Source organism: Leptosomus discolor, chromosome 21 (assembly GCF_034619465.1).
Source record: "Leptosomus discolor isolate bLepDis1 chromosome 21, bLepDis1.hap2, whole genome shotgun sequence".
NCBI lineage: Eukaryota > Metazoa > Chordata > Aves > Leptosomiformes > Leptosomidae > Leptosomus > Leptosomus discolor.
Genome location: NC_141411.1, coordinates 5418679 through 5558761, shown reverse-complemented (window position 1 = coordinate 5558761; position 140083 = coordinate 5418679). Strand labels below are relative to the sequence as shown.

Genomic DNA, 140083 nt, shown 5'->3' with positions numbered 1-140083 from the left:
ATATACATATTTATTTTCTCTTAATTAGTGCCGATATTTACAAAAATTGTGATACTCTGTGAAGAATAAATTATATACACTCATGATAAACCAGACAGCAAATGCTCATTTGGAATATGTATGTACACAGATCTGTATACCTATATACAACTGTCAGCCTTATTGACTCGGGTGCCGCTCAGCCCATAGATCCATCCGACCCCCAGGACACCCCCGCCTCGTCAATAAGAGCAGTAACGTCTATACACACTGTGCAATTCGGATACAGCTGGTGTCTAAATTTTTGTCTAGCAAACGCATGGTTAAATGACTTGAAATTCCCACGAGTCCTCCTTTAACAGTTTATAGGCCTCTCTCCATTCCTGGTCCCATTTCTCCCGTAACCATGGAAACAAAAGGTTCAGCTCCAGCATCCTTAGGATGAGTCCTTCTTGGATTTCCTCTTCCTATTGATTCGCTCAAATTAGGCACCGCACACAGGGTTGATCCAATACCCTATTTTTCCCCCTCGCGCTTCGGCGTATGACATTGGAGGACAAGAGCACAGTCTCAAGCAATGAGAGAGGGAGTGCAAATGGATAAGTACAGTCTTATAGGCAGCAGAAAAACTAAAAAAAAAAAAAAATTAAAAAATCAAAAAATAAAAAAAAAATCAACCCCCAAAACACCAACCCCAAGCTCAGGACAGCCAGGCAGGGCTGGGGAGGGGACGTGGTCCCCATGAGGGTCCACGTGTGTGGACCTTGCATGGTTACATGATGACCAGCAGCTCCTACAAGCCAAATTGTGCCCCCATGGAGGAAAAACACGGATAAGGAATTTATCTCTTATCACCTATAACTGGGCTGGGGATCTCATCCCTGGGTGTAAACCAGTGCTGTGCTCTCAGGGAGGATTTACACCACTGGAGGCTGGTCCTTCTCCCCCGCGATGGGTTGCGGCAGGATCAGAGCACCCGTTTCTGAGAAGGTGGGGGGTGGGGGGTGTGAAATTTGGGCAACCAAATGCAGTAACATCATGGGAAGACAGAGGCCTTGGGGTGCCGTTCACACCAGGACTGGGGACAGGCAGTGCTTTGGCCAGAGGCAGGACAGTGGCTGGTGAATGGAGGGGGACCCCTGTCCCCACTTGGGGCTCCTGGTGAGGGGCAGCAGCCAGTCCCTGACAGGAGAGACCGAGAGATGCGCTAGATGTGGAGGAGGTCGAATGCCGCCAGGGGTGCGAGGAGGAAGCCACAGCCTTTTTTTGGGTACAAAACCAAATGGTTTGGGGCTGACTCTTTCTTTCCTCATCCCTCATCCCTTCACCCTAGCAGCACACTTACCAGCTCCCACTGACAGGAGAAACCCCTGGGACCTGCCACCCCCATGGATGTAGCTTGAGATAAACCCACCCTGGCTCCAAAACAGGGAGATGCTTCTTGCCACCACCCAGCACGGTTCATGGGACTTAAAACCTGGGCATTACAAAAAAAAGGCCAAAAAACCACCACACAAAAACCCCCACCCGATGCGGCACAGCACTTGCATCGCAAACAAATTCCTTCGACTTCTGCCTGGCTTTCCCTACGCAGTCACAGGAACGGTTGCGATGGGCCCAAGCCGAGGATTTGGGAGCGAGAGCAGAGATGCTGCAAAGCTGCTGGTTTGCAGAGGGATGCGTGGAGCTGAACGTCACCAGCCCCTCGGGATGCTCCCACTTCCAAGGCCAGAGCTGGATCTCCTCCTTCGCTTGGGCCCAGCCCTAAGTGTATTGCAAGCTCTGGAAAAGCTACAAGACTTTGGCAGCAATTTCAAGGGCTGACCCAGGAATTATCTGATAACAAAGCAAGGCCCTTCCCAAAATACCTCCTCCTCCTCTGTCTTTTTCTCTCCTTCTGTGTATTTATGCACAAATATGCCCATATTTATACACCCACATTGCTACACTCTCATAACGCCAATCTAGCGATCCTCTTCTTCGTATAGCTCAGTATTCAGATCTGTAGGACTTCAACACCAAACATCGCTGCAGAGATTAGTGTTCCCAATAAAACACATTGCCCCACACAGATAATTTTTTCCTAGCAGCCCTAATCACTTGATGGTGTCCAGCCAGTATATGAGCCTCATCCCATTGCCCTTAGCAGAGATTTTGGAAGTTATTAAAGGGCTGATGGGTTGCTTACAGGCTTGGGCATGTGGTTGGGTGTTAGAAGACAATCTGCACTATAATCACCAATTTCCATCTCTCCAAAACTGTGGCACAAAGGATAAAACTGAAATACAGGTGCTGTCTCCTCTAGGTGTCAGCCCAGGAGAACCTCTGCAGGCCAGAGAGCTTCAGTCCTCCACCCCACCCCTGGAGAGAGGAAAACATCTCCACAGGAGGAGGAAAGGCAACCACACCACCTATGTTAGGTGGCCAAATGCAATCTAACGTAGATGGTGGGACTCTCCCCTTTCCCGGCCCCTAATTTAGCACCCTCAGTCTGAGCCACTTTGCAGCTCATTTTTGCATGCTTTCAGAGTCAAGGGGTGTTTTGGATGCTCAGCATCTCTGCAGAAACATGCCCGGAGTCTCTTAAACCAAATTCCTCAAGAAGAAAAAATTAAAAAAGAAAAAAAAGTCACAGTCTCCTCCTGAAAAACTGGTTCAAGATCACATCAGTGAGTCAGAAGCAAAGCTAGAAATAGCACTAGAGCTCCGACCTGCAGGCACAAATCCCATTAAAAGCTATAGGGGAACCATTTCTCTGTGCAGGGGAGAAACCTGGACACTTCTGCTTCATGCAGCCTGACAGATCGCTTCCAGCCATGGCCCCCACAGGCTTTTTTTGCCTTGAACCAAACACCCAAGTGCTTATGTGGGTGTTTTCCCTGTTTCCCAGACATGGTGCCAAGGGCAGCCCAGAGACGCTCTCCCACCAGGGCTCATTTTCCCCAGGAACATCTGCCTGGGTCAATGCAAGAGGTGCAGGATCCATCCTAAGGAAGGGACTGGCCGTGCTAGCCCCTGTCACGGGGATGGGTGCCAGCTCACATTGGTGACGACAGGAGGAACGTGGCCTCTTGCTCTTTGGCCCCATTCATCCCTGCGACGCAGCTCTGGAGCTTCCCAAGGCAGCCCGTCCCCCCCAGCTTGGTGAGTGGACCTGCCTGATCCTGCTCACAGACCCGCTCTCACCTCCTGCCTGGCCTCGGGAAGCCTGCAGGGACACGGTGCCCAAAACAACACCTCTCCCAAAAACCATGATCTTCCTCCTTACTGAACCACAACGGCATCCTCACTCCCAAGATCCACCCTTCAGGACTTCAGCAAGTGGTCCCCCCAAATCATCTGAAGCCCACGGGCATTAAACAATGGGGCTCTTTGCAAAATCTCATCGAGTGCCAGCATCCTCCCAAAAATCCTTGCAGCAACCTGCCCTCGGCCTCCGTGCTTTCCCACACACCAGGGATGGGATCGCCTGGTGCTAGGGGCACCCATGGGTGGGTGGACAGAATCCCAGCGCGTCAGGCAGCTTCCCCATGCAAGCTGACATCCCCACGGACCCACCACGAGCCGGATCGATGGAAGCTGGCCGACCGCCCTGGGAATCGCACCTGAGCCAGCGACTCACGCCAGCCCCATCCCATTCAACAGGATGAGCTTCAGAAGCAAAGATTTATTGCTTTCGGTTGCGTTGCTTCTTTTTGGGTGTGTTTAAGATGTTAACGGGCTTCAGGGGCTCCCATTTCAGAGCTGCAGCAGCAGAGAGGGAGGAGAGGACTCCTAATATTAAAGAGATGTAATTAAAGACAGGCTGGGGTCTCGTGCTGCGTGGTGCTGAGCACCTTTGAGACCCAACACATGGATGCTGCTGGTCCTCTGCTCCAAGGAGAAGCCAGGACTCTCATGCACTAACCATGGACACGCGGTATTAATTATAGCCAGGCCTGAATCAATCAGTCAATCAAAGAAAAATGAGGAGTGATTCCTCCTGGCCGAGCGGAGCCACCTCAGCACGAGACATGGATCCGGCCCCAAAGCAGCATTTTGAACCATTGCTGTAGAATACGCTAGCACCGTTTATTTTATTGTTATTAGTGTGGTTTTCCTCTCTGAGCCCAGGAAGGGTCTGACTGAGCGCCCTCGCATGCTCTGCAATGGGGTTCTCTCCTTGTGCCCACACTTCACCGCAGCGGTAAAACACTGACCGTGCCCCAACTCAGCCCAAATTCACTCCAGCTCAACAGGCTGCTAAACCCCATCCCGCACCCCAGGGAGGCTTTGCTCAACCACGACCTTGGAAGAGGTTTGCATCCCTCTTTCCTGGTGCGGCAGAGGAACGGGGTGCCCATCCCCAGGGATTGTCGGCAAGGCGGGGGGGAAACACAAGGAAGTCCAGATGGGGATGGGGAAAGCAGATGAGATCCCCCTGGACCGACAGCTCCCACCTATCCCCAAATAATACAGGGGATGAAGAAGCAGCAGAGACAACCTCAGGGTCTCTGCACCCCGACTCATCCCCTCCTAAAAACCCAGGAAGAAGGCAAAGCAAAGGCTCAGAGGCGCCAGCTCAGATCCAGCCCACCCTCAGCACCTGCCCTTTCCACCGTAAAGGAATAAACCCCCAGCCCTGAGGCTCTGCATGGTTGAAAAGGAGTTTTCCAGCCCAAAACACACCCTGCCCTGGTGATCCCATGGGAGCAGTGGGACAGGTCATCCTGCTTCGGCCCATGTCCCACCATCCCGGCACCCCCAAGCCGGGAAGCCCCTGATGTCTCAAGCGCTCATGTTTGCTGAGGATTTGGCCCTATAGTCGCTCTCTAAATATCTATATACACACACACAATAATTATATGGGAAACGGCTGAAAATTGCTGAACAAACAAGTCAGGAGAGCTGGTACCTGCTATTCCACCTGCTCCTCATGCCCTCTCTAGTCCACCGTGGTTTCTACTCATGACACCAAGATTAATGACTAATTACTCGCCCCATAATGAGTGCAGGTATTTAACTTTCAGCTCACCTTCCCTCGCTTGCATTAGTCGGCTCTCGTGTCTGGATGCTCGGACACTCAGGCTTTGCCTTGTTATCTATCAGACTGTTGTCAGCACATGCCTTCCCCATCCAGTTTCTAAACATAATGGAGATTTTTTAACTCCCATGAATCTCCTTCGAGCCACCAGAGAATCTATAAACACTATAATCATGAATACTGTATAGTCTACTAAGAAAATATATATTTGTGTGTGTATTAAATATTCAGATTCATGCAACAAATATCCATGCAGCTGTACTGTATTACTGGTTAAATTTCACTGCAGTATAAATATATTATAGGCCACAGCATAGTTGCTCCAGTTTTATATATAGATATTAAAAAAGATGCTTTTCCCAACTCATTTTCAATGTGTCAGTGGAGGTGTCTTTGGTGATTCTGGAAATAGTGGTGATGGAAGCGCCATCTAAATAAATAAATAAAATCCAAGCGCTTGATTTATTTACTCGTCTCTCCCGATGCCTAGCATAGAAAATTTAAGACTTAATAAATAATGTGCCGTCATACTAATTATCCCTCCCCTGGGCCTCACACTGGCATACTGCAGTGGCTGAAACTATTGCAGCATGCAGCATTTTCAGTTATGAAACATGAGCCTGGGCGATGCGTTCGCACTTGGCACTCCCGGGGTGGAAACCCGAGCCTTCAAGCGATTTGGACACACGACTGCATCTTCCCTTCATTAAGCTCTGCCTGACCTTTCCCAGCCGTTCCCCGTGCCTGGAAGCTGGCTGGCACCCAGCTCCGCAGGACAGGGACCGGCGTTCGTGGTACCCCAGGATGGCCTGGAGCTGCCCCCCACGTCCCCGTCCCATTGCTCGAAATGCCCAACTGTATCTTTGGAAACCCACAAGCCTGGGATGGGAGAAGGGAAACAAAATGGTTTGGGTTTTGTTGTTGGTTGTTTTTTTTTTTTTTTCACGAACGCTTATTCGGTGTGGAAATCAAAGGTTAAAAGTCACTTACACAGCTATTGCTTCCCATGCAGAACCAAATATACACCGTAGAAAATGCTGTATTAACTACAATGCAGAGCAGCACTCAATATCTGCAAATGTTCCACTTCAGCTTTAAATACGTTACTAGATTTTAGCGACTAGACATCGGTTAGCATTTTGGTGATATTCACATAGTTTGTGTTAGCTAGGGTGCAGTTGGCTGTCTTCAAGTTTTCCTCCCTAAAATCCTCATTGCTATTGTTTACGCCTTCCTGAATCTCCATATAATCAGACTTACTAATAGTAGAGGCACTTCTGCTTTTCTTTAGGTCAGGGGAAGAGGGGATCTTTGGGCAGCTGGTTACTTGCAAATATTGAGCCTGCTCCTCTCCCTCCGTCTCCCGGTGGTAGAAGTAATTGAAGTTAGACACTATGACGGGCACTGGTAAGGCAATCGTTAATACGCCAGCGATGGCACACAAGGAACCCACTATTTTCCCCCCGATGGTCGTGGGGACCATGTCTCCGTAGCCAACAGTCGTCATGGAAACCACGGCCCACCAGAAGGCATCGGGGATGCTCGGGAACTGGGACTCGCTCTCGTCAGCCTCAGCAAAGTAGACGGCGCTGGAGAAGAGGATGACGCCGATGAAGAGGAAAAATATCAAGAGGCCCAGCTCCCGCATGCTGGCCTTGAGAGTCTGCCCCAGGATCTGCAGCCCCTTGGAGTGTCGGGAGAGTTTGAAGATCCTGAAGACCCGCACCAAGCGGATGACTCGAAGGATGGCCAAGGACATGGCTTGCTGCCCTTGCTGACCATCCTCTGGCTTCTCGGCCAGCTCCGTCCCTAAGGTGATGAAATAGGGAATGATGGCTACGATGTCTATAATGTTCATGATGTTGGTAAAAAACCCAGCCTTGCTGGGGCAGGCAAAAAACCTCACCAAGAACTCAAAGGAGAACCAGATGATGCAAAGTGTCTCCACGATGAAGAAGGGGTCTGTGAAAGAGGTGGACTGCTGGTACCCCATGCTGCTGTTGGAGTAGGGGGGATGGCTCAGCCCGCTGCCGTGCATGTCTTCGTTCTCATCCCGAAAAATGGGCAACGTTTCCAGGCAAAAGCTGACGATGGAGATCAAAATCACCATGACGGAGACAATAGCTATAATCCTGGCAGGGCCTGAGCTCTCGGGGTACTCAAAGAGCAACCACACTTGTCTCTGAAACTCGTTCTCAGGCAACGGTCTTTCCTCTTCTTTGATGTAGCCTTCATCCTCCCGAAACATCTCCATCGCTTCTTCCCCCAGTTCATAGAAACGAATCTCTTCCGAGAAGATATCTAAGGGCACATTAACCGGCCTCCGCAACCTCCCACCGGACTGGTAATAGTACAAAATCGCGTCGAAGCTGGGTCTGTTCCGGTCAAAGAAATACTCATTCCGGAGCGGGTCGAAATATCTCATTCTCTTTTTAGGATCCCCTAGTAAGGTCTCTGGAAACTGGGCTAGTGTCTTGAGCTGTGTCTCAAAGCGCAGACCCGAAATATTAATGACCACCCTCTCACAGCATTCATGGTCGGTCTCAGGGTTATACGTGTCCTGCGGGTGACCGGGAAGAGCTGCAGCTTCGTCTGCAGGATCTCCAGTAGCAACTGTCATATTGGGGTTTAAAAGAAATCCTTATGCTAAACTCTTCCCAGTGCCCAGTGGTGGGATCGGATTCAGGGCAGGGCTACTATCCTGCAGAAGGACAGGTACGTAGGTTTGGAAGTGTCTCATGAAAAGGCGAAAGGATGATAAAAAAAAAAAGAGAAAATAAAAAAGAAAAAAAAAAAAAAAAGGAAAGGAAATCGCCCCTGCTGAGAAAGAGAGAGATGAAATAAAGTTGGGGGGAGGAGAGCAGCTCTCTTCACTAGCATGTCTATCCCCTTCCTCAGAGGGGTTAATTTGCCTTCTTTGGGACAGACTTTAAAAACTCCCGTCTAAACCCATTAGGTGGAAGAGAGAAAACACCTGAGGAACCGTCACCTATTCAAAACCAGCGGGGAAAAAACTGGCACTGGCAAACCGGAACTTTTTTGTGAAAAGTAAAAATTCCAATTAAAAAAAAAGAAAACAAAGAAGGGAGGGGGGAAGGGAAGCGAAAAGAAGGAAGAAAAATAACCCCATCCAGCTTTAAAGTGGCGAGGGGACCCCGAGGGGTGCCGGGGAGAGGCAGACCAGGCTCAGCTCATTTCCAGGCATGCAGCTAAGGGTTAACATTTAACCGTGCAATCTACCCTCCTAAGGGGCTCCGGCTTTTTAAGTCCGACACCTTCCCAGTCCTCTTGCCCTGGCCATAAAGCGGCGAGGCGACATGCTGCCCTCCCTGCCTGCAGCCAACCGGGCAAGCTTTGCGGCTGCCTGAATTTGGAGCCGCCGATGCGAGCTGCCCCGCCGACCACTGCAGTCCCCCTCCTCGACCGCTGGTGTCCCGGCTCCTGTCATTCTCTGCAAACCACCATGGCACACAGAAAACAAATCACATTACCTGGAGAAGCCAAATCTTAGTGTCTCTTAGTAACACCGATTATCTGACCCTGGGGAAATCCTAGAGAGAAATACAGGCTTCCAAGATCCCCATAATTTCCTCTCTCTTCAAAGTTAAAAATAATGGTGAGTCATCGTAGAAAAAGGAGAAGGGACATAAAAGGGGTTAGATTCCCAGATGGTGGAAGTCAGGTCTTGTAATGGTTTGGACTGGAGAGAGAGAGAAAGAGAGACAGAGAGACAGAGAGACAGAGTCTTCTCAGTAGCTGTTGCAGCTCTGCACTTCAGGGCAGATGAGCGTCTGTCTGATGCCTTCGGTACGACGGTGCAAAGATGCTAAGCTCAGCAAAACCCGATGTCCCCAGTGTCCTCGGGAGGTGTGGCATCGCCTGGAAAAAACACCGAGAAGGTAACAAGCTGCTGGGGGCTCGAAAGAAGCATCTGCAAAGCCCCGGTTCCCCCAGGCACCCCCTTTTTCCTCCCCGCGAGCCGCTTGCCCGCTGCCTGGCCAACCTGCACTGCAACACGAGAGGAGGGCGAGAGCGCGCTAGCGGCAAGGCGGAAAAAACCAGAGCCCCATCTCCCTCCGCTCTCGCTCAACGCCACGGCGTGCAGCGGGGACGGGCTGCCCGTGGGAGCCGGTGCCAGGCAAAGGGAGGGGGAACGACGCAGCACACACACACACACACACACACACGCACCCCCCCACCGCCGCCGCCCGCCACCTCGGCCGCTGAGGCTCTGCAAAGCCGCGGTGGGTTCCCACCACCACCACCAAACCCCTGGGAGTCGGTGGTACCCACTGGGTGCAGCGCCCACGCCATCGCGTCGCGTTCCTGAGTGATTCAGGAGGCTCCGGCTTCATCCGCGAGGCTGAACTCCCCCCCCTCCAGGTCCCTGTCTGCACCCCCCAAAGGCCACCTGCTCCCCCCCCCAGATGGCTCCGAGCAGCCCCAAGCATCATGGGCCCGACCGTGGGACCCACGGGACCTGCATCCGCCCTCCCCATCCTCCGAAAAGCCAACCCCTACCCCAGCCGACCCACCCCCATGGGAATTTGACTCCGGTGGGCGAAATTTCTCATGGGGATGTTGAGGTTCTGGTCCCCAGTCGGTGCCTGGTCGTCAGCATCCCTGCTCCAAACGAGCGCTCATTTAGATCATCCCGCACTGCCTCGCACCGTGGGGATGCTCAACCCAGAGAGGTCCAACCAACCTCTCATTTTTTCATTTTTTTTTTTTTCCCTCCCAAAGGAAAAAAATAAAAACCCTCTAACCTCCCTTCTTCAGGTCCAACTCGACTTGTCTACTTTGAGCCAGGATTACAGAACCGGGTAGGGGAGGCAGGTGGAAAATAACCCCGCGGTCCCAGTCTCCTCAGCAAAGATTTCAGCCGTCTCCAGGCCATTTATGCCTGTTGGTTCCTCTCTTCATCACCCGAGGTGCAGATACTGCCGCAGATCCCTCTTTTCTTGGAAATTTCCCCCTTCCGTGCAACCCTCCTCTCCCTTCTCCTTATGCACTAGAAAAAATAGTACAACCCTGACAAGGCTTGCAGCATTCAACCGCTTTGCTTAACCCTTTTCTGCCAGGCCCAGAGGAGAGGAGGTTGCATATGTCCCAGTTTTTCTCCTTTTCCTGCATTTTCTCCCCACTGCTCGCTCCCCAGTGACTTGCTCAGGAGTTCGGCTGGCTTTGACCTTCCCTGGCTGCTCCGAGCATCGTGCTAAAACACCACCAACACCATCTTTCTGCTGCTGCAAAAAATATCCGGCAGCCACAAACCCCCATTTCACCCAAAATCAACTGATCTTGAATATTTTTTTCTAAATACACAGATTTTCTCCTGCCTGTAAACTCTCTCCTTCCCTTTCTCCCTTCCAAAGGCATCCCAGGTTTGTTTAACAGCACAGATATTTACTTTTTTTATTGTTTTAACATGTTGATTTTTATTCGGCATGAGGTCTAGGCTTCTTCCTTCAAGTCCACATCGAAGCGGTGATGCTTGGTGCTGATCAGGGATGGTTACGGCATCATCTCAGTTGACTTCATACATCCCAACACTCAGTTTCTCCTACTTTCTCCCCATTGCATGCTTTCCTGGCAAACACCCCCACCCCTCCCCCCAAGCATCTTTGGGGTTAATTCATGCAAATCTGAGGGTTGAGGAGGGGAGCAGGAAGGAGGTGAAAAAGAAGATTTGCCCAGAGACCCTCAGTTGTCTCCCTGCCTGCACAGAGCACTGCAGGCAGGAGCCATGCCCGTACTTCGGAGGGGTGAGATTTCGGGGACAAGGTCGTGTTTGCGGCTCAGACACGAATCCCTCCATTTGCAGAGTTTCTGGCCAGGCTGTATTTAAGCAGGGCAGCTGGCGGGGGCGGGGGAGGATGCAAGGGGAGAGGGGTTGGGGGGGGGGGGAAGAGAAAAAGGCACCAACTTACAATTGGCTCTGCAGTCGGGCATGCGGCGAATGCACAAGCAGCCGCTCTGCTCTGCGCCGCTGCCAGCACCTCTCACCTACGGCCCCCCAAACTCATACCCTGGGAGTCAACCTCCGACGGCAGCAAAGCTTCTCCATGAATATTCATAAGATTAATATGAGCGTCTTCCCCCCACCGCTCCCCCCGCCCCCCCGGCCCCCGCCTCCCTCCTCCCAAGCAAGAGACCTAGATTTCAACCACTGGGAAATAATCATATCCCTGGATACATGATGCTGCTTTACCATGCGGCTCTGATCCATACCATATTCTTGGTAACAGCCTGGATCTGCTCGGGGAGATCTGCGGGGGGTGGAGAACCACCAGCTCCGAGCAGCTTTGGGGAAGGAGGTGGGGCAGGATCGGAGTCGCAGGGACCACACCGCTCCGCTCTTGGCTGGGGTGAGGATGTAAAAAGCAATAATTTTATATCGCTTTGCATTTACAGACCTCCCTTCACACGGAGGTATCTCCCACTCCCAAAGGAGGGACATAACCAAACTTGGCATATAAGACCGACGGATCAACCCCTGCCTTAAGGCACGAGGGAGATGCATCCACTTGGACTCCTCTGCCGTTATCCCAGGGCCCCAAGGGGAGCGTCGGGGCAGCAACAAGTCCCGCAAGGTGCCTGGCACCCAGCAAACATGAGAGCTGGAGGAGGGGATGGAAATATTTCTGTTCCCACAGGCAGCCATCAAATTTGCGAGGGGCTGCCAGTGCCAACAGCGATCGCCCCAGGGACAACAGCCTGAGGTGGGATGGGAGGGCACGGACCACCCTGAATACCCAAGAAAATCAGTGCTAAGTGCAACACCCAGCCAGTCAGGGGATGTGGGGACATGGTGGGGCTAAACTATATTATTTTAGCTCCCTGAGGTGCCAGGAGCAGCGGGTGGCACAGAGCCAGAGACCTGGTGCAGCACTGGGGAGTGCGAGGGGGATGCTATCGCCCGCTGCTCCCCCCAACACCCCTCTTGACCTTGAAACAAAACTGTATTTCCAGGAGCCCCAGCCAGATCCCAATACTGAAAATGAATTTCTAACCCTACGGCAAAATTGGGAATCGTTCGCTCCCTGCCGTGAACAGCCCTTGCACGTACGGGTTTTCTTACTGCCTGCATCCAACTGGACAGGAGGCTACTCTGGATGAGGGTTTTTTAATGTCATCTGCATCATTTTAGCCTTTTCTGAAGGCAGATCTGCCATAGCAGGGTAGGCTGAATCCAGAAAATGATTTGCCTGAGGCTAATCCTTATGCAATATGCAGAAACTGAGGCCGGGCAGAGAATAATTCAAGTGAAGCTGAATTTCTAACTTGTTATTCCTGCTGCCGCCTTGCGAAGGTTTTGCACAACCAGGGGGATTTTTCATATAAACAGCACCAGCTCCTTACAAAGAGCCAAAATCCCGTCTCTAGCAAATCGGGGGAATTTCTCTGAATTGAGCGACGCTCTCCTGATTTACTATCCTAATTGTGGAGCTATTATTATAGTCTGTGTGTCTGCACTCACCTCCCTCAGCCACGCTGACAACTCCAGACGTAACCCAGCCTTTCAGAGAACTAGACGAGCTGATGCACTGCACCCACTTGTCTGTTCTACATGGATTTAACCAGCCGACGTCTTTGCATCAATATTATAATTAAATAATAAGCCTCTTCTGGATCAGTTCTCTTATTCAAACGGACTTTATAGTCAGCCAAACTGGAAAACTTACCCCATCTGTCTGTGTGTCGCTGGGAAAGCCACTTGGCATGAGGATGTCCCAGGGACCAGGTGATCCAGCGTCCAGCTCCCACCAGGAAGCAGATGAGCTCCCCTTGCTTTGCTGCCCTTATTCCCCGGGAAGCCCCCCAAAAGCTGTTCAGACCCTCTGTTTGCGGGCTTGCAGCCAGCCATACAAACAAAAAATGTGCTTTTTTTCCCCCCCTTCTTTTCCCCCTTGTATCCTGCTGGTGGTGGGTGTGGGAGATGCTCCATGATGTGGTGCTGTGGGGACATGGATGAAACCCACAGGGCAGGGTCATCTGGCCTCCTCCAGAACAGCAAAACTCAAGCCCTAGAGTCACATTGCAAAGCATGACCCACGCCTGGCCCCACGCCACATCACCTGGGGCAGGCACCACTGTTTCCCCACGCTGCCATAAGCCAAGCTGCTCCCTCCAGAGAGGACAGACCCCGTCCCACCACCTTCACACTTCCTACAATGCCTCAGATGATGGCATCTCCCCGCGGTGTCCCTCCTGGAGACCCCATGTCACCTCCTGCGAAGCCAGAGGGACTTTGAGGGTTGGAATGGATACCAGTAGCCATGCCAGGAGGAAGAGTCGAGCTGGACCAAGGCTTGACCATGGCGCTGAGCAGAGCGGGCTTGGACAGGGCAGGGCGCTGAGCCCCCATCTCCATCCAAGCCATGGCTTTCCAGTCGAAGGGGTTGACATAACTGGGCCCTGTGTCACTTTAGGAGCTGTGAAAGCCGTAAGCGAGTTCCTGGGGCTGTGAGTCACCCTGCGGGGAAAGCATCCGACCTCCCACCCGCTGTCTACGTCAGAGGACCGAGCTCCTGGCACCCAGCACCTGCGCCTCTGCGCGTAGTGGCAAGAGGAGGGGACACCAAGAGATGTCGGTGACCCCGATGTGGTGGCACCTAAAAATGAAGGCAGTCAGGGAACAAAATGACACGGACCTGCAGAGCAGGCTTCGCTCTTCCACAGCAGATGCTGCTGGTGAATCCCAAAATACCATGGTGAGGTAGGTCAGAGCGGCTCCTCCTGTCTGGGGAGACGGCGGGAGGTTCAGGGGTTTGCCCAAGGTTACGCGGGAAAGGAGGAGCAGAGCAAAAAGCGATGCTGGGTTCTGCAGGGGCTGGGCAGGGCTCCGGGTCCCTGGGAGGATCTCCTGGTCCCTGGGAAGGCGCATCACGGCCAAACGGCCAACAGCAAATACCGCCTGCCTGCAAAGTTAGCATTAAACACATTCTCCCTCTGTATTTCTCTAAGGTGGCTTTCATAATAAAATAGCTGATTATTTTAAAAATAACTCCTGTACCAGCCTGAAATCTTGTTCGGTCGAGATCGCCGAGTTGCAACATCTTTGCCTCCAAAGATGCTCCACCAGCCTGAGCAGCCAGTCCGGAGAGGAGCCGGGCACCGTTCATTGAAAACAGGAGTCATTTAGCTCGGCTGAAACACAGTAAAGAACTTTAGTTCTTGAAGGCTTTGGAGCTCGTGGAGGTGGTTGTGAATATTTCATGCCAGGCCGCCGCTCGCTCCAGGAGAGCTAATGGACCTGCTGCCGGGCTGGCGCAGGGTGAGCATCGGTCCTGGGCAGGTGCCTCCCGCTTGGGCTGCTCCAGCCACTCCGGTTAAAAGGCTCTCAAAGCCGCTTTATTTCACTTGCACAAACAAAAAGCACAGGACAAGCCAAATTAGAGAACGGAAAGGAAATCAATAGCCTCCTTCCAGCCAGGCGTGAGTGCTTTCAGCTCTGGAAAGAAAGCTCGCCCGCTCACAAGCCTGTGCATCATCTGTGGATAAAGTCCCCCCGTCCCTCCCCGGGGCCGGGGCTTTATTTAAGGTGTCAGCTGAGCCCCTGCGTCCCCGCAGGCTGCCTGTGGGCCACTGATTCCACGCTGAGTGGACCCAGCCACATCACTCCGTCCTTCCAGTCCTCCTGCTCCAAAGGGACCAAGAAAGCAGAGTCTCTTCAGGGCTCCAGAAGTGCTTTTATCCAAGATGCCAACTTGAACGTCTGCTTTGCCCGAGCCAGGGCTGCTCGTGTGACCCCAAGACAGAGGAAAGAAGATGAACATCTCATTTTCTCTCTGATGATTCATTTTCCCCAGGTCTGGGCCAGGCCGTGCCCATCTGCCCGATGGAGCACCCCTCCTCCTCCAGCTTCAGCGCGGTGATGCTCACCAAGAAGCAGGGAAATAGGGCCAGAAGCCAAAACCTGCTGTTTGTCGAGCTTAGGGAGGAACAGACTAAGGGGAGATGGGAGAAACCTCCAGTGGAGACAGACAGCATCTGTAGGCAGATTGCCTTTGCCTTGGGGGAGCAGTTAGGTGACCTCAGGGTCCCCTCTGCCCTGCCATGATGGGGCACAACTCCTTTTAACCATCAGTCCTGAGGCTGGTTCCCCATGCAGGTGACGACCAGGGTGACACCATCTTCCATCACAGCGCAAATGGGACAAGCAGCCCCACAGAGGCTACGTTTAGACCCCATGGGTCTCAGCCCAAGTCTCTGCTGGTGCTGGGGGAAGGGGGGAAGAGCTGCTGAAGGTCAGATCTGAGCCATGGAGCAGGGTGAGATGTTCCCGCCACGCCAGACATTCATCCCTCCCCGGCGAGCAGCAGGACTGCAAACAAGCCAGCAGGAAAAGTGGTTTGAGAGGATGATTTGCCTCTTCTCTTCCTCCCACGCAGAGCTGCTGCAGGGAGGAGACGCAGACAGTGGGGATGCTCGGGCTGGGGAGCGCCTTCCCCACGGCTTGTTGGCGTGGGCAGCCCGGGCACGGTGGCAGCTTGGGCACAGCGGCATCGTGGCAGCTTTAGCCACGAGATGGCACTGCGTGGCACGGCACAAAGCACCCAGCCCCGCTGGGCCAAATCCCGGGCTGGGCCAAGTTATGGGGCGTGCCAGCCCCCTGGCCGTGCCAGATTGTGAGCCGTGCCAAGTCAGGGGTCACGCCAAACCATGGGCTGTGCCAGACCGCGAGCTGTGCCAAAGCATGAGCAGTGCCAAATCATGAGCAGTGCCAAACTACGGGCCACAGCGGGTCATAAGCTGTGCCAAATCGTGGATCGTGCCAGACTGGGAGCTGTGCCGAGTCGCACGCCATGCCAGCCCGCCACGTCTTGGCCCCAACCTTGCTCTAAGCCCCCAGCTGCCCTCACCCTCCAGCCAAAACCCCCGTGTCTCTGCTGCCCAGCACAGATCCCTTCCCTGCAGCGTTTCTCCTGGTGACGGCCATGCCATGGTGGAAAATTCCTAGGAGAAAAAAAAAAACAAACAAATTTTTGTGTACTTTCCCAAAAGGTTTGGAGGAAATTCATTATTTTATCGCCACCGCCCAGCTGCCGGGAGCGGCTGGAGATGCCCCATCGCAGTGACCTGGCCCCACAAGCAAGTCCCCAGCAGCTCGGGGCTCGCTGTTCTCACCGGTGACTCAGGCAGGTGACAGTCGCAGGGTGGCAGGTGACACGGGGACGACACGAGGTGACATGCCCAAGGCTATGAGGGCAGGCAGTGTCAGAGCCCCATCTGCTCCCCCCAGGATCCGGGCGTGCTTGGACCCCACCGCCCCCTCCCCTCGATCCACGGGGAACACCACCGACTCACAGCATCCTCTTCCCCGTCATTTCTCTGCCTTATTTACTATTTCTTCATCTCCCACCCCCTCTTTTGGGAAGAGACCGACTTCCCCGTTCCCATGGAAACCCTCCCCTTCTCCCCTCACTTCTTCAAAGACGTTTTCATCCGTTTCTTTCAAAAATAGCTATTTTTAGCCCCGGCTTCCCCTTCTCCCCCTCCCCACTCTTCGCTCCCAGCTCATGCTTTCCCAGACAAGCAGCACCCGCCAGGGCTGCCGCCACTGCCGAGCACCCGTGGGAGCCACGCCACCACCTGCGTGGCTGGTGTCTCGGCCGGGGCAAAAGCCACATTGGTCCCTGCTCAGGTCTGTGGTCCAGATCCTGTTGGTTCTCTTAATTTGTGTTTCATTCCCCTGGGGGTGTGGAAATGCTGGGGTATAAAGGAAATGTTTCTGTTCTGCAGGAAGGTCCTGGGACCATCCAAAATCCCCACTGCTCTGCGGGCTGGATCCTCAGGACTGTCCTTCCACCATCCTCTGAGATTCCGCGACCCCGTGAAGTCGGGGAATATTTCCTTTCCTACAATCGCAGACGGGACAGAGCCCAGGGTAGACCCAGGTAGTCCTGACCTGAAGCTCAGGAGCTCTGTGCTCATCTGCTCCTCTTCAGCCTGTGCTGGGATGAACACAGGTTGCCCAAATGGAGCCGAGGAAGTCACACGTGGTGGCGGTCACCACCTGGGACAGACAAGGAAGGCCCGGTCCCCTCTGTCATTCCCCACTTTGCAAAGCCAAGCATCTGCCATCCCCCAAACGATGTTTCTGTGTTGCTATCTTCATCCTACCTATGCTCAGTGGTGCACGGCTCATTCATGACGATGGATAAATCAAGAGACAACTCACACGGTAATGTCTACGTGGAAGAGCAGAAGACAAAGTCTGCTTCCACCCTTCAGATGCAGACAGGGCAGAAACTCTGCCTAAATCCTTGGTAATGGTGCTGCCTGCAGATAAGCACAGTGAGGTCCTAAAACTGAAGCCTTGATAGAAGAAATTCAAGGGTATTTCAATAAAATGAGTAGTAGCAAATGGCCAGGACCAGGTGGTGTTAAATAAAGGAGATTTCCATGGGGTAAACGATCACCTTAGCTGTCCCATGGGTAAATACGATGGCAGAGTGACGGCCAAGGACCCCTGCAGAAGGGTGTTGTGCCTCACTGGTTGGAACAGAAAGGAAGATCCTTACATCTGTTTGAAAGATAGGACGTGAAGTGTCTAATGCGAGGCCTCCTTAGCAAGGCATGGCTTGGGGAGAGAGAAAATACCCAGCAGGAGCCTGACGCTGAGCTGGAAGAGTCCCTCTGCAGCATCGTGGAAAAGTCACAGTTGGAAGAGCTGGACGCTCTGGCTTGGAAAGAGGGATACGACACAGGTCATTAAAATCCTGCATGGTGGCGAGATGGTGAGTAGGGAGTGATTAATCAATATTTCTTCATAATGCAAGAAGGGAACGGCACCCAGGGAAATTTCCAAGCAGCAAATTTCAAGGCAGGGAGCAAAGGATTTATTGCACACGTCGCATCGGTGTGCAGAGCTGCGCTGCCGGAGGCTGCCGCAGCCACGCCGTCCTCATGTGGGGATGCCCACGCTCGGGTAGGGAGGTGAGCCAAACATCAGGCAGAAGGAGAGCAGAAACCAGCCCTTTGGCAGCCAGGCTCCTCCAGATCCTTATTTTAAGATGGATTTCTACCTCACAAACCCAGGCAGCTCCAGCGCTTGCTCCACGTGCGGCTCCAAACACCCAACACTGTGTTAGAGCCATGGTGGCATTTACCCACTGCCGTTTATAACCTCCGGAGATGAAGCATGAGACATCCATCCTGCTGTCACACCGTGCCACCCCCGGGCTGACCTACATCCCGCAGCCTCTGCGCTTCCTCTCAGCTCCTCCCGCCAAAAGCCAACAAGTTGGCAAAGAAAATCCGACTTGGGAGAGATGAACTGGCCGCATCCCATCCCTCTGCAGCTCTCGGTGCAATGGCTTCTCCATGCACTTATCACCCCAAGTATGGGCTGGCAACCCTGCAGAACCCGTGGGCGCTGGGTGTGCGCCTCAAATCGAGGTTCACCCCTGGGTCGCAGGGCTGGTTTGTGTATGGGGTGTATACCTATACTGCCCTCCACTCATCAGTGGGGCTGTGGAAGGTGTCTCCTGCTGCTCTTCAAGCAAACCCAGGCGACATGTGCCAGACACAGCCCCTGCACCCATCCTTCCTCCAGGGCTGGTTTTGGCTGGTGTTATTCATGCCACTATCTGCATCTCAAACTTTGCAACATCCTGTTTTTCACGGATGCTTAAGCACCTCCAAAGTTAACCACACTTCAACCGAAACCTGCAGCTGGAGGCTCCACAACCCTGAGGGGAGCTGATGAAGAAATTAAGGTCACAGCAGAGAGAGAATCACCAAGAGCCACTAAAACCCACTGCTCCGGCTCTGAGCACCCCTGAACCAGAGAGGCTCCCTCCTCCCAGCCTTAAATCTGCCCCTGCCACCAACACTGGCTGGAATCTAGTTTGGGACCATCCAGTACAGCCACTCTGAGATAATTTGGAAATAATCATGCTGAAGCTGGTTTTGCTCATCATGGGTCGTCCACCACCCAGCTCATCCTCGCCAGCAGACCTCATGCTCCCCAGCAAACCTAGAGAGCAAAGACAGATGAAACCACACAAACCAGTCCCAGCGCTCAATGCTGCTTTTCTAGGAACTTGTTTAACCCTATCAGACTTCTTGAGGCCAACAGGGTCAAACAAGGTGTTTTGTAAAAGTCAAGAATTGGAGGTTCTCCATCACTGCTGAATCCCCCCGGTTTGATCCTGCCTGGGGTGGCCGCAGGCACACTTGGCTGCTGCTCTGCTCCCAGTCCTTAGCTGCTCCGCTCAGCACCCGGAGCCTCTTACAAGATTTCTGCTTGGATTTCAGTCCTAGGAACGGGATTTTCAAAAATATCCAAGTGACCAGGGGCAATGGTCTGTGCTCCTGGCTCAGTGACCGCTAAAATAAAACCCCCCTTGCAGGAACCTGGGCCCACCGGCCATGGGACGCAGCACAGGAGCACTTACATTTGCAGTTTTAAAGCCATTTTAGCACCACCTCCAGTAATTTATCACTTAGGGGGTCCCCTTCAAGCGATTCAGTTCCTGAACCAGACCCAGCCTTCCCTGAGCTTCCCTGCGCTCGGGTGGCTCATCCCAAATCTCAGCTGGGGTTTGGGCTGAGCCACGGCCCCGCTTGCTTCGCCATCGCCAGCTGTCTTCCCCAAACCAGGAGCGTGCATCTATCTTGCTTTTTAAATTAAATCTGCAAATACCAGAAAGAGGTGATTTAAAAGCAAAAGGAACCAGAAAAGTCTCCAGTTTTCAGCTGTTCTTGGAAATCCTCTCCTCGAAGGCTGTGGGAGTGCAGGAGTGAGACCAGCCACGGCTGCTGCCGATTAAACGTGGCTTGTAAAATCCAAACTTCTTTTTCCATTCTCGCTCTTCAACATTTTTAAGACAACCGGTAACCTAAAAAAAGCTCTGACATTATTTGGCCACATATTTTGCTTTTGGGTGAAGCTCAAAGACGTGGTAGGAAGCCAAGGGCAAGGTTTTCAAATGAGCTTCAAACCTCGTTTCGCAAGATCCCCCCCTGCGATCGGTCGAGTGGGTCAGCGCCGCAGCGGGCACCTCTGTTTTGCCAAAGCATCGCCAGTGACATCCCTTCTTGTGACACATCATCAAAATTTCAAGGGTTTGCCTGGAGCTTCTTCAGCCCATAAAGAGAGCGCAGCTCTCCAGGCGTCTGGTAGGGATGCTGGAAATGTGCAGATTTTACCCCAAGATTTTCTTTCTCTAATGGAGTAAATTTTACTCCTGAGAATGGCATTGAATTTCAGAGTATTCCATCCTGAAAAATTAGTTAATCCAGGGGATGCATCTCAGACCTCATCCTTGCACCATCCTTTGCATCCCCAACAACCCCCCTCTGCCCCATTTCAGTTGCAAACACCACATGCTGCGTGTTTCAGCCATTTTATTGAACTTTGCGTATGAAATAACAGTTTCAAGTTCCAATGAAAAAAAAACATTAAAAAAATAAATTCAACATCAGGTAAAAAAAAAAAAAAAACAAACCAGAATTTTTTTTACCAGTAACTGAACACAAGGCCCACACCACGGTGGAGGTCACCAGGACGACGGGATGCAGCAGCTTGTTTTAGCATCAGACTGGTATCAAAAGAACAAGTTTAAACAATTGCAACACAGCTCACTGGCAAAACCAGAGTTTAAAACGAACTCGGAGTAACAAGACTGCGCTTTACATCTCCAGTCCAAAACTGCATCGTTTCTGTGGCACCTAATTAGTCAGGATTAAGCCTCCTGGCAGAGAAGGCTTTAGCTTTTCAGTCTGATACGCTGAATTTCACAAGGCAATATTTCACTCTTCAAACATACCCAACGTGTGTTCCAGTTGAGGCAGTCACGGAAACGTTTCAGCATTACTCAGCTGCGCACGTGAACGAGGGAAAGCAACGTCAAAATTATATCCAGCCGCCTCAGTCCCAGGAAGATGCCATGAAAATAAGTTGCATAGTAAAGGATGGGAAATTAAGAAACACGAGCTGCTCCTGTGTTGGAGGTCGATGGTCGATGGAACGTTCCCCGCTTGCAATGTTCTGGGACCTCAGGTGATGAATTAAGAGCCTGTTCTCCTTTGAAAGATGCTAAATTCATCCGTGGGAATATCTGACCTTCAGCAGCGAAGGTGGTGTTCCTGCAAGACCTGAGCAATTTGAATAACCAAGTCCTGTTTCCAATATCCTAACGGCAGCACAAGGGACATGGCAGCAAACACATCGTTTTGCGTTAGAACTGCCCTATTTCAGGCACTGGTTTACAATTTCCTGGCTATGTTTCCTCTTAATGCCATTTGACTCTCAAGTCCAGCTCTATCAATGACTTGTGTATTGCCAGATAAATTGTCCTGCTCCGGAACCACCCTGAGGGACAGGAGTGATGCATTTAAAACACAGCATCAGCCTGGCCTTGCAATGGTCAGAGAGACTGCGTGCTATGGAAAACACCAGTCAGTGACAGCAGCGTCCCAGACCATTCATTTCAAAGATGCAATGATGATGTCGTCTTGGAGAAGGCAGAGAAAACGTGAAAAAGAAAGATAATTCACCTGTACCAGAGGCTGCTGGATGAAAACACGGGGATTACAGAGCTGGGTAATTTAATTTACCCAAGGCTGCTACTTGGCTTTAGTCCCGGCTCGAGGGACGACTTTCTAGCTGACACTGTGCCACAGAAAGAAAAGCAAGACAGTGGGGAGCATGCCGATTCCCAGTGCTTTTTAGGGAAAAAAATGCTATCCCATGAACTCCTTAATTTTAAAAGGATTCAGCAGCAATAACAACATTTGAACATCTGTCTCAGAAAATAAAAAAATCTCAGTAATTAACGCCTCCTGCACCCCCTGGGGTGCTCCAAGGCTGGTTTCTGAGACATTAATATTGCAGGATTTTTCACCAGCACCTGTGGAAAGAGGCTGGAGGCCAGGATGGGACCGCGGGAATCCTGACCTTCCCCTCGAACATAGGGGGGGGAAGCAAAGCAGCTTGTTGTACGTTGTCTCTGAAAGCCTTCTCCAGCCACACTGCTAAGCCCCATCCCATCTGCTGAGCCCACTGAGCCTTCGTTAGCGCCCTTAAACACTTCATGAGATATTCTGCTTTCTAATTTTTCTGCCTTCTTCAAACATCTTAAAACTTCTTAAAACAAGTGGGTTTATGTGGTTCTATACCAGCCCTGCTCCCTCCATCTGATTTTCCTGCCTATCCACCAGGATGACCCGGCGGCAGAACTCTCATCGCTTTAATTGCACCCTAAAATTAAAAGGGGGAAGGGAGGGTGTACAGCATTCGCCGGAGACAGCAGCTGTGCTGGGCAGAGGAGAAACCTCTACGTGTTCAGCGTCTAAAGAGCACGTCTAACGCACGGCATCGCAGCGATGCTCTCAGCATCTCAGAGCGTGGCTTTGAAGGGCTATGAATAAAGATGAGCAGCCTGCGTTGGGGTGATTATGAGAATCAATGCACGCTGGTTTTTTGGATCTCCTCTTGATGTCAGCCATCATTAAATCGCTCCCTTTTTTGTTTTGTTTTTCCTTCTAATTGACTGGATACATTTTTAATTTGTCTTCCCTTGCCAAACCCAGCCCTCCGCTCCAAATGACATTTCGACACGGCTGTCCCGATACGATGGTTATCTTTAAAACGCACAAGGCTAGAGTCAGAGACGTGGCAACACAGATTAATATACCGGACTGACAGTTAAAGACTACCAATCTCTCAATTATTTTGAAAAAGCACATTAACAATTAGTTGGCCCAGCGACCAAGTAAAAGAAATCCAACAGCACGGAGCAACATCTTCAACGCCAGTATGTACAATATCGAGAAGAGGTTGAAATTTGGCAAGATTGTCACCAGTGTGAGATGTCCGTGGGGCGGGTTCGGTGCTGGCCGGGAGGAGCGGAGCCGCCGGCGGCCACGGGCTGAGCTCTGCTCCGGGCACGGGGCGTTTCTGCTGCTGGGAGCGGGACCGCTGGGATACATCGACCCGAATGGGTGAAGGGATCTGGTTTTTCCCATCGCTTTGCTCGTCAAAATACGCATTTTGAACTGTAACAGAGAGACGCTTTAACAAAGTGGCTATTGAAAACAGACGAGGTATAATTATGTTACAGACACACCATAAAAAAGCTCTCCGTAACACCGGTCAAAAATAAAAATAACTTTAGTACTGATACATTCTATCCCCCATTTTAAGGGCTACTAGATCATGTTCCAAAAGAAACTAAATTTAACACCTTTGGGAGCAGGGCTTCCCAAGATCCAGGTCTGTGTGGCAATCCAGAAAATCCATTTTCCTTCTGTTAATGGGCCGTTACCCCTGCGGGCAGCCTGGGGCTGTCTGCAGGGCTGCGGGGGGACGCTGGATCAGACCTTCAGTGGGTGCTTTGGCTGTTTGCAGCCCAAAACCATCAGCATGGTAGAAAAGTGCTTTCTGGGTCAGTCCCTCGAGATTTCAGAGTTGCTAAAGCTTTTGCTCAACGTCCTTTGCAGCCTCAAGAGGATGCTACGAATGATGGAAAACAGGCTCAGCCCTCGCTCCCCAAACACTGGGGACTTTTTATGGTCTTTTTTAGGGGGTCTTTTTAAGGTCTTAGATTTTTTATGGTCTGAGCATTAATTAATGTTGGTGCTGGGGAGCTGCAGGATGAGACAGCCTCAGGACAGGCACAGCTCCTCGCTGCAGGAGACAAGGGATAGATGCCGGGGAGGTGGGTTTTGGCTGTGCCACGTTAAGACACAGTCAGCCATGAGGCAAAAAGCTCTGCAAGCCCATCCTCAGGCTGCTCCGGCTCCGGCAGCACCACAGTTACTGCCAGATCCCCCGGGATTTGCTGGCAGAGCAATTTGCTGGAGGTTCCCATGGAGAAGCTCTGTCTCTACTCCCCCGTGGGCTGGCCTCCAGGCCGGGTATGGGCAAACATGAAGTTAATGAGAGCCACCACTCTAATTAGCTTTAATTTGTGCAGACGGCTTTCATACTGGATTGATTTCACACCACGGGGTGCTTCACCTCCATGGTTCCCCAGCATCCCTCTGTCGAGCCTTGGCATCCCCAGCTCATCTCCATGGGCTCAGGGACCTGCTCCTTGGCCTTTCCCAGCAGTCCTGGTCCCCAACCCACCTCCCTCTGCACCTCGTGCTGCAAAAGCCACGATAAAACCAGGAGCCAGCAGCACCATCCCTTTCTAATTAGTTCATTTATCCACAGCTCCAGTGGCCGCAGGGTCTCTCCCATGCTGGGAATAAATGCAAACAAGCCCAAGGAGCAATGCCCCACTAAGGGCCAGATCCATATTTGCTCTTGGTTCCCAAGGCAAGCAACACAGCTCTGACTAAAACTGCTGGTTTTTTCACTTTTGTTTCTTTTCTCGCCACCTCAGCCCTTTCCCCCCAGCCTGTGCCTCTGCAGAGCCCCAGAGACTTCTGTCTTTGGGACCCCCCAAGCCCTGCTCCCATGAACAAGGTCTCCATCACCAACAACAGATATGCCATGACAGGAGGAAGAGTTCAAGCCAAGAAATAACCCGTGCTTAAAGACCAAACAAAATAAACGTGACCTCACCAGCTGACGCATTCCTTCAAGAACCACGTCATTTCCTCACTGTTAAGGGAATGTCTCAATCCTGACCTCGGCTGAAGTTTGCATGTGGGGTTCAGACAGCCAGAAAGGAAGATGACTTCTGCTGCTGAACTACAAGACAAGTCCAGAGCAATCCCAGCCCCGAACAACAGCTCAGGAACCTTCTTGGATCTTGTTCATCTTCAAAGCTCTTCTGCAAGGAGAGATGCGTGGTGCAGACAGCTGGTTGCTCCGCCACAAATATCCCCCCGAGTTTCCCCATTTCAGAACCTTTCTTCTGGGTAGAGTGTTTCAGTCCATCCTCACTTGGGCTGTGCCTTGAAGCATCCCACATATGTCTCCTGTGGATATTCCCCATCTCCTGTCCGGGATCTGGTTTGAAATGCAGGTGAATAGTTCAGCTTGGTGAAGGATCCAGGTTTTGGTGCCGCCCTGCAGGCAGAGTGGTCCTTGCTCCACTTCCCAGGTACCCAGTGGGGACCTCAAGGCTTGTCCTTGGACACGGACCTAAAGCAATCAGCAGCATGAATTCAAGCGTTTGCTTCACATGCTTAACGATTTTGTCTCCCGTGACCTCCCCTGGAGCATCCTCTGCTTCAGAGCAAGCTCCAGCTCTCTTCGCTCGGTCCAGTCCAAATCAACATTCCCCGAACCATCCACGGCGAATTACTGCAATGCAGACGCAGAGGCTCCTGCGCTCGCCTGAGTCCCACTGACATTATTTTATCCCAGAAATCCAATGCTGTTGTGAGTGTCACCTCGCTCCTCCGATGGAGCACGCGCCAGGCGGGTTTTACTCTCAAAGCTGGGATGGAGGCAGCGAGCAGAGCTGGATGAGGCTGGGGCGAGAGGGGGAAACCAGAAGTAGGAGAGACCATCAACCCCTTTGCCATTTGCATTTATGCCTTTGCAAACCATTTATCCCTCTGCAAACCATTTATCCCGTTGCACTGGGATAACATTTACCCATTCAGTCCTAGGAAGCGCAGCGAGGTTATAGAAACCCCGGTTCCAACGGCTTCACAGCCCAACACGGGCAACCCAGAGGTCTTAACCTGCCACAAAAAAAACCACCTCAGCGTGCAAACTGAAGCAGCAAGGGGCCAAGGAGTGATGGACTCCCCGTTTATCATAGTATTAGCAAGACAAAACTATAATGTGCCTCGGGACTGAAGTACTGTGGAACAGCAGAGAAGGTCGCACGGGCTTTCGTGAAATCAAGCAGGGGCACGACCCTGGAGCCAGGATTGGGGTTTTATAGTTTTTCACCCCTGAAAATTTGATTTTTTTCTTAGTTTTTTGTGGAGTGATCCTGAAAGCAAGGCACAACTTTTCGACTGTTTGACACTGTCTTCCTCAGCATCAGCGGAGATGTTACTTTCTTAATAAGGACTTAAAATAAATCCCAGCCTTTGGTACAGCACATACATACTTATAAAGAGCATTTACATGAAAGTCAGAAAAATGGAACTGAAATTATTCACGTTCCAGCACTGAAAACAGCCCCTGGCCTTCGGCAGGGAACAGTGAGAGCAAGCAAATTTCCCCCATCTCCCTCCCACCCCAAGCAAAACACTTGGACTGCTTATTAGCAGCTCTGGTTAACGTTTCCTTCCTGGTTGCTTAATCTTTCAAGAGATATTTTTTTAAACTAAAAAAAAAAACAAACTGAAATAATGTCCAAACGATTTCCACCTCCCCTCCTCCTTTTTCCTGGCCTTGTTCAGTCTCATTATATTGCACATGATTTGAAGATAATCTTCCGGCTGCAAAGATGCTCCCTTCTACATAATGCACTTGTTACAAAACACAGATAACGTGGCAAATATTTCAAATAAATATACGAAATATGAAATGGGTTGAACTGGGGAGGACAGACCCTCTGTCGGTCAGGTCCACAGCAGCATCAGCCATTGTGTCCGTGATGTTCGCCATTTCCTTGGAGACATTTCATTTCTCAACACAGTCCCGAAGGTCTTAGTTTTGAAACTTCTGTTATCTGTTGGGTAGAGCAAAGCACCACTTTTATGCACAGCCTAGTTTGGAAAACAAGCAACAGGTTATTATTTTTTTTTCAAGGCAAAACAGAAGAAATGTTGTACTTTAGTCCCCTCTGACAACTTCACATCCCTATTCCCCACAAAGAAAAAAGGGAAAATATGTTAATTAAAATTGTTTAACAGACTAAATGCAGCACAGTCTAAAGCGAGCTCAAGATAGAAAAAAGATTCATTAAATATATTCTGGTTATCAACTATTATCTCGCATTAATGGCAAGTTCCAAATCCAGAATAATTAGCGCAAAGCGGGGTTTCCTCATTATGTTTTTATCTTAATCGAGCTGGGTTTGTTCTGACCCGATATGACTCACACGATACTAAGCAATTACTTGATCTTATAATCTGATACAGGGGACGGCAGGAGCCAGGACTGATCCCACGCCCAGCGCTGGGACCGTGGAGTCGCTCCCGCAGACCTCAAACCTGAGACCCCGTTTTGATGCGGGGATGGAGGTTTCTGGCAAAGGGCAGAAAAAAATCCCCCCAACCGCTGTGGAGCCAGAGCTGCCGAGCCCCTGGAGCGCACGAACCCAGCCGGTATTGCAACAGGTCGGCTTTGAAGCCTGGTAACGCTGCAGCACGAGGGGACTCAGCCCGACTTCTATTTTAATACAGCGAGATGCTCTGCTCTGGCTTTAAGAGACCAAAATTCTTAAAAGCATCATGCAACTGCTCATATCCTCCTCGTTTTCAGAAATCATGAGCTTTGCCTTCAGCAATCGGAGCATCCCACCTCCTGCCGCGCCGTGTCCCGGGCTCTGCGCCCGCCCGCGGATGGGGCACGGCCAAATTTACCGAGGGTTTAAGCCCTGTGTCAGTCAGCGGGAGTCACACACCCAAATCCCGGCCCTTTCACCATGATTTTTCAAGTGGGAATTAGTAAAGCATCCTATAGTGAAGTTCATTAGCTATATTAAAACCAGTGTGTGGTGCACACTAATAAGATGAGCGCTACCACCAAATCAGATTATGTGAGCCGGATGCTTCATTAGCAGCCGGTGATGAGACAAGGGTAGGAAGGATCTGTATTCATGGTTCAGAGCCCAGTCGAACGCACCGGGACCTGCCTGGTCCCAGCTCACCCTCCAAAATGAGCCTATTTTCCCCAAAGGGAGAGTCAGGATGGAGATCTGCAAGAAGGGATAGGATCCACGCACCCAGGAGGGTAAGACCCGCTCTCTGGATGCTGCAGGGATGATGTGGCAGGGATGGTGTGGCAGGGATGATGCTGCAGGGTTGCTAAAAGCAGGCAGAGAAAGGAGGGAGGTGGGATTTCCGACAAGAAGCAAAAATCCCCTTGCAAGGCAGTGTGGCACTCGGGGGAAAATAAGCTACCAGAGGGACTTAGTGCTCCTTGCAAGGGTCTCAGACCAGCTGGTTATTCAAGCACCAGCTTATCCTGAAGTGCCAGAAGGACTATTCATGGGCTTAAAGCTAACTGGGGTTTATGCTTTATTGGACTGGCCTTGCTGGGGGGGGGGGGGGGATTACACCCCTCTCCCACCTGCCAGCAGGGAAGGACTCCTGGTTTTTTGCAAAGCAATGGTCAAACTGCCGGGATCCTCAAGCATCACTGGAGTATTCCACAAATAAAACCCAAAGAGCACCTTCAGCCTGGGAAATACCATTGGTTTGGCCAAGAAGGGGATGGCAGAGTTGGGGCTCTGCAGAGTAAGCGGTAAATAACAATTTTCTCAAACCGGGCAAAAAATCCAGTGCTTTGGGGCACCCTGGTGCCTTGTCAGGCTGTATCTTTGCCCCTGTGGAATGAGACCCCAAATCCTGAGCCTAACAATGACGTTATTGCACCGAATCCAGCAAGAACAGCAGTGGGAGTGAGAAGCCAGGAGCATTGAGGAGATATTGCTGCTCCAGCTCCTGAAGGGATCCAGATGCCTTCCCGTCATACAGGGGTGATGAAACCCTCTCCATTCCAAGAGAAACAGAGGATATTAAACAGCAGTCACAAAAATCAGATGTTTTTAAACCGGCTGAGGCAAATAACTTGTATCCAAGCACTCGTAGCTGGCGAAGCAGCTCATGAGACTGCAAGTATTGAGTATCTCTGGAGCCCTGGGCCTGGTAAAAATCCAGAGGACTGGAAAATAGCTCCTGTTGGGCCAGTTTTTAAGGGATAAACAAAGCGACCTGCAAAATGATGGGTCTGGCCATCTGTCGCTGATCCCAAACAATATGCTAGAAAGGCTGAGAGTCTTAATACAGAATTAAAGAGGAAGATATAATTGATGCCAATCAACACAGGGTTAGGGAAACCAGATCTTATCATATTAACTTGATATCTCTTCTCACCGAGTTCCACATTCGGCTGATATAGGTAAATGCTTGTGTAATGCTCTCCTCTAAGGGAGCTGCACGACAACTTGGTGAAGAAAAAGGAGCAATAAAGCCAAATTCCCAGGAGATATCACAGCCAGAAAACCAGCTGAACCCAGGGCTTGTTCGCTGGTTCACATCTCCTTGCACATGCTTTGCTTTCTCGGAGCATTTTGCAACCAGGATGGGAGAGATCTTGCTGAAAGGTTTCCAGCTCCAGGAGAGAACAGCCCAGGCTTGTTTCAGACACTGCAGAAAGATTTCCTCCATTAACTCGGAGGTTTCTGAAGTGCAAAATATCATTCAGGCATCTGAAGGGTAAAGCAGAAGCGCTGGGTGCCAGCATCCACCGATGCACGTGCAGAGGTAGAAAACCCCTTCAGCCTGCAATGCTGCACTCAGCACACAGCAAACTCCTGTCACGTCCCTCCTGCAGGCTCCAATTTGCAGCAGGCAGGTTCATTTTAAGCCCAAACTTCTCACGTCTCATTTTTGACCTGCTGCAACAGCTTGAGGTTCGAATCATTACGGAGCCGCAGCGGCAGCTCCAAGCAGCCACCAGCGAAGAGGAAGAAGAGGGACTTTGGCTATAAATGCACAGAGATTTCAGGATAAATGGGCCACAAGGATGGAAAAGCAAGTGCAAAGATGCAGAGTGAAGAAATCACAGGAGAGGAGGATGGTTTGGGAAGGGGAGATGTAGGGCAGAGCCGGTGTCCCCGGGAAGTGGGGTGAAATTCCAGGTTTCCCTCCAGCCGGGGGAAATAACTGGAGCTAACGTGGTATCAGGGGGCGAGTCTCCAGGCTCTGCAAGCTTCAAGAAAGATGAACTCCATGAAGCCTTCGGAGGGTTCTTCGCTGCTTGCTCTGTGTCTCACAACTACCTCTTCCTTCCACAGCGTGTTTCATTGCAAACACTTCATGAAGCCGCTCAGTGTCATTTACAGATGGGGAAACTGAGGCCCAGAGAAGCTGGCCTGCCCCAAAGCCACCGGGCAAGCTGACAGCAAACACCCAGTAAATACCACAGTGCTCCCACCCTCCAGGTCTGGGGTGCAGGGACTACCAACCAAAATCCCCCCGAGCCGCACAGCATCACCCACCACCCTGCATTGCACTCAGCACCTTTATCGCCGCCAAACTGAACGGCAAACCCAGCGCCCTGTAAATGCAAAACCCACTTTGCAAAGCGTGGGTTCATCCTGTCCCTGCCCCGTGGCAATCTTTAGCCTCCCGTGAGAGCAAGACCCCGAGCACGGACCCTGCTGCCAGCAGCCCCGCTGCCCCCGCAGGGGCTGAGCCTTCGGTGCTTCCGCTGCTGATTGAACCGTGACACAACCCCAAAGGATTTTCTGTATCTATCCGTGAGGAAGCAAAGCAAAGCGGCTGGTGCTGGTCAGCATCAAAATAAAACCGATTGACTGCACTCTGCACCCTCGCTAGCGAGAGCAGAGATGGGCGCTCGCTAATCTAGGCGCGCGAGCCACGCATCCCAACCAAGTCTTCCCACCCAGTATGTGTTAAAGATGCTAAAAATGAAGTGCAACAACTGTAGAAAAGCAACAGACATGACAGAGCTTAAACATGCTCAGAAAAGCATCTGAATTACAAGTCTTAAGGAAATGAATCATTCTTCAGCGAACCCAGCAGCGTGTGCTGCCGCCTGCATCGCTGAGCCAGGGATCTTAATATTACTGTGCAGCGTGGTTGGGTAAAGACTATTCCCCTTATGAATAGGGGCAGACCAGCAATCGGGAAGTATTTTAGCCACTCTTAACTCGAGCGGCAAGCTGAATGAGATAAGAGTCAGGTTTTAATTTACTTGAGCATGTCCTGGTTCATAAGAAGGAGAAAACTGACGGTGCCCTGCGGGGAGGTTCATGCGTGAAGGTTTCCCTGCCCTGCTGCAAAGCATCCTCAGTGCTGAAAATTCAGGCTCTGAGTAGTGATGAGACACAGATGGACCCTGAAACTTGGGGATTTCACAAAGCAGCACCTTACTCACGGAAGGAAAAGCACAGGGGGGTCACAGGGGATTTTCTCTGAGCATGTCTAACTGAGTTTTGCCAGCAGTGGGGATAAAAAGGCTCCAGCTACGAGGGCAGTGTGGGCTGCACACATCCCTCTCCCACCCAGAGGATGGTTCTTGTAAGCAAAAAATGGGATTCGGTTTTGCTGGTGACAAAAAGCAGGAGCCCTGACGCCTTCCCAGCACAGAGCAGCAAACACGCGTCCCGTCAGGTGGGTTGAATATCGCTTTGACGAAGGCACCATTACTCATTTTCCGGTTCAGGGAGCCAAGTTCAGGAGTAAAAGGTCTCAGTTGTGTCCCAGACTCAATCCCAGTGGAGCTGGGAGAGCTTCGGCTGGGGCAAGAGCCAGATGCTGCGGAGATGGGGCTGGGGCTGCTCTGCAGGGCTCGCCCCAGCAGCAAACATGGGCAGGCTCTGCCCTACAGCACGTCTGAACCCCCCTCCTCACACCAGTCCTGGCTCTGCCCTAAGGAAACCCGCTACCACCACCCCCCAAAATGAAGCCAAAACCCTCCCACTGCCGGAGGAGCAATTCCCTGAGGGGATGAGGCACGCAGGGGCACACACCCCAAAACAGCCCCAAAATGTCCCTGTCAGAGCAGTGATGGCCCCAGGCCCATGGCTGTTTCCAAGGAAACTCTCCTGCCAGAGAAGCTCATCGCTCCAGCTCTCCGTGCTCAACCTCCAACTCCCACCGCTGGCACTGGGAGAGGGCTCAGGCTGCCCAGCACCCGCAGCACAGCACCCATGGGTGCTGCACCAGTGCAGGCTCTGCCGTGTCAACAGCACTCAGGGAAACGGGGAAAGGCAGCAGCATCCTGACCTTAACACATCCTCCAGCCACACAACACCCCCCAAAGTTGAGCCAAGTCCCCCACTCAGACTATGGGCGCGGAGCCATAGCAGGGAAGGGTGCAGAAGAGCAGTACCAGCTCCGTAGCAGGGAAGCAGACAATCTATAGCATATTGCCCTGCTCACAGCATCCTATAATGTCCAGAAAGCCCCTGTTTCCCTGCACCCATCGTCCATACGACTGCCTTTGCACGAGGATGCCACTGCTCTGAGCTCTTCTTCCCGGTACATGCAGTAGTTGAGACTGAAGGGCAAAATGAGTCACATTTAAATCCTATTTGTCTGTTTGCACTCACAGGTTTGCAGCCGACCCAGAGATCACTTGTTAAAGCATTTAAAAGCGGGAAAAGGCCCTGCCTTCCATCAGGCTGCGATGGGAGCCTCCACGTGCTCTCACCAAGATATGCATATTTTAAAAGCTTGGCAGGAAGAGGGCTCCAAACTACACAATTAAACAGATCTCACGCAGAAGGCTCTCCGTACACACCAACCGCTGCAAGAGACCCTCTCTCTGCTCTACAGCTCTGCCAGGAGAGAGCCCATCGCAGCCGATGAGCTCCGGATGGCTCCTTCCCTTCTGCTGGGGAAGCCACTTGCCTGCCCTTTGCCTCTGCTTAACTGTCCGTAAACTGAGGATTAAAAACAAAACCCGACTTCTTTTGTCAAGTGATGGAGCAGGAACAATTGCCTGGGAAGAAATTTAACCCTCCTGGAGGAAAGAGATATCCCCAGCCCTTGTTTGTGTCCACACGTGGGGTGGGATGGATACTGCCCTGCTCCTCTGGCCACCCCAAGCACCTGAAGGGCATCTATTGTGCTGGAGAACAACAGAACCTTTTCAGAAGAGTTCAGGCCTGAAAACACACAGGGAAAATAAGCAGGAGGAAAAGGTGACGGTGTCAGAGTACCAGGCGGAGGGACCAGGGTTAAGGTTCCTGAGTGTCCCCTGTATCCCCCTGAACCAAGGATGTGTTTTAGGCGGCATCCAGGGCTGAAACAGGGGAACAGGTCCTGAAATCCCAGCAGAGGGAAGGTGAAAGCAGCCTGGGGAAGGAGGTAGGAGGCTGCACAAGTCTTTATACCACCTAATGGCTCTCTATAAACTGAATACATAAAGCAGTCGGGGAGGCAGCTATGGCCTCCCAGGGCTGGGTCCCCGGGGCAGAAGCTGCCTGCTCCCATCCTTGCTCCCATCCTTCAGTGCCAGCAGTGTCACTTTGTCTCTCAGATGACAGGTACGAAGGACAGGGAAGGAGGAGGACATTTCGGAGCGCATCCCTGCCACGCCACACACACAGACGACAAGCTGGGGGGTCCACGCCCGGGACTCCCAGGAGCTTCAGAGACTCTGCCTTTCCCCTGCTCGCTTTCTGTGCCATCTTAACTGTCAGCCAGCAGCTTTTGGCAATGCACTTTCCTCCATTTAATGTAATAAGCTGAGTCTAGGCAAGCCCTTCGCCCTGCCTTGGGAAGGCTCTGCAGCAAGCTGCCAGACAGCAGGCAGGCAGCTCCGCTAATGCTAATCTCCTAATGCTGCCTCCTCTAAGCACATTAGAAACAGTCGAGTGCAACACGCTGCAAAGGCTGAGGCTCATCTTTAACTCCCCAGTGACTGTTAAAACAGCTCTAAGTCCTAACAGGAGGCACATTGCAAGGGAGCAAAGTAAGTTAAATACGCAGCCGGCTGCAAAGAGAACAATCTTCCAGGGATCTCTTCAATTCCTGGCACGACGCGCGCGGCAGCCAGTTTAAGAGAAGCTGTCAGACCGTGCGATAACAGAAAGTATTTATCTCGCTGAATGGTACCTAACGAGACAGCACAGAGGGAAGAGGCAGACAGAAATGGGGCAGAGCATTGAAAGGATATCCCCATTTTTCTGCTTCTAATAATCTGGGTGTATCTTACAGACAGAGCAGCAGTGCTTTTGTGTTTTTCAGCGGTACCATTTGGTACTGGAGCAAAACTGCCTTTTACTCCAGTGGATGAAGGGGGTTCCTTGCCTCCCATACAGCATCTTTTCTTGTCAATAAAATCCATTCGAAATTATTCTGCCCCTACGAAATAAGGCAGGGAGTAGTCAGGAAGGCAAATGAACAGCCTGTGAGGTTTCTGCTTATTTTAGATGACAGAGAAACCGAAAATTGTACCGTGCCATTTCCAGGAGAACATGTGGTTTCCGTACCCCGTGCAGCTGCCACGGGGAAAACGCAGACACAAAACTCCTCTGCAAACTCTCCCGAGTGGGACTGTTTCTACTGCTTTTAAACTCAAATCTTCCTTTCAGGAATAGGCGTGCGGGAAAGCTTTAATAACAATAAAAAGTGAGAGCTCGTCGGCAGAAATGACATTTCAGCCCGCTGGCAGCCTGGGGAAAAGGCATGCTGGGGTGTTCCCAGTCATCCCGGGCAAGGGATCCCAGTTATCCCAGGTCTGTTACCTCCCGTGATGCTCCAGAGCATCTCCCTAACAAAGATCGTTCGTTAGATCCTGAACTGGTGAACAGTAGCTCCAATAAAGCCGTCACAAACCATCAGCCAAGAAGCTGCTCTGATGTTTTTCTTGGTTCTAAGGGTTTTATTAACTGGGGCTGAGGGAGAGTGTTACAAACTGTCCTGATACTTTTAAGTCTGGGTGGAACCCTAGCTAAACTCCAATTTCGGCACGGCTGGCATCTCTCAGGACAAATCCCCTTTTCCACACACTTGGGAAAGGTGCGACTCGCACGGGTTGGGGTCAAATCTCTCTTTGTCATAGGAGGTATTTAACAGCATCCCTGTGCAGTAGCTACCTAGAAGGAATCTGGTTTTATTTAACCCCAAACCCAGGAAAAGAGAGCAGAGCTGGAGCCAAGGCGCTCGAGGCCGAGCAGCCAGGCCCTGCCTTCAGCCTGCTGCGATGGCAGGGGTCGGACCAAAGTACTAAACGGCTGCAAATAACCTTTTTAGCACAGAATTGAAGAAATCCAGCTGCCAAAAAAAACACAGCAGGGCTTTCCTCCTATGCAAAAAGTGCAGTGAAAAGCAAATACGATCAGAGGAGCTATAGGACGTTACCCCACTTTACCTGAAGTGCACAAAAATGCCCAAGAGCAGCAGGGTAAGCTGAAAAATAAAACTAAGCAGTGGAAAACACAAGGTTTGTCCCAAAAAAGCAACGTTACTTTACGATGCTATTAAACTCTACCCCGTGCAAAGCTCACCTGATCCCATCAGATGTCCTGAGGCCCCTGGTGCACACATAAAGACGAAGCCGGTGTCTTTTCCCCGGCGGGGTTTTGGTTACTTTTCAATCCTGCTCTTTATAGATCTGTCCCCCTTGTTTCAAAAAGCTGCCAAGGTTTCTCAGCCGAGCTTTCCCGACGGCTGCTCAGTGCCCTTTCGCGCTGGGTTTGGGGAACCGGCCGGGTTTCGTGGGGCGCAGGGGGGAGCGCGGGGTCGTTCTCGGCGCTCGTGTTTGCAGGATGAGACTCCATCCCCTGATTTCACCGCCAAGGTGTGAGCTCCTCTGCGAGGGAGAGGGGGCTTTGTGGGGTGCTTATTGCCTACGGGCGCTTTGTTCGGCACAGGGGGAGCGGCGGCGGTGGCGGGGACGTGGCCCGGGAAGGGGGTGCCAGGCCGGGGTCACATAGCGGGGCAGAGCCGCGGTGTCCTGCAGGATGGCAGGGCTGGAACCATCTGGAAAGGTTTTTTTTGCGGGAAGAGCGAGGACCAAAGGGGATGGGAGAAGGGATGCCATGACAACCTTTGGGGGTTTCCCAGGAAACCAGGGTCGCTATGGCAACTGCATCACTCGGTCCGAATTAGTGACTTCCGCTGGAAGGCGTGTTCGCCACTTTAATCTTCTGGCGATAAGCGGCTGCGTCTCTCCAAAGGCATTGCAAAAAAAAAAAAAAAAAAAAAAAAAAAAGGAAGAAATATCCCTTTGTCTCCAGCTGGGTGGGTTTGAGGCTGCACAGCCACGGCGAGGAGCCCGGCACGGATCCTGCATCCCCCCGTCCACGCCGGCATCGCTCCCCGTGCACCGTCGGCTCCTGAAACTGTTCCATTTTGCCTTTCGCCTCCCTCCTCCCCGCACACAGACCCACTGCACGGCCACAAATTTGACGTTGGATGAAATAATGCCGTAGGGTTACAGGGGAAGGGAATTAAGAACAGAAAACGAGGGCTTCTTTTTTTTTTTTTTTCTATTCAAATCAGCATTGATTGCACTCAGTCTCTGACCAGATTAGAATTTCACAAATGATCTTAACGGGGGAGAAAAGGGAATCTGTGATGTGCCCGTAATGGCACACCACATTTCAATATTAAGCGTCATTTAACAGTGTGGTAACAGAGACTCTCTGCAAAATTAAATGCCTGTTTCCTCCCAACCCCCTTCCAGTACGCTCTGCAACATGTTTTCCTCGTCTCCCCACCCAATCCAGGGTTGTTAATCCAACAAGTGAGCTTATGTGATGGAAGGGAAATCAGCGACACGCTGCCTTTAGGGAAGGGGGGAGGGAAATTCAGGAGCAAAGCGAGAGGTCCCCCAAAACAAGAAAACAAAAGCAGCCCTGCAACACGTTGCAGAACAAACACCTGTTTCGGCGGTGAGTGTGTTTTGTCTTCATCTTCCTCCTCTTTACCCTTTAGCCGTAGTCTTCTTAGCAGAATTTTAAATCCTTTTTTTTTTTTTTGATCTTTAGAAAGGAAGGATCTAAAAAAATAAACGTATAAAAACGAGGGCACACACAGACCGACGATGGTGCATGTTCCACACAACACCGAGTACACAGTCACTTTGCATTATTATTGTTATTATTATGTTTTTACCGCATCCTCAGATTTTGTTGCTGTTTGTTTGGTTTTGTTGTTGGTTTTTTTTTTTAAACATCCGTAAAGATCTTTTTGATGTTCACACAGTTGGGATTGTTTGTGGTTGTGCAGTTGCCCGTCTTAAAGGCAGCCTGTTTGAATGCACTGTGGTTGATCCCCCCTTCCTCGATCACCATGTACTCAGACTTGCTGAGGGTAGAATTGCTGCGAGCCTTCCTCATCTCCTCGCTGGACGAGAGGTGCTGGCAGCTCCCGACGTGCATGTACTGGGCTTGCTCCTCACCTTCTGTCTCCCGGTGGTAGAAATAGTTGAAATTGGAGACTATCACAGGCACGGGGAGAGCGATGGTTAGCACCCCTGCGATGGCACAGAGAGACCCCACAATCTTGCCCCCAATGGTGATGGGGTGCATGTCCCCGTAGCCCACTGTGGTCATGGTCACCACCGCCCACCAGAAGGCATCAGGGATGCTACTGAAACCTGAACTAGGGTCATCGGCTTCTGCGAAGTACACGGCGCTGGAGAAGAGGATGACGCCGATGAAGAGGAAGAAGATGAGCAAGCCCAGCTCCCGCATGCTGGCCTTGAGGGTCTGCCCCAGGATCTGCAGCCCCTTGGAGTGCCGGGAGAGCTTGAAGATACGGAAGACCCTGACCAGCCGGATGACTCTGAGGATGGCTAAGGACATGGCTTGCTGGCCGTTGCCTTGCCTCTCAGCCAGCTCGGTGCCCAGTGTGATGAAGTAGGGGATGATGGCCACAATGTCAATGATGTTCATGATGTTCTTGGAGAAGGTGGCCTTGCTGGGGCAGGCAAAGAAGCGGACCAGCAGCTCAAAGGAGAACCAAATGATGCACAAAGTCTCCACCACAAAGAAAGGGTCGGTGAAGGACGACACCATGGAAGCAGCCGAGGATGAGGAGTTGGTGAAGACATCAGGTGGGAGAGGGCCACCGCCCGTCCCAAAGGTCCCCCCAGTTCCCTCATAGTCGTGGTCATCCCTGAATTCAGGCAGGGTCTCCAGGCAGAAGATGACGATAGAGATAAGGATGACCAGGACAGAGACGATGGCAATGCCTCGGGCCGGCCCAGAGCTCTCAGGGTACTCAAAGAGGAGCCACACTTGGCGCTGAAACTCCTTGTCGGGAAGCGGCCGCTGCTCCTCCCGAATGAAACCCTCATCCTCCCGAAACTTCTCCATGGCCTCCTCCCCTAGCTGGTAGAAGCGGATCTCCTCGGAGAAGATATCGATGGGGACGTTGACGGGTCGCCGGATGCGCCCACCCGACTGGTAGTAGTAGAGGATGGCGTCGAAGCTGGGCCGGTTACGGTCGAAGAAATACTCGTTGCGGAGGGGGTCGAAGTAGCGCATCCTCTTCCGTGGGTCCCCCAGCAGCGTCTCGGGGAACTGTGCCAGCGTCTTCAGCTGGGTCTCAAACCGCAACCCCGAGATGTTGATCACCACCCGCTCGCAGCACTCGTGCTCCCCACCGCCCGCGGGCTGGCCGGCGGGGACGGCGGCCGGAGTCGGGGGGTGATCGTAGCGGTCCCCCCCGAGCGAAGGATGAGGATGCTGCGGTTCTTCCAGCAAAGGGTCTCCGCCGCCGCCCCCCACCACGGTCATGCTGCCTTCCTCCCCTTCTTCACCCTCTTCCTCCTCTTGCTCGGGGACCGGCTGGGGGGTGGCGGGGGGCAGCTGCTCGGTGTAGCCCAGGTTGTGGTGGCTGCTGGTCGAGCCACCCCGCGGATGCCGGCTGGCAGAGGAGGCAGCCGGAGAGTAGAGCAAGCTCCGGCGCTCGTCCATAAAGGTGTGGGACGGAAGGGGAAGGGGGTGGGGAGGGGGGGGGGACGGGGAGGATCGGAGGGGCGGCAGCCGAAGGCTCTTCTTCCTCCTCCTCCTCCTCCGGGCGGAGAGGGAGAAACAGCCGCCCAACTCCTCCAGCGGCTGCCGCTGCTCTGAAGAGCTGAGGCTCTTCTCAAAAAATCCGCCCCCAGCCCTGGCACCGCCTCGCTCAGTCACCGCTCCCGGAGACACCCACCAGCACCCCCGGCCCTGCCCCGCAGCCCCCAGCAAGCTGCGGACATCCTCTCCCCTGCCCCTGCCCAGGGAGGGGGGCCCGATCCGTACCCCCCACCCAGCACCACGCCGAGGGGCTTCAGTCCCCTCCCGGGGAGCATCCTTTGATGCTCAGTGGGTTGCAAAAAGGGAGAGTTTTTTTTTCCGTGGCAAGAACCGCTGCTTAGAAAGAGTTTTGCTGCCCTTCCCCCAGGAAGGTGAAATGTAATTTTTATTACTAATTTTGGGGGGGTTGCCCGTTTGTTTCAAGCCACCGTTTCAAGCCGCGGCGGGGCTGTGGGGAATGGAAAGCAGACAGCGGCGGCCGGAGCCGCCAACAGTTGTTTTGAATCAGCGTTTCGGCGAGTGCTGGGGATTTTTTTTTTTATTATTCTGTATAAGAGAGAGAGCGCGCGCGCCTGTGTGTGTGTGTTTGCACACGCATGTGTGTGTGCGCGTGCAGCCCCCCCAGCACAATGAACAGCGAAGTGAAGCTGAGCCAGCCCTCGACCAAAGCAGCTTCAGTCTGAACCCACATTTGCATTTCAGACTTTCCTGCAAGAAAGCCAAAAGGCTTCGAACCTTTTTTCTTTCTGCCTTCAAGTGATCGTCTTCTGCGAAGAGTTCAATTTTGGTCAAATGATTATTTTTTTTTTTAAGGCAAAAGCCTCCTCTGCAGGAGCCCAGCACTGGAAAATGCTCCGTCCCCAGGAGATGTGCACCAGGGACAACCTCTGATCCCTGCACCCAGCTGTGCCCCTGCAACGGGTCCCCATTTTCCCACCCCCCCACCCCTGACAGCAGAAGCGCTTTACTCCCCAGCCACGTGCCAAGTGGGGTTTAGGCAATTCAGGGAGTTCCCAGCTTGGGAAAGTGCCCGACCACGAGGGTCGGGGAGAGGCGAGAAGGGCGACCACGTTGCCGTTCCCACGCCGGCCGGGTGGTCCTGCCATGATGGAGTTTGAAACCTCTCCACCAGCCCCGCTTCAGCTCATCACCATGGTTATTTTTAACCAGCACAGCCTCCAGAAGGTAGGGAGAAAAACAGACGAAAAGATCAAACTTATTTATACTTTAAATTAGAAACAAGCTGTACAAAATACACAAACCTAGGCGGGGAAAACAACAACAAATCCTGGTGTAAGAGCTGACTCCGGGCTGCAAATGGCAGATTAACTGCACAGACAAGGTCTGAGTGAGCCGAGCCCACCTTCCTCTTTGCTGACAGAGGGGAAAAAACCCTCTGCCGCTAGAAATCAGGGGGGTTTCCTGGGGGAATGAGCTTCAGCGAGGTCCTGTGGATGAAAAGGAGGACCTGGCTGTGGGATCTAACTCAACACAGCCTTTAGGTGAGCTGCCCACTCTGCCTCCATCTCCACCAACCGCCCGGTGCTGGCATGGCCAACGCTGGGTTTTTCACATCAGCTATAAGGCAGCAGCTTGGTGTGGCCATCGGAAGACATGGGATCACACGCAAGGACACTTGTCTCCAGGCCACGTCACCTTGCCCCAGACTTGGACACGTGCCCCTTGTTGCCACCTCCATCCTTGGCTTTAAGCCCCACTTTTGCGTCCCATTTTGCATGAGGCTGGGATGATCCCTCCTGGGATGAGGGAGTTGGGGCAAGGGGTCCCCAGTCTTGCTCCCCCGTCATTCCTCCAGTAATTAACAGTGCTAATCAGCAACACACTCCCAGCAAGATCATCCACTCCTCCTTTCCAACACACAGCACCTCCCAGCCACCCCAAAGCCCTGATAAAGCAGAAAGGAAAGCCCTGGAGCATCGTTAACCCTTGAGCTGCCCAAGTTGCTTGTAGGTTGAGAAAAATTCCTGGGAACAACAGTTCACATCCAAGTTTGAGGTCTCATGATCATGAAACAACCATCACCTCCTCACTACATACGTGTGTGCAGCAGTTAAAAACTTGTCTGGCTCATCTCTTTCCTCTGCTAGGATTTCTGCCCATAAATCCCTGTCATCTGGTCTAAGGCAAACAAGCAAGGCTGCTTTAAACCATAAACACTTATTGACGACAAAAGGCTTGAGGCAACAAGGCGTAACTTCCATAATTCCAACAGTTTACTCTGGATCTCAGTCAGAGGCAAACTCTTTGGAAATTATTGAGAGAGCCACAGACCTTTGGGATGCTCCTAGGAAAAACCCTTCCCTTAAAACCAGGAGGAGGATTAAGCCGTCACCCCACATGAGCAGCAACACAGCAGCAGACATTAACCCTTGAGCTCTGGGCAGCTTTGGTCCAGCACCGCACTGGCTCAAAGGATTTCTCCGGGGGCTACAGCCCAGCAGCCAGAGGCACCATGTGGCCTCCTGGCCCTGTTTACTCCTCCACTGCTTCCCCGTAATCCTATCAAAACCAATTAAGCTGTGCCAGGCGAGCAGCATCGCTGCAGGCAGAGAGCAGCCGGAGGGGCAAATCACCTCCTCCCTGGCTAAGTCTCCTCAGCTCCTTCCTTCTCAGCAGGTCCCCAGCCAAGGTTTGGTTCAGCATCAGGGATACAGCAACAGTATCACCTCCTGCTTGGCATCAGCCACCACCAGCCCCACACGTGCTCCCCAGAGGGGTTTGCACACAGGCACTGCACCAAGCCCAAAATTTGTCAAGCAGCAACAGAGGTGGCCTAGGCCACGTCCCAATACCAGGAGGTTTGAGCACAAGGGCAGAGGCAGGGGAATAAAAGCCCGGGGGAAGGGACATCTCTGCCATGTCCAACCCAGACAGCACTTTCCTGCAAGCTGGAAACTTGCTGTGCGAGGTGCAGCATCAAACCTGCTCCTCAAGGCTGTGGCTTTTCCGTCTAATGCAAGATGTCCCAGTCCTCCCTCTGCAAGATTCTCTCTGCTTTTTCATTCTGTTCTTCTGCTGCGTCTGGTCTCAAGAAATTTAATTTTATTCCTAATGGCCATTTAAGAAATCCCCCTGATCTACAGGCTGCCCTATAACTTCAGATGCAGTTTCTACAAAGAAGCAGAGCAAGCATCACTCTTTCCCCCCTTCAATGCCCTTCTCAGGGGGGATTTCCAAGCAGAGGGGACACACAGCTTCCCTCTTCCTGCAGCCAGACCCAGGCCACAAGGGGAACATCCCCAGCACCCCTCCTCAGGGGGACACGGGCTGCACAAAACACCTCAGGACCTTCACCCTGACCCTCGGCTCTTCCCAGGCATGGGGCTGCCTCAGCACCCTGCTTCCACCTTGAAATCTTTCCTCGTTCTTGCTGAGCCCCATCACCTCTCAAGCAGCCTTTTGGGGTTGTCCCCCGTTACCAGCAGGCAGCTGGGCAGAGTGGTACGGCATCCAGCCGGGCTGCTGCAGCGAGGGGGATCTCACCCGCTCTCCCCTCCCTTGTGTTTGAATGGGAACCCTGCCTCCATTGATAAATCTGGGACAAATCTGCTACTCTTTATTTTGGAGGATCAGAAACCTTTCAGCGCAAACGCTGTTACAATAATACCTTAATGCACTGGAAATGTATTGTCTCCCCTCCCACAGCGGGGAACGTGCAAAGCCCCAACTGCTACATCGAGGCAGCGCAGCGCTAACTCACTGGCGAGGTTCCTCATGTCATCTGGGAAACGTGAGCTCTACCTCTGCTGCTCACAACGGGGACAAACATTACAGATAAAGCCTCGAGGTTGTCGCTCAGGTCACACGAATCACTGCCTGAAACCTTTGCAGACAGGACTGCAGAGGACCGTTGGCATCAGACAGGTAGTTCAGCGTCAACCCAACTTTTCAAGATTAGTTTGGAGCAACCCATACATCATACAGCTAAAGCATATATTATACAGCTAAAACACACATTATACAGCTAAAACATACATTATACAGCTAAAACACACATTATACAGCTAAAACACACATTATACAGCTAAAACATACATTATACAGCTAAAACATACATTATACAGCTAAAACACACATTATACAGCTAAAACAGATGAAAGGGTGCTCTAACCCTGCTCTGCTTAGCTTGTTTCAGCCAGGTTCAGCTGCTTGCCCTCCCTGTAACCTTCAACTGGTTCTTCCCCACCAGATTATCCCTGATTTAATTATGATTCTTTGCTTGGCAATTGGGGGATAAGTTGAACTACGAGTCCTCCAGCTCCAGACTGACCAGTCCTGCCATCCAAACCTTCTCCCTTGTGGAGACAGGAGGTGGGAGCATCCCCGCAGTCCCGGAGGCTCACCCCCTTCCCGGAGAGCCGTGACCGAGATGGGGTCACTGACCCTATTCCCAGAAATCAAGCATCGCATCTCATCTCTTCATCAAGCCACAACAGCATCCGATGAGGGCTACCCCTCTGGGGTCACAGCTGGGGTAAGACGAATTCTCCGCCGATGCCACCGAGGGAGGCAGCAGGAGGGGTTGGAACTGAATCTTGATTTCCCGGGACGAATTTAGCGCTCTAACTCTGGAGCACACAGTTCCTATTCCTGTCCCCATCTTAGTCAGACTTCGGGTATAACTCAGTCGTGGAGTGAATCCTTCAATCTCTCCGTGCCTCAGTTTCTCATCTGTACATTAAGAGAATATTTCTCGCCTCCCACCTAGAGTCTATTTAAATCCTACACCAGAAGCTTTTCGCTGCGCTCATGGTTGCAGAAAATGAGAAAGATGCTGAAATCTGGAAGAGGGAGAAAAATTCAATGCTGTCTGAATACCGTGGTTTGCTTAGCCCTCAGCACAGGTGAAGAGCATCGCTGCGAGCTCCGTAGGGATAACCGATGCCTCTCTTTAACAGGGCATTTAGCACCAGGCACAACAGGACCCCAAACACCCTGGGATCCTCTCCGACTGCTGCAGTCCAGCTACCGAAGGCAGCACTTCATTAGAGAACAGTCATTACTGTTAATAGATGGGGGGAAGTGAAAATTGAACCGCTAACCCAAAATAACTGAGTGTGGACAGGAAGCATTTTTCATATTTTTTTCCACAATGCTGTGGATTTAGCCAGAGTATTACTTGGTCAGCAAAGAACAAGATTTGGTGGCTAGAAAAGATCAGCCAAGTTACTCTGCATCACTCCGTTATTTTACTCGGTGACTCCGTTGGCTTTCACAGAGCTGCCGGAGCCACATCCCATCCAACCTTTGGGGATCTAAAAGTTACAACTCAGGATATAGTTAAAGCTATTTTAATATTCTAAAAATGTGATTAACTGGGTGGGAATCATGGTGGCCAAACAATGTTAATGCAAATTCCACCATAGTGGGGATCATGTTCCAAGGCCTTCGCAATGACAGCGAAACGATACCCAGCGACTCCTTACGCAGCTCCTGTTGCACGCCTTTATTTGCTCGTGACGATCTAAGATTACACTGACAAAGCAATTTAACCACAAATCCAGGGAGACAACAGGGCAACGTTACCCTGTTTTCATTACGAAGGTAAAAATGTCCGCAGGAGTGGAAGACGACCCGTGTTTCAGTGACAGGGAGGAGGAAAGCCAGGGGACTCCTCGGGGCCTGGAGGCGATGCCAGCAGAGCATCAGCACCGAGTCAGACGCAGCCTTGGCGTAAAGACGTGAAAGCCCCGATTTCTGGCAGCAAAAAGCATCGTGTGGGCGAGGGGTGACTGTTCGTCCCCTGAATAATTAATTCCACGGATGTCACTTCTGGCTGGGGTTGGTGACAGTCACCCAGCGAGGCGGCACGAGGCGAGGCGCGGCCTTCGCAGCCTCCTTAAGCCGAGCGAACGGCAATGCCATCCCACGGCAGCGGAAACTCTTGATGTCAGCCCCTCCAACCAAACCCAGCAACCGCTCTCCCTCTAAATGAATGCGGTCGAAGCAGTTTGCCCTAAAATACGGGATCGGCCTCTTCACGATAGTATTTGAAGTTGAATTTTCAGAGGATGCTCAAGATACTCCAGGTGAATCGGTGCCTAACCCCCTTTGGCTGCACAAACAACTCTGGTTTTAAGTAGCATGATTTTCCTTGAAAATCTGACAAATCTCTAAGTCATCGCTGTGCCACAAAGCATCCCTTGTACAGGCTCAACTGTTTATTTTTAAAGCATGTAGTCTTCACCTTTTTCCCACTCTTTAGCCAGTTATATTCAGAAAAATAAATTGCATCACAGAAATGAAGTGATTTTTCCTGTGTTGGGTAGCTGGGATGGAGCCTGACTCAACCCTCCTCTGCCCTGGCACCGGGCGCTGTGGCCTCCCAGCAATTAGATCAGTGGGAGCTGGGCACGGAGGAGATTTATCAAGGGCACTGAGCTGTCTCACCCAAGCGCAGGATCCCCGTGACAGCCGCTGTGCTGCCTGGAAAGCAGGCAAGGACTTTCAAACTGTGTTTTGTCTCTTGGATTTCTCCGCCTTTCCCCAATCCTCCCAATTTTTCTGCGACTTTTCATTTGCTAGTTCAGTGAACATCATGTTAGAGAGGAGAGAGATGAAATCTGAGCTTAGAGGAGCTTGATCGACACCGCCCTGGAGCAAATAAGAAGGGATGAGGCACTGCCAACACGTTATATTCAAGTGGGACACGACTTCCATCAACTACACGTCTTTGGCATCGTTGGGGAAGAGCCATCATTTAGCAAATCTGGTGTCAGTAAGGAGCTAGCATGAGGAACGCAGCTTAATGAAAGCATCAGCCCATTCAGCTTGGTGACAAGGCAGCTCTTGGAGAACCAGGCTTGTCCCCCAGAGCATCTCAGGCCCCAAAGGGACAGTGGGACTCGGGGAGCCTGACCCAGCTCTGGGTACCCACAGCCCCCGTGCGACTATGCAAACCCAAAACAACCAAAGTGAAGAAGCTCTCTGGTTTCCACCGAAATCACACAAGATTTTGACGGAGACGAAACTGCTGGTGGTTAAAATGGGGAACACGACAGGTAGGGGAGAGCCGAGAGAGGACAGAAAAACCCTTTCGTAGCTCATTGCGTTTCACTTTCTAACAAACACAGGAGCAAACTCGCCATCGTATAATCATTCCGAAGACATCAAAATTCCATTAGAGTTTAATAAAGTCATGGAAAGAAACGAGGTGACTGCCCAGCTGCAATTAGAGAGCCATGTTACAAAGACAAGGATGCTCCAGCCAGCTGGATCCCCAGGAACACGGTCCTCAGGCTTTCGGTCTCAAAGGAAATGGCTAAATAGAAAATTAAAACTTGCACAGGTCACCAGGTAAAACACATTACTGCAGCCCTGGCTTCCTGGCTTAAGTGAATTAGTTAATGTTTGTACAGTGCTTTGAAACAAAAAAACCCACCAACCCTGCATTAAGTGCTAATATTGCCATCATTCACTTTCTAGCCGGCAATCCAGGGGAAAACCTCTTCTGCCTGAGGGCCCTTCTGTCTGTCCTCCCTGTCTTCACGCTGATTTAACCCTCCATCACCAGCACTGGGATCTGGTTTGTTATAAAAAGCCCTCCCTCAGCTCTAACGTTATTACATGGGGGTTATTTTCTGCAGGGAAGATGCATTTGCACAGGGCTCACGGTTTTCAAACACAGGCAATGAGTTTGTTTGCATTTGGCTGTAACATCTGGATGCTGGTAGATCTGCAAAGCCTCCAGGTAAAGCTGGAGCTCCTTAACGCTTCCCAGTCATTAGGCAAAGGCTTCATTTATAGCTGGGAAACCCAAATCAGCAAAAATTTGGAGCAAAGGAATTTGTGCGGCATCACGGGGAGTCTGCAGGAGAGCTCAAAGACCTGAGCTCTGCGGCTCAACCCTGTCATTAATTTTTAAGCAGATTTCCTGCTTTTTAGCTACAGCACTTCTTCTCCGGGATCCCCCTTCTCGCACAGCCTGTTTCTGAGAAACCCTAAAACCCGCTCAGAAATCCCCTCGTATTGCAAGGAGGAATGCACCGAAAATGGGGTGAGGGGTAGCAGATGAGTCACTTTTTTGTCTTCTTAAGCCCCCTCATTGGGACCAAGGGAGGCTGGGCGATGGGTGCCACAGTCCTGCCAGGAGATCACCCATGGGTGCCACAGGACCCAGGCTCCTTTTTGCTGACCAGCGTCCTTTTTGGCAAGAGCTAGTCATAACAAATGAGAGCTGCTAACAATTAACGCAGGATAATACCCTCCCGAGACTTTTCTTACGCAACCTCCAAAGCAAAAGTAAAAGCCTCGTTCCTCTTTTCCATGTCCCTAAGCCCAAACTGACAATATAACAAATTTCGTTGGAGGATGGGGGCTTCCTGAAGCCTGGCTTTTTTTTGGCTTTTTTTTTTTTTTTTTTTCTTTGATATATTAGGAAAAACAGGTCCTTGCTCAGCCTGGGGACACCAGGAAGGCAGATCCACTCCGTCACCTGTGACAGTAACCCCAGCAACAGCTCGGCTGGCGGCAGAGACAGGAGAGGATGCTGACTCACTGCCTGCTTCGCTTTCACAGCTCACCCTTCACAAAAAGCATTGCTGGAAGAGTCTCGCTATTCCTTTCCTCTAACCCTCCCCTTAAAAAAAGGATTAAGAAACCTCAATTATAAAGGAGCACATGAAAAAAAGTATCAGTGAATATCAAGGAAAAGTCTAATTCCACATAGGAATTCATTTCGGTTCAAAAGGTAGTGCCCACCATTAATTCACTGATACCATTACAAACAGAAATGACTCCTGAGATGGGAGGTTTAGCTGCAAATATAAATCACTGAATTATTAACAGCAAGAAAGGGGAGGAAACTTGAGAAGACCTTCTTAAAAGAAGAATTGTCCCCAAAATGACTGAAAGTCTCTTCTTTCCTTTGACCTTATTTCTTTGCCTGCTGCTTGCTTTCTTTTTAATGCAAATCTTGCGCTTTCTCCGCTGCTTTGTTCCCCTTCTTCTCTTGGGGAAGCACAAAATGAGATCCAGAACAGCCAAGAGAGAGGAAATCAGTTGACTTCGCCTTTTCTCACAGCCTTTCCTCCTGGTAAAGTCATTTTGACCGGAGAGTGATGGGAACACAGTGCAGGCAGAGTGTGGAGATGCTGGTGGGAGTGGGACCCAAGGGCGGCTTCCAGCATCCTGGGGAGGGAGGGAGTGGGGAAGGAGCTGAGGGGTGCCCACCAGGACACAGTTCTGCAGCTGCCCCCTTGGGAGCAAAGCTATGTGACACCCCTCCTAATAAATAGTGACTTTGGTAATGCTTTTTTAATTGCTTTTGATTCATCCGCTTGGTCCCTCACTAGGAGTATGTCTAGGTACCCCTGACACACTGTAAAGCTGCTCAGATGGTCTTGCCAGACGTGGTCATGTCTGGGCTGGGTTCCCTCTCCCCCTGACCCCATCTCCTGCCACCCAGCAGCGATGGAAGACTCCCACCTTTCGCTCAAAGGGTGAGTTTCCAGCTCTCCCACAGAGCAGAGCCAGCAAAACCCCAGCATGAGATATTACCATTGTTATCCTCCAAAAACCTCAGGAGGTGTCTGATGATTTTGGGGAGGGGGAAGAGCAGAGGATGTGATGTGACTCACGGCTGGGAAATGCATGAGGGTGGCAGAGCCTGTTAGAGAAAAATCAACCCAAAAGACCCCTCCTTGCTCAACAGTTATCATAAGCCAGAATTCAACAGGGAAATCCTGTTAAATCCTCTGGTTTCTGCAACACATACAACCATGTTCAGCACTGCAGGAACCCAACAATGCCAGAGCCCAGGGCATGTGGATAATGTGGGTCTGGGGATATGGTGGGATATTGAAGAAACTCTGCTGGCCATGTAGAGCCTACACACACCTTTCTTCCCAATTCACCCACGACAACTATCACCTTATAGATAATCCTCCCTAGGAGCCCCTATGCCATAAATCCCTCCATCCCCAGCAAACATGGAGATGCTACTGGCAGGTCCAGCCTCCTCCTCCTGCTCCTGGCATGGGAAATGGATGAGAAAACACGTTTTTCACCCCATGCCCTCTGCGACAGGGTTTCAGGCTGTACCTGCCTGTGTCTATTGTCTGCTGCCTGCCTTACATGGGAGCTTTTAATAGCTCCATTATGGCAGCAAAGACGGCGCGAGGAATCTCTGCAAAGCCGAATTGGAAATGCTTTTTAATGAGGATGATTCATGGCAGCTCCGAGCCCCGGTGTCAGCCGTGGCACTGTGGATGGGGCACTGCCTTGCACTGACATTTCATCACGAGGGAGCCTGGAAGAAAAGCTTACGGCTACCAGAATCTCCTGGCGTTTTGCAGCGTGGAGGAAAGATTGAGGTTTGGACCCGAGGCTGGTCTCTGCTCATCTGAATCTCCAAAGCAAAGAGGTAAAAGGGGTTTTTGAGCTCCAAAGTTTGCAGGAAAGCCTCAAAATGTGATGTGAGCAATACCGCAACCACCTCCTCCACCAGCCTGACTCGAGGAGAGCGATAAAGTCACAGAGCAGGGACAGGAGGAGGTCCTGGATCTGTATTTTGGAGGCTGCTTCACCATTTAAAGATACCTCAACTGCAAGTCAGGGTCAGGGCAAAGCCAGGAGGCTCAACCCAGGGCCCACATCTGGGTCTGGTTTAGCCCATCACGCATTAGTCCATTAAACAGACGACTTTGGGGCTATTTCCCAATGCAAAACATTTTGGGGAAAAAGGACTAAACCCCACATTCCCTCATCCCTATCACTGAGGCTCTGCAATGCCCTCGGAGAATGGTGCCTCAGTCTTCCTACCTGTAAAATGGGCGGCAGATATCGACCTTCTTTTGTGGAGTGCCCTGAAATCTAGGGAAGACATGATTAGAGCGGTGATTATAATTATTTACACCACTCTAATGACATTTTAGAGCCCATCATAGTTGTGGCTGGATTTCTAACATTTATTAGAAAGACAAAAGCTTTTTTCGCTGGTCGGTCTGAAGGCTTTCAGGCTCTCTTTGATGTGCTGTGGCTAACAGCCCCTTCATTTGATTAATTTTCATTTCTGCCGTCGGTCTTTAAGAGCTGCCACACAGACTTTGTGAATGGATTGGAAGAGACAGAGCAGTGATCCCCCCCGAAAGCTGCTCCAATTCTCATTAATACAAATCCCCGCAGGGCGAACTCCCAGCCCCGCGCTCGTGTGTGAGGAAGCCGAAAATAGCAACTTTTATAATAATAATAAATAACGGGGCGGGTGCTAGAAACCATGAAGTGCCTCTGATGGATCTTTGTGTGTGTGTGTGTGTGTGTGTGTGTGTGTGTGCGGGAAGGTCCCAAAACGCAAGTGACAGCAATAATCGAGGCTTTTGTCAAAGCGTGAGTGTTAGGAATAATTGAATCGCTGCCTTGTTGCATACGGACCGATTTAGACCCTCATTATGCATTTGGCAAGTACTTAGCATAACGAATCAATTTAAAACGGCACATGAGACTCAAGTAATTCATAATGAAACTCCAAATCAAGATTACAAGGCAAGACTAAGCCTCCCCAGCTCAAATTAACGGGATGGAGAGGCAGCCCGTGATGAAGATGAGCTAATGGTGGGGAACAGGCTGGATGAAGCCATGAAGTCTCTGCCACCACCTCCCACATGACCTTGGGTCAGGCATTTAAGTCTCCTGGGGCTCCGGATCCTCGTACCAAAATTGCACGTGTGGTATTTCTATTTCAGAGAGTATTTCATGTCTGGCTCCTTTCACAAATGAGAGAGACAAGTCTGGTCTGTGATGGCTGTTGGGTGTCCCTGGCTGTATCATGTCTTTGTCCCTCCTGCTACTCAAGAAACAGCCCCAAATCTAACTAGTTTCTCCTCCTGAACCTACCCCCATAAAAGCCCCTTTGCCACCACGGTATCTGAGCTTACTGCGGGTCTGTCATCCATCTCTGCTGAGCCACAGCACTTCCCTGCATCCCAAATCACGCAATTTAACAGGCTTAAAACAGCGAGATGGGGGAAGAGACATCAGATGAGTCGCGTGGGCGAGACGGGGTACCCACGACAGGATTGAGGTGGAAATGAAGCACGTAAATCCAGAAAGGCGTCACCAACATCCCTACACAGGAGTACGCAACAAATCCTGCGCACGACGGCAAAACTCAGCAGAGAGGACCCGGCTGCCGTCCCAGAGGCACGGAGCAAGGCAGAGCCTGGCCTAAGCTGTGCTAAAGTCCAGCTTTACACACCCAAGGCAGCAGAGGAACGTAACAGCACGTTCTCACAGAAGCTGTCTGCTAAGGCTTTACCTCTGTGCATTTTAGGAATTATCCAGCTGGGATTAAAAATGCCTCCCGCCCCTTCATATTTAAATATAGGTTTTCAGGCTAACAAAAAAAAAAAACAAAAAAAAAAAGACAGAGACAAGGCTTTGCTCAACTAGAGCTGAATAATTAGGGATGACTAATACGATGTACTGTGGGAAAGCGCAGAAGAGATTCTTGCCAGGATGCAGACCCTGGCTGATAAAGCCTACTACATCCACAGGACAGGTCATCTGGGGTTTCTGGGATACTGCTGTTTCAAGTTTACAGCCTCTCTCTCTTCTTAGTCTCCGAACAGGCTGCTTTGCTCTAACACCATGGGTAAAAGATGAGTCTATGGGGAGTTTGCTGGGCTGGGACCACCCGTTTCCTCCTGTTCCTTTGAAGAGGTCCCAAATACACACCAGAGCCAAGCGGGTGCCCTGTGGGATACAGCTGGGAGGGCTGGAAACTCTTCACTTAGCTGGAGTGCTTGGGTTACTTGAAGGAAAGGAAAAAAAGCCCATCTGAGTAGATTTACAGCCAGTGAAAAGCACCCAAGCACCCCAAGTCTGCGGCGCAGGGGCTGATGCTGGGCAGGGGAAGGAAGATGCTCCTGCAGAATCCTTTTGCTCCAAGTGGTCCCCAGTTAACCCCGATTCTCACCCCAGAAAGATCAGGAGGGGAATTTTTCATAGGTAATCCCAACTCTCTGCTCCTTGTGCCCAGCCCAACATCTCATCTCGGCTTCTGGCTTAAGAGCAAAGGTCAGCTAAAAGGTATTTTCTTGCTGCCCCATGCAGTAATTCCTGGCTATATAGGGCTGCTGCTGTAGGGTGACAAAACAAAGTTATGAGGCTCCTGAAAGGTGGATGCAATCCTTAATCTCCGTATTAGAACGTAAATATTGCTATGAAAAGTATCTGGGATCCTCTGATATTCCCAGTGCCGCTGAAGGTGCTACCCAGTGCTACACATACACGTTAGGTACGTGCAGCAGCAGCTCTAATGCTTTTTTTGAAGGTCTCAGGAAAAAAATGGAGATCTGTGTGTGCATGCACATTTAACGAAAGAGATTTAAAAGAACAGTATCATATCCAGCATCACGGTGGGCTAATTTTGGCTGAAAGGCATCTCTGGAGGGATGCCGTGCAGGTGCACAGGAACCCTTAAAGCAGTCAAGCATCGTACAAAAAATACTCATGGAGACTTGTAAGTTGTGACAAATCAAGCTGCTACTTGTTGCATTAGGTTTCCCTAGACTTATTTTTTTTAAATGAATGCTTAAGTTCTTAGAGGTTCAGGATTTATCCTACAAAGCCCAGGGATGAAGTTACAAGATTTTTTACACGGCTGTTTTCTTTTTTTCAACATATAGCACCTAAACATTCCCTTCCTAGTATGGCATCAACAATGCAATAGCCTTTACTGGTCATGTTTTGTACAATATTCTGCTCAAACCTCCGCTGCCCTGTACTGCCGCTGCATGTTGCAGTTAAGGCAGAACAACAAATGTTTTCCGAGGAATATAAAGTTTTGGTGGGATGGGCCCCATCATCTCCAAAGAGCTGGCCCTAAAGTCACAGCAAATTTGCAAAATTTCAGCAAAATTAAGGTTCCTGCTGCCCAGGTGCTTGCCCATATCTCCCATTAGGGTGACTGGATCCATAAGGATCTTCAATGCCCAGAAGTAAGTCTTTCCCAACTTGTGATTTTTCCCCAAATGATTCTTTTTTGCTGCAAATTCTTAGGTGCTAAAAGCAAGTTTTTTCTGCTTCTTCTAAAATCTGCTACAACTCAACAGAAGATGCAAGAAGTTCATTCCCCAAAATGTGTTCATAATAATGCTACCTAAAATACTTTATAGGAGTCAGAACCAGGATGAAATATTCCGATTTCATCCAAGTTTGTCCATCCTTATAAATTTATTTAGAAAACCACAATTCCTAGGAAATCCCCAGAAAAGGTGGGGAGGAAAAAAATCAAAGGGGAAAATCATGAGAAATGGAAAACTTAGTTTGCCTCCAGCTCTAAGGGATGTGCAGCAGCAGAGCCTGTCTCCAGTGAAAACATGGGACTTAGAGCACCTCCAGCAAGATTAGAGCTTGGATAGCAAACGTGGTTCCCTAAGCCAGCCAGGGACCGTGTGAGTGCACGCACACACATGTTCACAGAGGATAAACTGGGACACGGGGAGGTGTGGACGGTGCATTTTCTCAGATATTAATGCGCCTCAGTGACGGTTCCTCATTAATATTTTGCAAGGAGCATCCAGCGGGATCCTGCTTTCCCCAGGCCCCAAGGCGCCGGCTCCTCCGCAGATGTGCGCAGCTGCTTTCGGGGTCACGATGTCGACGCTTGTTGAAAACCAAGCCCGGCCAGCGCAGCACGGGAGCATCTTCTGCGGTTCCAGCGAGTCGCCATGTGTCGCTCAGAATGAGGGCAGGTTTATAGGTTGCCACATCACCTCCCCCTGCCATTTCGAGGCTATGTAGGACACACAGCCTCCAGGGAGGCTCCAGCGCTGATGTAGCAGTCTTGATTTACTGAGGTTTGGGCTGCAACATGTTTGTTGGCAGATGGATTATCTGGGCCAAATCCTGCACTCGGGGATACCCAACACGTCTCTCAATGACTTCACTAAGCTTCCCGATTTTGCTGAGTGACACAGGCAGCGTGACCCTGGGGTCTGTTTGCAGCCACTGAAACAGCCTCCCGTGTGTCCCCGGCAAGCTGTCCCGGCACACAGCCACAGGGCACGGCACGGGGATGGCAGGGCAGGGGGGGACGCCGCCACCCACAGTGGGGACGTCCCTCTCAGTGTGACAAGGAGCGTGTGCCCACCCCAGGCACTCGGGAAGGCAGAAGGATGGATGGGGGGGTGAGGGTGGGTTCATCAGCTCCTCAGCATGTGGGTTTGGGGTTATTTTAAGTTGAAGGGTGGGCTGGTCAAGACAGATTTCAGCTCCCGCTTGTTGTACTGAGCATTTACCCTGAATCCTCCCCAAATCCCAAATCTTGAGAGAAGCCAAGTCCCAGCTGCCTGTAAGTGCAAATGATTATAAACCCTTTTCTGAGGGCGAACCTACCCTTCCATCCCCCACCACCTACACAAATCGATGTCCTCTCTCTTGCTGGGGAAAGGAGTTGACCTTATTTCCAGCTGTCCCTCCTCCAGAGCAACGAGGGAAGGTGACACAGCTTGGAGATCCAGCTGTGGCATGCAGCGTACAAGCCAATGCCTTGGGCTTCGTTACAGCATCCTGCAAGATCCTCTAAACTAGGAAGAGTGAAATTTTTGGCACCCACTGTCCTCTGCAATGAACTCTTCTAAAAAGCTGACTCGCTATTAAAGCACCCAAAAAGAGCTTCATGCTACTGGAAATTCTTGCCCGTGGTAAAAGACTGCTCTGAAATACCAAGAGCCTAAGCTTAGCCATTTCTTAGGAAATGGCCCCCAAACTGTGTCCCCAAAGCACAGACTAAATCCATTCTTGTTCGACAAAGAGTCAAAAAGGATCTGGGCTTCCCCACATCTGGTTCGATGTCAGTACAAAACACAGATTTAAAGGCGAGCAGGAAGGCTTTCCAGTGTGTTTAATATAAAACAACTTCTTGCCCTGTAATTCCCACATCGAGCCCGGTTTGCAGGAGAGCTGGAGGAGATCTTTAACGTTACACCTCATCTCAGTGCAAAATTTCCACTACTTTTTCCATTCCCTCTTTATTCCATGGCTGAGTTTATTTAGCTACATCCTACAGACACTCCCATAAAGAGCCCCTTCACTGCTGCGGGAAATAGTCTTTGAACTGCAAATCTTTGGGCCTCAGCTCAAAACATGATGGAAATGGAGCCACCACTTAGAAGAAGGAGAGAAGAGGAGGAGCATCTCCCTGCCAAGTATTTTAGCACTTGAGCCTACTGGATACAGACACAGGGCTTAGCCCAGCTTCATATTAATTCTTTTTGAGATGCAGAGTTTGAATGAAAAATGCAGTGTTGCTTAGGAAGAAAACTTTATCTCCACGAGCCAGCCGAGGGAAAGACTGTGCCACAGCCCTTGGCACCATCCTGGAACAAACACAGCCATAGATCTCAGCCAGCTGAGGTCGAGGAGTTTGTTTCTTATCCTATTTTAACACCAGCTGGGTCCAGGTGGCAGAAAGACAGAACAAATGCAGTTGGTCAAAGCTGTTAATTTAATTTCTATTTGTCTCCTTTCATTTTCTTCGATGCTGAACCTATTACTTTTGATACATCCCATGAAGATGCTGCACCGCTCTTCTCGGGAGGTGTTTCTGTGCATTATCCACGCAGAGCAAGCTCAGCAGTGACCAAATCCTTTCTGGTTCTTGCACTAATCCCCACTCTCTCCATTTTACCTAATAATCTCTGTGTTGCTCTATTTATACTGCTCTGCTGACCTCCAGCTATACAGGCTCTCCTGCACTCCCTGTCTAGGAAAGCCAGGGATTAGGTTTATGAATTTTTCAGTCATGCAGGCATATACCCAGGTGATGTGTTAAAAATCCTGGCCTCAGATTCACAATCTCATATGTTCCTTCTTTTTCTTTTTCTTTTTCTTTTTTTTTCCCTGTTTTTGGAGACTGACAAGTGTGTGAGCTGTGGGGTTTGGGGGACAAAACTGCCACAGCAGCTCCCAGCCCTGTCTGCAAAGGTGGGCACCCAGGAGCGATGCTAGGGACAAAGAGCTGAGGATTCTCTGATCCTCCTCATCTCAGACTGACCTGACCATAAATATATGCAATAAGAGGGAAAAAAGGCTATTTTTAGCCATCGTTGGGTGGATGGGAAGGTTCATTTCTGAGGCTCGAAGACTGACCTTTGTGGGTCCAGGGACTGGAGCTCAGCTGGAGCGTAAGAAGTTCATCCAGAAAACCTGCTGCCCTTGGTTATTAGCTCTGCTTTAATACAGATGCAACAGGGCTCAGGTCTCCGCCTCGCTAGTGGGGAAGTCTGTCCTCGGGGAGGCTGTGAAGACACACAGACACCCAGCCTGGTCCCTTCGCCTGCACATTTAGACACCTCCCTACACACAGGCACGAACCCTGTCTCCTTCTCCGAGGCAACACGCAGAGCCCCAACGCCTCCCAACTTCTGCTCGTGTGCCTGGTGAGGGGGGTGGGGGGTGGGGGGGGGTGTGACAAGCATGGAGATGTTTTCCAGAAAGCAGAAAACCTCACAGATTTCCCTGAGTCTTCCCCCAGATGCTTTCAGCTCCCAACCAGACTCTTACAGAGCCGCGTGGAAGAAAATCAGATGCAAATCTCCCCGCTGCAGAAATATCCGACTGATACAAGCTTTTGTTCCTTCCCAGGCATAATTGCAATTTGAGGAATGCTCTCCTCTAAGAGAAATGTCTATTTAACCTCCACGTTATCTAGAGGTGGTTAAACTCCATATGTCCATCTGCAGCAGCTGATAGGGAAACACTGAAGGAAGCTGATACCATCTTTCATTTCTCATCAGTAACCCCACGGCTAGCCTGCTGCCAGCCAGCTTATTTGCCATTGTACAAGGCACCAGCTGCATCCTTCCGGGTCCTAACAGCCCACTTTTATATCTATTCAAAGCCTGTCATTTCTACCAACATCATTAACGAGAAGATTTGGGACAAAATGTTTTGCACCTTCGTTTTTTGTTCGTTTTACAGTCACAGCTGGGAGAAGGAGGTTTGTTTTTCGCTTTGCAAAGGAAGCTGCTAGGAGAATGACAGGCCTTTGTTCTTCCCAGGGTGCTCAGAGAATTGGCACTTCCAGAATTCAAGTCCTCAGGAGGCCATTCAGACCCAAGGCTGTTAAGAAAATTGATTATAAATTCCATTAAGCAAGTTGAGAAGAACCGAAGCTGGCACCGTTGATTGCCAGCCCTGCTTGTCTCAAACCGACACTCCCCAAAGCCTGAGAGATCCAGGCACCGGCTTTGAGAAAAACCCTTTCTGCAAAGTTCAGCAACACAGCTGAATAGCCCCGACTCAGAAACCCAGGGCCAAGCTTTACATTTGTCCCCTGCATCTATGATATGTCTGTGAGAGTCACGCAGTATCAGGCAGCCTGGCTGTGGCAGAGCCTCCACCCAAACCCATTCATCCCTTTACAGATTCGCAAAACACCTTGCAAACTCTCTTGCAAGAGCTGGAAAATGAAGGGCAACAAACAAGCAAACCCACCACCCATGTCCTCAGCAGTGAGTCTGGCACTGGGATGAAAATGGGGCACTGAACGGCACAAACTGATGCCCCAAGCTCCTGCCATGGATCACACACCAAGGAGATGTCGTCCCCCCTTGTCATGGGTCCTGGCTGACCATGAGATGTGCCCACAACTGCTGGAGTGCTTTCCTGGAGAGCTTGGAAAGCACTGCATCACCCTCAGCATCCGACATGCATCCCTAGCACGGTAAGGAGACACCTCTGGGCCTTTTATCAGTCCTGCATACAACAGGGCAATCTCTTCTCTGGGCTGATGCTGGTAACCCCCACCACAGTAACAGCAGAGTGTACCCATCCTTACTCAATACCCAAAAGCCCTCCACCAGGCTCTGCCGCTCGCTGCGTGAGGTCTTGCCTACACACAACTGAAAGACCACTTTTGTTCCAAAAAGCTATGGTTGAAAGTGCTAACCTTGCTTCAGAGATAGGAAACTGAGGCACAAGGTTTCCTCCAGCACCTTCATCTCAGGAACTACCAGCAGGTCTCTCACATCTGACCTCAGCGTCCCTGACACTAAACCACAGGCACCTCTCAGCCCAGCAAGGCACACACTTACAGCTGCTGGGGGAGCTGAACAGCCGCTCATTTCGGTTGCCTTTGCACAAGGATGGCCGAGTTCTCCCCGTTCCCATCACCCGTGCTGTAGCAGGATCTACTCCCCACCTCAGCACCTGGCCAACGTCATTTCACGAGGTGAGATGTGATGGGGGATGTGTGACGCACCAGCACGCCTCTATTTTAAGGTGCTGCTGTGCGACTGCTGGAGAGGTGTTTGTCTTTTTCCAAATCTTCAGCAGTGTGAACACAGCGGCAGGGAGAAGGTGGCGACGGCCACCCCATCAGAGGGCAGTCACGCGTTTAGCCGTGCAATGGGAACAATGCTCACATTTTTAACCTGAGGCATCACAGACACACGGAGAAAGCACCCTTCCCTTCCCTTCCCTTCCCTTCCCTTCCCTTCCCTTCCCTTCCCTTCCCTTCCCTTCCCTTCCCTTCCCTTCCCTTCCCTTCCCTTCCCTTCCCTTCCCTTCCCTTCCCTTCCCTTCCCTTCCCTTCCCTTCCCTTCCCTTCCCTTCCCTTCCCTTCCCTTCCCTTCCCTTCCCTTCCCTTCCCTTCCCTTCCCTTCCCTTCCCTTCCCTTCCCTTCCCTTCCCTTCCCTTCCCTTCCCTTCCCTTCCCTTCCCTTCCCTTCCCTTCCCTTCCCTTCCCTTCCCTTCCCTTCCCTTCCCTTCCCTTCCCTTCCCTTCCCTTCCCTTCCCTTCCCTTCCCTTCCCTTCCCTTCCCTTCCCTTCCCTTCCCTTCCCTTCCCTTCCCTTCCCTTCCCTTCCCTTCCCTTCCCTTCCCTTCCCTTCCCTTCCCTTCCCTTCCCTTCCCTTCCCTTCCCTTCCCTTCCCTTCCCTTCCCTTCCCTTCCCTTCCCTTCCCTTCCCTTCCCTTCCCTTCCCTTCCCTCCCCTCCCCTCCCCTCTTGGGGCATGGAGGAGAGCTTGAGATGGGAGAGCTGATTGTTTCTCAGCGGTGAGAGAACTGAGCGCCCAGTAACGTGCAAACCTCCATCACCAGTGTCACCAGTGCCTGATGACAGCATCGTCAACCACTTCTATCTGGTCACCACCCACAACCGCTTGCGAGGCCAGCGCGGATCTCGGTGCCCAGCTCAGAGGCGACAGCTCCCGTCCCCGTTCCAGCGGCTCCATTTGCCCTCCCGCCCACCCCGCCAACTCACACACCCCGGGCACGCAGCGGAACTCACGGAGGGGAAAGGTATGTGCCCCACCAGCCCTGCCATGAGAAGTCACATTGTGCTGAGCTCCCTCCTGGCCGGGAGTTATTTGTCTTCTGACATTTGGGAGGGTTATTAATACAGAAGGAAAACGAAGCAGACAACAAACCCACAGTGTTAGGGCAGCAGCACATGTTGTTGCAGGAAACTTAAAAATCCTGTCAACAGGGACTTCAGCCCAGTGGTGGCTAACCCCGTCCCGTTAAGCGGGGTTATATTTATTTTTAATAATAATTCTTCCATTAAATCTGCAGTGATTGGAGGTTATGGAGACAGGAAAGTTTAAAAAAGGGGGTATTGAATCTGGAAGCCCAGGCAGGGACCTCCACTGTTTTCCTTATCCTCATCAAAATAAACCTAAAAACAAGAAAATCTTGTCTCCCCAGAACCATCCTTTCATTTGCGAAGGGAATCCACAAACACTTTGGCAGACCCAGTACAGCAAAGGAGAAAGCCCTATACACTGACCTGCCTCTGATAACTGAGTAAAACCACATTTATGGGATTACCTCAGCTAATCCCTGGTAAATGCAGTTTTGTTGCACCGTGTTTGGATTCAGAAAACAACCGAGCATAAAAAGCAGAGATGTGGATATTCGGATCCCAACAGGGAAAGGCTGGGAGGGCAGGTGATGGTAAACACTAAAATGCAGCAATCAAGTAAAAATTGAGCCTAGGGGAGAACTTAGGCTAGATGAAGGTAGTTGAGGGAAGGTTTCAGGGCTGCTGCCTTTACACTTGGCTGTGCATTTAATGCTCAACTCTGTGACACCCTCATAAAGCAAAAGAAACGGGTCTGAGGGCGTCATTTTAGCTTGGATTAGACCCAAAGCCAGCCAGAAATACGTTCAGATAGGGCTGCTGCACACAATGAGATGCTTCCCCACCCCTTCGTGGCACACTTCAATGGGGAAACCCAGCAACGCCCAGTACTTCCAGTGCAGCACTGCTGCTCCTGAGAATGACGTTAACAACTTGGCTGATGGACCAGACACCCTGGGGATACCTCCAGTCCCCCTCTACGTGCTCCAACACCTCCCGCTCTCTGCCGCACCCCAACCTGCGCTTCCCGTAAGGAAACCCGCAGCAAGGGATGCTCCTTCCCCACCTCAACACCGAGGATCTCAAAATGGAAAGAGCGTGACGCCATCCAGCGCGGCCGCGGCCGCATGAAGAATGCAAATCCCTTCTGCAGGCAGGGCTGGAAGTGTTTCAAACCCCAGGAGACCTCATCCCAGACAGTGCTTTCCTTTCAGGCCTGCAGCAACTGATTCTCTTGCTTTAACGCGACTTGACATGATTCTTTTTTTTTTTTACCAGGTACACTGTCTGTCTTTTCCTCTCTCTTTCTGTTTTTTGATCGCTGCAAAGCTGTCAGCCTCATCCCGCTCCGCAGCAGGGGCTGGCCCAGCTGTTTGGACAGGAAAGAGCTCTGAAATACCAGGGCATACGGGGGGGGTTTGATAGGAGGGAGAGCTATGAGATGCTGGTTTCTTCCCTTTAACTGCAAGAAGGGGGTCAGGCCCTGCTCCCATCTTTCCCATGGGGCCAGCTCTTCATGGGGACTATGTACTTCCACAGCACCTTGCACAGGGACACCACGAATCACAGCTAGGTCCCAAAAAAAGTCCAGACCCTACAGATTTTAATGCAAAAGAAGGTGCTAAATAGCTGGAGATACCCTGTGATAGTCGACTGTTGCAACTGCAGCGATGCAGGGTTACACACAACAACCCAAGACTCACGACCTGAATGGCTCGAGATATACTTTGAAGACAAACACCTCTCCCAGCTCCCATCCCCTTTGCTACGTTTCAGCAGCAACAGCCTGGCAAGCTCAGAGCTGGTGTGCCAGATGGAGGGCCTTCAGGCGAGCAAGCCCGGTTGGATTTAATGTGCTGAACAATCCTGTAGAAATCCTGGGCCCAGATCCTACATCTGCTCTGGTAGCCCGACGGCGCCTGCAGCCAGCCTCCGCGGGGTTCCCTGCGTGTAGGGAATCCCGGCACGACACCGATACCCAGGGTGGCGAGAGAAAACAAGGCTCAGGCGGGGAAATGAAGCTATTCCTGTAAAAGCACCTTGGGGACATACTATGGTAGTCCTGGATCTGATTTAAGTGACATATGGGGCCACCAGCCAACATCAAGGCCATAAAACGGGGCTGGGTTGCTGCTGTCCTCTGGCAGAGGCTGCATATCAGTGCTGTGACGCAGGTGACACAGCCAGGCTCGGATAAGGCTGCAATACAGAAAGAGCCCGTGCTCTTTACAGCAGCGTGCCGCAGACCCCCCAAACCACACCCGCAGTGCCGGCAGCCAGCGAGCACCCGAGCCATCGCCAACGCCCGTGTTTTCGTGCTCTATGTATACGTTTTCTAGTCCACTGCAGCAGGGCAGAAAAGTCCCAGGAACTCCAGGTCTGGCGTCCTTCCAGCGTGCCAGGAGACCCGTCATGAAGGGAGGGCGATGGACTTGTGGATGCCGAGTGTGGCGAGATCCTTGATGCAAGCTACAGCGTGCTATCTTTAGAAGGAACACATGCTATGCTCAATTCCTTCTGCTCTATTTCCTACATGAAACCCTTCACGGTGCATGCTCGCAGGGGCGCGGAGGGAGGAGGGGGTTCTCCGTGTCCCACAGCTAGTGCTCACAAAAGCAGTCAATGAGCACCAAGGAGGTTGGTGTTTAAGCTACGACACCGTAATGCATCTCCTCGTGCTGAGGACTTTGTTGTCACTTTACCACGAGCCACAGGAACACGTCACTCCAGTGGGGCATGGAACAGAACCGCCTTCTGCACAGCCAACCTCACCAACAGCACCCTCACCCTCAACACATGGCCAGCTCCAGGGACAGGAAGGCTAGTGTAAGCCCTGGTGCAAAGAGTATATAGGATCCATCCTCAAACTCATAGTCCAGCATTCAGACTCATTCAAGTCTAGGAGCTGGTGACTTCCATCCTCTTATACACTCACAAATGCCAGCCTTTCAGTCACAGCTACACAAGTGTGCCTACAGAAATCTACAGGGCCAGTAGGTCTCTGCATCAAAGAACTACCCAGGGAATCATACCATCTGCTTGGGGTGGGTACTGTTAAGTGAGGTCCTTCCAGCAAGTTTCTCCATCCTTGGTAGAGATGAATTTCAACACCCTGGGGCTGGGGTCCAACCTCTGCTTCCTGGCAGAGTGTTTTTGCCGTTAGACTCTGCTAGAAATGGGACAAAAGGGTATTGCCTGCCTTGCAGAGTCTGCAGGAAAAGTGCTGACCATCTTTGTGGGATTTGTGTATGATCTCAGTCTTCTACCTCATGGTCTTCCTGTGACTTAGTCATACAGTGCCCCGGTTCGCAAACCCCAGTGAGGTCAATGCAACAGAGAAGCTCTGAGCTCAGACCAGCCACAACAGCTTCACCATTTCCCCTAGATTTCAGGGGCTTCCATCCTTTATGCGAATCTGTCCCCAAAATCCGTATCAGGAGTAAATGCAAACATTTGCACCACCTGGGAAGGGGGACAAGAGAAAGAAATTCCCCTCTGGGGACAAATTAAACCCTAGTGCAGCCCCAAAGGAGAAACAGGACTGAAGAGACACCCAGACTGTCCCTGCCTGCACGCTCCCATCTTTGAAAGTCTTCTCAGTCTGCCCCCACCTCTGGGGGTTACAGTCTAGCCAAACCACGTGAAGTAGAAAGAAAAATGTTTGGCAAGGAGTCGGAGTCTGCTCCTCCGAGCTGCCAAACCTCATCAGAGCCGCCTGCGGGCAAAGCGGGGCTCTGCCATGTCTGTGCAGCTTAGCACACAGTCACCCACCAGCCCCACCGCGGCTTCAGGCCAGGAGGAAAATATGCTGCCAGCCAAGGTGAGCAGAAACCGCCCAACAGTTGGCTCCTGATAGACTCAAGGAAGGATTTTTAACAGCAAGATCACTCTCTCTATTAAAGAAAAAAAAAAAAAATAGAGAGATGGGTCATTTATTGTCTTCAGTGAATTTCAGCAGAATCAATACCACACTGGTGCATGATTTATCAGAGGGGTGACAAGGCTGTCACCCGTAATAACCTTGCCTGTTGTGTGCTGACAGTCACCCAGGGCGGGAGCGAGCGTGCAGCCCCAGCTCAGCAGGGCTAGCAGACGCAAGGCTGACTGGCGAGACAGCTCAGAGGACTTCTGGGCCCTCGCATCAGCAGAGGGGATGCAATCATGGGAGCTTATTGCAGTGAGAGAGCTGCTCGGCAGACTTGAAATTCCTCTTCTGCAAGACGTTCATTGCGAGGTGCCAGCTCCTATTTACTTTGCAGGGGTTAAGCGAGGTGGAGGAGAGGGAATCCTGCACCAGTGGGAATCCTGCCCCTGGATCCAAACTGCCCGAGTCCGGGGAGGGAGCAGCATCCATCCTCAGTCCTGGTAAAGAGGGAATTTGTCTCCTCTGCTCCCTGAAGTTGTGCACGTCGAAGGAGTGCAGGGGGCTTAGTGGTTCTCCTGCTCTCTGTGCATCTGGAGCACAAGTCCAACACACCCCATTTCTCACTGAACCCAGGAGAGACGGGGAAAAGCACAAGGCTCCTTGCAGAGATCTGGTTTTCCTTTCTAAGAGGAACAAGAACAAAAAAGCCCCAGTGGTCTCCTGCAGCAAACAGCCCAGCAGACCCGCTGGCCAGGCAAGCAATTAACACGTTGTCAAAGAAGCAGAAGAACAGCCCGAATGACTGACTACAACTGCAACTCAGTTCCCTTTTGCTTCTTCCCTTTTGTTTTGGAGCCAAAGGAAAACAGAGGGAGTCAACTGCCCTGTTGGCCAAAGGTCCAATTCGACTCGATCACATCAGCACAAAGCAGCCCGCTGCACCCTGAACACCAGGGTGAAATGGATGTAAGGCGGCTGTGGCCAGGCAGCCAGGGGTTAGAAGCCCGACAAGGAGCTCTCCTCTGCCACTGCTTTGCCTGGGGACATTAGAAGAGGCCACTTTGTCATCCCAAAATGTTCAGCTATGCCTCCAGCCAAGCAGGGTTGCCCTGATATTTCTTAACGGCTTCCTCCACCAGAGCTCCAATGGGATAAAAGCAAAGTCTGGAGGTAGAAGGAGAGGAATCATTTCTGAAGGTATTTCTACTGAAAATCACTTAGGGGGTTCTGGTTTCAAATCTCTTCTGGCGTTGAGGAAAGCAGACAGTGGACCTTTTCTCCTGGGGGACACCCAGTGCCTGCTGAACCTTTTCTTGTAGAAGGCATCTTGATCCACTTTATTGCTGGCTTTAATGCCACGATCCTGCTCCATCTGATACAGAAACCCAGGCTGGGAATGGGATTTCAAACAGTGATTTTCAGTCTCTGCAGGAATAAAGAGATTTTGGACAGCCTCACGGGCTGAGCACCATTCACAGGCAACATCAGGAGCAGGATGGGGCTCACACCAGACTGGAAGCTCTGAGCTTTTGCACATCGGCAATAATAAAACCAAAAGAATTACAGAGCCACAGAGGGAAGCGTTAAGCCCCTGAGACAGGGGAGGTCACAAGCCAGAGCTGGCTTTTTAGATGGCACAGCAGCAAGTTTGGCTCGTCCTGCCCAGGAACACACTTGAACTTGACTGAAACAATGAGGAAAAATTAAACAGGAGGGAGGGGGGTGCTTGATTAACTATTCATATGAAGAAAGCACTACTCTCCTTCATAAATAACAAAAATGTGTTCCTCTGCAATTAATATGCATCACTACTAACTTCTCTAATGAAGCCAAGCTCTATCCCAGGAACCGAACACTAATGCTTTCTGTCAGCAACATGCAGCAGCACTCTGAGATTATTTTTTGGTCTTTTTTTTTTTTTTCCCTGATCTTCCTCCCAAGGCGGTAGTTCTCAGCTTGTGTCTGTCCTGAACGGCACATGCTAAGGACCCACAGCCCCAATAGGTAAGAAGGAGCATCACGCTAGACATACAGGAGCAATCACAGTGCACCAGGCAGTGCTACCTGTCCCTGGCGGGCTGTTTTTTTCTTTAACTAGAAGTATAAGCAATCCCTCTTGGTGGCCTATATTTGGACTAGGATATTTAAAGACGTAAAAAAGAGAAAGACACAGAAATCCCCTGCAGGAGGAGGCTGAAACAGAAAAGATGACGGTTGGAGATGGGCAACATGCACCCCATATTTTCTGGTTTGCCAGCCTACGGGTGGATGATTAGAGGATACTGAGATCCGTACCCAGACACAGTGTAAACCACCTCAAGGCAGAGCTGAGCTCCACCTTGCACCGCTCGAGACCCTCACAGAGGGGGTTTCAGGATGTGTCCGGGGCAGTTGCAGGCCCGTAACCAAACGCAGACGGATTATGTGGATATGGTTCATCTGAGACTGCTTCCCATCTCGCTACAGGTCCTTCAGAAAGGTCCTTGACTAATTCCTTGCTTGAATCCTTGCTCTGCATCTTCCACATTAGCTGCACTGTCTCTCCCAGAGTCCTTTCTGATTGCCTGGGTCTGTCCTTTCACAAAAGGCCAGTACAGTGTACTCGCTGCCTCCGGCAGCCCTCTGCCCCCACCACAGAGCACAGCCAGCCGACACCACCGTCTCTCGCCTCCCTAACTGCCGTGTGTCACTGCCTGCCTTCAATCACTGTCACTTGCAGCTTGCGCTAACGGGGCAGGCTGTGAACCGTGGCAGCGGGATGCAGACACGGGTGAGCACCAAGCTGTCCCTCCTGCAGGGACAGTCACCTCCAGGCAGCCGGAAAGGTAGCTCCTTCCAGGGCACCAGCAAGATTCAGCAGAGCTGGGCTGTCAAAGTCCTGAAGCCCTGGAGATCCCAGCTGCTCCACATAGGTGCACTGATGTCTCCTTAAACCGCCCCGAAACCTCCATGAGTGCAACTCGCAGGGAAAACCGCAGCATCTGCGCTGCTGGTCACAAATTCCCATCGCTTTGCCCGCGGTGAGTTGACTTTGACAGACATCGAGCCGTTAGGCCATGCCCAACAGCACATCACCATGGGTCACTGCTCTCCACTTCCACTGCTACTCTGCCCACCCGCTCCAGCAGCCCCAAAAACGGCTGAGATGTGATTTTAATGACACTTTGCTGCCCCCCCGCCCTCTGTGTCCAACTGCAGGCAAGAGGCAGAGAGCCAAATGTCAGCACTAGCAGTCCTTCCAAAGGGGAAGTTTGGGGTCTTCGTAGTCAAAGATCAGATGATGGACCCCGTGCAGCTGAAGCCCATGAGCAACTTCTGAAACTGCCGTGCTCTCTCAGCTCCAGCCCCAGGGAGGAGAGTTGGAAAGGGGGAGCAGAGAGGAATACAGAAGCCAAACCAGCTCACAGCAGCTTTGGAGATTAAGTATTTGAGTGAGTTTCCCCATTTAACCCCTCAAAACCAGGCTTGCACAGCCAAAGAGTGAGACACAAGTCTAATTCCTACCGACAGTTCACACCACATGGTGCTTATGACACCACAGTGCTACCGACTGTACGAATAAAGGAAAAAAACAGTCCCTGGTTTAAAACCTCCTTACACAGGTCCCATTCAGGAGGTCCTGGAATCGACGGATCCCAAATTTTCTTTCACCAGGCTGGCCAAAACCTTCTATCTGCTTGAGTGAGCGCACGATGTTACACAGTAGGAGAGCCAAGAGCAATACTTCTCATCCTGCATTAACAAACATGACTCACCCATTTATTTTCACTGGTATGTTCATGGTTATTTTAAGCTTTGTCTAAAGAATGCCAGCTACTGTATAATAACGGGAATGAAAGATGGCAGTGTTTTTATTTTGCTTTACAACTGAAGATTTATTTTTAGTTCCTTTAAAAAAAAAACCCTGAAAAGTAAAACTGGCCTGTAAATTATTTTAAACACTTCAGCATTCATTTCCTAAAGCAGATCCACATGAGCAAGTCCAGATTCCAGAGTCACCATTAGGGAAAACTAGTGTCCCAACTGCCACCAGCCCTGGACCTAGCTCTGTGCTTCCCTGGGAGTCAGCCTGGCTGCCAGGACATCCCAAGCAAATCCCGCCTCACAGATGAGGGCTTCAGAGAGAAGACTTTGCATTGCAGGACACTTAGTTCAAGCCCAGGTCCAAACACCTGCTGTCATTCCCCAGTCTCTTCCCAGCCCTTCAGCGGGGTAAGATTAATGCTTGGCACGCTGGATCCATCCTTGCTCGGCTCCCCGCTCTTCGCCATTTGCAGCCCTGAGCGCTCCCCACCAGGGGCTGCCCTCCAGGGTTACACCAGAAGCTCGGTTCGGGCGGCCGTCTGCTCCGCACGGTTCACCATCTGCTCCCGTGGTGAGCGGGTGGTGCCGCTGCCTAGGGGTTATGGGCACTGCGGAGGATGCGAGTCAGGACTCCTGGGCTCCGTTCCTACAGACAAATCAACAGAGTGGAGCATAAATATGCAGAGCCCGAGGTTGTCCTCTCTGCTTTGGAAGTGAGGAAAAAAGGGATAGCAACACGGAACACCCATCCCAGCCCTACTGAGTAGTTAGAGCCCAAGGTTCAATAAGCTTTTTAGGAAAAGAGCAGGATTGAAAAATCAACGCTTCCAGCGTCCTTCTCCTTGTCAAGAGTCAAAGACGCTCATTTGACCCCCAGGGCTGGGAGAAGGGCTGCCTGGGGCTCAGTTGAAGCCTGTAGGAAAGGACAAGCTGGGACTGCTGGCTGCTTGTCCTCATGGTGCCAGACAAACAGCACATCTCAAAACACCCTGGATACCCCAGCAGGAGCTGGAGAAGCAGGGATGAGGTGACTCTTTGCATGGGTGATGACTTCAGCTTTGCACATACAAATTCCTCTTATAGCTTCTTCCATGCTGGCAAACGTGGAGCTCCCCAGGGCAAGGCTGGTTGCTTTGACCTGACCATGGCAGGGTTTTCCCTAGATCAGATCTAAGAACATATACCCTCTCCCTCCAGCACACCAATTTCCAGGCCAGTGCATTGGTGTAAACCACAATTCCTGTTTGGAAACTACCGGAAACAGGAGAAGCAGCATGTTTGGGACAAGAGGGGACAAACTTTAGCCGAGCAAGGGAACAGCTCACCACGCAACCATGTCCAACCATCCCTTCTCCAACCCCCCACAACCCTGAGTAAACACCCTCCTGTCTTCTCCCATAGCTTCATTTCTCCTTCCCACTTTCCCCATACTTGTTTGTGGAACAAACCCCCTCTACACTCCCCAGGAGACAGAGGGATGAGGAGCCAGCTGTGGTCCTGCTCATATGAAACGCACAACTCTTCACACAAGGTGCTCACGGCAGGGATGCTTCTCTCGGTTTTGCTCTCCGCTACATGTTTACACCCGCTCTCCTGGCAAATCCGCAATACGCTTCTGCCTCCGAGCAGACCAGAGAGTTCCTAAGAATTTTCCATCACAAAGTCACTGTCAGGCTCCCAGAGCCATGAGCTTTTCCGCAGCCGTTTTCTGCCCTCTTGTGAAGCTCTGCAGAAATCCACAACTAGAGCTCTGCAAACCCACGTCCCCACACTAGCTTGTTTCCTGGGCAGAGGCGTGAAGAGATGATGACTGTCCCCAACTTACATCGCTAAAGATTTCCCGAGTGTGAATGAAGGGCTTTAAGGACCATCACCTCTCCTCAAACAGAGCTTGGCTACCAGTTCTGCAACAACCCACACTGGGCTCAACCCGATTTTATCCTGCCATCCATCGCTTTTCAAAGCCCTGAGCCAGGAGATTCCCCCTTGCACTGCTGGCCTTAGCTGAGACAAAGCTCTCGCTCTCTCCATCCAGCCTAGCCCAGGGCTCCGCTAGGATCCTGCGGGAGCAAAGGCTGATCAATCTATCGATTACAAAAAGCGCAAGCATGTCTGTGCACTCTTCCTACCAACATCTCCCCAGGTGCACCAGCCAGCATGTTGCAGGGTTCATCCCTCCCTCCCCTTTTCATGACCTTATTTTGGGTACTGCCTCCAGGGGACACCAGGATTTAGTGGTTTATCTCCAGGAACATGGCTGGGAAAGGGCAGGGATGCAGTAAGCAGCGTGGAGCTTGGTGTGTTCCTGCCTGCTGAAGATGAAAGTTATTTGTCCAGACGGAGCAAGAACCTTTGGCTCTAACCCAGATTCGGTGCCAGTGTGGGCCGTACCAGCATGGCCCAAATGTCCACTTTAATCCCATATCTCTCCCATTGGCTGCATGTAGGGACAGAAGGGACGTGACTCATCCAGAAACCGAGAGCGCCCAGGGACAGAAGGGGAGGTCTGCGCCGCCTTGCTGTGCACATTGCCCTCCCGGCACACACCCCCCCCCTCCACCTGAAACCCCGCCGCCCCGCCATCTGATCAACAAGTCATTTGCTTGTTCAGAGAAAACAGTGCACGATGCACCAACCCAGCCCAGCCAGATGGGTCCCTCTATAAATCCGTAGCTGCAACTCCCCCTGTGCCTACAACCTGCAGTGCCCCTCCTTTACAACAGCGAAACTGAGGCACAAAAAAGGCTGTGACTCAAAAATACCTAGGTATTTTCTATCCTCTATCCCTGCTACAGACCAGAAGATTGATCCACATGCCCTGGCTACAAAAGCCACCCCAGATCAAGCTCTGCGCAGCAATCAGTATTCTCCTCCTTCCCAAAAGTGTCCATGACAGATGCCAAAGGCTCCCTGGGGTCCCTTTCATCTTCCCAAGGCATTTAATGCTCTCATGTAGATTGTTACTGGCCCCATCAATTACTTGACTTCAGCACAATGACGCAATACAAAATACACACTGCACAGCCCGCCGGCTTTTATATGCCATGGACACGAGAGCAAACTCCATTTGGTCTCCTCCAGTCATTTGTCACAGCCGTTGCAGGACTGTTCCTTAAAATGAAGGGTTTTATTCTGGATTGCATGATCGCATCCAAGAGCGCGACAACACCACACCGAGCCTTTTTACTTCCAAGAGCTGCTTTTCGTCCCTCGGGCTCTGAACCATGCAGGTGCTGCCAGGGAGCTGCTTGTATCGACGCCGGATCCATCCCAAAAGCTGACAATCAGCGCGATCCAGCACGTCCGGAGCCACGCGCCAGATGGCACGGCCACCCCGCTCTGCTCCCAGACAAACACTCAGCGACTCACAGCCCAACCCGCTCTGACAAGTAAGACAGGAGGAAGGTCAAACCATCTGTTTGCTGAGAGCTCAGTGCCATATTTAAGTACAAACCATTTAAAGACTGGGAAAGCTGATCTTAGACTTCCCCATTATACAATCGCTTTAGTCTTTCCTCCACCAAGTCTCCGTGAGCCTGCAGCCACTTTGGGTGCTAAAGCTGAACAGCCAGAACAGAAATAGGAAAGCACCCAACACCTACAAAGAGCAGCAGGGCAGTTGTCCTTCTCAAAGTGATGCTCCCTCAGTGAAGCACAAGACAGAGTCAGACCTGACTGTATGCCCAGAACAGGAAAGAGAAAAAAAAAGACTCAGTTATTTTTCACTATTTAGGTTTCTGAAGTCCTTATTGCTAAAATATTTTGAATTCTCCCTACAGTTTCCATCCCTTCCCAGTGCAAAGCAGCTGGTGCCTTTCATCACAAGCAGCTGCATTTCATGAGACTGTAACTACCGCCAAGTGTTTGGGGGAGCCCTGAGACACATGGGCCCATCTACTCAGGCTTATTCATTCCTCCTGCAAACAAGAAGAACTTGTTGGTTTTTTTTTTTTTTTTGAAACCTAGCACTCCTACACACCTAAACCGTATCTTGAGTCCCCTGGTTTGAACTCCCAGCTCACACTGCTTTGAACAGGACAGCTGGACTACATGACCTTCTTCTGAGCTCCCTCAAGCTGAGTTTTTCAGACTATCCGTTATTTCTAACTCTAAACAGGAAAAACCCTAAGAATCTGTTTCAGGCCCATTGGCTCGTTTGCCTTCAAGCACATACACAGACAGCAGCTACACACAGAGAAGCCTCAGGGGAAGCCTCCTTCACTCCCCCAGGCCCCTCGGTCTCCCTGGGACCCTCACAAGACCTGGTGAACACCCCAGCCTGCCATTTACCCTGCCAGGACCCCCTGAAGGGTACGTCAGACTTCGATTCCACACCCCCCCACACACACACAACATACACAGCGCAGCCTAGGAGCAAAATCGAGCGTACATTAAAAAAACACGGATGGAAAAGAGCTGAGGAGACCAACAACAGCCCAACACCCTCCCCAGACCACAGCCCATCGCCTCAGTGAGGGGCGGCTGCCCCCGCCCGGCCTTTTATAGCCCCGTGAGGGGGCGGGGTCTCTTGCCCTCACTCTTGCCCTTCTCCAACATGGCGGGCCCGGCCAACACCGCCTTGCGCATGCGCACGGCGGGAGCCTCTTAAAAAATGGGAGGGTTTGTTGGGTGGTTTTGTTTGGGGTTTTTTTTGGGTTTTTTTTTTACTATGAGGGGATTTTTTTGGGGCGTCATGTTTAACGCTGCCTGTGGGGTGATGCGGACTGGAAGAGGGACGGGAAGGGAAAAAGAGAGGGGGGCGTAGTGGGGCAGTGGTTGCGTGACGTCAGCGCGGCGGTGTCTGAGGGGAGGAGGCCCCGGCCCCGTCGCTGCCCGTCAGGGACCCGGGGCTCCTCCCGGGGCTCCTCCCGGGGCTGCCCGGCTCCTCCCGGGGCAGGCCGGCAGCGAGCCTGGCCTCTCGGCGGGGCCTGCACCGCTCCGCCGGGCCGCGCCGCGCCCCGGGGGCCCCCTCGCCGCCTCGGTCCTTCTCGGGGTTCCCTGACCCCTCGCTCAGCCCTGGGCTGGCGGCTCTGAGGTGCCCGAAGGTGCCAGGCCCTTCCTAGGCTGTGTCTGAGGCAAATGTTGAAGCAAAAGGCGCTGGGCCTGTTGTCACGAACGCCCACTATGTGTCAGTGCTCCCAAATCATAGGGGAGTTTGGGTGTCCTGATTTTTTACCTTCTTAAATGGCTGCCATTATTGGTAGGAAATGCTAAATGCCCCTGTAAAGATCAGGAGGGTTTTCTGCAAGTTGTCATTGCTCTCCTTAGAGTGCCAGCTAGCCCCTTGTGTTAAACTGCCCATGTGTGGTGTTCAGCTTCTGCCCCCAGGGCCTGTAGTTTTCTGCGTCCCTGTGCTGGTGAGGGTCTTAAAATTTTCAAGAGGCAAAGTCTGCCTTCTCCTTGGGCTTTTGTCTTTCCAGAACGTGCTATGTGGCTGCTGCCTTGCTGTCCCAGGTGGCAGTAACAATCCTACAGCCAAGAGCACTGAAAAGTTCCTGTGTTTTCCTGATGATCAACCCATCGGAAAGGGTGAGTGCAACTGGCTGCCTTTTCATGGGGAAGCAGCTCTTCCCAGGTCTTCTCCCCTACCTAAAAAGAGGGGGGTGATGTAACTTTGCTCTGGTATCATGTAGCATCTACTACTAAGGTATCTTACAGGGTGATCTTAAGGGTCTGGTGAGGCTGAAGAATCTCTGCTAGCCTGAAGTGAAGTAGTGCCTGGCCTAACTTCTTCAGGCTGGAGCTGGAGATCTGCTTCAAACATCTCCTTGTCCTCAAAGGCCCATATGCGCAGCTATCAGCAGGAAAGCATCTACAGCAGAGAGCCCCGGTCTCACTGCAGTGCTCTGTTTGCCTTCAGGCACCATATGCCACTTGCTTTGCCTGCAGCTGTAGGACACCTGTGAAGTCAGTGGTTTTTATCACCATCAGGACAGGTCATCTGGCTGCTGTAGACAGTGACATCATGTCATGCGCCTGGATGAGGTACTTGTCACATGAGTAGGGGAAGGGTTTCTCTAACTAATGCTATGTATGCCACATTCCCTGTTATAAGGGAAAAAAAAAAAAAAGTATGTTGGGACACGTTCTGGGAGCTGCCAAAGTCACAGAAATACCAGTTTACAAGGCAAGGTCTAGGATGGATCACTAATCCCTTTTTTTTCATTCCTACTTACAATAAAGGTTGTCAGTGAAATCAGTGGCAAAAATGTTGATTGTGTTGTCAACTCTGTTAAGATCAGTGTTTTGGAAGGAGGGCAGGCAGATGGGAGCGTGATCTCTGGGCCCAGCGACAGCCTTTCCTGGTGAGGAGGCAGTGAGTGATCTGTGATATAACACTTGTGCTGGCTAAGAGGTAGGCAAGGCGCACGAGGTGAGCACAGCGTGCGGTGCCAAGCTGGGAGAAATGGCATTTCCCCTGGCGTGGGCAAGTTGAGACCACTGTCAGAGCCACACCCTTGTTCATGCTCCTGTTTCAGTGCACTAAGCTGGGGAGGTGCCAAGGAAACTCCTTGATTAATCACTTTATGGGCTGTATAGACACAAACAAACAAACAAATGTTCAGCTTCCATGAAGGTGAAAAAGAGAGACGTAAACTGAATTTTGCTAAGATTAGGCTCTTGCATGAGAAGATTTCAACCCAAAATAAAACTGTTCACTTGAATTTCTACAGTGATTTCTTGCCACCCCAATCCTTCACTGTTTTCCCAAGCTGTAGCTGTGGGGAATGCCCAGTCTGCCTGGTTTGGACCCTGCAGCATCACAAGTTGCTTCTGATTGCTCGCAGAAGCAGCAAGGCACCGAGGCTGGGCTTGGGGGGGGGGGGAAGCAGGACACAGGCTGTAGGCAAGGCTGATGGATCCTTTGGTGTTGGGATGATCTTGCTGATGTAAATGTGAAGCAAAAGCCAGACCCTGCACCCTTTTGTTCCAGGATGTGTGACAGACTAGGCTAATCCCTGGAAAGAGGGGAAGCAGGCTCCTACATCAAGGGGTACAGTCTGTCCCTGTTCTGGAAGTCTCGCAGGAGCTTTGTTTTTCTGGCAAGCCGTGAGCCCTCTCCAGCTCAATGCCTTGCAGTCCATAACCTTTTTTTCAAGAGCCTTTTGCATCAGCAGCTTCAGGGTTCAAAATTCTTCCTGGTCCTGCACAGGGTTTGTCCCTGCCAGGGATCTTCCAACTGTCATGAGGCTTTTAGATCAGTGTAGGGCACTGCTACAAGTATAACTGGATTAGGAAATTTGGGGAGGTGACTCAGCACACAGCTTGGGTGAGCTGAGCCCTTCCTGACCTCTGCCTCTTGCCCTGAACATCCCGCCTAGCTAAAAGCTTCCTCACCCAGGGTGATGCATGTCGAGTAGCCAGACGCTGCTGTCGAAGGGGAATGAATTTGTGTTATACACGGCTGAGTGAAAAAACATTGGGAACGTGGTTTTTCCTGAGTTGCAGGAGGTATTTCTGGACATCCAGTGGTCTGTGTGGGAAGCAACGCACCTGCAGCTCACAGCTAGGTCGATCCCACGAGGCACAGCAGCACCAGCTCATCTGCTGCGCATTCAGTGTGTTTGTGGAGGCATGTGCCAGGGCCTGAAGCCTGACGAGCTGCGTATCTGATTCAAAGCACAGAGGTGATTCATTGTCCCACAGAAAGGAATTCCTCAAAGTCTTTCTCTTGAAATGCCTTGCACATCAGAAACCGTATGTAGGTTGGGAACACCACTGGGTTCCCAGAACATTGCAGCCCTGAGGTCACAGAGTTGTCATTGCAGAAGATCTGTGAAAGAAACGGTTCGGTCTGGCGTCAGCTCGATGCTGAAATATGCCACCTTGGGGAGTCTAGAGAACCTCTTGGCATCTGTCAGCCTATTCCCTGCTGTGTCCTGGCTAGGCTGCTGGGTCGTGCTGTGTCCTGACTAGGCTGCTGGTTCATTTTAATGCCGTAGGAGGAACATCCTATTTTGGGTATTTCCCTGTATTGTCAGTCATTTTGTGAATGCACATGGGGTCCATTGTTTCATTTGTCTACGTGAAGTGGTCCTTCAAACTCGCCCGCCTTGGATGGTCAGTTTGCTCAAGGCCAAGCTTAGCTTTGTCCCCAAAACTGGGATAAAGAAACAAGAGACAAACGAGCAGGGTCAGGTCTTTCGAACCCTGGTGTCTTTCAAAAGGAGCAGGGCTGTGTAAACAGGTTTGCAATGTTTGGGTTTTTTTTTTCCCACTCCTTTCTCCTTTTGAAATAACGCGTTACCTGATGAGGAGTTTATGCTTTCATTGTCCGATGCATCACTTCAGAAAGGTGAAGGGACCGTGCACTGGAAGCCACAAACAAGAGTACTTTGCTCCAGAGTCACAGCCCCTGAGGGTGTCACCGAAGAGAATCCAGGGACCGTCCAGGCAGCAGGCGAAGTGCAAGAGGAAGCCCCACACCACCTTCTCCATCGTCAGCAGGGCAGAGGACCAGCACTTCCTTTACCCCGTCAGTTCCCATTCGCTGAGGGACACTTGCCCAGGGCTCTCACTGCCAAAACAGGCTGGCTGGGTTTCTGCTGGCTCCAGTGGGTGAGAACATCAGGAATGGGAGGAGTCCCCTCTTGGGTCAGTGGTTAGTGGTGAAGCCTCCTGCTGAACTTGTTGTGGGTGAGATTTGAGGACTTAGGTCAGAAGGGCTCTTTGGAGAAGTGGCTCTTTCTATGAAGAAAGACACTTGCTCACCTTGCAAGGGAACCACAGGCTCTGCCCACACACCGTTTCATTCAGGGTGAGGGAAGGAGCAATGTCTCACTGGTTAGAGCTGGGTTTGCTGTGACAGGCAAATTAAAATTTCTACTTAGTAATTCTGGTGTGCAGCCACGTGTGAATACTGCAGAGAAGCTTATTAGCGCTGCAGGTAAACCTCCACCTGTGTCATTTCTAAGCAACATGAGGCAGGTTTAAAGCCAAAACTTCGAGTTTTCTGCAATCCTAGGCAAAATAATGCCCTCTTCCATTTCAGTTTTGTCATGGAAAACCAGTGAACCCTCAGCATTTCAGCTTCCAGTTTGTCTTATTGTTACTAGCGGAATACAAAGAAGTGTGTGCTAGAGTGCAATGTTTCTTTCAATTTTATTATTTATTTTCTTTGACTCTTTCAGCATTTCAGAATTTGTCAGCTTAGGAAAAATTGCACAGCTTTTCCAAAATGATGATGGTTTAAAATGTTGCCGCGTAAATTAAATAAAGAGTTAAAAAAAGACCCAAATCTTGTTCTGCTGTATCTAGGAAGACCACACCAAATGAGGATTGTAGAGGGGAAAGAACAGGACCGTTACCATTCCAGATCTAAAAATAAAAGCTTGAAAAACATGAAAGGAAAGCAAAGAAGACATTTCCATTGAAAACAAGACAACGCTACCTGTGGGAAGAGACCCACTATAGAAAAGCAGGACACAGCATTAGGCTGTACAGTTTGCTTCCAGGCTTGCTTTTTTAAAGGCTTCATCAGTCTGAACTGCATGGGGCTTTTGAAAGCAACGTAGTAGGAGTCAGATTTCTTTGAAGGCTGGGCAGGCTCTGGGCTATCAGGAGTCTTGGTCTCTGGTTTGCAGCTGGGCTGCAACATTTTTCACCAAGCTAAGGTCACCTGCGGAAGGAATCAAGACTCATTTGTTAGGCCAGATTGCAACCAAGAGGTAAGTCAGGGCTTTTAGTCTCCAGAGGGGAAGCACATCCCATTTTTCAGTTCTGGGAAGGAAAAGCCCTGATGATCTAGGCCAGGAAAAGGCTGTTTTACTGTTTATCTGCACCACACTATCATATCATTGATGTTACCACATAAGGAAGGGTATAAAGTATAAACCTGGGGACAACTTGCGCCTGTGTTCCTGAGTAAGTCAGAGTCTCTCCAAAGGGCTCCTGCGGCGGTGGAGCCTGCACACCAGCAGGGCTCAGGCTGGATTAGCAGGTTAGCCACTAGGATTTGCCTCTTTATCCATGTGCCCACCAGGACAGCTGTGCAACAGTTTGCCCCCTCGTTAGTATCTAGACGAGAAGCAGAGCCTGGCATAAAGCGCCTGCAGCCAACAGCCAGAGACGCAGGCAGGGCCGGACACGTGTGTGTGTTCCTTCGGCTCGGTCACATGGATCAGACCCCAGGACTCCCCTTCCCGCTGGATCTGCAGTGGGATCTCGCTTCAGCCTCTGCTGAGCTGGGTTGTCTCCAGCCTCTCGTCCCAGCCACCTCAGGCTTCATGTCTCTGCTGCGTTCGATGCAGACCAGGGCAAGCACCAGGACAGTGGTACAAGAGCGGTAGTTTAAGGATATCAAAACCTGCTTTCCTAGTACCCTCTAGGCAAGAGGAGGAGGGAAGCAGGCCCGACCGGGTGTTTGAGTCCAGTTTGCCTCACAAGAACTGCCAGAAGTGTCTGTCAGACTGACAGATACGGTTTTACTCCCTTTAGGGCCATGCCAGCCCCAGAAGAGCATTTTCCCCCCGCTGCTGCCTTTAGCCCCAGTTCATGTTTTAAAGAGATAAAGAGCAACTTGCAACCCAACCTGCAGACAAACGCCTGCACTGGAGAGAGCACTGTGGCAGCAATGTCACCAGCACAGGCAGGGCCACAACCCCCATCCTGTCCCCCACAGACCCAGCTGATTCCCATGAGCCACCTTTAAAGGAGGCGTTTCAGGCTGAAGACAGGATCTATTGCAGCTGGTTTGTACTGGGTGCAGCTGGGTTTCCCAGCTTGCTTCCGTAGGGGTGAAACAAGCTCCTGCACAAGGTGATTCAAAGAGATGCCAAACTCTGCCCCTATCCGTTGCCTCTGGCAAATCCTCCCTTTGCCGTAGCTCCAAGCTCATGCAGAGACAGCACCAGGTGCGCTTGCTTGAAAAGATGGGGCAGTAATAAAGCAAAAGCCAGCTGAGTTGAGTGATGAGTCATTAAATACTTCTATCTTAGCACATCTCTGCAGCTTTGGAGTAGCTGTGACCATTTTGGTTCGGGTGTTCCTTGCAGGCTGTTTTTTGTTAAAGTTCTCAAAAGCTTTCCTACGTTTTTGTGACCAAGCACTGTGCCACGTAGGGGCGGGTGGGATGCACTGGGTCGTTCAAACTCTGCTCGTGTTTGTGACTGAGATTTGCAGACCAATTTAGTGGATTTGGATGTCACATTCTCATATGATAATTTTCTTGGGGGGATTCTAATTCCCATTTGAATAGGGACAGTGTAACTGCCTGAGGCTGACCGAAATGGTTATATCCTGCCTGGAAGTGGTGGTGCTTGCTAGGAGGCCTGGTAGAAGGGCTGGTGCAGAAGTGGGGCTGGCTGCCTGGGGAGGGGAAGCAGAAGTGCAGTAGGAGCTGCAGTAGGACGGGCTGACTGGCCCTGCTCCTGCCCGGGGAGCTGTGGGTGTCCCTGTGCCCTCTCCGCTCTGATCTGTGGCAGGAACGTAGTTGACGACCTTGTTTTGGGCAGCCCAGCTTTGGCTGCAGGGGTTGAGAGCTGTAATTCCATCCAGGATGGAAGGAAGACAGGAGCAGGTTTTCATGGCTCCAAAGCAAATAAGCATCCAGGTTTCTTTTAGCAAGCTCATTGCAGAGAAAATATTCCCAGGTCGTTGATTTCAGCCAGAGATAGCAGAACATATTACATTCATCTTTTACTGAGCACTCACAGCTAGCTTTGAATCTGGTTACATCAATGCAGCCCTCAGCTGTTCCCCACACTCATGCTGGCAGTCTCCAGGGCACTTTGGATGAAACTTCCCTCTGTACCATTTCCCTTTGTGCAATTAAATAAGCCGTTTATTCGAATAAACAGCTTGTGCTGTAACAAGTTAAATGCCTTGAATCCTTGAGAGTTTAGTGCCAGAACACCTCTCAGGATCTTGGTGAATGTGCCTGATGCCTGCTAGGATCAATGGATAAATTGACCTGGCGGATAAATGCTCTGGAGCATGAATGTGTTGCTGTAGGGAAGCAGCACTAAGGTAGCTCCCAGCTTCTTTCAGATGTCAATAAATAGTATCATGGGGACAAAAATTAGCTGCTTTTAATGTGGGACACCCCAGATTTGGAATTTTTAGCCACGCTCAGCATCAGTGACCCAGGATTTCCCTGCTCTGCACCCTGCCCTGCCTCCACGGAGGGTTTGCATCCCCTGAGCCCCTCACCTCCTTGTTCTTTTAGGCAAGCCAGGCATCATGGTTTGGAGGAGCTTCTGGAACCGTTTTACTGTGGAGCTGATACCTTCCAGCAGCCCCCACAGCTTCTTCAGCCTGCAAAACCAAAATAAGCAGGCAGATTTGAGTGACGGGTAAAAGCAGCAAAAGGGGGAGGGTGCTAATGGTGAACGTACACTGTAATATTCTTTTTCATGACCGAGCAATCCTATGGTGTTCCTGCTAGCCATACCCACTCTCCCTGAGATCTTGTCTTCAGGGAATACCAAATCCTTCTGCAGAGGAAGGGGAGGCCACTGAGCCTGTTTATGTAGTAGGTGTGCATCTGCTTGCCCTGGTCTGTAGAAAAGGAGGGACCCGCTGCCAGCCCACACTGCCCCAGAGGCTGCCCCGTGTGTTTCCCATGGCGCTGCCATCTGAAGGATGTTTAACTACAGCCCACGGCACACCCCGACGCTGGGCTCGCAGGGACGCCTCGCGCTAATCTTGCACCGTGTCCCTTCAGCTGTCTCGCCGCTGCCGAAGGCACAACGACTGGGTTCTGTGTTGCGCTCAGCTTCGATGCCTCTGTCAGGGTGTTCTTACCCTTTCCTGACAAAAGCCGGCAGCCTGTATGGCTGCAACAGGACCCTCGACAGTGGATCCTGCAGTCCAGTCAGCTGCTCCTTCCTCCATAGAGCCAAGCCTGTACCCATGAATGACAACACAGAAGTAAAGAAAGACCGGTAATTAGAAATAACCCAATAAAGGCAATAATTCCTCTTGTCTAGCCACTCTTGCTGCAGCTCAGCCTGTAGATACTGAAGCCTGAGCCAGAATCCAGCTTGAGTTGTTCTTACAAAGCCTCTTCGCAAACAGCGACTGCAGATCTAGAAATATTTACTATAACAACTCAATAATGTCTTAGATACTATACTGCTCCTCTCAAAGACTGCAGCAGCCCTCAGCGGCCCCAGCCACCCCCAACACCCAAGGTCAGTGCCCCAAATCCTCTACCTGGCAGGAAGCACGGAGTCAGGCACTGTGGTACCCTTTTGCATAGGCCAGCGCACGTCCACTTGGATTGTGGAAAGTCGTTCTTCCCACACATGCTGGCGAAGCGGAAATTGCCGTCGAAGTAGTTAAAGCCAAAGGCATCTGTGAGACACGGAAAGAAAGGGCTGACGTCTGCGTGTGCATCCCGCTTCGGGGCTTTCCTTCAGGTCTTGGGGAGACACTTACTGTTCCTGTACAGGAAAAGGGCCGTGTCCTGGTACCCTTGGGAGAAAATGTCGTTCAAGACCTGCGAGAAGAAAACACATGAGGTCACTAAAGAGACCTCCATCCCGGCACTGGCAGGATCTATCCAAGGCTGTTTGAGTGTGGAGGGTTGGGATGGCCCATTTGGGAAGGCAGCAAGCACGGGTGGGTTTCCAACCACCAAAGCGCTGGTGCTTTGCAGGTTGTCAAACCAGGGTGGACCTCATCACAGGTTGACCATCCATCAGCAGTGTCCACCAAAAAAACCACTGCAAAAGCAGTAGGTACTGCCTCCTCCCCTTGAAATTAGATTAATTAATGGTAGAGATTGAGCTGAACCTTAAATCTTGGGAAGGCAGGTCCAGCATTGATTTGTTTTAACCAAAGCAAATCTGGGAAGATGACCTGGTGGCCTTACCATGGTGCTAGGTGGAAAGAGAGCATAGCTGATCCTGCAGAGGTTTTCTATGGAGATCTGAATGCTGCCGTTGAAGATCTGGAAACAGAAGAAGATAGCGGGACAATCCCGCGGACAGATATCGAGCTCCCCGGTGAATGGGGACACAGTGATCACGGCTTCCTCCAAGCTGGAAACAGGCTGCAGGCCGGTGAATCCTCCATCGACGTATCGCTGAGGGGGAAGAGCAGAGGAAGGGTTTGCTTTGGGGATTGCTACAGCACGTGCGTGAGGGCAGCAGGAAAGCAAGCAGCTGCAAAGGCATGTCCTCTCTTCCCACTTGCAACAGCATCTCTTCCCACCTCTTGCTCTTTATCCTGGCCTTTGCCAGCTCCTTCTGCTGCCCTGCCTAGGGCACCCAGCGGCTCCTCGACCAGGTGCTGTAATCCACAGCAGTGGTTGAAATGACGTATCATTATTTTAATTCACAAAGCTTAGTAAAGTTGTTTTGGCAGTCACTAGCCAATTCAAACATCACTGAATTTACAGTGTCATATAAATTTTGAGTCCTGAGCTCAAGCCGTAGGGCTCCCGCATTTAATAATTGCCTGCAAATCCCTGGAGGATTACTCACGGGGCAAGGAAAATGTCGTTTGCTGTATTCCAAAAGGAATCTGAATTTACCACCCACCTCAGTAGGGTTTGAGTTTGCAAGGAGTGCAGCTGATCGAATGAAATGCCCACGAAATAACAGTGCAGAGGAGCCTTGCGCAGCAGCGCTGCCCAGCTCTGGGTCCTGCAAGCTTTATGCAAGCCCTGCGGTCCGGGATAAGCTGGAGATCTGGCCTGACAGCCAGGTACAGACACCTGAGGACTAAATAGGCTCAACCAGTGCAGACCAACAAGAGTCAAGGAAAGATCCTAGCTCTATATCAACCACAAAGCTGGTATCGTGGCTTTGTGGGCTCTGACACACAAGGAGATCACAGTGCATTGGCTGCACATGCTTCACCACCACGCTGCAGAGTTTCTCCTTCACTGAGGGCTAGCAATAAGCTAGCCCAAATTTGCTGACATCAATGCGGTGTTTCGCAGAGTCTGAATACGCATGTGGTTGTGGGAGGACCCTCCCGTGAACTTTGGATACTTCAGCCATGCGGGTCTGCGCTTGAGCTCGTGGAGACATCTGCACTGCAGACAGATCCTGCCCAGGACAACTGGATTGTGTGTCAGAGCCCTGAGTGTGGGCATCCTCTCACCTCACTTTGGAGATCTGCAAGGCAAGATCTAGTCATCCAGGCTCCGTCCGTAGGCAAAGCGGGAGAGGGCTCTCCAGATGGCAATTCCACCCAGCTATCATCTTAGAATGGGATGAAGAACAAGCTCAAAGGCTCTGTCATCCTCCATTAACTAAGGAAGAAGCCTAGCCTCTCTGCTCGAGGGAATGTAAAGTCCAAACCCAAGAACATCCTGCTGGGAGCATGTATTTTAATGGAAATATCACTCACCACGCCTCGGTAGGATGGAGGGATGAATCCACAGTAGATAGGAAGAAAGCAGCTGCAGAGAAGAGCCTGGGGGAGGAGAGGTTTTGCAGAAGTAAATGTTCCTGTCAAAGTTCTGGACAAAAGCTGTTGACTGGGTGCCTGCAAATTCAGGCTTGACAAATTGTCTGGAGCCAGGCTGTCGGTACCACCGGGACTTTGCACTTGACCATGTCAAGAAGAAAGGTTTCAAGAAGGGGAGAACGTTTCATTTCTCTAAAATTGAAACACTTCTCTGGAGAAGGGCATAGCACTTCATTTTTTGTTTTTATAGCTGCCAGCGATGTGAGAATTGTATATCTATATATCGCTGTCCAAACACTGCTCTTTGGAGGTCACAAGGTGAAGCTTTGCAGTCGTTTTTCATGTTTGCAGGTTTTTGGACAAAACCAAGACATCCTCACAAGGCTTTTTAATTCTGCTGGGATTTGTCAATGATAAAGCCACTGCTGGGCCGTTTGTAACCATTTTGCACCAATCTCATCAGCTGGGAATGAGCATCCCGGGCTCTTGGCCTGACCTAGGGCAGGCACCTCAGGGTGAACTCCAACATCTCCGTGGACTTGCCATCCTCTACTGTCTCCCTGGGACAAGCAAGCCCATGACCTCATGGTCAGCTCTGTTAGGGTTTTATCCTGGGATTCTTTCCCCAGCAGCTAATTTACTATGTAATCAGCTGCTTCTTTGGCAGCACAGATGCTTTCTCCCACTTTTTCCTCCCAGGAAAGTACTGAGGCAATGAGGAAAATTACTGCCAATGAGTCTTGGCTGAGGAGAGACCTGTCCAGAAAGCTGGGAGGTCATGTTAGCATTGATACAGCTCTTTGCAAAGAGCCATTAGCACTTATTAGAGCTGGCCAACATGTTGGCATCAGCTTTTTGAGGCTGGAAACAAACCTTCTGCTTTTTTAACATGATTTATTCCTGCCTGACTCTGGATCTAACAACATCTTCTTCCCTTCCTCCAAGCCTCATAGAGCTCACTGTGGTGGGACCACAGCTCTGGCAGAGCTTCCTAACACTCTCCCCATCTTGGGTAGAAAACAGCGCAGTTAAAACCGTCAACACTACCCCAAGCAGTAGGTGGAGGATCTTCCTACGGCATCAGAAGAAGGTCCCTTTACCTGAATGAGCTCCTCTTTCGAACTGAACTCAGAGACCATGACGTTTTGGCCGTCCACCACCCGCGTGAGTGAGATGTGGAGCCGCCCTGAAGCCAGTTGGTAGGAGTCCTCTGGTAGCATCCGCTGCAAAACTGTCTTGATATTTGCCAGCAAGCTGCACTTGGGAGACAGAGGGCCCAGGATGGTTTTCCTGACCTCCTTTGCCATGGCAAAGAAAAATTCCTTTAGGTCATCTGACACAGAGCGGGGGGGAAAGACAGAGAGAAAGTCAATATGCCTGCTGCCCTAACAGTTGTATTTTTAGTCCTATTTTTAACACTGCCCCCAAATAGAGCTTCTTGCAGTTCTGCGTACAACCCCAGCATGATACCGCTGCTATAATGGGGGATGTGGTGGTGGGGCAGAAAAGGGGAGATCACCCCCATGGTGTCCTCAAAGGACAAGGTATTACTGAGCGTGACCCCACTGGTGAAATCCCTGTCTGCACCAGAGATGGGAGCTTAAGATGTGCCTGGCCAGGGATTAGGGAAAGGCTCCAAAGGGCCCTGGGAAGGGGGACGCAGGTGCAGACACCGAGCGATGGGTGCCAATGTGACCTGCACAACACGTTCCTGCCTTCCAGCTCCGATTTTGCACATGGGCAGCCCCAAGCTCCGTGGGGGAGCTGAAAGGGCTCAAAGGTGAGGACAAGGGGCGGACCCACACCTCCTCTGCTTAGGGCTATCCTGCAAGCCAGGCACCCTGGCTCCACTGTGACGGGACTCCACCATCTGAGCTCCCCCAGTGAGCTCCTAGCCAATGTTAATAGCCATTACATGGACCTGCACATCCCAGGAGCTGGATTAAAGGAGCAGAGCTGCAGAGCCCTGGCCGAGGGCTCAGGAGACACTTGTGTTTTAAAGGCTGTGCAATGGTGGGGGGAAGAGGGGTGCAGCAAACCCCGCAGTCAACCTGATCCCAGGGAGGGAGCCTGGTCCCTTTGCTGAATGGGGAGCTTGCCTGGGGGAATACCCCACCTTGGGTGGTTAAACTCTTGCAGCAAAATGCTTATCCAGCTCCTCAGTGCTGCAAAGAGCCAACCTTGCACCCAGGTGGGTTCCCCAGGACCCTGCACTGGCACGAAGCCACGGGCTTTTGCAGGGGTAAAGGTTTCTGGGCTGTCTCGTGAGGTTGCTTTAAAAGCATGGACAGACAGACGGATTAGATAGAGTGTCCTGAGGGCAACTGGACAACACAGGTATTAAGAGGGGTTATAAATGTTTGAGCAGATGTTCAGGCCATGTGGTGTGATGATTAACGCTCGGCGGGTTCACACAGGGTCTTCAGGGGTGCTGAAAGAGCCGGAGACAGCCCAGACAGGTGATGCACCCAATGGGCACTGTCTGGCTGGTCTGTGTCCTGGAAATGGGGGAAAACCTGGAAAAACTGCCCACAAGCTGCCAGGTAGGAGGTGAGAGCTGACCCTAGCTTTGAGGGCTTTGGCTCTGGACAGGTCTTTGACTCAGGGCGAGCAAGGGATGACCCTGGCATGCCATGCTGTGACTGTCCCCACCTGCACAAGCTTGCTGGTGACAAGCATGTGCCCAGGAGGTGACCCTGTGGGGTGGCAGAGGACAGCCTGACTCAGAAAGCTCAGAGCTCCTCACCCAGCCCGGGTCAGGGCAGGGGCTGGGTACAGGACCGCAGTCACCCCATGGGACACCCCATCAGGAGCCAAGCACAGCTCTAACCCTGCTTTTGGCCCAGTCCTCCCCAATGTGAATTTGACAGAGTTTGTGCCAGATTCGTTTTCCTTGTTAAAAACCCAACCAGAGTCATTACCAACCAACAGATCTTTTCTTCCCCTGAGGAAGATGTTGTGGGCACAAGATCATCTCATCACCTCTAAGTGGATGGTGCCTACCACCCCCAGTGAAGCAGACCCCCATTTCAGCACTGGTGCCCACAGCAAGAGCTGTTTCCAAACCGGTTTATACGTGCTGGACAGCCCCAGCTCCATCCAAATACACCAGCGTGAGGAATCAGAGAAGAAAGTTTGGGGGCCCTTGCTGATTTGTAGAGGAGTTCATTCCCATATGGGCAGAAAGGTTCCTTTCTGCTTTGTCTAAATATATTTGCCAAAGTTTTGAATGATTTTTAGCTCCAGCAGAGTAGTGCTAGCATGCACCAGAGGTTTCAGGAACTGCTTCCTCCATCGTTATTTGGACCCTAATAAACACACCACCACTCCCCCACTCCTCCTAAACGTCCCCATTGCTTGAAGCAGGGCTTGGATCAGCCTTCAAAGACTTAAGTCTTGTGTATGCTTGTTTACACATGGACACTAATTGGAAATATGGCAGGATTATTAGAAGTGGATTAACTGCTCTGAATTAATTCTACACATAGGTGATCGTATTGCTGAGCTGGGGAGCTGTTTCCACATTATTTGAAGAGGTGCAGAGTAAAACCTCTTCTGCAGCAACAGGAGAAACCCCAGCCCTAGGCTGGAGCTGGGACTGCAGTTCCTCCGGGCGTGTCCCGCTGACGACCTCTTGAGCTTTTGCCAAGGGGAAAGATGCTCCACTATCACTCTTTGGAAATGGGAATCACGCCACATCTTCCCTCGTGCTGGGAAGGTTGAGTGGGATAACCCAAAGCAACGTGCAAACAGGGCTGTATAGACACCGATGTGCCTGCCACTCATGTCCCTTCGTAGCTAAGGATACCAAGGGACCTGATCCGTAGGGGGAAAGGGAGCTTTACATGGGCATATCCGCCCACCACGGCTGCGTGGACTTGCTCTGTGACACATCTCAGAACACCTCGTAGCACAAGAGAAGCAGATCTGCTCCCTCAGCAGGAGCCAGTAACAGACAGCTACGTCTGGATGTACCCATGCGGTATCTACCGGACCGTCTGAGGTAACAGGCAGTAATAACCATTTTTTCAGCCTATACCACCCAAAATTGCTCCAGGGCGGCTTCCAGAAGTGGCAACATCTGCTGTTTTCTTTTATGCCATGTGGGTGACGCCAGTTACGCCGGTATTGCATCCCCACTGGTGCTTTGAGGCATTAGCTCCTCTATTTCTATTTTGAAATAAAAGCTCTATAGTAAGGAAATCTAGGCAATGATTGTCTTACCAAGGCCGACGCCGCACACCACAGCGGCAGCGATGAGCGAGCCAGCAGACGAGCCGTAGACCTTGCATGCGGACTTGAGGAGCTCAGGAGCCAGCTCCAGGAGGGACTGCACCACCCCAACCTGATACAGGACGAGAAAGCCACTGCCCGAAAAAGAGAGCGAGAAACGGGTGCTCGAGCCCCGGAGATCCTCCTCAGCCATCTTGAGATCAAACTGGCGTATCCGGCTCGATGACTCAGGTTGTCCTTTTTCACCAGGTGAACCTCAAGCTCTCTTCTCTTCTGCTTTCTCCAGGCTCATCTCTGGCTGCAGAGGAGTTCAGAAGATGGATTTTCTACCTCCTTTTATGACAGCTCCCCAAGGCGTTTAGATTCATGAGCTATTTTAATTACTGCCTGTGCTAAAAACAGAAATTTTCCCCTGATCAAAACAGCTCTTGTAATCCTCGACCACAGCCAGCTCAGTTGCTCGGGGCTGAATCAAGGCTCGTCTTTTATACCGAGTGATCTGCAGTGCCCCGGGAGCCCTTCTGGCAATGGTCCCCGCATTACTGCGCCCGTCACACTCGGAAACATCCCTGCAAAAATTCCTCTTTGCTTCATGCTTTCTTCATCAAGGGTGTTTTCCTAAATAGGATTCTCCATCAATCCCAGCTTAGGCACAGCTCAGTACTGAGCGAGTACAGCCTTGTATAAGACACTTAAAGCCAGAGGGTGTTACACAAGGGGTGGATGCAGGGCGTTACGTTGGGTTAGGTTTGGAAATATTGCTTATGTTTTCTCCCTCTTGGAAGGGTTTTGTCCTTCCCTGGCTCTTGGATACCCTTTGCGGGGGAAAACCAAGAAGCTGGATTGGCTTTTCTCTTCCCCTCCAGCACTGTGCTCTATAAGGCCCCAGAAGGATGCCTGCTGCAGCAGCATGTTCCCCAAAGCTGGGGTTACTGAACCAAAATGAAACTGCCTTTGGGCTGTCTTCATTGGCTGGGATAGTTAAAAAATAGGGAGAAATGCAATAGGTTTCTAGTGTCTTTTCAGCCTAAATAACCTAATGCTGCTGCCAACATGCAGAACAAATATTGCCATTTTAAACAGATGTAATTATGAAGTATTACTAAATACTGTGTTGCTGTCCAAATACCTACAGCGTGCACACTATATGATGAATATTACAGTCAAGGTTGTTTATACATACATACATAGGCATGTGTATGGTATCAGACAGGCTGAAGGAGAGACCTCCCGTTCCCTGTGTGGGTGCACCAGCCCAGCCAGGAGAGTACAAGAAAATAGACTACGTTCTCAGCATCCTGATGCAACCTTGCAATGCTGTTTCACCCCAAATTTTCATACGTTTTTCCTTGGCCTCTCCAGTCATCGCTGGGTGCCCACAACAAGAGTTGTGTCCTGTGCAATACCTGGGGAGAAAGACCCCCACCTCGATGTGCAAAATGTCCCTGGGTTGAAGTTTCGGTGGTCGCTGCCCATCAGCAGGTGAACGTTGCCTGCAAATCCCCCCAGACAGATGTCACTTGGCGTGGCCGAGGCTGTCCTTGATGGCTTGCCTGGACAACAGGACAAGCAGGAGTGAGCTGTCAGCTCAAAGATATATTGACGTGGGATCTGGACTATCCTGGAGGGGAACAACTGCTTGAATTAGGGCATTTGCATATGACCACATCCTGCTGTATGTACAGCCTTACTGGATTTGGTCTTCTCATTTCTTGTCTTTCTGGTGTTTGATGTTGTTTTTACATTATCCCCTCATCGGGGGAGGCTCCCACACATTTCAGCCTTTCTACCAGCCTTCTGGTGGTATCTGAGCTTGGTTCTACGTGATTTATGCCACTGTCTCCGCCAGCCCTTGAGAAAGCAAATTCCTTCATTTAAAGGAAGCACCGGGAAACGTCTGCAGGCAGAAGAAAGGCAGAAAGTGTCACCTCTCACTGTGACTGGTGCAAGTGCATCAGAAGCGCATGAGTGTTGCCATGCTGGAAGAAATTGTTTCCGTGTTCTCTGTGCATTAACTCTTCCAAATAAGTGCATCAGGCCTACAATAAATTCAACAGGCACCACATGGAAGAGGCGTAGGATGCTCATGCTTCACTCAGCACTTGCATCTCCTCAGTTGAGCCCAGCCCCAGCTACCAAGCTTCGGGAAAGGTGTAAACCATCCCATAGGATCTGCAGGAACATGCTCCAGTGCACAGCATGAGGATGGTTTCCTTGCAGGACCTGGTCTTGCTACAAAATGTGGTGCTCCACAACATGTGCAAACCCCAGCTGAGCTGAGCTGGGAGATGTTCTTCCCCCAGGTTCTCCTTTGGGCATCTTGTAATAGTTTCTTTCCTTGCAGCTGCCATGAAGTAACGTGTTAAATGGGGTTTTCCATTCCCAGGGCCAGATGATGAAGGACGGTGTGGTGGCCATGAAAAAGCTGTTATCCCTGCAAGAAGACAAGTGAGTAACTCCATGGGGAGGTGCACGATGAATGCAAGAAGGTTCCTAACAAGGAGAAATCCCAACAGACAGCACAACCCCACACTGGCACAGGGCCAGCCCGAGGAGATGGGCAAGGAAGGCAAGGCAGGGCAGACAAGAGGACGAGTGTCTGTGCACAGGGAAGGATAAGAGCCATCTGACCTGACAAGGGGAGGGCAGCACCCCGAAATTTGACAGCTCAGACCTGTGAGGACTTAGGCATGCTTAGATACCCTGGGGTCCCCTTGGGATCCTCAAAGCCCAAGAGGATCTGGGCTTTGGGGACACACCTTGGGGGTCTGCCAGCTCAGGGGGTGCACAGCCACATCACACCATTTCCCACAAATTACCTCGTCCTGCAACAAATTATGGGGGGCTTCTCAAGGCAGGAGGGGGATGCAAAATCTGCCCTGAACCCTCACCCGCTGCAAACACCGAGGCCCCTGGACAGCATCCCAGGAGGCAGCATCCTCCTTGGCCCAGTGCCATGTTCCCGTGAGATGAAACCTTGTCATCATCCTCTTAGTGACAGCGAATTTTGCATTAATTGTCTCATTAAGTGCCAGGCTGATTTTCTAAGCCGCCCTCCCCCACCTGGCACTTGTCAAAGCGGGATTAGTGGGGACTAACGGCTTCAGAGATGCAAGATCCCAGAAGCAGCCCGAGATGCTTTGGGGAGAAGGTTCCCCCAGCTCACATTGAACACCGGGTGGGCAGGGGAGCTGTGTGGGGCACGGGGGTGCTTTTTGCCCAGGCAGGATCAGTACCCAGATGGCCGGTGTCCGTGATCCCAAGGATTTTCAGGCGAGGCGATTGTCTCAGCCTTTTGAAGCCACAGCAGGCGTTTAGGGAAGGATGAAGATAATACTGAGAGCTGGAAACCGATCAAAACCCTGGGGCTAATAAGTTGCCCTTCTTTAAAACCTTAATATCTTGACTGGCCACAGGCAATCAGGGTCTCAATTTTATAACCAAGAGATTAAGCCAAAGTGCTGTAGTTGCTCACGAGAAGGGACCTGGGCTCCAAGAGCCACCAGCCCTGGGGTGCCACACTAATGGCAGCCGTGGCTGCTCCTGACCTCATTCCACTACGCATTCCTGCTTTGGGTTGGGTTATTTGGGACCAGGAGCCCCTTGTGCAAGGGGCTGTGCAGGGTTTTGCTCCTTGTTTCCCCAGCACCGCCACCCCCATGGGCGGGGAAAGGTCTGGTGACCACAGAAGGAGGATATTTGGTTCAGCCATGATATCGGGAAAAGCACAGGAGAAAGAAACGGGAGAGATGAGTTGTTTTGCTCACCAGCGTTTTGCCTGGCAGGCGTGTCCCCCGTGCCGAGGGAAGATAACATCCCCTGGGAAGTCAGAGAGGAGACAAAACCCTTTTCTGCTCCATGCAAATCCCAACCCACACCAGGCACCGCATGAGCTCAGATGCAAAACAAACAGGGGTGTTGCGTGATCCTCCTGTTGAGTCCCCACCTTGTCCCCAACACCAGCACACCCTGCCCTGGACACAGCCCCAGCAGAGTTTCCCAGGCTCTGGGCAGGGACAGGAACATCACAACGGTTGCAAACAGGCAAGAGCAGTTTCGGTTTCTCCTGCCGTAAACGTCTCCCAGCTTGGTTCCTGGCCAAAAATAAACATGGTGCTGGCACTGTGCTTGTTGCTGGCATCACCAGGCAGGACCCAGGAGTAGGACTGGATGTTTTTCGCAGTCCAAGTTACCCTGGGCTAAATTAGATGGAGCCCCTGCAAGCTATCCCCTTCCCTGGGGCTTTTCGGCAGTCGGCGATTCAACCCTTTGCAGCTCTATCAAAGGTTTCCTTCAAGGCTTCGCCAACAGGGGGATGCTGATCTGGGTGGGGAAGGGCTGCTTCCTTCCTACGAGGGCTCTGCTTCCCCATTTTGTTTTACTTAGGGTTTTTAAAGGACTGAAAAGATCAGCTCCTCCGGGAGAGCAGGTGCTGGGCAGACAAAGGCTGTCACCAGTGGCCCGTGGGAGGCTGTCACCCCATGCATGACACTGACCCAAGACCCACAGGTTGGTTTGCCACCACCATCGCCTTCAACCCGCTAGATCATCCCACCTCTTGTACACTGCGAAGGCCGAAATTTTGTCCCCTTCACCCCAGGCTAGGTCCAACCCTGGCAAGGGAGATGGTCCTGCTGGTGCCACCACGCTGAGCGCTGGCAATCCCCCCAGCCCCGAGCTGCCTTAATCCATGGCCCTGCTTAGGGCTCTGGGCAAAGATTAGCTGGGAACATTCCCAGCGATTAGGGTTTAATCGCTTTGACATTTCACATCTTCTTAGACCTCGTAGGTGAGACCTTGGCAGCTGTAAATCCCCTTGGTCCTTGAGCGAGAGACAGCGCGGGCAGCTCCTGCGCCACTCAGGAACAAGCTTTACCCAGTTCTTGGTGTCAGATCAAGCTGCTTTGGCTAATAAATCTCCTTCTGCTGTAAAGAGAATGGCTATAAATGGTAAAAAATAGCAGGACCACGCTGTGTAAGACTGTAGGACTCCCTTTGGGCCACTTAGAATCTGATTTGAAAGGAGCAGCCCACCACAGCCGTAGCACAGAAAACGTTATCCCATGTGTAACAGCCGTACACATCACCCATGAGACAAGCCTGGCTCTTATTTAGGCACCAATTTATTTGAGTTTTAGGGTTTTTTTTCCTGAACAGGACTCTTGGCCGACAGCAGAAGCTACAAAAATTATGTTGTACATTCACAGATACCTATAGAAAAGTAGGTAAATAAATACACATACATGAATACAAACAAGCCATGAGGTTCAACACAGGCACTTGGTGAGAGCTAAAACGCAAAAACACGGTTAAATTTACAGGTGATTTACAGATCTTTGCCCCCAGCCAGGTGAGTTTGAAGCATTTCATGCTACTGTGGCATCGCTGCCGTAGAAGATTTTTAATTCCACAGCTCAGAAAATCACCCCACATTCAGATCACCAACGGGGACTGTCCCCTCCGTCAGTAAATCTGTATCCTTGGGTTCCCAGGCACTGCAGGTCCTTCGGAGAAGCCAGTGTCAGTCTGGGCTCTCGCAGTTGTCTGTGCTGAACTTTTCTCTGTTCTGCTGAGACAGAAGAAAACATCCATGAGGTCCTTTCCCAAACTGGGCTGGTGCTATTGGTCTTCTAGATGGGTTTAGGAGGAAATTCTCCCCGAGGAAAGCTGCGGGTACAGCAGGTTGCAGCAAACCCATGCACTACGTGGCATCTCCTGGCTGTGGAGATGCAGTGGGCAGGGAGCAAAGCAAGTCCTGCATGTGTGTGCATGGGCCACACTCATGTTGGAGGAAGGCAAAGGCAGCCCAAATAGCACAACAAGGCAAGATCCAGCACCCAGTCACCCCCCCGAGTAAAAGCCAGCATGGCTGCTACCCACCCAGGTCTGTCGATCACCCTAAAATTACACCACTTGCCCTAACTTGCTGCTGGAAGCTCAGCCCCAGCCTTGATCCTCCTCCCTACCTGGAGAATTTTGCTGTAGGGTGGAAACGAATCTTCCAGGTAGCGGGTGCCGAAGCCCATGATCCTGTTCACTGCCTGGTTGCAGATGCCCGCCACCTTGGCGGTGAGGTGCACAGCAAAGGCAAACTGGATCTCTCGGGGGTTGACATCGGGTCTGCTGGCCGTCATTTCCTTGCGGACGTAGGCATCGGCCAAGTTCTTGAAGGAGCTGTAGGACATGTCTCTGAAGAACATCCGTAGCCGTGCGTCTTCCCTCACCTGGTTAAGAAGCAAGTGAATACACGTTATGAACTCAGTGTGTCATCCTTGCATGGATGCCTTCGCTCCACGGTAGGATTGCAGCTGAGGGAGCACAGACAGCCACGATCACACCCAGTCGGGGAATTAAAAGATGCCATTTCCTTGATTTTACTGAGTGTTTCCTTGCACCGGGGAAATCAGTAGTGTTGCTGTATTTTACAGCAGTACACAGCTTGATCCAAATTCCCTTGGCCCCATTCAGCTGACCACAGCTCCCCTCTCACCTGCCTGTCCAGCTCATCTCCTGCAGTCTGGAGCAGGGTGACAATTCTCCTGATGGCTTCATCTGCAGAAAGAGAGATCCCACGTTATCTCCAGCACTTTCTCCAAGCTTCATACCCAGATGCTCTGTTTAGTCCCCAGGAAAAATTCCCTGAGCAATGTTTATCCACCTCCATCCCTCCAAAACCCGTTTCAGCCTATTGCCGAGTGCCTTGTTATCCTCAGCCAGATAAACCAGCCCTCTGCCTTGGAATTTCTCTTTCCCCAGAGCAAGCCCCAATGCTGAAAATCTCCCCCAAAGTCTTCATATGACTGTTTGGGTCGCATAAGCCCCTGGGCCAGGATTGAAGCAACGTTTGGGTCCCGTGGAGGCTCTGCGTGGGGACAAGTCTTGTGCACGTGTGTTTTCTACACATGCCAGTGATGAAGCGCTTGCAAGGGCGACACTCACCGACCCCATCGGCGCTGGCTGGCAGCGGTGGCTCTGGGCGTCCGTGTGCTCTGCTGCCCTGGCCCTCACTGCCCTGCACGATCAGCCCGATCTCTTCTGAGACTTGTGTGTAGTAACCGTCAGGCTGCTCCTCTGAAAGAAAAACACATATTCAGAAGCGAGGGTTGATTTTTTTTGTTGGCCATTGATTGAAAGGGAAAAGCAGCTGCTGCATCCACGTGGTGCTCGTGCCCACCCCGGATTAGTGCATACCGCCGGCGAAGGATGGGGCTGTGCTCTCTGAGCCGTCACCGAGCGGCTGCGGCTTGCCCTGGATCCACCGAAGCTGCACAGAAATCCCCTCACCGGCTTTTTGGCAGGGGAAGGGCTGGGGCAGGGATGAGGGTGTGCTGCGGGCTCTGCCCATCAGGCCATGGCTGCCCGCACCCTTCCCCGCAGCTGATCAAAAGCAGCTGAACATTGGCCCTAGGGTGGTTTAAGATTTAATCTCAGGTCTTGAATGCAGGTTTAAACTAAACCACCGTGTCTCTTGTTCGCCACAGGGGGAAAACCTGTGCTTGGATGGTTAGTGCCGAGCAGCTGTTTTGGGGTAACTTGCTGCACTCACAAGTTGGAGCAATGATGTGTGCTCAAAGCACGGGCAGATTGACCCTTTCCTGGGGCAGCAGGTTGAAACTGGAGTCCCCAAAACCTATCCCAAACCCCAGAAAGCACCAAGAGGGTGATGCTTAGGCTAGAAACCAGCCCTAAACACTATAGCTTTCCTAAAAGAAGCCCAGTGGAGGTCCCCAGGGTTGGGTTAAGGTCGGGTTAGGGGTGGTGGGGGTCCCACCTGGGGTGGCTGGAGACTGAACGTGCCGCAGGGGAAGGCAGCTGGGTCGCTTGGCCCTCACCCCGGCTGCCGCCTCTCCCCGCTCCTCCTCCACGTGCTTCTTGAAGGAGAAAACCCTCTTGAGGCTGGGTTTCCTCTTCGGGGCTCTGCCCAGTGGCGGGGACATGCTTGAGTCCCCTCCGGGTCTTTTAGACCCTTCTGCTTTGGAGCTGTGAGGAGCTTTGGCATCTTTCTCCTTTGCTTTTTGCCCTGCATTTTCCTTCTGCTCCTCAGCATTCTTCTTGAAGAGGAAATTTAAGAAACTTTTGAACCAGGTACGTTGAGTTTTGCCCTGGGAAGAGTTTTTTGTGCTTTTCCTCTTGGTCTCTGGCTCCTCTTTAGGGACCTCCCGGGGAGCTTTGCTCTCATCATCCAGAGCCTTGTCCAGGTCTGGTGTTTTGGGTCCCTCCTCCTGGTCCTTCTTGGGGCTGAATTTGGCAGACGAATACTTGCAGAAGTCGCTTTTCGACCGTTGCAGCCCATCTGCCTTCCTCCCTCGCCTTCTGGCTCCCTCCTGAAGCATCTTCTTGGCCACCGAGTTTTCACAGCAGCTCAACGAGCGACTGACATAGATCTCCAGCACTTTCTTGGCCCCTTGCCTGTCCAGCGAGAGAATCTTGCCTGATGGCTGCCTCTCCACATCCCACCGAGGCTTCTCCACAGCCAGAGCCTGCATGTTGCTGCAGAGAAAAAAAAACATTTTCAGCCTGATTTTTGCTTGCCCCAGGACACTGCGCGGTCAGCTTGGGCATGACGGAAATCACCCCCATTTTGGCACCCAAGGGTGCTTTGGGTGTCTGGGCCCGTTTATGTTCCCAGTAAATGATCAACCCTTTTTATAGTTGTTTTCTGCGTGCTCCTTACGCAGGCTGCACACGCGAGGTTTTACAATGGGCTGTAGACACTGCTGATAAGGGAAGTGAAACTGCGGGGAGGGGGGAAACGAGCTGGGCACGTTTCAGAAGGAGAGCCTGGTTATCGTCCAGGGGGTTTAATCCAGCAAAGGGATCATCCAGATACTATGGTGCTGTATCTTCCTGTTGCAGCATGTTCCCATACTGCATTGAAAAACTACATGCCAGGAGCACCATCCCCCTGATGAATCGCATAACCCAGATTTTTCAGTATCTTCTCTTAAAGTGTTGGCTGCTAAAAAAGCCCCTAACATTCCTCAAGAAGGCTGGGTTCTTCCAGTCCTTGGAAAGGCCAAGGGCAGCGTGGGCTTTTGCAAATATCCTCGGTCACTGCCAACATTGGTGGAGCACCTTGTGATGACGCAGCCCCTCTGTGAGCTCTCACCAGCATAAGGCTGTGAACGGAGCTCAGAGCACCCCATCCCTGCCTTTCCCATTGCCCTCTTTCCCTACATTTACAAGCAAAATTAAACAGAAGACTCTGCTATTGAAAAACCAGAGCATCGTGCCTGTGCCTCGTGCTGGCTCTGTTTCTGAAACCAATTTCACCCTTCAGAGAACCAGACCCAAACCAAACTTTCTCCCCCACTGAACAGCACAGGGGAAGCCAACACCGAAATCCAGCGCGCTCAGCGGTACAAACCGCCCTAGGGCTGGGCATCAGCCTCTGCTCAGTCTGGATGGGCATCATCACAACGCACAAGCACACGCACCCACCCCAACCGGGCCTTTTTTTCTGGATCAAGAAGGCAAGTTCCCTTCATCCAAGCCAAAATCAAAGCTGCCCGACCACCTGATAATAAATCATTCCGCTAGATTTAATCACAGCAAAGAAACACCCCCCCGTCCTACTTTGGTGGATTCCAGCACATTGGCCACATCATTCTTTATTTGCTCTTTTGGTATTTACCTTTCCATCAGTATTCCTGCCTTTCTGGACATATGTCGAGACAAGCTCCTCGGCTGTGGGTGCTAAGGGTTGTCAGGCTCTCCTGGGAGGTGCCTGTTTTATACCCAGGACCGATGCTTGCCTGAGTAAGTTCTATTTTTAGCAGCCATTCAGGTAGAAGAACGGCCAATGATTTCCGCCTGGGATCCCCGCTATCACCTCCCTCATGGTGGAAAACCAGCGGGCGTGAGTTTCGCTGGGGGAGAAAACAATTTCCTTATGACAAATAAGCAGCAAAACAGCATAAAAATCACCTGTCACCTGGTGTAAGTGCTGGCCTTTGAAACCAGCTATCTAAGCCAGCTGTTTAGCGTTTGGTTTTGGTTTGTTTTGGTGGTTTTTTTAATGAGTGTGATGCTATGTATGGGCTTTTCCTGGTTGTTTTTGTAAGGAGAAGTCATAACTTTCTCAGATAAATGAGGTTTCAATGCAGCAAGCAGATTGCCCAGCACACATCCCAGGAGCTTCCAGGAAAGTGGATGTTGGGGGCTGTGTGGGACCGCAGACACTCCAGGGCACAGTGCTATCGAGTTGTTGCCTAACACCGAGCCTGGCTGGGCTGCAACATCTTTGAAACCCACCCCAGGGTCCTTCAGACAGCCCGTGCACCCACCCTAAGGCATGAAACGGGACCAGCCCCATCACCCGAATCCTTTGCACCCACGTGGCTCCCACTCAGCCTGGCCCAGGGCCAGACCCGCAGGACAGATCTGCACACCCCAACATCTACAGTCTGCCTCTGGGCCGAACAAACCTTCTTACACCAAAAAGACCCATCTGGCCCCTCAGCCGTCCCCTGGCACCCCTGTGCCTGTTGCAGCCTCCCGCAGGCTGCTGCCCACCATCCTCATCGCTATTTTGCCATCTGATGGCAACATTTCACACTGCACCTTGCAGGGACGGTGCTGGATGCAGACGCATCTGCCGGGCAGCGGCTGCGGGCGCACAGGCTCTGGAAAACCCCTCAGCAGGATTTCCACCTGAGCAGTGCTGCGTTTGCTCTAGTTTTCAGCTGGGATGATGTGCTGCCCAGGTCCCTCCTGGATGGAATTGGGAATCTTTACCTGATAACGGGTTCAGCATGCAATTGAAACAGTCCAGGATTATTCTCTTTCTGTTTCTACAAACTTTCTGTGCCATAATTTCCTATCATTGGGAGAGATCCAGTCCATTTCCCTCCATTTCTCCTAAGCCTACATCGATGAATCAGAGTCTGGTATTGATTAGGAATTACCTGGCTTTGTTTTTCAGCAGCCACATCTACTTCTGATAAATAATTAAACCATCCATGAGGAGCTCCATGCTGCTAACTAGCATATGACCACATCCTTTCATAAGCACGTCGATTCCAGTGGGTGAAAAGGAGTTTCACAATCAATTCTGTTGGGTTTTTTTCTCTGCAACAGCCATAAAATGAAAAGCCGCATCCACTCTCACAACAGGGCACTGTTTGGCCATCTCCAATTTGGAGATCTTGCTAAAGGAGATCATCCAAGGCTGAGTCCAAACACTGTCCCTGCTCATGGAGGACTTCTCATGATTAAACTGGGAATCAGCATTGACTTACGGCCTCTTGCAGGCTTTTGCTCTTTGTGGTAGCATTTCTGGACACAGCATGAAGGTGGGATACCCACAGTGAGTCCAGGAAAAATCTTGACCTGAATTGTGACTCTGACCTTTACCCGAGTTCAGATTCCTTCTGGGATTTGGGACATGCTCAAACTTAATGGGTCAGAGGCATAAGAAAACGATGTTTGCAAGAGACCTGAGACAAACCAAAAGCCCATTACCAGAATAGGGGGAAGAGAGCTGGATCCAAATTTGCTTTTCTCATCAACACTGGGAGAGAATGAGGAAGCTGGCTGGAAGCACAGTCATGCAGAGGGCACACACAGCGCTGAGGTTGGTATCTTCAGGCCAGAAATGTTGGAAGAAAAAGCAGAACTAAAATCATGGGGACACAGCAGGGGATAACTGGTTTATTTACAGAAACTAGCTCCAGAAGTCGGAAAGAACCAAGGGAGAGGTCTTCCTCACATGGAGCTGCGAGATGCAGCATGTTCCAGAGGGTTCAGGAGAAGGTGGGAGTCAAATCACCCAAATTTCTTGGGAACAAGACAGACAGGCCACAGGCTGAGGCTGGACATCAGGAAAAGTCTCCTCTGCAGGAGGGTGGGACAACCTCAAATGGGTGTCCAGAGGGGTTGGGAATCACCATCCTTGGAGGTTTTCAGGATTTGGCTAGCCAAAGCCACAGCCCACCAACCAGGTGTTGGAGGCACTTGTGGTTTAAGTGGAACACAAAGGTCCCTTTGAGCCAACACCAGCCGCTTGGGCATAAAAGTGTCTGCACTTTTGGATCCAAATCCCAACAGGGGTGTTGAGGGCAGACACTGCTCCCTGCACCCGCCACAGTTCGAAGAGGTGGCACAGCCAACACGTGGCCTTGGTAGAAACCTCTCAGCGTGGTTGTGCAGTGCCTCTCATCCAAGAGGGTGGTGGGCACCATCCCCCAAAGCAAATCTTTTCCTCCCGCCCTGGGACTGGTTTTAGCTGCTTCCCTCAGCAGATGAGCAGTGCGAGACAGCGGCGGGCACGCACAGGCGTTTGCTGCCGTGCAACACCCTGCCCCAAACGCCACCAGGCGTGGGCCTGCTGAAGCATGGATGATGACCTCCAGGGAACAAAGCACCTGCAAACCTTCGGGAAAGCTCACATGGGGCACCCGCCTGCCTGCCACCACCCCTGGACTTCAGCCATGGCAAAAGTCACCAACTGCTGCGTGCTCTGCCTCCCCACACACCCACACCAAACACCCCGGCGCGACCGGCAGCTAGCCGGCTGTTTACCGAAAGGGATGGGTCCCCGTTCCAGGAAAGCAGTGGGTTTACAGCTCCTCCCGCCTCTGTTTACCACAGGGAAAAGAGACACATTGCTCTGGGAAGGACACGAGGGCTTCCTGGGAGCATGGAAAGAGCTCATCGTTGCAGCCCATCCTTGCAAAGGTGCCCTTTGATTTTCACCCTCCAAGATCCTTCTGGAGCCGCAGCAGCACGGCACAAGGAGGGTTAAGTGATTTTGGCGGCTTCCCAACCAGGAGAGGAAATCCCCATCCAGCGAGATCCCTAGTCATCACAGGAGATACAGGTGAAAGGAGAGCATCTCGCATCACGTGCCCTGTGAGCACCGCACAAGCACGGGGCCACCCTCACCGGCTCCAACACAACGAACGACACAGGCTGGAGAAGTGATGGGATGCTCGGGAGTCATCAGGGCTGTTTCCACAGCAAGAAAGTGTGGGGGATGTCTTGTTAGGAGGTCAGGAAAAATGCACCCATGGGTGTGTATCCTGAAAGCGATGCAGGGCCAGGATGGGACTATTGCCACGGAAGGTGGTCTGCTTTGCCACCAAAGCTGTTCCTCAGGGCTGGGCAGGACTTGTACTGACTCTCTGCTGGATTTCACCTCAAGGAAGATCTGGCTTTAGTCTTCTCTGGGACAAAAAGCACCCTTTGTGGAAGGAAGGATGAGGTCTAAGTGCTTCACTGCACCTTCCTGGTATGGTGCACCCCCAGGCTGCTTGGCTGGGTGCTGGGTAACATCCAGCCCTGTCTCCTAGCAGAGATTTTAGCCTTCCTTCCTAGCTAGGACCTCCCAAAGGCTGTGACACAACGCTCATTTCCCCCACCAGAACTGCTCATTTCCTTCTCCATCACTTGATTTGTCAAGCACTTGTGTTTTGCCAACGAGCTGGTCATTTTTTCTGAGAAGTGAAACTTCTTGGCCAGTGTTTCTGGAGATGTCATACTGTTGACATTTTGCCAACCAGCCACCATGTGTCCCACCACCATCTCTTGCCAGCTACAGCCCACCAGCATCTCCAGGCTCCAGCTAACAGGTTTAAAGTAGTTTTGGAAGAGCAACACCAGTTATAGCAAAAGAGACTGTAGTTTCACGTTGGCAACAACCAGTTTTGGTGGAAACCTCAGTCACCAACCCTTGCCGATGTTTTTCACAAGACTGACAGTTCCCAGACCCACTCACGGCATTGCTGCCCCAAAAGCAGGGTCAAAGCAGCTCTGAGACGGCAGCTTGGGGAAAGGTCCGGAGCAAAGATCCGAGGCAGCAGGATAATTCCTGCAGTGGTGCAAAACCAAGGTTGGAAGAAACTCACCTTTTCCTATCAGCCATGAAACACGATGCTGCTTCATGACCTGTACCTGTGCTTGTCCACGTAGGTACCAAACGCCCTGTGTTTGCACTGCGTTCACCCATCAGCTGCTGAGCAGCTCAGACTGTTGCACTCTGGTTTAGGGGCTGCCAAGCTTGGGGACATGATCTGGGTGCCCACAGGAGCTGGTTTTAAATGAGGAAGGTTTGGATTTCCCTGTTTCAGACCTTCAGCCAGCAAGAAGTGGTATTTTCAATGTTACACAGTCATGGGATTTTATTTCCTCAGTGAAAAGCAATCTGAAAATATTAGTGGATATTTTCAGATTTAAAAAAACCACCCACACATGTCGTTCCTTCCAGGTCACTAACAGTGCCGGGGGCTGCAGGTACTCCTGCTTCAGACTCAGAGCAAATAGCCACATGTCCAACGATGAGTGTGGTCATATTCATGACTGGCTTTGTTTCTTTTCACAATATTTAGTCAGCTAATTACAAAAAGCATTACATGGCGTGAAAGGAGTTAAAACAAAACCCAGCTTAGGGCATGCACACAGCCCAGAGCTCCAACCAGGCCTGATCCAGGCAGATATTTCAGCACACTCCCACCCTCAATCACAGGAGCAACCCCACAGGAGACAGTGGAGATGACAGAGTACAGCATAGCTGCAATGTAAGTCCGTTCTCAGGTGGCTCTGATTCAGAGCAGTGTCCACATGTAGGGCCACTGCTTGCTGCAAAAGCACTTCAGTAGATGCTCAACCTGGAGCACGTGCTCCAGTGCTCTCTGCTCAGCACATCTTGCTGTAAGAATGGAGCAGTCTTTACCAGCAAGTCTGAACCTTAAGACAGACAAGCATCAAAATTTACAGAGCAAAAATATCACATTCCCTCCCTGAAGACACAGGAGAAGCAAGCAAAAGACCAGCCCACACATTCACCTGTGCTTTCGGGGCTGGGGGACAGTTTCTGGATGTGTTTGGCTAATGAAGCCCCAGAAATGTCACAGCTTTGGCTCAGGGCAGGTTTTGAAATCCAGGACCAGCTCTGTGGCCTTCTGTCCAGGAGATGCAAGGGATGCCAGCACTTCCCAGCGGAGCACACGTCTGTCTGCGATGCACTGCAAGTGCCACCTTCAAAGATTTCCTACGGTGAAACCTCCGGTGGGTCTTCTTTAAAATCTTCATGATCTTCATTCTCCAGCTGCTCCAGTTTGCTGGATTTCTCATGGATGATCTCCCCAGGAGTCTTCAAAAACCTGCAATACATTTTTTACTGGCTTGAAAGGCATGTCCAAACCCAGCCCCAAACCAGGCTGTAAATGGTGGAGCCCTTGCCCTCATCAGATGAGCTCTGGAGCTCACCAGGGGGTATCTGCCATCCCTGGGCTTTGCTGAGGATCACAGCTCTCGCTTTGCACCCAGGATACACCACGCCTGGGGAGGCAAAGCTCAGCAATCATCGGCCCAGAGCTGGCATTTGAAGTCCAAACTAGTCCCAGGGAAGCAGCCAGCACTGAAAACAGGAAGCTTTTGACTCATTTCCACCCCTTCCTCTGCCTGCAGGTGGACTTCAGACCTGGTGTCACTGGGGAACAGGAGACAGCTTGGGTGGGCTCGGGGGCATTTCCTCCAGCACCAGCTGGAGTCCATGCAGGAGAGCGGATGGATGCTGGCCACGGGGCAGGCTGCTGGCCCACAGCCCTGGAAAGTGCATCGGATGGGACCCGGAGCCCAGGTGGCCCAGCTCACGGCTTGCACAGGACAGAGCCTGGACACAACCCACCAGGGTGTTGCATTTGCAGGGGAGGACTTTGCTGGATGAAGCAGCTGCCAACATCTGGAACCCACTGCCTTCCCATGCCCCATCTGCATTGTCCCAGGCGGCTCGTTTCTGTGATCTGCTTCATCTCACCTGAACAACAGCTTCTGCCCTGGCTCCTTTTTGATGATGTTGAGTTTGTAGTAATGTCTGAGCGCTCGTGACATCTTCTCATACGTCATGTTTACGCGGTTCTGGAAGGAGAAAACAATTGGGGAGCGTTGAGTAAAAGCAAGCACCAACACCAGGTTTGGGTCTGGCTGCAGCAGGACCTCATGTGGGACATTCAAGGTGGCTCTTGAGCATTGCAGGCTGCAGTGTGGATCTTTAACCCAGACTTGCTTCTGGGTCCTCAGCCATCGTGGTTTGCTTTCCAGGGGATAAGAAGCATCACCAGGAGGCTGGCATCTCTCAGCAGCCCTGCACCCGCTCTGTCCCACCCTTCCCAGTCCCTGTGCCATCAACTCTTGGGAATAAGTCATGAAGGTGACATGCAGAAGCCCCAGGAATGACCAATTTGTTCTCAACTGCATTTACCTTATGGTTCCCCCAGAGCTGGGCAAGTCCATTTGGGTTCACGACCCGGAAGACCTTGGCTTCCTTGTCTTCCCACTTGATGTAAGGCTCGTAGCGGCTGTCAGAGAGGAGCTGGTACACATAATCCCACAGCAACCTGCAGTCTGAGTGTTGGTGGGGAATAAATAGTCACAGAGCTCCCACTAAGGCACCTATGCTCCGGTGAGGGCTGATCAGCAACAGGATTGCACATATCAGCAATGATAATAAATATAAGGAGAGCCCAGACCTCACGCACAGCCCTTTTATTGCTATATCTCAAAACACTAGCAGGGACTACAGCTTTTCAGGTGGGGAAACTGAGGCGGGGAAGCACATATGGATGCACAGAATAAATGGGAGGGAGAGAGATGGGCAGACAGGACAAAGCACAATCTCATTTCCCCAAGGAATCAGGCTATAAATTCATATTTACCTGCAATTTTCCCATCCACTGGGGCTGACAGGGTTGTGGGAAAAAAGCAGGTGGCATCTGCCCCACATCTGCCCTCGGAGCTGTGACGGGCGAGGTTCAGCGGCTCTGCATGGCTGCGGGACACAGGCTGTTCTGCACGACCCAGGCAGGAGGAAAGAGCAACTGGGGCAGCCTCAGCACTGCAGTCTGGCCCTGAAAAATAAAACCAAACCCAAACAACCCTGTGGTGCATTACGGCAGGGCCCAGGAGACCTTCCAAAGCCCTGAAAGAGGTCAGGAGGGACAGCCCAGGTTGGTTATCAGCCCAGTACCAGCCAGAAGAGCTGGGTGCTGCGGAAAGCCTAGGATTTTCCTAAGGCAGAAGGCCCAGGGGGTTAGAAGAGATGCCAGGTAGGGTGAGGGTCAGATACAGAAGAAAAGCTGGAATGGGAGAACACACCAGAGTACAGACACTCCCTCGTAAATTGCTGTGGGGGATTAAGATTTTCATCACCCTATACCTGAGCCAGCAGGAGAGCTCAGGAAAGGTCTCCCAGAGCCACCCCAACACAAAACCAGGCACCAATACCAACCTATCCCCACCCTAACTCCTACCTAGACCCCCCCGAGGGCACTAACAAGTCTCACTGGCCCTGACCAGCCTCACCTAGAGCCTCTCCCCACTCCACCCATTGGCCCAGAAGCTCTATTTAAGCTCAGCCCTGGCTCCCCAACCCCTTCCTAGCTATGCTGCAGGAGTCTCCAGCCAGGGCTGTGCCACTGCCTGGCTATTGGCCCTCCCTGATCCAGATCTTAAGCCACAGATAGACATCCTAGCGTAGCCATCGCCTTGCCTGGTCACCATGGACCCACCTGGTGCTGCCTAGGCCTGATTCTGACCAGACCTGCTTCATCACTAGAGAGTTCCTTGATGACCTGGACTTTGCTGGACCTGGCTGCTACCTCCAGGACTGTCTTGCTTGCCTTGCTCAGGTAGTGTGGGATGGGTTCAGCTGGCTGAGCTTCAAACTTCAGGTGTGTGCAACCTGCTGTAGCTGAGGGCAGGCTCTGCTTGATAGACAGCTGCCATTCTCCATCATACCTTCCTCTGTGCTCCTGGCTTCCCTGAAGGGTGAGTTCAGCAAAGGGCTGCACACCAGAGCTCTTCTTTGAGTCTTAATGTACTGGAGTATTTCATACAACACGTCGCCTGCAGAGAAGGAAAGTGCTCAGATGACTTTGTGTTACAGTCTCTGTTGCTTAGATTTCTGTGCTACAGAGTATGAGGTTATTCCCCATCCCAAAACATCTGCAGTCCAGAGGAACTAAAGGAAGGGAGAGGGTTGTCCTTGTCTCCAGCACCCAACTGGCCAGAGATAAAGCCTGGTCTGCTGGGACCCATCTCAGCAGACCGCAGCTTGTGCTGTATTTGGGTGGTGCTCTGAAACACCCTTGCACTTGGTCTAACCTGAGCTCGGAGCTCGGTATCTGAAGTCATCCTTGGTGAGGATGCACAGGGCTCTGCCGTTCATTTCAAACTTGCTTTCGTCAGTTTGCCGAAGGGAATACTCTTCCTCAGCCCATCTTAGCCAGTGGATCACGTCGTCCTTGCTCCACAGTGAGGGCTGGATTCCTGAAACCAGGGGCAGCCTCTGAAACAACTCAGTCTCCATCTTGGAGACTGCTGAGGGGCAGGGTAGGATACTGGTCTTTTCTACCACCAAACTTTCCCTCCATATTAAGGCCAAAAATGCCCCAAAGAGAGAAAACGAACCCTGACGACTGGTCCATCTTGTCACCCTTGACAGCAGGGAATGGTCCCTGGTGGGACACCACGGCTGTACCCACCATGTCCCACCCTGCGGGAACACCTTTTTTAAGCAGCGTTGACTTGCTCAATATCTACTCACTCAGCCTGCCTGGTAGCCTGAAGATCTCCCCTTCGCTGATGGGTGTGTGTCTGGCCTGGGACGGGGGTGGTAATGAAGCTGTGACAATGGGGCTGGAAAAGCTGACTGCCACTTTACCCTGGGGAAAAGAGACCAAACACATCACATGGGGGAAATTCCCAACTCCAGTCCTGCCTTTCCTTTGGACATGCCTCCACCACAGTATATACTGCTCAAATAGTTTATGACTGGTTTCTCGTGCTGTCTGCAGCTCTTCCACACTGGCTCTGGGTCCTCTACCAGCCCCAGGATGAATCTCTGGTTGCCCAAGACAGCGTGTTAGTAGCCAGAGATCCCCATCTCTTTCTCCAGTTCTTTTCTTTAGCAGAGGTACCTGCTCTCATCCAGGCTCTGGAGGTGGGTTATCCAGCCCCACTGCCCCATGGCTGCAGGGAAGTAGAAGATGGAGCCAAGACTGGCCAAGCCTGCAGTGCCTGTGCTGGCTCCCACTTCCTGCAGGATCCTCAGATGCTCGTTGGATGCCCAGGGTTTGAGGACAGCACTTCAGTTCTTTGGAGTTGTGAAAATACAGCTGGCAATAGTGCTCAGATTTTGTCATAAAAACACTGTATGAGGAGATCTCTAACTTTTTCCCTAGTGATCATTTGGACCCAAGTGGAAATCGCCATCCTGTGGTTTAGGGAGATGTTCTCTCATCTTATTCTCCTGCCATTAAGTCCCAGCCTCTCAAGAATTACTCCTCCCTCTCGGTGGCTCATCACGGAGCCCCTCCAGCCTCACTGAGTGGGTGAGATGGTCAGTGCTGGGAGGAGGGGCAGCCCCAGCACCTCTGCTGGGCTGAAGGGGTGGTCAGTATTGCCCCTGAGCTCTCGCCTGGGGCATGTGAGCCAGAAGGGAGCTCAGATCCTGCTTTCAGCCCAACCTTGAAATATTACTGGCAGCCAAGCAGATATTTCCCCTTAAAAATCTATTAACATGAATCCCAGCAATTTCTCAGCTTCATTCTCTGGAAAATTAACAATTTTGCCTACAAATAGTATTTTCTGAAGTGGCTGGCAACTCTGGGCATGTCAATACACCCCCAGGCAGATTTTTGGAGGTGGATAGAGCAGCCAGAGCTCCTCAACTGTGTGTGGGGGTAGAAGAGCTGAGCCCCCCCCCGAAAATCAGGGGTGAAGAAAAATCACAGCATGCACTGGCAGAGCAGATGGTGGTTGGACACATCTGAAATGCAAACCTGGTGTCCCCAAAACCAGGAGCTCCATCCCTCCCAGGAAAAATGCTTCCCTGTGACCCGGGGGGGAGTCCCAGCAGGAGAAATGCAGCAGTTTGGTGAGGGGGTTTCTTCAGCAGAAGGGTGAGTGGTAATTTGTCTGCTGGGGGGTGTGACGACCGCTGGCTGTCTCGAGGCTCTTGGTTTTAGCAAAGCAAGCAGCTGCGTGACATCGTATGAGGAAACCAGAAAGACTCCGCTAAAAACTCTGAATGGCCTCGACAGCAATGCAAACTCTTTCAGATTCATTCTAAGTAATAAGCTATGGGGAAAATAAAAGTGAAAGAAATTAGCAGTGTATTTTGCCTAGAACTCCTCTAAAAATAAAAGGTATTTTAGTTTTTTCACATCGGTGTGACTCTCTTACAACAAGATTTACAGTAAAACCAGAACAAATGCTTGATATTTTTCTTGCTCCTAAAGATTTCTAGGGCATGAGGCACATTTGGAATTTTTATTATTTCATGTCGATTTTATGTTCTTGCTTTTTTTCCTATTTAGCTACTTTCACATGCGTTTCTGGGCATTTCCTTGCTTCAGGAGGAAATACTGTCCTTGGAGGGGTTCGAGTGGGAAAGCGAGAAAAGGGGGTTGAAACCGAACCCCCACATGTGCGAGAGCAGCTTTCGGCTCAGTCCCGATGCGGGGGGGGGGGGCACACGGACGGAGCCTCCGGGCTCCGTGAGGCCGTTAAGGAGGCGGATGGGGGTGGGGGGTGTCACACCCCGGGGCATCAACTTCCAGCCCCTGACTGGGGGGACAGGGGCCCGGGCTGGGGGCGGGCAGCTCCTACCTGCATCCCCGGTGGCGGTGGGGGGCCGCTCCCCGCAGCGGTGCCCGGCGCTGCCGCCACCCCGGTGCGGGCGGGTCCCGTCCCTGCGGCCGCGGCGGCTTCGGCGCGATCCTTCCGGGAAACGAAATCGAAACGAGCCGGAGCCGCGGGAGGCAGGAAAGCGGGGTGGGGGGGTGGGGGGTGGAGGGGGTGGGCAGCACCGGGAGCCGTGCGGTGCCCGCCCGCCCTCCTCTCCTGGTGCCGTGGCCCCGCGGGGGATCCCGCTCCGCCCGGCAGGTTTGGCTACCGGGACAGCACCGCGGCACCCTGTTCTCCCGGGGGACCTGTTGCGGGCTGGAGCACGGCCCCGGGGGCGGGCGCGCTGCCGGAGGAGGGATACGGCGGGAGGGGGGGGGGGGGGGCAGCTCGAATATCTGGGTTTATGCCTTTTCTCCGACGGGCGCCGCCGGGCCGGGCCGGGCCGGGCCATCGCCGCTGCGAGTGGGGCCGGGGGAGCCCGGGGGAGCCCGGGGGGTGGGAGCGGGGGAGGGCGCGCGCCGGTCCCCGCCCGTACCGGGACGCGCGCGCACCTGTACGCACACACCGGGACGGGCGCGCACCGGTACGCCCCGCCCCCCCGTTCTCCTTCGGTTCCTATTGGCCAGCCTGCGCTGAGAGCGGGACCAATCGGGTAGAGGCAGGGGCCGGGCGGAGCTTAGCGGCGGGACCCCGCCCTCCGCCCGCCTGAGGGAGCGGCCTCGGCGGGGACGCGGTGAGTGAGGCCTGAAGGCGGGGGGGGGGGGGCGGCTGGGGCCCTTCCTCGTCTTCCTTGGGGCCTAGGATGGCCTGTGGGGCCTTGCCGGCCCTCCGTGGGACTTGCGGGGGGCTGTGGGGGCTTTTCTCGGCCCTTTCTGAGCCTTGGGGGGGGGGAGGGCTTTAGGGGCCTTCTGTGCCCTCTGTGCTTTGAGGGCGACTTTAAGGGCCTGGGGGCGCCCGTTGTCGGCCTTGTGCTTGGGGAAAGGGGGGGCCCTCAGGGTTCGGGGGAGGCCTTCGCTGTCCCCTGCGGGCAGCGAGGAGGATGTCTGTGGGGTTACAGTGGCCTCCATTGTTCTGCATGGGCTTTGGAGGGGCCGGGGTGAGGGGGTTGCAGTTCTAAGGGCGTTGGGAGAGGTGCGTCCGGGGCCGCCTTTGTGCACACTGAGGGCGGGCCATCTGTGGGGCTGGGGATGCCTCCGTCTGCCCCGTGTTTACTTGGGGAGGGGGACTTTGAGGCCTCTCCTACACTCTGCCTGTGTTTGGCAGTGGGTTGGTACTGTTATCCCTTTGGGACTTATCACTTGAGTTACTGCTGCATCTTTGACACATGACCCCTTTCCCCTGTGCTGTGTGGGAGGCCTCAGGGCCTGGACGGTACCCAGTGCCCTTTGGTGAGGTTGCTACTTGTGACCACCGCCTCCGGAGCAAGAAACACCCTCCTCTCAGGGTGCTGGTTGGTCACACTGCCTTCCTACGCATGCTCTGGGGTTGTAGGCTGGCGCATTATTCTTCTGAGGCATGTTCTTAGGCTTGAGTCTGCCTTCCCTTTCCTCCCTCCTTTCTGGCTCCACTGTGTTTTGAAAGGGAGCAGGAATTTCTAAAGCGTTTTCCCTAAACAGGTGCAGTAGGTGAGACCTCAGCTTGACTCTGCTCGTAGGCACCTTTTTGGGTCATGGCTTTCCCTGTCACTGATCCTGCTCTCGCTCTTTCTGTACTGCCTTTTCAGTGACCTTAGGCTTTTCAGGGAAGGGGCAATAATAATGCTAATGATCTTGGGTATAAACCAGGGAGGCTGAGAACACACCTCTGTAGGGAGGGTGTTTTGAATTACTTTGCTGCAAACCCAAATCCTGTTGTAGCAGTAGGTTATGGCTTTAAGGCAGAAAATTCACCTCTGTTCCCTGCGCCTGCCTTATCCTCCCCACAAAGTCACAATCCTTCCTGTTGGCATTAGCAGCAATCGGGAACTGTTAACTGGAAGGAGGTTGTGTCTGGGGAATCAACAGAAAGGCTCAGCTTTCCCTTCTGAGGTGTGTCCTTGTTTACCCCAGTGCCTGGGCTGGGAGATTGCCCTGCTGACAGTCACCTGGATTTAAGGGTTATAAATGCTTCTGCCCTCAGTGATGTAAGCATCAAAACAGTGAATTACTGGGTTCAAATCCGTGGGTTAGTCTGTAGGCATGGATTTACACACGCATTTATTACAGTGAAGCCATTTATGTGGGGAAACTGTCACCTTTTACTAAAATAAATAGGCTGATAGTGTTTACAACCTCTGTGTACTCATGTCACTAAAAAAAATGCTCTTTTGCAAAGCAGCCTGTACAACAATTGCTTACACAGGCACAATTGTCTTTATTTTCTGTAAAAACATCCATGTTTGAGGGTCTTCTGTGGTCTGATCTTATGGCTGAAGTGGAGCAGTTTACGTAGATCCTAAGTGAAACCTGTGCAGAAGACTGTCCAGATTTATTTCATCTTCTGTTAAAGCAATTGAGAACAGGTTAAAGTCAGTTATGCTGCCCTGGAAATAGGTGTGTGCTGAGTTAGCTAAATTGGTGTTTGTTTCAAGACAGGCTTATTTGCAGCACACAAAATGCTTTTTGATCTCTTTCAGTACTGCCTTTTGCTCCTAGAGTTGAAGGGGATGCATTTTCTGTTTGATTTCGACTTAAAAGGAGTGATTTTTCTGGTGGGAGTTCATCACATAATTTTGTTTTTTGGGAGCTCTCTGTTTTATAGTTATTCTGTATAAAGCTGACTGGACTTCAGTGAGCCCAGTCCAGCTGCAGGTATCTACCTGGAAGAAGTTGTAGTCAAAAGGACTAAGCTGGTTATTTATATACTTCTCAACAGTGGTGAGAAACAAGTTACAGCAAAGACGTTTGAGCTGTTTGGTGTAGATTGCATGTACCTACAGACAAAGTGGTTGGGGTTTTTTGGGTTTGCTTTGTCTTTGGATTGTTTTTGGGGGTTTTGTTTTTTTTTTTTTTTTCTGGAAAGGTTTTGTAACAGTTGAGTGGAAGGTAAGATAGTAATTCCAGAGCCTCAAAAACAGGAAGTCTCATCACTGGTCATAATTGTGCTAACAGAAATATATCATCTAATATCCTTCCCCAAAGTATTTTTAACCATCAGAATTGAGAAACCTTCTTGCTTTAGCTTATTTCATCCTAAATCTGATCTTACCTCAGTCTTTTTGAGGTGACTCCATAGCTTGCCATGTTCAGTCCTGCCTTCTTAGAATCCAAGGTTTCATAACCAACTGCTTTGAGTTTTCTGTTCGGGATATTGTAACGTTTTTTTGTGTGGCAATTCAGTCTGTCTTTATAGGTCATGAGAAGTAAGTCACGTCTGATTTTATTAGTTGATGCTTTCAGCAGAAAGTTTGGGGCATGCTAGGATGTGTTTGTCACTCGACCTCACCTTGAACTCATTCCACGTGCCCATGACAGGCAGCCAGCTGTTTAGTTCACAGGGTAGCAGTGTAGTCAAAGGAAGCAGAGTACGATAGTGTTTAAAAGCAATGCTATTAACTCCACTTCAAATACCTGAAAACCCATAAGTAGAAAATTTGGGTGTCAAGAAAGGTAAATAATACTTCACCCTTTGTAATGAATTTGCTGTAAGACTCTAGTGCTGTATAGCAATTACCAGCACCTTTGTCCTCTTTTGCCAAAAGCTGTGATCATAAAGGAATATTGGCCAAGCAGTAGGTAGCAGTGGTACTGTACTAATAATTGCATCACCAAGTTGCAGTCCTGTTGTGAAAATCACCAAGTGATGACAGGCCAACTCAGCAGCCAAAGAGCTTGTGAAAAGAGACTTGCAGAGCTGCCTGAAACAGCAGGTACCTGTGCAGTCTCTCTTAGTTACGTGTTCTTGCCAAAGCCGGTGTCAGAAACTCCTCATCCAGTAAAATCCTGTTTAGTAAACGCAAAGTGAGTCTCTGTAAGACTTTAGCTTGGGAATGGACTCTGGGACTGCTGCATTCTGCTGAGATCCCAGAGGGGCGTGTGGATAATGAGCTCTTTCTTTACAGGAAAAATGCTGAATTGGTGCCTGCTGATAAAGGCCACTTCAGCTGTCTAAAGGATCTCCTGATTTTTAAATGAATGGCGCAATAGAAAGTAAATTTAGCGAGAGGATCAGTTCATTACTGGCTAATGTAACACATATCCAGACAAGCAGCATAATAAGTACTTTTTTCTGTGGGGAAATGTAAAGGGATGGGGAGCCACCACCGTTTTTCTTTTCTTCCACTTTATTCATAAATAGCATAACCAGAGCTAATGGTGAGTTCAGAAATTACTGATTTGGTAAAATCAGCACCTTCTGTAGAAGGAACGTGATTGCAGTATCTGTTTTTTGAGGCCACTTGGCCAGACTGCTGATGAAAGCCTGTCTGATTTCAGGTTTCTGATCCCAACATCCCCTCTGATTCCAACATGACAGTCGGCTAGAGCTTGTGGACCGTCTTTTGCCAAGGTTAGTACAGTTTTGGGTCTCTGGCTTTTGGATGGCCTTGCTGTGGGAATTGTTATCCACTGAACAGCCTCCCTGTTCTGAAAAATCTCCGCATTTCCTCTTCTGTGCCGTAGCCCAGACTGATCCCATCTGCATTCTGGGGCGCTGAATTGCCTTCCAGTGCTTGTTTCTTACCAGTGTCTGTGTAGAGAAGCTGGGACTCATAATCTCAGCGGCTGAGATGAGATGAATCCAGCCCCCTGTGCTCCAGGGTAAACAGGGAGTGCTTAAGCATGCCCCCTGCAGCCCTGCTTTGTCCTGGGGATCTGCTGCATGTGGGGGTACCTGTGGGAGGGACTGTCTGGCCTGCAGCATGGAGGAAGGCAAATCAGCAGCGTGAGTGACAAAACTGCAGTTTTCTGAGATGAGGCTATCTAGAGGCTGATGTCTGCTGTGGAGCCTGACATCCTGATTTTACCACCATGGGTTCCCTAGAGAGGCTCGGGCAGCTCACTAGGGTGGAGCCCTGGATGTGTCTGTGCGTGGTGGGAGGAGAGGCCAAGGAGCAGTGGTTTTGAGGGTCGAAGGATATCCAGCCTTCCAGAGAAAGGGGTTATAATGGGAAGGCAGAGATGAGGAAGATGTCCTGTAGTCTCAGGTCTAGAAGTAGAGGGGAGATTTTATTTTTTGTTATCAAGACCTTGTTAGCCCATACCCATGGAGCTGGCGACTGGAATTCCTCTGCAGCAGACTGGTGACCAGACTAGGCTGGGTTGTAACGTAGCAGAACCACAAGGACAGAGAGAAGTGGGCTTTTGTGCTCCAGGAGTCTATTGCAGGGAAATAATTACAGATGCTGTAAGGAACTGAAGTCCTGGGACTTGCCTTCCCCGTGTCTCCTTTCATCAGCTCATCCTTTAATCAGCTCGCATGGCTGTTTCTCCTCCTCTCTTGTTGCAGTTCTCATTTGCGGTCACGATGTGTCCTCTGACCTGAGCAGAGGCTGTATGCTGGCCTCTCTTCTTCTGGGTCCACTCTTCAGAGCACAAAAGAGGGTTAGGACTTTTGAAGGGCAGGAGTTTCACGAGCACAGGCCTGAAACTGAGAAGTAAAATCAATGGCTGTTAGTCTTAGAAGAGGCATTGAACGTGAGCTGTAGCTGCTGAAGTTCAACATGGAGTCATTTTGTCTGCAATGGCTGGGATTGTTTTTTCCCTGGCTTTTGCCCTCAGTACAGCCTCAAATGTATTATCTGCAGCTGTGAAAAGTGATGTTAATCCACTGATTGCTCCTGAGTGTGGAAATGTTCAGTCATTGCACCAGTTTTGCTACTGAATGTGCAAATATAGTAATAACCTTGTGAACTGCAAATTGGAGCAGGTTGTATGTATCCCACTGTCAGGGTGACTAGAGAACTAGTCAGAAATTTACTTGGAGAATAAAAAACTGTCTGGGACCCAATACTGAAATAGCTAAAAGGAGCAAAAAAAACAGGTGAGGGAAATTTATGAATAAAGATAGGGAAATGGGAACACAGCTCTCTGTGTGTCAGATCTGCCTTTGCCATTTGTGGACAAATAATACAGATTAAAATTTATTACTCATGCTTTCAGTGGCGAAAGTGTGTATTCCAAGAACTGGGAAATAAATGCAACGAGAAGCTATCTGTCATAAACGAGTGCTACGTGTGTTGGGAGGTAGTGGTTTAGTCCCTTGAATCAGTTTTCAGAAGTAAAGCTTGGCGGCCATAAAAATAGCAGAACTGAACCTTGTGCCTGATGCTCGTCACAGCAGAGTAGCGCGAGAACGTGCGAGTCCATCAGCAGCTTGCTCTCGTGACGGCCCTGAGAAACGGTGTGTAATAATTGGAGATTGCTGCTGCCAGGTAATGCTGCTTCCCTGTAGAGTTTTGGCAATGTAGCTTTGAAAAACAGAGTAGTTGGGCAAAAATAGCGAGGCCATATTTAATAAAAGAAGGGTTTCCCCAAAAAAGGTAACGCTGGGTCTCTTTGAGGCAGCGCCACAGCTCACTCTGCTGGGACAATCCCGTTTCCTGAAGTTTATCTGTGAGTTCATGTGATGCCGTAGGATGTCCTGTTAATGGTCTTGACTAAGCACTAAAGCCCCAACTTTAGTGATTTTTTGCAGTTTAATCATTGACTTTATTTTTCTTTAAGTGGTTTCTGTTTTATACCTTGAATGACTGCAGTTCTCGCTCAGGGTGTTCTGATAACCTGGAGAAACTGGAGTGAAAGGCCCACAGAGGAGGTGAGTAGGGAAAAGGCAGGAAGAGAGGAACTGTTCCCTGTCGCTGTGGTGCAGTGGCTGCAGGAACACAGTTTCTGGTAGGACTGGAGATTAGCTGGGTGGGTTTTGCAAGTCTCCCAGTTCATGTGCACTTAATAGCATCTACTGGTTCATCGTAATTGGAACAAATTACAGGAAAACAGAATAAGGAAGCTTTAACCCACGTGAAAGCTGGCTAATTTCTTCTTCCTCTGGGTGAGTGGATTAAAAATCATGGTGTTGCATAATCTCCAGCTCCGGAAAAGGTTCCATCTGTCTGGAACGTTATCTGCTGTAGCAGTTGGTAGTTGCGAATGAGTTGCCTAATCCATTGACATGAACGTTCTGGCAGGCACTCGCAAACCTCCTTGTAGTCTAATGCTTTTTGAGAAGTCTGCTCTTCATCAGGTGTTAGTGATGATGCAGACTCAGGAGATGGAAGTTTATGATAGCAAAGGCCTTTTATATGGGTAGGGTTTAAAGAAAAAGACTTCACTGCATATGTTGGGAAAGTAGTCTGGAGGTTTTCAGAAAGTTTGCCTGCTATGTAACTTTGTTCAGGAGGCCAACTAAGGAATAGAAAATACAGATTATTTAAATTTCAGTAAGTGCTGATTTGCTCTTATAATGTGCTTTGTTAAATCTATGGAGTTTAATATATATGAGCAAGGGTTTTTTTCTTCTACAGGCTATTTTCTACAGGATCTATATATATAGTGAAATGGTTTAGCTTTAATATAAAGCACCTCAAAAACTCAAGTTTTTGCTCATATCCACAGTTCTTACGAGATCCACTCTTAGAGCGTGTAAATTAGCTAAGGTTTGAGTCATTTTGGACGAAACAGGTTTTATCTTTAATGCTGCTCATTTCTGGATTGAGCTGTGCTGCATTGCAATTTAAAACCTTCTTTTTGAGTATGATCAACAGCCATTGATTTGGATGCTGCACGAATGGACAAAAACATTGATCGCGCGCATTTCTTGGGCATGTGTGAGCAGCAAGTGGGAGAGGAGCTTTCTCGTTGTCACCTCCCAGAACGGTCCCCCATTTCAGCTCCTGGAACGGGGCCCGAGCCTGTGTCTGCCCCCCTCGCTGCAGCAACCTGTTCGTTTTCAAGCGTACCGGTGAGGCTGTGGGCAGACGTGCTGTGCTGGCCGCTGGTGAGCAGCGTGGAAAGGTGGTTGTGACTCAGCTCTGCGTCACCGCTCCCGGCCTGCTGGAGACTGTGCTCCCCCCATGCTTGCGATGGGGCTTTCTCAGGAAGACCCGAATGAACGTGTCTGATAGCGAGGAAATGCGTTTACGTGCAGTTTTGCTGTCGGGCTTGAGGAGCAGTGATAAACAGCTGGGTTTGAGATGGTTAGCTTTGAATGTGCTACCTAAGATACTGAAGTGAAACCAGTCTAATTATGGCTGTTACCTAGTGCTGGCTGAGCAAGGAGGAAACTGGATTTGTGTTTACTGGTAATTATGAAGCTGTGGAGAGCTCGGTGCATTAGGGCTGTGCTATATTTAAAAGGTACCCTGTCTGTCAAATGTCCCTATTACAAAATGTTCTTTGCCAAGATCGTGCGGTGAGTCCCTCCTTTTAAAAGCTGTTTTTGAAACTCAGTTGTTCTCAGAAAATTGGTTAATATGCTGTCGCATCGGTATCAGTCTTCACTGTGTGCTCTTAAGTCATTCCAAGACCATTTTAAAGGTGTTGTGGACAACTACAGGAAATGTCATTTCACCTCTTGTAGAGAGGAATTACTGCATTTCTGAAAGATGAAACTGTTATTAATGCAGAAAAGACTCTTCTCCAGTCTCTCACCCTGTGTCTTGCAGACACTTAGTGCTGTCTTTAATTAGGAGACTGTCACAGCTGAATTAAAAATAAGAATTCAAAACAAAACCTCCCTGTGAACTCAGGCCAGATTGACAGCCGTGAGACTTAAAGGCTTTACTTATCCCCGGAGCAGCTGGGAGCCCTGACAATGAGTGTACCAGCACCCTCGTGGTGTCCCGCAGATGAGGCTGGAAGAAGCGTTTACCTGCTGGTGTTGATCTGAGGCTTCTGTCCATGTGAGTTTTGGTCCAGGTTTACCACCAAGAGGTTTATTTAGTGACAGTGGTTTCTTGTGCCTTTTCTAGTTGACTGCCATATTGAAAACAGCAAACTCATTTCATGCAGTCCAAATTAAGAGGTCTAAAATGTCACCGTTTGGTCACATCTGATTGGGATTGAGTTGAAATCCCAGGGTTAGAGAGCTTCTTTGTGCATTAATAGACCCTTTAATTAGCAGGCTTCGCAGTAAGACCTATCTTCTTGTGAAGGATTTATTAAAATCATGCATAAGCTCTACTACTGGAATATGCTAATTTATTTGTGACTCTCTTGGAATTATTCAGCAGAGGAGTTGAATATTCTTCCCAAGGACAGCCTTTGAAGACTGTTTCCTTGAAATAAATAATTTTTTAAAAAACCTAGCCTTTCTTTTGCATGTTGTCTTTGAGATAAACACTCACGAAACCAGCTGCAGTTTTGGGTAGAATATTGATGGGTTGCTTGCTTGTCGAATTAAAGATGAGCTGGAGTGGACTGTTCTGGAATACATTTCCATTTTGGAACTTTCCACTTTCAAGAGTGACCTTATTCAGTGCCCAAATGGGCACCTTTCCTCCGCATGGACACCTCATTATGTGTGTTGAGTCTCTGCTTTTTCAGTTTTGTATATTTTTTTTTTTTAGTGGTATTTTCCCTTTTTTAAACTTCCACAAAATATGGCTACAGTTCCTGGCTAATTTTGCTGAAACGTGACACTAGCCAAATATTTTTGTGAAAGAATTATTAGTCACACAAGAAAGAATGTAATGCAGTATTCTTAGAAAGTGTTATAACTATGCTTGACATGTAAAATATTTATCCAGACATGTAAACAAAGCAAGAGGTGTCTTGCCAATGTACCATCGTAAACCTAAGTTATTTTGAAATCTTGAGCAAGATGTTTTTCAGTTCTTGAAAATAAGGTAGGAAGTTCTCTGCTGACGTGAGTTGACAGAGTGGTAGTGGTTGGCTTTACCTAGCTGAAATTTTAGCCCCCGCTTGCCTCCCTACAAATAAATCAAGATGTGTTTTCCTGAAGAGCTGCAATTGTGCTAAATAAAACTCTTCTGTTTATTTTGGTTTCGGATTACTCTGGTATTGCTTGCCGAGTTTACTAATGAGGCTGCCCTCTAAATGGTAGGCTTTATGTTTGTTTTGCTTTTCGTCATTGTCTGTATCTTCATGTGAATTAAACCACTTGATTCGGAGAATTCCTTATTTCTACAGACAGTGGGGATAGTCTTCACTTTGTGCCTCTGCCCCTGAGGGGTGTCTCAGCCCTTCGGCCGGACAGTACAGCTGTAGTTTCCGTGGCTTCATCTGAACGGGCTTCCCATGACTTGCCCTGACGCCTGTTGTGGTGAGATACGGCAATGCCTCGTGAGGATGCCGGATAACTACCCTGGCAGGGGTCCCACGCCAGCCTGTCTCGTACCAAAGTTAGGTAAAGGTCTCCTGTACGGGGTTATGACACTTGAGTTTTGCCAAGCCCGATTCTGCTCTTCCGCGCTGGGCACAAACTGCTGCTGGAGCTTTGCTCAGTGCCCAGAGAGCGCCAGGGCCTGTGCTGCGGGTAGAGGGGCTGGCTTGCTGAGCTGTGCCCTCTGCCCATTCCGGTCCCCCTCGTACAGCTCCCCTTCAGGCCCTGGAACAGAGGCAGGGGTGTACAGGTAGATCAGAGCTTATTCAGGGACAGCAGTAAGCGCTGAGCTCCTCCCGACTGTAGTACAGATGAACCGCTCTTTCAAGACTGGCGTATTTACTTCCAAATTTAATTGCGTATCATTAAACAGTATGCAGTATCCCTGCTTTGGGTTGGTTTGGGGGTTTTTTGATGCTGTATGCGCTATTATTCTGAAATCTCTTTGGTGAATAGCTACTGTAACTGCATTCAACTTTCAAAAATCTGCCATCTATTGTTAGTTTTTCAAGCTGCTGCTGTGTAATTGGTTAAAAATGAATGGCAGTTGGAGTTGTAGCAGATGAGCTGGGAATGAGTGAGCAGTTACTTGTTGGGATCCCTTCCAGAGAAGGAAGGTGGAGTTTTAAGCTGCTTGTAGCCTTTCTAAAATAAGAGTCAAAGCAAGTAGGTGCTTTTTGCTATGGGCGAAACATCAGCTCGCTTTGTGTAGGATACTAAAAGCTCAGTAAGTGAGGAATTTTGGTTTGGTCTGAATATTCTCTCTGCTGATACTCTGCATTAAAAATAATCCACTCATATTAAAACTGTTGTATATTTCAAAATACGCTGATTAATACACCGACCCTCATCTCAAGAGGATTCACGCTGGACAGTTGCTGTGCTAAAAGCAAAGGGGGTATTTGAGCCTTTATGGTGCTGCAGGCTGGTGTTGGTGTTGGGACCCTGCGTTGCAGGCCAGAATCGCAGGTGGTGGCGGCAACAGCCCCGAGTACTGGGCGTCGAACACTGTCTGCAGCTCCTGGGCCAGTGTGGTGCAGGAGACAGGAGGGGTTTGTGGTGTGTTCAGCCCTGCAAGCATGAGCTGAAGTGTGAATTTGTACCCTGTTGTCTCCTCCTTGGTGACTTTGGGGGTGAATGCTCTACTGCACGCTTTGAAAGTCAACAAGCTGCCTTGCTCTCAAGCATCGTGTGCTCTGTGTGGATTTTCATACTCCTGAATGATGGCAACCTGCCTCACCCTGTGTGGGACAATATGCTTTAGTGATTAGAGGCTGTTGCTCTTTTTTTTTTTTTTTTTTTTTTTTTTTTTTTACATTCCCCCCAACCTCTTGAACAGGCTACAAATGCTTTATTGCACCTGTCTGGACAGACTAAATAACTGGGCGTTAAAGAATTAAAAGCTCGCCCCCAAACCAAAGGCAGTAACAAGTGGTTGCAATACATTGTCCATATGTACAGTACACATGTGAGTTAGTAAATTAGTGGCAACTTGTTTTTATTATGTTGGATTGTTTCGCTTGGTTCTAAGAAAGATACCTCTTGAGGCATTAACCTATTCCGGGGCTATGTGCTATTCAGACTTTAAAACTTGTCAGTACATACCTGTGCCTCATCACTGGTATGAGTCAGGATGAAATTAGTTTCCTACTTCTTCAGGTTCTATTTGCATTATGAGTTATATATTATAGATGATAAGTGATATATTCTGTTGTTCTGTGAACTTGTGTTTGCAGCAGTCTCTGAGCAATCCACATGTGTCTTAGGGGAGAGCATTAAGAACCACAGAATAGATTGATTTGGTATTTGAACTGATAGAGGGTAACATTTCCAGGTGACATAGATGAGTAATGCCTCTGCAGTGCTGTGCAGAGGCACCCGAGCACTGGGAGAAGGCAGTACTCTTTATTGGGGCTCATTAGCAGTGCATCTCAGGGGCACTGACGTATCAAAATAACTCACTCTATCCTCGGTTACTGGAAATCTGTTTGGACCCAAGTCCAAGGTCTTCTGGATTTGGGAATCTGTATGCATAGGGTCATGTACCTGTTCAGAAATTCTGATAGTTAATTCCTCTCTGCCTGCGTAAGGGATGTGTGGCAGGAGTGTATTTGGCATCAAGGGCTTAATAAAAGTGTGCCTTTTCTGCCAGCGATTCCTGCAAAAACAAGCTGCACCAGGAATCTGGGGACAGAGAGGTTGGGGGGGGGGCTTTTACTGAAAAGAGGAGGCTTAAAATAGCGCTATTTGTTACAATACAGATTTTTATATTCAAACTTTTCCTGAATCGGCTGGGGGGGATGGGGACTTTTAAACTGAAATATTTACATGAATCAGACATCTGGGCTTTGGGGGAGTGACCATTGCTGCAGAAACAGTTTAAACTCTGAAGCTTTGCTGTGACTTGGTGCTTCCCTCTATTAAAGAAGGATTTCAGGATATTGGTGCTGGTAGGACTGAGAACATATGAGCCGCCAGTAAGTAAGGAGCTGTGGTGTGGAGAGGGGGTGCTTGGCAGAGGGTTTGCTCCGGAGTTACAGTAGGAAACGCGGGTGATTATTTCTGTTCAGAAGTTCTGATTGCTGCAGGTATATCAGACTTGGGGTTAGAGCTTTCCCAGAAATACTGTTGTCCTTGTGCTTGGCTTCTTGTAGTGTAGATGTTGGAATTGAAATGGTGTGAATTTGAAACCGAGTTAGGTTTAACTGCCCAAGAAGAAAAATTGAGAAAGAAAATCGCATTTTAAAATCTAAAGGGATAAGGTAGGTCTTGCTTTTATGCTTTGTTGAAACATGTTGGGTTTTTTTTTTTTCTAAAAGCTTTACAAATAGTTTTGCATAAAATGGTGGAACAGAGAACACAGGGCAAAACTCTTATTATCTGTCTGCTATTGCTGCTGTTGAAGATTTTTACATAAGTAGTTGTAGCTTCATCTAACACAGGTGGAGACAAAGTGTAACTCATAGGTGTCGCCTGGCTTAAGACAATTAGCTCAGTATCTAGAGAAGGAGATCCTGCTTATATTTGCAACAGCTCATCTTTCAGCAGGGTTTTTCCCCTTACCTTGGTCAGATCTGCACACTCCAGCCTGCCTAGAAAGGAGATAGGTATTCTATGTTGGCATGGCCGGCTTTATTTAAATTGCTGGCTGAATTTAGTCAGATAGCGGTAGCACAGCTCCCAGTACTATAGTGTTAAGAAGCTCTTTAGAGGATCAAATATAAGAATTATTCAGATAATGGTCTTAAACCCAATAGTGTGAATAGTGGAAATAGCCTTTATAGGTTGCTCGGTTGTGCTCCTTAACACTAGTACCTTTGAGCCTCATGGGGTGGAAATAGGCCGAGCAAAGTCTTAACCTGTTGCCTTCTTGAGAAATTGTATTCCCTTCTGAGACACCCAGTGGTAGAACATTATGGGATGCCCTTCATCTGCTCCAGTTGATGAGGCTGCCACAGTATAACTTTCCTATTTTGGAAAGGTTTATAATAGGTTACTTCAAGTTAATAAATCTCAATGGGTTTTCTGCATGTTTTAGTCCCGGTGGTTACAGGTTGGCAGAAGAAATGGCGCAGTCGGTGCGGGGCGCTGATGTGGGTCCGTCCCATCAGCAGCGACACGAGCTTTCAGCGTGTAAACCGGGCGCTGGCAGTTACGGGAGGACCTGGTGAACCGTGGGTCTTAAATCAAAGTGTGGATGTGCAGTGTTAAACTATCAAAACCATATTGCAGACTGTAGTTTTGAATTGCATTTGTAGAAACAGTGGATTTTTGTGAAAAGGCAAGTAAATGAGTAAGTCTGTAAACGTTGCTAACACTGAAGCACTATGCACAGAATAGGAGAAAACAATCAAGCATTTCATCAGCCTTCTTGCTGTCTCTTGCCAGAATTTGAAGGCTGTCCTGCATTGCATCAGTCCTGCTGGACATTATTTTCCATCTATATTTTGAAGCCAGATGCAAAATGATTCCTCTGTATATTGATAGAGGTATTTCATAACAAGAGAAAAAGCCTTTTGTAACGTGCCTGTGCTAGTTCAACCTATAAATCAGTGGTTTATTGTCTGGTTGTGTTTGTCCATAGCAGAAAATGAAGCAAGGATCGTTAGCAGCTCTGAGAAAAGCATGTTAAAGGCTCCAGGTAGATTTTCTCTCTGATGCAACCTGGGCAAATGCACTTTTATGTTGTACTCCTGTGGTACAGGTGTATCTACAGGTGCCAGCGAGTGGCCAACCTCAGACCTGCGAAGTCTCACGTTGCCTTGAGTGTCCCTTGGTTGATTCAGCCTCACAGGGCAGTGCCTGGGGCTCAGACTCCTATGCTGGAAGGTGCAGGTGCCCAGGGCAGCCTGGTGACACCAGCTTCCCTGTGTGTGTGAGACTTCATGTGTGGCCCCTCACCTTCTGCAAGAGGATAAAAAGACAAGTCTTATGCTTCGAAGAGAAATAGTAAATGAGGAACCACATTTGTGCTTGACAGCTGGAAAAATCATGTAGAAATAAATAAATAAATGTGGGCCCGTCACTTGCTTTTATTTTTGAGTAGATAAAGAATCGATAGGCTTATGTTTACTCCAAGCAGCTTGTAAAAGGAAAGGCAGCTTCTTGCATTTTAAACTCTAGAGAAGCTGTACACAATTTAAACTGAAGATGTGTTTTAATAGGCAGGTTTTGTACTTTGTCTCTTCTGATCTCCTAATGGTGCTGTGTGTCCCTCTTACTGGGAAGGCAAAAGGGAACGAAGCGGAGCATAAGACAGGAGGCTCTGTTGAGACTTAAGAGCAGGCACAGCCTGGCAAGTTTTTCTCCAGTGCCCTTCTATGCTGGTTCCTTTCCATGCCTCCTCCGTTTTATTTTTCCAAATCTTCAGGGACTCCCAAGTTACGGGTGTGGGATTGAACAGAAGCTGGGGCCAAAATTCGTAGGGCTTGACTCCCGTCTCCTTCGTGCAAATTCAAGCCTGCTGTTTTCAGTGGGTTTCCTTCAGTTTTACAGAATGAAACCCCAGATCCATCCTCAATCTTTAATAGAGCAGAAAGTTTTACTTTTTGCCTGCCTTTCTAACGGTTGGATTGCTCTCATTCTGCACAGCCCTCTGGAATGCTTCCCTGCGACTGGGGAATTTTTGTTGTCACTGAACTGAGCTGACAAGCAGTGTGTGGTGTGGTTTTTTTCCTCTTCCTCCCTCTCTCTGGGGAAGTACACATCTGATGATCAACAGCAAATAGTTCTAATGAAAATTAGAAAGTTGGATTGCTGCCTACTTGCCATTATGATATTTTTTTCATAGCAAGATTGATCACTGCTTTTTTACTTAAATTCCAAAATTGTGTAGAGGGCACAAGAGCAGACCAGCTGAGAGGAGATGAACGTGAGTGACGAGTAGTACACGAGAGAGGCCAGGATTGCTAACTCGGACTGATACAGCTGGACCGCATCGGGCCTCCAGCTGGCAAACCTGCACGTTGCGTACGGCACAGCGAAGCCAGCGGCTGTCTCCTGGCTTGGATGTCTCTGCGCTGCACTCCCTGTGGTGGGTCAGATGTACCCTGGGCCGATTCGCTCGTCCTTCTCGTTGTTTATCTTCAGCCCCTGAGATTTCTCTTTTTCTCTCCAGAGGAAGTCAATCATTGCTAATTTGTTTTTCTGCTTTTCTGTTTAGAGAAACTTTTTGGCATGTTCCAAGGATATCTTTTAAGAAATAAAAGCAAGGGTAAACCTTTGTGAAAGGCGTGCAATTATATTAAAAACACATCACGTTCTGAAGTAGCAGACTGCAGAATTAGGTCAGGCACACCCTGCGTATGCGTGTTTCCTGCTTGTGCATATTTCTGAGAATGATTGTACATGGGAATGTTTTTGTCGATCAAAAGGAGTGTTGTCACCTTAAAAATGAGTTGTTTGGAGTTTTATTTAAGTCATCGTGGTTACGCTGTGGTTTAGGAAGAGTGGAAGGTTGCTCACCATCCGATTCACTCGCTCAATGTGCTGGTCGTTCATCACCGTTCGCAAACCGAGCGGTGAAGTAAGGTTACTCACTTCTATTTTTACTCTCTTACAACTTCCTTCTTGTCATGCCCGATGACAGTGAGGCAGTGCATAAGCTGTCAGATGTTACAGTAAAGGGCTTTACTCTTCAATGGATTTTGACAGCTCAGCTTTTCATGATTTTTCTTTGAAGTTTCTGTGAAGTTCTACAAACTTGATACCTAAAATATTTTATAATGGCACTTTAAAAAAAAAAAAAATCCCACGGGTAAGGATAAGGAACAAGTAATACAAGACAAAGTTAGAAACCAGCAAGTCTGTTCTGATGCTTTTGTTATCGTTTGCTTAATAAAATGTCCTGCATCTAAATGGGTTTTCTCTGCTGGATGTGTTGCTGTATGTGAGTTTCTCTGCACACACCACGCGGGCGCAGTTTGTGTTGGTCTGTACAAGCTGAGCCGTTCAGCTCCTTCCAGTAGCTGGGCGAGAACTGTGTACCTTGGGAAGTGGGTTTGGCTGTGCCTCAGATTCGTCAGGGTGGGGAAGGATAATGTGCTGAAGATCGTCCCAACTCCTTCACATTCCAGTACAGCTCCTTCTTTCTTAAGAATTACATAGAACAAGGATGAGCCTCTTTATCTGGGCAGAAGATTTGTGGTGTGAATTGTTTGTGCCAAAGATGCATTGCTAAATAAAACTCTGTCTTTGGTTTGTGTTTAAAAAAGAATTTAAATATAATTTCCATATTTTTCTCTCAACAAAAATGTTGGCTCTAAACAAGTTCAAATAAAGATGACTTCACCGTGACCATCAGCACGTGGGCTGGAGAACAGAGAGGCTTGTTCAGTTGCAGGGTTCATTCTTAACATTGGCATGTTGTGGAGGGAGGGGGGGCCTGCGTGCTCCAAGTTAGGCAAAACCAACGGCCCAAGGCAGATGTGAATTTTGATTTCTGACTGTGATAGTGGTTTCCTTTAAAAAAAAAAAAAAAAAACAACCACAGCCTATTTAGGAGCTCTTTCTCTCATCTTTAGTGCTGAATGTGACACTGGGCTTTTGATATTCATGAGTTCCCAGCTCCCAAAATCCAGCTGTCCACAAGCCATGAGTCTTCAGCTCTTCTGCAGAGTAGTCCCTGCCTGGTCCTTCAGGATCTGAGCATGCAAACAAGTTTCTGAGAAGTGAGCTAAAAAGTCAGGGTGCTCATTTACTGCTCGTGATCAGTTCTGTGATACCAGCCAATTTATGCTTACCAGAAGGTAGAAACGTGCGTGAAAACAGCCCTCAGAAGAAGATGGTAACGTGCTAGTATGTGTCCTGCTGACCACAGGGTAATTGCTGGTGTGTGGCCAGGAGCCTGAATAGTGAACGTGCTAAAAGTCAGTGTAACACTTAGTTAGTTAGTTAGTGGGCCTGATACTCTGGCTGGTCCTGAAGATTATGTCTCTCTTTCTGTGTCCCTGTTTTCTTTCATAAAAGACTTCCCTGCAGTGCTTCCCAGGGCTCATAGGAGCAATGAGCAGTTAATATTTGTAAAAAGCTTTGAAGATGAATAGTGCTAATTATTATTTATAAGTATTCCTTCTCACCACGGGTAGTTCACCTTGATCCTGGGCATGAAAGGAAACCAAGACATTTGTAAGCCTTGAGTATGGCCTTCTGAAGTCTTTATGTACTAGTTTCCCCACTGGGTTGTGTGCGTGATTGCAATATATTTGTCATGTTAAATGACTAGTTTGGATGTTGTTGTACCAGCCAGAAGTGCTAAAGGAATCCTTACTCATTACCTCAATTCTGCTGACACATAATAGGTAGGATTTGGGCATGTCGAGAGGGGACAGAAGACAGGAAAATGCCATTCATTAGCCTGGCCCAAGTCAGGTTGTCAGCAGGGCTGAACATTTGGCTTCCCGTAGATTTAATGAGGAAAGTCAGATCTGACGCTTGTAAGAGCCACCACGATTGCGAAGAGCATCTCTTTCAGAATCGTTCTGTCACTGCAGTTTTTAGCACCTTTCACTGGTGCTAAACTTAAAGAATGAGGAGGAATTTGTCAATCAGCTGGGGCTTTTTTCCCTAAAAATCCTGCTATGCAGATTAGGCAGAAAAAGGGGGGGAAATGATCAGGTAAAGTTCATGTATTGCAGTTCCTACATATCTGTTGATAGTTCTGTAAGTAGTTTCTGAGATACTGTGGTAGAGGACTCTGCTGAATGGCCTGCAGGATCTCTTGCACCGTGTGTGCATTTAATTTGAAGCTTAAGGTGATGAACAAAGATTGGCAACATTCATCAAGCCCAGTTGGATTGTTGTGAAAATTCAGTCCGTAGGTGTTTCACGCTATGTGACATCACTCAAATAGGGCTTATAAGGCAGGCCTCTTGTGAAGTTATGGAATGTGAGTGTGCCTTGATAAAGCTGCTGTTTGCCTGGATATAAACTGCTTATTGACCTGACTCCCTGCCTAAATTCTCCTCTCTGTTAAGTAATGTATTAAATAATCAAGAGATTGTTCAGACAGTGCAAGGGGAGCTTATTGGCAGAACTGCAGCATTGGAGCACTCTTGAAAGAAGGAGGCCTAAGTAAATGTTATGCTTATCAAGTTTTCTTAATAGATTTCATGTCAGCTCACAGAGCAAATTTTGTTCCCAAGTGAGTGTGTCAGTTTTACCAGGGAGCTTGTTTCAATACAGAAAAACTGGGGGGGGAGAGAGTTCCTGAGACACAACCCAGTACGTTGTTTGTGTTCCTCTCGACAGCTAGCCGGTCTCAAGAACAACTCCTCTTAAGGGCTTTCCTAAGATGATTATGATCCACTCGACAAGGATATTTTTTTCCCCATCTCAAGACACTTCTGCCTAAGTAAATCAAACTGCAGTTTTAAAAATATGTTGTGACTTTCTGTGCAGTCACCAAATTTTAAAGCATTTTGGCCAGAAAGTGTCGCATAATTATAATGTTTGGAATTCAGTGATGGTTTGAAACCACAATATTAGTTGTATAAATAGTTTAACATTTACAGCCTGGAAAACTCCGTTTTCTCACAATAATTACAATAGACTGTATGAAATAGGGGAATGGTTGCTACATTTGAAACTGTCAATTCTGGAATTGATTTAAAGGCTTTTGGGGGGTGGTTTTTTTATTATTTTCCAGGGTGTTGTGAAGTATGTGCATTTGCATGTTTGGGTTTACTTTGAACAGTGTTTTCTGCATATTCTGTATGTTTACTCATTTATATAGATCATTCCTGGGACAGTAGGTTTGTCCTGCAATTGCATGAGTGGGGCAGTTTGTGGAAGGCACATGCAATCGGTACGTTTACCCAGAGAAGCTGTGGCTCCCCCATCCCTGAAGTGCTCAAGGCCAGGCTGGATGGGGCTTGGAGCAACTTGGTCTGGTGGGAGGTGTCCCTGCCCATGGCAGGGGGTTGGAACTGGATGGTCTTTAAGGTCCCTTCCCACCCAAACCATCCTGTGATTCTGTGTTGATATGTTCTGTGTGGATATAGAGGACTCCACGCGCCCATGGCCCAAGAGCAGCCCGCTGGCCTTTCTTACTACCTCTTTGCTGGCCTGACACACGAGAGAAGAGGGTAAAAGATTGCCCAGGTTTATTCACAGGGGGGTTGTGGTGCCCTTTGCTCAAAAGGCAAAAGAGGATGGGTTTGTTCATGTGTGACCAAATGCAAGGCAGCATTCCCGGGGACTGTTGGGTTTCTGGTGGGACTGGTGAGGGGGTCTTGAGGGTCCAGGCAACCAGTGCAGTGTGTCCAAGAAAGCAGTCTGGAACGTGTCGGGAGAGGGAGTTTTCTGAGCCGATGCTGGGTATTTGGTGAGAGGAGATGTGGATAGTGATGCACTGTGCGCTGTTAAGTTTGCTGGAACTAAGATGACCCTCGTTGGCTCCTCGTGTTGCTGTTCCTACCAGCCAGCCAGAGCTTTAAAAAAAGAAAGAATACAGTACTTCTTCACATGGCTTTGCTGTTGCCAGAAATCTTCCTTCTGATGAATATCACATGATGCGTAAGCAACAGATTTTCTAAAAATACACAGATATAATAGTGCTGGCAACTTGGTATTGGTTTTACGGAACAAGAGGAAGGAATTGTTACTCTTTTTTTAAATTTCTAATTAAGAATGAAATGCTTATGCTGACTGCCAGTAACAATGGGCTTGAAACCCACCGCTGAACTGCTCATTAAGGCCTTCATCCTCAGCAGGCCCTGACCAGAAAACTCGCCAACTCTTATTTGGCATTTTGTTGGTTTATTAGTGCTGTATTTTTATCTGGTTTGTATCTAACCACGTCAGTGTTCTGCCATGCTTTAGAGATGGCACCCGCAGGCCCTGGAGTCTTAGTTCAGCCAAGAAAAAGACACAGGACAATTGTTCTGCAGGGAGGAAATTGGGAAAATTCATTAATGAGGAAATTGGCGTTTTATGGTTGAGAGTGTGAAAGGAAAACACTTCAAGCCAAGAAAGGAGAGCTGTTTCTTGTCCAAGGCAATAGTGGGATGAAGTAAATGCCAAAGAGATTGAGGGAAAGAGCAAGACAGATCTGTTAGGAGATACAAAGGAGTGAAGTGGGTCTTAAAGGCAGGGACAGGGAAGAGTTTCACTTGAGAGTTCAGTGGCCAAACAGCGAAAACGGACGATGTCTCTGTGCATCTGCTGAAAGAACGTTTAAGGTTTGAGTGGCATTGGTTAAAGCATCGTGTGTGTCGGGCTGAGCCAGGGTACGATGGACGTGAGGCTGCTGCAGTCACGGCTGCTCTGCGTGATATGAGGATTTCTTGTTGGATTATGTTGGGTTAAATACTGGGGTGAGCACTATATGGCGGGAGGGTGGTAAATCAAGACAACGGAAGACCAAAAAAAAGCAGTGGTTGGGAGCAAGGAACCTCCTAGTCCAACCTCAGAGTGGTTGAGAGGCGATGCCTGAGCTGCTAACTGGGAAAGTGTTATATGGCTGTAGCCATGTTGCAGAGCTCATTTTGCCAGTGCTAGGAATCGAGAGCTGGGTAAACATTTCTAAAGGGCTCTCGTGGTCTGGAGGTCAGGCAATTGCGAGGAAGGTATTTGCAGGAACACACGTGTGATCTAAAGACATCAGTGGCTTTAGACTTGCTTTTTAAAAAGCAAAGGTTTATAGATCAAATAGGCCCCTGGTTCCTTTTTTTTTTTTCCTCTTCCTAGGTAAGTGTAGGGGCATAACTAGCATCATAAGCCTCTCTGAAACACAGCAAAGGATCTGAAGGAACATCTTTTGAGCCCGAGGGACTTTGCAGATTTGACTTTCATTGCTTGAGAGTTTCTTTCAAAACAATCTTTTTTTTTCTCCTAGCTCTTCTCTTAGGAAACGCAACCAACTCCTCACGTCACGGAGGCCCAGCATGAATGTTAACTGTGCTGGTGGGACAGACTGGTCAAGAAATCTGGAGTCCAGTTGCTCTGTGGAAAACGTAACTGTAGCAGTCCCTGAGTCAGAAGAAAGTAATGTGGTGCTAGGAGGTCACAGCCCTGCTGCAGTTCCCAGGACTGAGGGTGAGGATAATGTCTTCACTTTATAGTAATCTTTAAGGGAAAATTTTAAGGGACTTTGGTGGAAGGAGGGGGGATTGTTATGTGTTGGAAAAATGCCGATATCCCAATGCAGTTTGCACTGGGGAGTATAAACCCTGCCTTTGCCAGGCTGGTGATCTAAAGGGCAACAGGCCATGGTCTTGCTTTCTGGGCAAGATCATCACATGGGTATGCCCTGGCCAGCCAACTTGCAGCTCTCCCTGAGTTTGTCCCTGGGCAGAGTACCTGAAAGTAGCTGGGCAGTCCTGATGAGCTGTGTCCCCACCATGCACCGCGCATCAGGCACTGCTGGCTTAAACCGCCGCTGGTGCGGGCTTCTGCTCAGCTTCCCTGTGAGAGCAGGTACCAGTACGTGGCATCTGTGTCTCTGATTCTGGCCTTGTTTAATTCCTGTGCTCCTGCTCTTTACGTACTGAATCCATCTTGCTTTAACAAGGAGTATTAAGCATCATGGTTCATCAGGACAGTTTTCATCCGAAATCCAACTGCTGGCTCAATTTGAAAAGGCAGTCTGGTTTTATAATGTTATAATGTTACCCTGACAGTTATCTGTGTTGACATCCTTTGTTACTGTATGACTCGGTTTTCTCATTACAGTAGGAAGTGTTACTATGAAATGATGTTTTTCAATAAATTATATCTCACCCGTGCAATATTCATTTGTCTGTCTCAGGTTTAGATTCTGAATGCCAACACACTGCTTGTCCAGTAAGTCCCCAGATCAGTAGCATGTTGTCTGCTCCTGAAGACACGCATAACTGTCATTTCCAAGATGGAAATAAGAGACAGTCAGAGTATTTTAATACCCAGGAACGCCATGGATGCTGTGCTTTGTCTTCAAGCAACAATTCACAAACAGTGGCTCCAGAGAAAGTGACGCTTGTGGTAGATGGCACTCGCTTTGCAGTGAATCCACAGATTTTCACTGCTCACCCTGATACTATGCTGGGAAGGTGGGTGATTTCCACTATTTTCAAGATACCTCAGGGGGGTCAAATGTTTGCTAAAATGGAACAAACCCCAGATGTTTGTTTTGCGATCTCATCTATACGCACAAGCGAAGCAAGGTTGACCTCATTTGGAACTTGGCTGTGAGTGAGGCTTTGAAGACAAGACCAGATGTAGAGAGAGTTGGTAGTTCCCTAGATAACATTCTCCCTTCAGTTCACTTCCTTCAAACAATGTGCACTTTTAGCTAGACATGGTCTGCTTTTGTCTTCTCTCCAAGCGTTCGCCTGGTTTGTAAGCGGTATATCTGCTCACAGCTAAAAAATTCCCTTCCAAAGTGTGGAAAATGATAATGCTCCATCCCCCATCTGCTGTTGTCTTGCGATACCCTCCCACAAGAGAAGTTACTCAGCTCCCTGTAACATGTCTTAAAGGTTGGAGCCGATTGATGCGACAAGAAGCACTCGTTTGCTATGATGTCAGCACTTTCACCCTCTGACCAAAGGGAGACGGGTTCTGTTGGGTCACTGCCCCTCGCACAGGTCGTTGTGTAAAACCAGGGGTCAAAAGGCACGTGGTGGTTGTTTGGCACAGCCTTGATGAAAGGGCTTTATTGCCAGGGTCGAATGATCTGTTCCTTTGAGCTGTGGCTTGTTCCATACGACGCAGTAGCTGTAGTGATAGATGGAGTCGCTGTAGGACTTGGCTGAGACAGCTCTTGTGCTTATTTACTGTGTAAGAGATTTGAGTATAGGTTTCAAGTTTATGTATATATGTGTCACTGCTGCTTTTGTTTAACCTCAATGCACCTATTGGTCTCCAGAATGAATGCATTTAAATATACTTGTGCACTTACGTAGATTTTTGTCTGTTCAGAATGTTCGGACCAGGAAGAGAGTATAATTTCACCAGGCCAAATGAAAAGGGAGAATATGAGATCGCAGAAGGAATTAGCTCAGCTGTGTTCCGGACTGTGCTGGTAAGGAGATGTTTGCAGATTGGGGAAAAAAGAAGAAAAAACAAAAACCCAACACAAAACCAATCTGTTTGTCACATGTGTAAAACTGAGCCATCTCCCAGGCAGCTGCACACCCCCTGGGACATATTCTTTTATTACTGTTTTGCATTGTGATTTTTTTTTTTAAAAAAAAAAAATAGATTTTGGTATGAGTCAACCTTTCAGATATTTGCTTATGTTGACTTTTACCTTTCTTGCGTTGTGCTGTTGTAGTTCCTGACCTTGTGGTTGCATGTAAATGCATATTGCTTATGAGATGTTATGAAACCCTGTGCCATGGGAAAAGTTGTAACTGGAGCTCAGCATTTATCAGGCTCAAGAGGATCTGCAGAGACGTAGATTCTCGGACAAGCAGGGCTGTTTTTACTGTTCACAGAGCTATATATAGCCTCTCTAACTATCAAATGTTGGTTAACAAAACAAAGAACTAAATAAAAATGGTCAGAGTCCAAGATATTCTTATTTATCTCCGAAACCTGTCCTTTTATTTGCAGGATTATTACAAAACTGGAATCATTAACTGCCCTGATGGGATTTCAATTCCAGACCTTCGAGATACATGTGATTATCTCTGCATAAACTTTGATTTCAACACAATCAAATGTCAAGACTTAAGTAAGTATGGAGAGAAATAATCTCTTAGGAGATCATCTGCGTGGTGTTGAGCACTCTGATCCTGGTTCAGTGCAGTTCTCCATGCTAAAACTAAAGCACACAATTAAGGTGCCGACTCCCACTAGGACTCCTGTAGGCATTGCATTTAACAGCTTCCTTTTCTGCTGCATCGATCCAAAGTGAAGTGATTGAATCCTGCAGAATTTGGACACCTTGCTCAAAAAAGCAAATTGAAGTTGTAAAAATTCTACATCTCCTCTTGTAACAGAGGCTGAGAAGAGCTTGCTGCTACAGCCAAACAAAATGAAGACTAAAAGCAGGGTTATAACTCCTATCTAAAATATACCAGAAAATCATCAATAATTTAAGCTGAAGGATGATGGGCAGAGCAGGAACCAAAGATACCAAAGTTGGAAAGTAGTAGATAGTTCCTAGTCATGAAGGGATCTGATTGGGAGCAGCTTTTTGGTGAGTATGCTGGCAAAAAAAGTACGTTTAACCCAGGCAAATGTGTGAAAGGCACTATACTAAGTTGGGGTATATGCTATCGTAGCACAGGCTGTGGGTGGAATTTCCTACCCTGTCCTCTGATCACAGAGAAGGCAGAAAATGTGCTTTCAAGGACAGAGGTTGTGGCTGGAAATTCAAGTTAAGTATCATAACGAATTAATGATTCAGACTATTACTGTTCCACTGTATTGGTTGGCCCTTGGTGGTTTTTTATTGGTGATGTCATGGTTCTACAGAGTAATTTGCATCCCGTTTGAAATGCGGTCTCATACGTCTGATTTTGCCAGTTCTGGAGCCGGAGGCTGCTGATGCATTTGAACATATGTTGAGGCGTTTGCCTAAAGAAGAACGCGGGCTGTGTTCGTGAATGTATCTGGAAAGTGCAGAGCTGGGACATGTTTTCATACTGTGCCTAAAAGCTCACGGTCTGATTTGTGTCTCATCAGGTGCTCTGTTACATGAGCTCTCCAATGATGGTGCTCACAAGCAGTTTGACAGCTACCTGGAGGAGCTGATTCTGCCCATCATGGTGGATAGCGCAAGGAAAGGGGAGCGCGAGTGCCACATTGTCGTGTTGACAGATGAAGACACCGTGGACTGGGATGAAGATCATCCACCTCCAATGGGAGAGGAGTACTCGCAAAGTAAGGGCTCTGCACCGGCGCTCCTGGCTCTGTGGTCAGCACACGCCCGGACATCGGGCTGTAAGGAAAGGACCCGTTGCCCAAACAGCAGCCTTCCTCCGGGAGGAGCTGCTGGCACACAGTTCGGTTTTGTATGTTCCTTCTGACCTGGCCGCTGCTAGAGGCAGGGTACCTGGCTGGTGAGAGCTTTGCTCTCACCACCTGCCCTGGGAGCGACAGCACTCGCTGCATCTTTCCCTTTCGTTTGCTGCCTCCCTCTCAGCCGTGAATACGCTTTGTTTTACACACCCATCGCCACCCGTTCTGCCCAGACCTTAATGTGCATCACTGCCCTCCCACCGAGGAAGTGCAGCTAATCCCAGCCATGACAACAGACACCCAAAGTAGTTCTTGGAAACCAGACCTGGGTTTTGGCACCCCCACAGCTGAGCGTGTCAAAACCAGGGAGGAGGTCCCTCCTGGTGGATTCTAATCACCCTGTTTGTTTCTCAAGTCCTTTACAGTTCCAAGCTGTACAGATTCTTCAAGTACATTGAGAACCGGGATGTTGCCAAAGCTGTATTAAAGGAACGGGGCCTGAAAAATATTCGCATCGGGATTGAAGGTAAAGTATTTCTTCAACAAAGGAAATTCTAAAACAGGGGACTCCATAGTCAGTAAAGCCTGGTATCCACCAGACTCCAGGCATCTCCTGGTTTGCTCTGTGTTTTACTAGGCATTTATTCTTATGAAACTAGTAGAAGCTGGGCATGTTCCTTCACCTCTGTCATGTTAAACTGAAATTGGCCAGGAGGCTTAAAAGTGAGGGGAAAATGAAGATGTGTAGCGTGTACCAGCAAGCCTTGTCTCGTTAGGGCTGAGTAAACAGGAAACAGGAGTCGAATGCTTCCTCTGCCTGCTGATCCAAGCATTCCCTTGGGGAGCTCGGAGGACGTTTGTGCTCTGTCCTGGGAGACCATCTGATTTTTACAGTAGCTATGTTTGCTCACAGAATGGCTAACGCTGTGCAGCTGTTGATTGTATGACTACACACAATGCTGCACCCTCTTTTCAGGGCAGAAGAGAGCAGTCTTTTGCAAGCCAGTAATGGTAAATGTGGAATGTGAGCTCTTGTCCAGTAAGTCCCTCCTGAGCCCCTGGTCACTCCTACCTGGCTGTTCTTCTGGGATCCTGTTGTCTCTTCGTGCGGTTCAGAGGTGTGTAGTGCAACTGACTGGCTGTCTCGTGTTTCCAGGATATCCCACCTGTAAAGAGAAGGTGAAGAGGAGGCCTGGTGGCCGGTCAGAAGTGATCTACAACTATGTTCAACGGCCGTTCATCCAGATGTCATGGGAAAAGGAAGAAGGCAAAAGCCGTCACGTTGATTTCCAGTGTGTCCGGAGCAAATCTCTAACAAACCTCGTCACGGTGGGCGATGATGTTTCCGAGGACCATGAGGTTATAATGCATCACCCCCCACAAGTAGATGAACTCGACAGGCTAAACGCACCGTTCTCCCAAATGGCTGTTAACGATCTACCAGATTAGTCGCGGCTCAGGGCGGATAGTCCCGCTTGATGTGGGGACGTCTCAGCATAGTTTCATCCCAGGTGATGGAACACAGACTCCTGCAAGGTGCTTTATCCTCATTCATGCTTTTACTACGTTGTCATATTTCAAGCATGTTAATAGAGCCACACTCCATAGTCTAATTGTGCAATCAAAAGCAGCACCTCCTCAAAAACAAAAAGAAATTGTGCTGTTTGTTTCTCCTACAAAGCCTTCCAGATTGGTGGGTGCTGAATATTTTACCTAAACTTCTAAAAGAGGAGCGAAAGTATTTGGAAACGTCTTGTTTGACATGAGAGAGGAAATTCTGGGCCTGTCAAGACAAAGCTTTCCTTTACCATTAGGCGCTTAGCTTTGCTTTTGTGATAATCAGTTACAAAGGACTGAACATCAAAGCAGGACAGATGATACTCTTTCATCAACCAGCAGAAATGTAGCACAGTTGTGACAGCAAAATACTGAGCGTGGAGGATTGACAGCAAAATCCTGGGTGTGGAGAAATCTGTTTACACTGCCACCTGGCTTTGCACCCAGCGTGTTGTACTGCTGTTCTAGGGAAGGATGAACTAGTTTAATAGGAGGCATATACCTATTCACAGGCATGTCCCACGTGTACTTCTCCATAAGATGGAATCACTGTTTTTGGAGATGTTGTCCGTTAAGTTCGGTAAGACAAGTAGATCATGCTGAAGGAAAAAGCTGAAAAGACAAGACTGTAGTTGATACTTTACCAACAAAGTAGATCTGTTTAGTAGCCTAATAGATGTAAAAAGCTTTTTAGAGGTGACTGTGCATGCTAAAGACCTTCATTTGTCTCCTCCATCCTCCTGCTAAGACAACAAAGCCAGTGGAGGAGCTCCCAGTAGAGTTTACTACCTGAGTAAAATCCTTGGTGTCAGCAACCCTGGCCAGTCAAAGTTTTTGTAGACTGCAAGGAGCACTCTACTGTTGCAGCTTTAAAAGGCCAGCTACTGTCTTCCCAATTTGGACCTGATTGGACCAGTTTGCTGCCAGGAAGGTAAGAAATACCAATAGCAAACCAGCCTTCAGCAGAGATACAGACATGTACCTAGGCACAACTCTCCTTTGCTGCTCCGAGTGTATTACCCTAGTCTGTGGTCTCTGTTCATTTTGGATTCAGGGCCAACAAAGGTGTGGCACTAAGTATAGACACCCCCCGGGCTGGTTTATCTCGGTTAGTTCTGTTAGAGCCTGGCTAGTCCTGTCCCTGCAGCATGGAGTTACCTGTGGGCTTGCTTACCCAGCCCTGATCAGCAGAGGGTGAGGGCAGTACAGCCGAGCTGCACAGCAACCGGAGCGGGCCTGCCTTACCGAGCCCTCGTTTCTGACGGCTGGGGGGGGGTTACGTACCCGAAGCAGAGTGCTTCATGGTGCTGATGCAAGAGCTCCAGAGAGGAAGAGAGGGAGAGAGCTCCCTTGCAAAATGGTGAAGTTCAGGTCAGTTCTGCTCTTGCAATTAGCTGCTGTTGAAACCTGTAACACGCGTTGAGTTACCTGGTTGTACTTGGCAAAGTAGAGGTATCGGTCTGCCCCTACAAGGTTTAATCCTTTGTGGCATCATCAAGCACATTTTTATTATTCTCCATCTGTTTGCGGAGTGTGTGGTAGACTTAGCACTGAAGATTGCTGTTACTGTTTGCTGATAAGGATGTTTGGGTTTTTTCCGTGTAAGTAGCGTGACAATATCAAGCACAAATTTTCCTGAAGGTTTATGAGGGTCGTTTTAGCGAAGAGTAACAAAATCTCTGCCGAGGCATATACTTGCTGATGTATTTAGTTCCCATTTGTGTGGACACAGGTTCCGTTCTTTGCAGTGTTTCTGTTCTTAGCTTCTTTCCTAAGTGCAACAAATAGATTTCTTCTTTTTATAAGTGCCTATGGGAAGATTTCCAAAAGTTCTTCAGGACTTCCTGACAGTCCCAGGGGTTCGGCTGCCCAGGTCCACCTGACTACTTTTAAAAAATCCTCCCTGTGTGTCATTGGATTAGTAGAGAGAAGTGTCCTTCGGTATCTGCACAGAGGTGGTGTGCAATCACTTTCCGTTGTTGCTCTAGATGAATTTCTATTTTTGTAGCAGAGAAAGGAAGACATATGGACCATTAACCTTCCAGCTAGGGGCCAGACCAAACCCATTACCTGCCTTGGTAACGAGCTGTTCCCACAAGTCAAGCAAAGGCACTGGTGAGACTGTCTGCCAGGCGATGATGGAGCTTGGCCCTAGGGATTATTTTTGTGTGTGTGTGTGTATTTATTTTTACAGCAGTGTAAGCTTTAAGTAAATGTCTATTGGTTTTGACCAGCTGACTGGGAACTGGAGCTTACACATGTTCTGCTCAAAGGACCAGAGATGCGGAGGTGGTTGAGCGCTACCCTCCAGGGCTGTGTCAAGACATCAGATGCCAAGCATCTGACTTCGACGGCACCGTGTGGGATCTGACAGCTCAGTACCACGTTCAGCCACTCCAAATCCCACCGGTGTCTGTCCGTGTGCCCAGTGTTAGCTAAGCCTCCTGAAGGATTCGGGCCAGTTTATGAGAAATAGCGACCGCAGGCACTTCACTGCAACAGGCCCTTGCCTGAGAGGTAAAGGCTGTGGCTGCCTCGTAGGGGCCGCTTGGTGCTCTGTGTAACCAGCTGGACCGTCAGCGTGGGATGGAGGTATCCAGCTGCCGGCACTCCCATGCAGTTTTTACCACTCCAAAAAGCCCACTGTAGTTTATTGGATTTCTTGAGTAATTACAGATGAATTTTAGATTATTTTATTTTTTTTAGTAGGATGAGTTCCACTGGAACACTAAATCAAATTGAGAAAGCATGTACTTGCTTTTCCTCCTTCTCTCTTGGTCACCTACTTCTACAATGTCAAGTTTTGTCTTATTCTAGATGTACTGAAGTGTTACCCGTGGTGTGTATGAACTACAGATGTATGGTTTCTTTTCTGTATTAAAGTATAAATTACCTGTGGCTTGTTTGGCTCTCTTAAAAATTGTTTTAAATGTGGAGTAGAAGAACGGGCAGGGAATAGAGCGCTCGAAGGTTTGGTTTCCTTGCTTCATCCAGCAAGTGGGGCTCGTGACCCCAAAACCTTTGAAGTAGTTTCACATCAGAGTGTGGTTGCTGTGGCAGGGACCTTGCACAGCAGCAGCACAGAAGTGTTACTACCCTTTGTGCTGAGCAGAGCTCAGAGGTTACCAGCTCACTGCAGGGATGTTCCAAAAGCAGGTACGAGTCAATGCTGCGTAACCCCCAAACTACGCAGCGTCTGGAACAGGGCCGAGTGCTGGTGGTGGTTAGCACCCTGATGCTTTCTGCTTCTACCTACTTCTGCCTTGAGAAGAAAACAGCTTTGGAACAGGTCTGGCTTTTTTTTATTTATATTTTCAGGGTTGGATATATTAGGGTTTTCTTGATGAAGGTGTTGGGGTTTGAACAAGGTAGACTTTAGTGGAATTACTGAAGTGACAACAGGAACTTGTACTCACATGTGGAGCTGTTGCGAGGGTGAAACCATGAAATACGAACTGCAAGTTGATTTTGGCATGTTACAAACTCTTGGGGAAAAAAAATGAAGGCTGGTCGCTTTGCTTCCAATGCCATTTGCTCACTGCTTATTATCCCTTTTAAAAATAGAAAGGGGAAAAAATTAAAACCAACTTGCCCTGAAGTTGGTAAACCAAAGTGACATTTACACAATGCAGACACCAAGGCAGGAGTAAGGCCAGGGTTGTCCACCCTTGCCAGGAGGCCAGGCCCATTCTGCCAGAAAGGTTTCCTTCTCAAGACCAGCACTGTTTCACCTTTAAGAGTGGGCTTGTTTCTTCACCCCTGCTGTGCATCCTTTGGAAATGCAGTCTTCAGCCCGGAGTTTCCATTGCATTCTCCTACCCAAGCAGTCGATTCTAAAATCGGTTTCAAGCTGGGGGAGAACTAACCTGAGAGATTCCAGTTTGTATAAACAGAACATGCCAGCAAAATCATGTTTACTAAGAGGATTTTATTTACACAACACAATGCAAAGATCGTTCCATAAAAAGTTGGCTCCCCCAGCAACACACAACACACCTGCCAAAGTTTACAGTGCAATTTAGTAACAGCTTTTAAATATTTACAGAACACTTTTTCAACTTACAGGTTAAGGCAGAGTCAGGGCACAGTGATAAGAAACACTTAGTGCAGTTTTGTGCTAGGCACGATACAGAGATGAACTGGCAGCATAACTCACGTTCAGATCCATTGGAAATTCAGACCGGAATTACTCCTAGAAGTCCAGCAACTGCTTGCAGCTTTAAAAAAAAAGCTAAAAGATACATACAACCTCAATACACAAGCCAGCAGCTAAGGAAAACGTTTGGCTGACATGGGAGATGGAACAGGCACACAAAAATCTGTTAGCAGTGAAGTAGGGATCCTGGGAAGAAGAGACTGTACTTTTTCTCCTAGTGTTGGTGAACAACTGTAAGAGGAAGCAGGCTTACAACGCCGCTGCGCTACAGAACCTACCGCTGGAGAGGTGTGTCCAAGAGGACTGTATTCAAAGATATCCAACTTCTACTGAAAGACACAGGAGTGAGGTACCCAACTGCTCCTCGTGCCTTTGAAAAGCTTCACCTTTAACTCAAAACGTGAACAATCTGAGGTTTCAGAAGACTTTAAAACACATGCACTAGAAATGCACAATACATAGTACTATATATTTTTTTTTCACAGCAAGTTATCACAACTTATAATCATTTAGCTTCATCATCTTTGGTATTTATAAATAAAAATGCCAGTCCCTTTTAGTAAAGGGCTAATAATGCAGCTACTATCCCAAAACCAATTATTCTTAATCCACAGCAGCTTTAAAGGATTTTGATTTTTTTAAATTTTACTTTATTTTAAGGCAGTAACCAAGCTGTTAGGAATTTTTTAGGAAGTGTTTTGTTATTAATACCTCTTAGTTTTCCAATGGTTTGTAAGGCATCATTTTCAAATGGCTAGAAGAACCTGCAGGATAAGGAGCTGGAGCCATTTGAGAAGTTGGTATCAGTCCTTCATAAAAAGGGAGCAGAAGGTGACATCACTGACTAGTTGATAAAAAGCCTGATCCTATAAATCACTGCTTCAGTTAGCCCTTATTCACCCGAGTAAGCCCTACTGACTACAGTGATCCCGGTACTTCCAGTTAAGGCTGGTTTTGCTTTTCAGCTCTGTAGGATCCAACTGGTATCTAAACTGCTTATGGCAATTCCGTGAACTCCTAGGACACAGGCATAAAGCACAAGGGGTGGTGAGGGAGTGGATGCTAACAAGGTATCACCCAGTTTTAGCTATATACAGTCCTTCCGATCCCCCGGTCAGTCCTTCATGATGGCACTCAATTCAAGAGACATCTAGGTAAAAATTCCCTAAAAGCACCTATTTAAAAAAAAAAAAAGTTTGACTACAAACCCATTTTCTTTCATTTCCTAATCTAGAAAGTTAGGACTAAATATGACTGAAAGCCTTCCTTTTCCTTTTGAAACACTGCTCTCGCTTTGCTTCTGAACAGCCGGGTGGTTTTGTCTGTGCTACGTAGGTTAGTGTTCAGCACCAATAAAAGTTTGCAAGAATCCAAGACAGTCCAAATTGACACACTCTTTTAGAAACCTCATTATATTTCTATTTTTTAAAAAAAAAAATCTAATTGCAAATTAAAGACTGGAACCAGGCAGGCCCAAAGGTTAATGCCACTTGCCCCTGGAAGTGCAGAGTTACCTACAAAACGGGCGCGAACTGGAGCTCACGATTATAAAAAAGGAATTAGCAAAAGCTCAGCAGAGGCCGAATCCTCCTTCCCAAAATGCAATCATGTTCCGAGAGATGCCTAGGCAAGGAAAGGCACTTTGGGGCTCTCCTGGAGAGCAACCTGATCGTAACTGAATGTACTTTTTATAAATTAATAATTAAAGAGTGGACATGGTGGGTTCCACTGCCCCAAAAGTGACCCCAGGAGGCACTGTCTCTTTGGAAGACTACAGGGACAGATGGTTCAGCCATGACAACAAGAGGAGCTCTGAAAGGAAAAGCCAGGGAGGCCTCCGTCAGCAAGCCTCACAGAACAATCTGATACTGTTCTGCTTCAAACCAAGAGCAAAAAGGCCACAAAAGACAGTTTTGTCTTTAAATGGATGAAGATGCAGATCTTAGAAGTGGCCAAAAGATGGCA

At 50.0% G+C, this 140083-nt stretch overlaps 6 protein-coding genes across 12 annotated transcripts; 1 reads left to right on the top strand and 5 right to left on the bottom strand.

Moving 5' to 3' along the window:
* Positions 1 to 6122: 6122 nt before the first annotated feature.
* On the bottom strand, positions 6123 to 7622 carry LOC104342177 (potassium voltage-gated channel subfamily A member 2). Its single transcript, XM_009949911.2, has one exon. The coding sequence runs from the start codon at positions 7620 to 7622 to the stop codon at positions 6123 to 6125; it is 1500 nt and encodes a 499-aa protein (XP_009948213.1).
* Positions 7623 to 36690: 29068 nt separating this feature from the next.
* LOC104350977 (potassium voltage-gated channel subfamily A member 3) lies at positions 36691 to 38445 on the bottom strand. The gene has a single exon (XM_009956953.2). The coding sequence runs from the start codon at positions 38443 to 38445 to the stop codon at positions 36691 to 36693; it is 1755 nt and encodes a 584-aa protein (XP_009955255.2).
* Positions 38446 to 71323: 32878 nt separating this feature from the next.
* On the bottom strand, positions 71324 to 86326 carry PNPLA1 (patatin like domain 1, omega-hydroxyceramide transacylase). The gene is made up of 9 exons (XM_086476515.1): positions 86125 to 86326; positions 83001 to 83233; positions 81841 to 81906; positions 80354 to 80566; positions 79918 to 79978; positions 79693 to 79833; positions 79282 to 79381; positions 78688 to 78792; positions 71324 to 71567 (listed from the first exon to the last, which is right to left on the bottom strand). Exons 1-9 carry the CDS (start codon positions 86324 to 86326, stop codon positions 71324 to 71326), a joined length of 1365 nt encoding a protein of 454 aa, XP_086332641.1.
* A 5328-nt stretch (positions 86327 to 91654) lies between these two features.
* On the bottom strand, positions 91655 to 95814 carry LOC104343122 (uncharacterized). Of its 2 annotated transcripts, none has more exons than XM_086476691.1 (6): positions 95768 to 95814; positions 93905 to 94623; positions 93073 to 93204; positions 92624 to 92685; positions 92100 to 92357; positions 91655 to 91699 (listed from the first exon to the last, which is right to left on the bottom strand). In XM_086476691.1, the coding sequence occupies exons 1-6, from the start codon at positions 95797 to 95799 to the stop codon at positions 91655 to 91657; spliced, it is 1248 nt and encodes a 415-aa protein (XP_086332817.1). In that variant the 5' UTR covers positions 95800 to 95814. The 2 variants fall into 2 exon arrangements, with proteins under 2 accessions (XP_086332817.1, XP_086332816.1); XM_086476690.1 differs by having other exon boundaries at positions 91655 to 91702; positions 95768 to 95799.
* Positions 95815 to 100312: 4498 nt separating this feature from the next.
* On the bottom strand, positions 100313 to 104967 carry ETV7 (ETS variant transcription factor 7). Its single transcript, XM_086476504.1, has 7 exons — positions 104678 to 104967; positions 104236 to 104400; positions 103870 to 103977; positions 102789 to 102980; positions 102335 to 102477; positions 101891 to 101991; positions 100313 to 101234 (listed from the first exon to the last, which is right to left on the bottom strand). The coding sequence occupies exons 1-7, from the start codon at positions 104817 to 104819 to the stop codon at positions 101123 to 101125; spliced, it is 963 nt and encodes a 320-aa protein (XP_086332630.1). The 5' UTR covers positions 104820 to 104967; the 3' UTR covers positions 100313 to 101122.
* A 3223-nt stretch (positions 104968 to 108190) lies between these two features.
* KCTD20 (potassium channel tetramerization domain containing 20) lies at positions 108191 to 136860 on the top strand. 6 transcript variants are annotated; one of them, XM_086476482.1, is made up of 9 exons: positions 108191 to 108211; positions 111174 to 111246; positions 128354 to 128553; positions 129266 to 129545; positions 130417 to 130519; positions 131053 to 131173; positions 132130 to 132327; positions 132821 to 132931; positions 133562 to 136860. In XM_086476482.1, exons 3-9 carry the CDS (start codon positions 128403 to 128405, stop codon positions 133852 to 133854), a joined length of 1257 nt encoding a protein of 418 aa, XP_086332608.1. In that variant the 5' UTR covers positions 108191 to 108211; positions 111174 to 111246; positions 128354 to 128402; the 3' UTR covers positions 133855 to 136860. The 6 variants fall into 6 exon arrangements, with proteins under 6 accessions (XP_086332608.1, XP_086332611.1, XP_086332609.1 ...); XM_086476484.1 differs by lacking the exons at positions 108191 to 108211; positions 111174 to 111246 and adding an exon at positions 119448 to 119495 and having other exon boundaries at positions 129266 to 129300; positions 129403 to 129545; XM_086476485.1 differs by lacking the exons at positions 108191 to 108211; positions 111174 to 111246 and adding an exon at positions 115555 to 115576.
* The last annotated feature ends 3223 nt before the right edge of the window (positions 136861 to 140083 follow it).

Coding starts and splice junctions, on each gene's coding strand:
- LOC104342177 (XM_009949911.2), bottom strand. CDS start 7,622: ATGACAGTTGCTACTGGAGATCCTGCAGACGAAGCTGCAGCTCTTCCC.
- LOC104350977 (XM_009956953.2), bottom strand. CDS start 38,445: ATGGACGAGCGCCGGAGCTTGCTCTACTCTCCGGCTGCCTCCTCTGCC.
- PNPLA1 (XM_086476515.1), bottom strand. CDS start 86,326: ATGGCTGAGGAGGATCTCCGGGGCTCGAGCACCCGTTTCTCGCTCTCT. Junction 79,834..79,917: donor CCTTTTCCTGTACAGGAACA/GTAAGTGTCTCC, acceptor CGTGTCTCACAG/ATGCCTTTGGCTTTAACTAC. Junction 78,793..79,281: donor CCGGCTTTTGTCAGGAAAGG/GTAAGAACACCC, acceptor TTGGTTTTGCAG/GCTGAAGAAGCTGTGGGGGC.
- LOC104343122 (XM_086476690.1), bottom strand. CDS start 95,799: ATGTCCAGAAAGGCAGGAATACTGATGGAAAG. Junction 92,358..92,623: donor GAGATGAGCTGGACAGGCAG/GTGAGAGGGGAG, acceptor CTTCTTAACCAG/GTGAGGGAAGACGCACGGCT. Junction 91,703..92,099: donor CCTACAGCAAAATTCTCCAG/GTAGGGAGGAGG, acceptor CTTCTGTCTCAG/CAGAACAGAGAAAAGTTCAG.
- ETV7 (XM_086476504.1), bottom strand. CDS start 104,819: ATGTGTTTGGTCTCTTTTCCCCAGGGTAAAGTGGCAGTCAGCTTTTCC. Junction 103,978..104,235: donor ATACCGAGCTCCGAGCTCAG/GTTAGACCAAGT, acceptor CCTTCTCTGCAG/GCGACGTGTTGTATGAAATA. Junction 102,981..103,869: donor AGCCAGGAGCACAGAGGAAG/GTATGATGGAGA, acceptor TTTATTTTTCAG/GGCCAGACTGCAGTGCTGAG.
- KCTD20 (XM_086476481.1), top strand. Junction 130,520..131,052: donor CTGTGTTCCGGACTGTGCTG/GTAAGGAGATGT, acceptor TTTTATTTGCAG/GATTATTACAAAACTGGAAT. Junction 132,328..132,820: donor GGGAGAGGAGTACTCGCAAA/GTAAGGGCTCTG, acceptor TTGTTTCTCAAG/TCCTTTACAGTTCCAAGCTG.